The sequence below is a fragment of the Poecile atricapillus genome, chromosome 2, assembly GCF_030490865.1.
Source record: "Poecile atricapillus isolate bPoeAtr1 chromosome 2, bPoeAtr1.hap1, whole genome shotgun sequence".
NCBI lineage: Eukaryota > Metazoa > Chordata > Aves > Passeriformes > Paridae > Poecile > Poecile atricapillus.
The window spans coordinates 147,057,254-147,201,432 of NC_081250.1; the positions used below are offsets into that span (position 1 = coordinate 147,057,254).

The window sequence follows — 144,179 nt, forward strand, 5'->3', positions numbered from 1 at the left end:
TCACAGGGTATTGCAATCTGTGAAATACAACAAAGAATAGGATACCTTAAAATATAGTCCTTTGGTTTTCGGGGTGAAAGAGCACTTGCAGTTCTGAGAAGGGAGCCTTAACCTCTGCTTCCAAGCACTCACTTTGAGTGACCATTTCTCATGCTGGTTTACCTTTTCAGAGCATTTTTCCTCCCTGTATTGCAAGGATATGACTAAGATGCATCGCAGATTTTTTTTTTTTTTTAATGAAATACAGAAGTAAACATATGATTATTCAATTCACAGATATAAAAATATTTTCAGTGGTCTTTTAAGTCTAGATCATCAAAGTTCCTTATTGGCTTTTCCAGTAAGCATTGATTTAAAATGCTACTTTATGGGTTTGGCTTCAGTGATTTAGTAATTTTCCTCTGCTTTGCCCTTGTGCTCTGTGACAGAGAAGAGCTGGGCTGGCTTCCTCCGGGCTTTTGTCACCCAAGATTCATTGATGAGACACCTAAGGACTAATAAGGAAGCGATGTAAAGTCTCAAAGCTAAAGAACAGAGTGAATCATGACCTTGTATAACAAATGCGTTCTCTGAAAAAACAGAAAGAACAGGCTTGAGCAAGGTCTTTTAAACTTTGCTTCTCTTCACTCTTTTAGAACAGGGTGAGTCCCAAACCCACTTAACAGCCGCACATCTGGACATCTCATCCGAAATACGGTTTTCTGGCTGGTATTTATAACGTGGCTTGAATTACTAGAGGCACAAGCACGGAACGCTGGATAGAGGATACCGCTGTTTGGGTGAGGGAAAAAGAAAATAAAATCGCCTTTGCACTCCTCTCAACGTAAGATCTTGCCTTTCTCCGTAAAATCTGACAGGGACGGAAAGGACGCCGTCCTGGATCCACGACCCCTCTCACAGATCCTACGGCCCCAGGGAGGGTTCCAAAGGGGACTTGTGTGTCGGAGGGGTCGCTGTGGGGTCTGAGGGGCTCTACAATTCGCGCTGGCCCGGTCACAGCCCCGAACCCGCTCGGCTCCCGGAGCGGAGCCGCTCTGGGAGTGCTCCCTCAGCACCGGCCCCTCACCGACCGCGGGGAGGCGGGGCCAGCAGCAGCGACCAATGAGAAGCTTCGGCTGGCCTCTGACTGACAGGTCACGTCATCCAATAGGAGCCCTCACTTGAGGAAGGGGGCGACACTAGGGGGGTTCTGCTATCCCCGCCCATTGGACGGAGCCGGGGCGGGGCACGGCCCCTGGGCGGGGCTAAGGGCGCCGAGGGGCGTGGTCTGAGGCGGTTTATAAATGTGGTGCGGTGCGTTTTCCCCGCTCAGTCCGCGCAGCGTCCCCGGTCGCGCTGTGTGTGCTGCGGTCTGTGCGCAGCGCCTGCCGCCGCCGAACACCCCTTTTATTGTGTGCGCGGCCCCCGTCTTGCCTCGGTCAGCGGATCCCGGGGCACGTCTCTTCCCTATCTTACCTCCTTGTGCGCTTCCGCAGAGTGGTTTGTCCGCGGCCCTTGCCCGCTGAGGGGGGGCGTCCCCCCAGTCCTCGCCCCTTTTCTTCCCCTCTCCTGGCCGGGGGCTTGCGGCGCTTCCTCCTGGATGCGTCCCCGCAGCCCCGGGCGGGAGGCGGCCAGGGGGAAGCGCTGCCTCCGAGGATTTACCGCTGCCTGGGACTCGGACCCTCTCCTTTCCCGCCGGCGCCCCGGCTCCGCTGCCGCTCCGGGCCGCTGCCATGGACGAGAAGTACCTGCCCGAGCTGATGGCGGAGAAGGACTCGCTGGACCCGTCCTTCACCCACGCCTTGCGGCTGGTCAACCAAGGTGAGGGGCGGCGGGGCACGGCGGGGCGGAGCGGGGCGCCTTGTCCCGCGGTGGGGACGGGCCGGAGTGAGCGGCGGCCGCCGCGGATGCTCAGGCGGGGGTTCACCCTTCCTTATTACACCGCTTGGAGGAGTTTGTTGTGTTCAGGCGCCTGGTGAGGTTCTCGGCGAGGGCTTCACCCTTGTCTTGTACCGCTTGGTGGGGTTTGTCGTGTCAGGCTGTCGGTGTTTGCCGGCTCCCGGCACCTTCCCCTGCCGGCAGCCGCGCACGCTGGACGCCTTCCCGCATTGCCCCTCTCCCAGCGGTGTTTTCTCTGCCATCCCTCACTGCTCGGGTTATAGATTATTCCGAGTTGAGGGGCTGTGCAAGACGGCTGGGTCTGCTGTGCTCTGCTCTGTCTGCACGTCAGTTACAACCCCAGAAGGTTTTCCTATTTAACTCGTTTCTGGACAATGAACAGCCGATTGTTTACATGTGTGAGAGCCTTCTTAAGAACGAGCCTACTACCGATGGCCTTTCCTAGAAACTTCGGGCTCTGCGGCTAAGATATTAAGGAACCAAGAATGTATTTTAGTAAACCTTTTAAAAAACACAAAGCGTATTTTATTTTGCAGTTGCGTAACTCCAGATAATAAATTATTCCCACCTCTTCTGCATCTCTCATGTCAGATGTGGTTTAAAGTACTATCTTTTTGTTTCGGTGATGCAATACTGACTAGAAAAGTCATTCTATATGAATTAAAGTATGAATTAATGTACATTTGGAGATACTGTATAATTGGCAGGTTACTTTCAAGTACAGCACTGGAGAGATAAATGCTTGATCTGGTGCTTAGGATGCTCAAGTGAAATAAGCTATGAACTGATCCTCTAATACACCAAGCAGTGACAGCCAAAATGATTCTGGTTTCAACTGCAATGATTACAAAGCTGTGCTTGGTGTTCTTTACATCCTTTAACAGGAACAGGTTTAAGTTAATGTGAGTTCTTCTAGAGCATTGTAGGCTTTGGTGTGTAATAGATGGAAATGCCTGTCTCAAAATCAGAAGGAGACTTGCTGTTGTCTGAAATACTCTGGAGTTAGGGGTAGCTGTCAGTTTCAACTGTGGAATGCATTTACTAAGTGAATTGAAGGTCCATGTCCATGGGTGGTTGTTGTTTTGCACGTTTTTCAGAACTTTGAATCTGTAAAAATGTTCCTGTTGACTGTGGGAAAAGGAGAATTATGTTAAAAAACGCAGTTATGTGCTGTGTTTGCTGTAAATGAAAAAACTTGTAAAAATTAAACTTGATGGCTACAAAGTATTGAAATTCCTCTCTAGGTAGTGAAGAATATTTTTGCAAGTGTAAATTTTTCCAGGGAGTTACAGAAGCATGTGATTTACTCTTTCGTAAACAGTGTTAAAGGAACTAAATCTTTGGAGGTCCTCATTGACATGATAAATTGGACCACTGAAACTTTTGCCTTTCATCATGGTATCTGTATGTGTACATTCAGCTCCAAAAAACAAAATTATATTGTCAATGAAAAAATGTAGGTGTATGTGCATCCAGCCTCTGTAATCTATTGGGCATCTTGATGTTTTGTTTAGTTTTCGTTGATTTTTTGTGAAGTTTTGGATTATATCTGAAGTGTTTCACATGTTAGAGGTGGGGAAGAGAAAGATTGAAGGTGACTAAACAACTGGTTAACTGTAATTTGAAATGTAAATTTGTATAATAGCAATGTAGAGTAGATAGTTTAGTTGTAGAAACACCAAAAAGCCAGATATAATGAAGTGACTATATGATACAGGTGAGAAATACAACTTCAGGAGGGGTTGATTTACAAACCCTTCCTGCCATGACACTAACTTTATCAGGAACTGTTTTGGTTTTTTTCAATTGTAATAATTCTCTGCACTTGAATGACAATTATAAGGGAAAATGTATATATAATGGTTCTGGCTTGGATTTTGTGTGCCAGGTCCACTGAGTATTTTCTATATTAATTCATGTGGAGGCAAATGAAATAGCTTGTCTAATTTTTTTAACTGGATTTGTTTATCTTTTAAGTTTAAAATGAAACATGTTTCCAAGTTTGGCTTCTTTTGGGTCTCTGTGAGAATGTCTTAGCAGAGGTTTTAAGTGCTTTAAATAACCAGCTTAATTATGTAATAGCATTTTGGTGTCTTAGTGGTGTTAAAATTTGTCTGTATTTACTTAAACTGAAATGTACTGTACATCAGCTGGCTTTCTTTAAAAACTCAAGACTAGTTTGTAAGGGTTCTATGGATGAGGTAGAATCCTTTCCGAGGTGCTGAAGTAATTCAGTTGTGTTTACTGCTTAGACAGAGGAGCCAAATTGCTAAGAAATTTCCAGTCATGTTGAAATTTGGTTTCTAGGGAAAATCCTGTGTCTAGACTTCTGAAATCTAGTAATTATAGTTTTCAAATTGAAGTGGATGGATTTGCGTATTATGCTTATAATTACACATTATAATTTGTGTACACAGAAATTGCATAATTTTAAATTAAAAAAGTGGAGCTTGACCTGCTTCAAGTTCTGGAGTAGCATTTCAGTTAAAAAAGAACAATGTAGAAATAACTGAGATGCTGTAAGAATATTTTCATGGTCAGTATTGTTGAACCGTCGTTCTGAATTAAGATATAACAGATTTCTTTGCCTTAAAGCCTTATTTTAAAGCACTAAAATCAAATATCATTATCCTTTAATGTTCCTGCATAGTAAGTCCTGATTTTTTTTGTTGAGAACTCTGTCCAAGGATTTGATGCCCTATATCCTTGGAACACAAATACAATACCTATTGCTTGAATTTTGTTTTAAAAAGTCATTGAAACATTTGGCTACTGCTTAAATTCTAGAAGAGTGGGAATCTTTTCCAGGAGACTAGACTTTCTCTTGTTCTAATTAAGAAGATGTATTTGTATACTTGAATATGAAGCCATCCTAAAAAGGGGATTTTTTTTTTTTTGCCTGTAAACCATTAAACATGTTACAGATTGGAAGTAGACTTATTTGCATATGTAATAAGATGACCATGCTAGTAAGATTAATTTGCAGCTGGTACCAGACAGTGGGAACTGGAACATTTTGTCCAGTTATTATCTTATACTAAGTTCTGTAAATGGAGGACCTTGGTAAAGACGAGATTCTGTGATGAAGCAAGAGCTTAGTGCATTCGTATTTTTCCTATTTTCAACTCTCATGTGCTCATCTTTATGCAAAATCTGAAAATTATTTGTCTGTGGGAGTGATGGTAGTTCTGAAATGAAGCCTTATTTTGAAGACTGACTTTGCAGTTGTGGTTGTATGTAAATGTTGGTAAATGTGCAAGTGTAGTGTTGTCATAACTTGGTTCATCAGTGATGCTCTAAAAATACTGAAGGATCCGTGAGAGATAAATTACTTTACCTTCTTTCACATTTATTTATAGTAGTGATTCAAGATGAGCAGTTTGTGAATGTTGAATGAAGTATGTGAAACTGCAGATGGAAGAAGCTAGCTGTAAATAAAACATGGTGATACCAGACACAATTCTAGCAGGGGAGACATGAAAATGGATGCTTGGCAGTTGTTTGATTTGTGTAGATAATGAAAGTTAGGGCTACTATCATTGCTGCAGGACAATTCTTTTGTGCAAGCTGGACTCTGGAATTCTTCCTTACAAGCTCATTTTAGCTGCTTTGAGATTTGAGGTAATACCTGAAATTGACATTTTAAAGGAAGCCTTGCCAGTGAGATGATGTACAGGAATACCAAGCCTTCCTATCAATAGATGGCTGTATGTGCTAACTGTGTGTTGAATAGCTTCCCTGAGCCACATATCTAGTGGTGATCAGCAGGGGCTTGCTGTTTGTGTCAAATTTTTCTTGGGAGTTCAGCAATCAGAGCTGTACCTCCCTAAATATCAGGGAGAATGGAGTGTGAGGGAGTGTACATGCTTTCTGCTTTGTGGAGGATATGAGTGGTCTAATATTTATTTTTTTTTCAGCAGAGATGGCTTTGTAAAAATGGTTAAGTAGAAGCTTAACAATCAATTAAGGTTCCATGTATATTAGTAATTTTTGTTGTGGTTTAAGCTCAGCTTGGATGGTAGGTACTGTGCAGCCACTTGTTCCCTTTCCCCTGGTGGAATCTGGGGAGAATTGAAAAGAAGTACGACTTGTGGGTTTAATGACTGAAATAAAGTAAAATATAATAATTGTACTGGAAATGAAAAAGAGGAATAAAACCCAAGAGAAACAAGTGGTGTGTAATACAGTTATTCCCTATCTGTTGACTGATGCCCAAGCTGTCCCTGGGCAGCAATCAGTGGCTCTGAGTCAACTCCCCCAGTTTATGTACTGGGCATGCGTCCTGTGGAGTGCAATATTCCTTTGTCCAGCTCAGATCACCTCCCCTGGCCATGCTCCCTCTGGGCTTCTTGTGCACCTGCTCCCTGGGAGAGCATGAGACACTGCAAAGTCCTTGATTTAGAGTAAGCACTACTTAGCAACAACCAAAACATCACTGTGTTGTCAACTCGTACAGAATCTGAAGCACTGCACTCTACCAGGCACTAGGAAGAAAATGAACTCTATCCCAGCCAAAACCAGGACAATCTTCAATAAATCCATTTAAATGCACAAGGGATGTTATGGTTTTCTTCAGTTTATCAAAAATAAGTGTGATTATGTAGTGACATACATATGTTGTAATGTAAGTAATCAGTTTGCCACTGAGCCATCCACTTTCCCATGTGGACAAGTTGTGTGGCATGGCACAGACACATGGTGCTGCTTATTCGTAGTCTCTAGTGGTGTTAAATGTACTCCATCAGTGTAACCTCAAACTCTCCTTGTTGTCATTATAGTATCAATCACAGAAACAATACTTGTTTCAAGTGTCCTATTCTTCGAGAATTTCTAAGCACTTCATGAAGGTCATAGGTGTTTTGAAAGTGATATATGGATGTGGAAAGCTGATAGTGTTTTAAAATTACTCTGAGCATCATATTAAATATAGTAAATTTTGTGCTCCTCAAATTTTTTTCAGGCAGCTTTCAGTTGTCATTCTTAGAGGTTAACCAGAAATAAACTCTTCTGATTTTAGTCTCATTACTAGAAGACAACAGTCTAAGCAAAATGTTTTGGTGGAATTGGATATTATCCAGGCCAAGTGTGATGAGAAATTTAAGTGACAGTAATGGGAATGGATATGATGTAATGGTTGCACGATCAAGCTAGGGAAGGCCGACTTGGATTCTATTTCTGTTTTCTTAAAGCAGCATAAAAAGTAATAACTCTTGGAGGGCAGAAGGGATGTTTCAGGGTCTCTCGTCTCAGCTATCTGTATTCCGTAAGACTTCAGAAGTTTACATTTTTATGGTTGCTCTTTGCCTTTACTTCAGTGAAACTGTATTGGAACAGAATGGAAGTCAGAAGGCTTCCTAAAAGTTAGATTTCAATCTTGCTCGCTTAAAAGGCTGGGGAAGTGGTTTATCAGATATTCCACTCATGGTAACAGGGCTTCTGCAAAATGCAGCTGAAGATAATCATACATTCTTCACCCCTGGGCTTGTCTGTTCTGAAGCCTGACTGAGCCTAGAGCCACTCACTGTGATCACAGTTAGTGTGAAGCTGACTCCTAATTCACTTGCACACTCACTTTGGCAGTCAATGAGAGAGATTGAATTTAAAGGTTCCAAATGCAGGCTGACATGGTTTGTCACTTTCAATCTTTTTTGACACCAGCCATGCAAATTAAAACTGTAACCTTCTGAGTACTTATTTACTGGGGAAATCAGAAAGAAGGTCACAGCACTGTTCTTCTGGCCTGTGGCTTGTTTGACTTTTCTTGCATGTACTTAAAATTTATGGGACCTTTCTGCCCTCTGACTTCAAGTATAATTAAGAAACAAAAGAATTTAGGACACACTTCTGTTTGAAAGAATTGGATGTCAAAGTTCAGAGTTGAGAAGCATCTGTAAAGTATTCAGTGTGGTACTGCATGACTTTTTAATTAGTATTTAGCAGGGTTCAGTAAAAAGCATGTTTAAATAGATTAACTGGTAACTGACACACCTAATATTTTATGGTGAATTAACTGACTGTTCTTAGCTGAGCTCTGCAAGAATCTTGCAAGCTTAATGTTTACATTACTAATACTGTTTTTCAAATAGAAGATACCAAAGGACAAGGCTTCTATACTGGGCATGTGGAATATCTTGATAAAGTGGGGTCGTCTACAGCGAATCATGGGAAGGCAAGTCTCACCCATACCATGAGAGCTGTTTGCTAGGGGTGGTGGTAGTTCTGGGAATTATTTTAGAGCCGTATATTTCTAGCCAAGTGTAGCACTAGCTAGAAAATTAATATCTTTATGGCCTTAAGCTAAGGCCATAAGGGCATATGGACTCAGGAATTTAATTTTCTTGTGACATTCTAGTTCCAGAAGTCCATATGTCTTAATCTTTGAGGAAATCATGGAAAAAATACAACGTTTTGCAAGCTTGAGAAGGTCTGTAGGCCTCTTCCTAGTCTGATTGGTGTGTGACTTGGGCTTTGAGAGCCTGACTGCCTTCAGGAGTGAATGAAGGTATGACGAGGCCTTTTAAACTGTTGGTGAAATGTCTGGCCAAGAAGAACAAATGAAAAATGCACAATACTTGAGCAATGGATGATTAATTCTTAAATCAGATCTAAGGACCAGTAGATTTTGCATGTCTTGACATCTTCGGTTCAAAATGACTTGCATTTATGGACATTTGATCTCTGCTAAATTGTTAAGCTCTTTGAACTGTCAATGTCTTGGGCTGTACAGCAGCTGAATGTTGGTTGTTTATGCCAAGGAGAAAATTAAAGAGCAGTAACTGGAGAGGTAGCATGAAGGAGCATTGTTAGACTGACTGATGTATTTTTGTACCTCAGCAGCTGAACAGTGCATGTTTTATTCTTTGTGTGTTTATCCCATCTTAAAATTTTCCTTTGCTTACTCACCTTTATCATATTTATCACTTGTGGTTCTTGTGTTGTTGTTTTTCAGCATTTTACTTTATTGTCAAGGTAAACTTATTAAGAAACTAGGCAGTTAAATGGATTTCCTTTCTATTCTCCGTCTCTAGTTGCTATTTGCTGGATGCCTTTCATTTCTTATTTTGATGTGTTTATCAGACTTTTGGCTGCAGGTAGCAACTCAACTTCAACAAAGTTGCAAGGCAGCAAAACAATGTCAGTTTAATTCTTGTAGATGGTAAATCTTTCACTTTTTTGGCTTGTATAGGTGGTTTTTTTTTATAGATCTTTATTTTCTAGGAAGAATTTGTTGACAAAGTAATTGGAAATGTAAAAGATTAGAAATCATTTCAGTAAGCCCATTGTACTTGATCCAACAGAAAATTTGTTGCAACAACTGCTGCTCTGCTGATCTTGTTATAAATATAGTGAGAGTGAAAACCTGAAGTTGCAAATCCTTTGAGGATTTACTGATTTTATTCAACTTCAATAATCCATCAGGATTGTTCAAAAGGAGTAGTCTGAGGAAGATGCCTCTATGTGGACAAGACAAAGAACTTAGGAAAATGTCTTAAGTACTGTGTGCAATTTCAGACACCACAATATAAATCAAAATACAGGAAAGATATAAAACTACTAGAGGGTGTTCAGAGGACTGTGAAAATGATGGCTCTGGAGAAGAAGCCGTATGAGATGTGGCTGAATCGTGGTTTATTCAGCCTGGAGAAGAAGAGGCTGAGGGGAGGCTTCATTGCAGTCTGCAACATCCTCATGAGAGGAAGAGGAGGAGCTGGCACTGATCTCTTCTCTCTGGTGACAGGACCTGAGGGAAGGGCCTGAAGCTGGGTCAGGGGAGGTTTAGGTTGGATACTGAGAAAAGGTTCTTCCCCCAGAGGGTGGAACAGGCACTGGAACAGGCTCCCCAGGGAGGTGGTCACAGCACCAAGCCTGGCACAGCACAAGAAACATTTGAATAATGCTTCAGCCACGTGGTGGGATTCTTGAGCTGGTCTTGTGCAGGGCCAGGAGTTGGACTTCAGTCCTTGTGGGTCCCTTGCAACTCAGGACATTCTGCGATTCTATAAATTGAAATTGCTTCTCCTCTCACTGCTGCTGCATTTGTTGAATGCTTGGAGAGTAAATGTGTCTGTAGTCTTTTACTGCCTTAGGCCATTCAGTAACAGTACTCTGGGAAGCAGATGTGTTTGAAAGCAAAAGGTTTTAGATGTTTTCAGCCAATTTTTCCTACTGCTTTGGGATAAAAATGATGATTTTCAGATATAGAAATGGAAGGATGCTTTAATGTGGTCATTCTTCCTTTAATGTGTCCTTTTCTGTTTGCTGGTAGTGGACAAAGGTTTTTGTTACTGGTTCATTTTGATCCATGTCCTAATTAACTAGAGGTGGTCAAGTACCAATCCTGATGTGTGTCCCTTGGTCAGAAGCCCAGTTTCTGCTCCCTGCAATCACATCCACAGTATTTGAGGTTAAGGAGATTTTTGTTGCCTTTCTGCTGCTATTAAGCAGAAATGCTGTGGTGCCCTCTATGCTGACTTCAGTGATAATGCTCCATGGGGTAAAGCAGTGAAGTAAAAAAATCACCCTTTCCTTTTCTACCCCCTCCAGACTAATGCTAAATGAGAAATTTCACTCCTGTGGAAGTGAAAGGCACTATGGTTCATCATGTCTGTTTGGTTGTTTGAATTTTTGTGTTTAACTGTACCCCATCTCCCCTCCTGAGCTTGAAGGAAAGCAGATTTTTCTCAGATACAGAAACACAGTTTGGGTATGACGTTCTTGATCCATTTGTAGAGTCATGAAAGTTCAGAAAGCATTTTTTTCACTTTACTAAGTATCCAACTGCTTCATGACCACTTCCAGCTTATTTTAGGCTCAAGAAGCCCTAATTTGGACAAAACTTGGTCACAAATCAGTTTTCTGCCTGTCTTAAAAGGGTTCCCCAAAATCTTTGTGGTAGGTGGAGATCTTTCTCAAAGCAAAAGAGTTATTTTTAATGATTGATTCAGTTTCTCCATTTAAGCCTGGTGTAACTGGAGGAGATGCTCTGCTTCCCAGCAGATGGACCACAGTGATACCTTTGGCCCTAGATAACTCTTGCTCCCTGTGTGGAGTTAAGGCAGTAATAGCCTAGGCTGGATAGTCTGCGAGGTGAAATGCAGCACCTTAGTACCAGATCTTAAAGACTGCTAAGACACAGCTGGGACAGCTGACCCCAACTGATGCAAGAGCTGTTCCAGACCATATGGCATCACGCCCAGCATATAAAGCTGAGGGGAAGAAGGAACAGAGAGGAAGTTTGGGGCAATGGTGTTTGTTTTCCCAGCTATGTGTGATGGAGCTCTGCTTTCCTGGGAATGGCTGAACACATGGCAAGTGGTGGATGAGTTGTTTTGCTTTCCTTATGTGCATGGATTTTGCTTTACCTACTGTTAAATAAACTGTCTTTATCTTGACCCAGAAAGTTTATTAATTTTAATAAAACCTTGTGGTTTTCTCACCCATCATCCTGGGAGGAAGGGAGCATCTCTGTGGGGCTCGGCTGCTAGCTGGGGCTAAACCATGACAGAGAATTAATGACCTCTGAAGACTTCTTCCAGACTTTTATCACCTGTGAGTTTGAGGATCTTGGGCGACTATGAACTATTAATATGGGCAATATGTTCTTTGGAAAGAACAGAAGCCTTCCACAGTGTGTTTTTCTACAAGATTCTAATACAGCATCTTAAATGTAGCAATGCAGAACTCCTGACGATGTAGCTTATGCAGAAAGGCTTTTGAATGCTTCTTTGCCAGGCAACTCTATTACGATTAGGGCACTGGTTATTGGAGGAGGCATTGTGTGTTTCATTTCTGGGGAGCTGTTCCGGGAGGGCTTTAGAGCTTCTCGGGAGCGGTGCCTCGCGCTCCGAGCGCTGCCAGCAGGGGGCGACAGCGGCCCGGCCTTGGGGGGCTCCCGGGATCGGCTGTGATCCCCCGGGAGAGGCGGGATCGGGGCTCCCGGGATCGGCTGTGATCCCCCGGGAGAGGCGGGCTCGGGGCTGGAGGGGATCGGCTGTGATCCCCCGGGAGAGGCGGGATCGGGGCTCCCGGGATCGGGGGTGTGATCCCCCGGGAGAGGCGGGATCGGGGCTCCCGGGATCGGCTGTGATCCCCCGGGAGAGGCGGGATTGGGGCTCCCAGGATCGGGTGTGATCCCCCGGGAGAGGCGGGATCGGGTGTGATCCCCCGGGAGAGGCGGGATCGGGGCTCCCGGGATCGGCTGTGATCCCCCGGGAGAGGCGGGCTCGGGGCTGGAGGGGATCGGCTGTGATCCCCCGGGAGAGGCGGGATCGGGGCTCCCGGGATCGGCTGTGATCCCCCGGGAGAGGCGGGATCGGGGCTCCCGGGAGAGGGTGTCAGCCCCTCGGGAGAGCGGAATCGGGGGGAGTGGGAGTGACTGTCAGCCCCCCGGGAGAGCGGAATCGGGGGGAGTGGGAGTGACTGTCAGCCCCCCGGGAGAGACAGGACTAGGGCTCCGGGGAGTGGGTGTCATCCCTGGGAGAGCTGGGATCGGGGGATGGGAGTGGGTGTCAGCCCCTCGGGAGAGCGGAGTCGGGGCTGGGTGCCATGGGTGTGTTTGCCTGTCACAGCAGCAGTCGCAGCCAGATGTGTTCTGTCCCCGTCTCAAGGCGCAGGTGTGTCCCTGTCCTGCTGTAACCCCAGCCCGCAGCTCGGCCCCCGCAGCCGCTCGCTCCCTCCGCCGCGAGGGAATGGGGGAAGGAGTCGGAAGAGTAAAAGCTGCACAACTCCGCGTTAAGATAGGATACTTTGATAAGCAAGGTACAAGCTGCTCACACAAGCAGATGAAAATAAGGAATCCATTCACCACTTCGCATCAGCAGGCAGATGTTCAGCCATCTCCAGGAGGGCAGGATTCCATCACACCTGACTGTGGCTCGAGGAGACAAACGCCTCCACTTCGAACATCCTCCCCCTTCCTTATTCCTCCCACTCCGAATGTCCACCTCTTCCTTCTGCCCCTCATTTATATATTGAGGGTGGCACCATACCATACACAGGGATGGTTTTAAACTAAAAGAGGAGAAAGTTGGATTATATATTAGGAAGAAATTCTTTTTGTGCTGAGGCACTAGCACAGGTTGCCCAGAGAAGCTGTGGAAGCCCCTCCCTTGGAGTGTTCCAGGTCAGGTTGGATGGGGCTCTGAGAAACCTGGTCTAGGGGAAGGTGTCCCTGCCCATGACAGGGGGTGTGCAACTAAATGAACTAGAATGTTACTTCCACCCCAAACCCTATGACCTGAAGTAGCTTTCACCTGTGGTGAAATTTCATCTATGCTTAAGACTGCTGTCAGTCCAATTTGATAAGTGTTGAATAAAATTTTAAGATAAACTTTCCCAGACTTTCAAACTTTAAGCTCTTAGAATATTCCTTTATTATCAGCTGATGAAATGGAGAGTACAGGGAAATTACCATCATGGTATTTATAAATTATTTATTTATAGATGCGCTTGTACAGTTTGTAGACCTGAAATAATAGGCCTTGTTTAAAACCCAAAGTAATAGTTCAATATAAGGTTAGTTAAAAATGCTGGTGTGTATTTTATTACTTACGTGAATGGTAAGTAACTGTCTGTGAGATCAGCTCTATAAAGAATTCTTAAGCAAATCATTCTTTAGATTAAAGCCCTGAAAGTGGAAAATGGATGTGATTTGCTTTCTTAACTGGTAGATCATCGTTTCTTTAGACTTCAGTGGTGTGCTGAGCATTGTGCTAACATAATGTATTTTCTGCCTCTGAGTAGGTTGTAGGTCCTGAAGGCACCAATCCCTTATTCCTGTTCATGTGTTCAAAGCAATGACCAAAGCTTCCAATGACTGCCTGGGCTAGGAGGCTGCTTGCTATGATGCCTTGCATGAGGCTGATGCTGAGTATTTATTTAGTTACCCTAGGCAATAGCTAAGGTACTCAACTTGCTGAATAGCTTCCTTTTGGTCATTTTTCTGGGGAAAGCAGTAAAATGGATAGGAAATAATTGAATCAAAGAATTTCTTTCCCACTTGGATAAAGTGTAAGGTAAAACTGTAGGCTCAGTTTTTTACAGCTCTTTCAGAATATTTTGCTTAATTTTATATTATTGTGCTGGAGTATTAACAGGCTAGAGGTCCACCCTGTAGCTTGTATTTCAGTAAATGTTTTAGCAGTAACTATTCATTATTTCTAAATCTGTGCAAATGATGCTAGTCACGTAGATATGTCTTGTCAGAATCTGTATGAGGTATTTTTTGGCTCCTCATTTGGAAAGGTTTCATTGCTGTTATCAAAGCTGAGATTGGAAGTTCTTCTGCAGTAGTCGGAAAAGCTGAGTGGAGGGAATGCAGAAAGCAAACGTAGTTCCTTTATTCAGGTTTGGTACCTTAAACATGGCTGTGCATACTGTTAGTAATGGATGTCAAACTGTGCTGTAATAAAACAAATGTTAGCATTATTTTTCTTTCATTTTATTGATGACTAATTAGCTGTTTGAGCTGTATCAATTATAGTCATTCAACTTTCTGTAATAATACCGTTTCCCCTTACAGTATTTCATCCTCAAGACAGCCATCCTGACACGGGAGAAATTTTACATGTACCTAATTGAAATCCTAACAGAATAGTGAATGCAATTTCAAGCTAAGCTATAAAATGAAGAAATAAGAGCAGATGGCCCCTTCAGAAAAATAGATTAAACAGAATAGATACTCCTGGCCAGCTACATAGTTAATCTCATGCTTCTTGTTAAGGGGTACTGTCAATAGATAGTTATTATGCAAAGGTAAAGTGAAAACTGTATGAATTTACTGAAAAAAGCTTTTCTTCATTTCCAACTCTTTCTGGTAATTCAGTCTTATGTTTGTATTTTTGAAGTTAGTTATAGCAAGTATGAGTAGTAACTTACTAAATTTGTTGTGCCTTGCTTTAGAAAGGGATCCTGCAAAAAGGGCAGCTCTGTGAATGTAGTTCCATTTACGATCAACAAAAATTCATTGCAGCATTTTTGGTATTTTCTGGCTCTGTGACACAGTGATGATTGAGTCTTTAAACTCAAATGTCAGATTTGGTAGAGGGATTTGTGAATGTGTCTTTCCTGTTGGCAGGAGAAAGAACTTATATTCCCTGTGGTTAAATGTTCCTTTCAGACGTATTAGTAGATAGTCAGATTTTTCAGTTCAGTGAAGCACCTTTATTTCTTGGGTGTATGCAAAATAAGACATTCCAGACTTTTTAGGTGGTTATTCTGTATGTGGCATGTCATTCCTGCACTTGCTCTAAGGTCAGTGAATCCAGAGGGGAAGTGAGATTTGAAACTCAGTAGCACATGATCCTTTCTCTAGGAAGAGTTCTTCATGGGTGCACAAGTATCCATTGTGACCAAATTTCTTCCCAAACTCACTTTTTTTGCTTTGTTTCTCTCTAGTAGCAAGGAGCAATAAAAATAATATACCCTATTAATTGGTTATTGCTGTCTCAGCTGTCCTTCATCTTTTAGGTACTCACTCTAAATTTCTTAGGCAGCTGTATTTTTTAAAATTCATTCCCTTTGTCCTCTGCCACATCTAGAAGTTAACTTCTTTCTGTACTTTTGGAAAATGGAGCATCAACATTTTCTTTCCCATATAAAAGCAATTTAAGCATCACTGAATCAAGAAGTAATGGCACCTCAGGTAGTTTGCGTTGGCACTTTTCTTATTGTTTCTTGGCAGACAGAAGTGATGAAGGAGCAGAAACTTGAATATATGGGGCTGTGAATGCAGTTGGGGGACAGGCAGGGCAGCTGTCTGGTTAGAAGCAGCTTCTGCCAGTTCCCAGCACTATTGTTAAAAATATGATCATTTTTGTTTTTGCTGTCGCACCTTGCATGTAGGTGAACTTCCCTGGCTGTGAATTGTCTCACTGCACTTAAAGGTGTCAGCTGTCTTGTGCCTGTGACACTTTGTAGTAGTTGATTTTTCGGTTTATAATTTGTAGAAATGTACTGAAATCTGCTATTTAAACTATTGAATATAGGAATTGTTCTCCTAAAAGCACACATACTCATCACTGGGAAAAAATTGTGTTTGGTGAAAGTTGGCATTTTGAAATTAACTGGATTAAAACTAAAACAGTAACGTGTCTAAAGTTATTTCATCAAATACCTACATGACATAATTTGGCTACGGTAAAACTCAGGCATCACATTTTAGAATTCTGTATAAGCATTTGATTTTAAACTGTCTTCAAAACAAATTAGTAAAATGAATGAATTTACAATTTCTTGACTGCACAGAACATGCAGTTTTTGTGATTCTTACAGCTATACCATAACCATGTCTGTTGGAAAGAAATTTGGACCTTTAAAAATACTTTTTACTGAACAAAAATGCTTTCTGTAAACAAATTTACTAACCTGAAATACAACTTACTCAGAAGGAACTGCTTAGTTCTTTTTAAGGTAAACATGAAGATACTTTCTTTGTGGAAAAATTTTGAGTCAGAGCTGTTTCTTACAGCAAGTAAACCCATACCATAAATGTTATTAAACTGTACTATATTTTAGCTTTGTAAGGTGTGTTTCAGAAAAAGCTTACTGGCATAAGTTGATAGTTACTTTAGATATTTTTGCAGGTATAAAACTTAGTTTGTTTCATTTTTTTCTTAAATATGGAAAGATGAATATGTTCTATTAGGTGAATGCTAGAAATACTAGTTTGAGGGAAAAAACCAGCCCTTTCTTCATAGAAGCCGTGGAAGTTGGAAGATTACCTTCTTCAGGAAAGGTGCTCTGTGGACAGGCACATGGTCCTGCAGAGGCAGAGATTTATTCCAGCTGTAGATGTGGCTGCTTTCCTCCAGAAACAGGTCTTGAAAGATGTTTGGTCCCTTCCTTATGATTTCAAGCTGGATTGAGTCCATAAGATGGACTTTCAAGTTTTATGACACTTCTTTGGGAGTCTGATTTTGTTCCACAGTTCTGTGAAGTGGTTCAAGTGACTTCATGAGGATAAGTTTAATAGCATAATATTTGGGGGAAAAAAATTGAATGTGGTAGCAATATGCATTACTTCTGTGTAATATGTGTCTTCATACACAGAAAATAATTTGGATTTGCCTGCTATTGAGCATTTGGAATGCATTATAAGTAATGTTATCCCTATGCTAGTTAAAAATTAACTTGGATGCTAGAAGTTTTTAACATCCAATTTATGTTGAAACTCATACATAAAATTACCACACAAATTTCTTTAAGCTGCACTTTCCCATGGGACAGTAGATGTGCAAGCTGCCTTTGTACGTTTTTCCTGCCAAATCACATTACTGCAGCCCAGGACTGTAATGGGTGACAAAAAATGAAAGGACTGCCTACAATAATTTTGACATAAGTGGTGCTTTGCCTCTTTATCTGCTGGCAGTGGAAGTGCCTTCCTTCTGAAGGAATCATGAAGTGGTTTGGGTTGGAAGGACCTTAAAGGCCATCTAGTTCCAATCACCATGGGCAGGAACAACTTCCACAGGACCAGCTTGCTCAAAGCCCATCCAACCTGGCTTTGAGGTTAGAGGATTAAGGTTGTGTTAACCTAATCCAGGATGGTGTGTTGGAATTAGTCCCTTTTCTTTCACACATGCCAACTAATGTCCATAGGTTTGTTTCCTACATCTGTGGATCAGAATGCACAAATGCTTGAGGATGCTTTAGGTTGTTACCTTTTCCATAAATATTATGAAAACATTTTTAAAATTTGTGATTTTTTTTTTGTTTTACAGAGTAATATACAACTCATCTATTTTATGACCCATGACCTCCACCTGTTTTTGTGGTTTTGTGTTCTTTCTGTACAAGATTACTTTTTCACAGCTTACTTGCACTTCAGTAGTTTGTGTTTTAAAAAACAAAGTTTCAGACATTTGAGTCTCAGGATTCTGATAAATTTCCATTAAAGGACCAGGAAGCTGGTTTTAAAAATCATCAAGATGAGAAAATTATGAACAATAGGTTGAAACGAGATTATACAAGAATGTTACTCCAGTGTACACTGTTTTCAATGACTTGTCTTTTTGAGACTTTAAGCAGGGATTGCATTCACTTTCTGAGTTCACTTCATCAGTGCAATGCCACAGAATATATAGATTTTTTTTTTAATCAATTCTATAGTAAGATTGAGGTTATACTTGGTGGTAGAGTTTATGTAGGATCAGTGGGTGTGAGCTTAAGTCATAACAGTGTCTGGTGCTAACTCTGAATTTCACTGACTTAAATACAAGAATTAAAAAACATAATACTTGCAATAGCAGGTATTCTGTGCGGAATATGGACAGTGACAAGTTTTTATTGGACAGAAAAATGCATTTTGCACAATGTGGTGTTCTGGGAAGCAGTGGGAAGAGCTGCATGCTGTGTGCATTTTCAGCCAGGCACAATGGAGAGAGAAAACAATGGACTGCTGTACCCTGAGTCTGTCCATATCTGTTTTTCTAGGCTGTTTCAGCATTCCTAAGGTGAGTGAATAACATTAATTTCTACCGTGCTCTCAGGTAACAAATCATGGCTTTCTATGTTCCAGTATTTCATGAGAAATAAATCCTGGTCTGGAGACAGAATTTATTAGAACCAGTATTTTTTCAAAGTACCAAAGATGGAAAAAAAAAATCTTTCCTTCGAAAAATAATTTCAAAACTCTACAGCAAAACAGAAGAAATCAAGATGCTTGCTAAAACTTGAATGAGACGAAGGATCACCACTTCCAAAGTGCTGGCAGTGCTGTTCTGGTGCAGCCCAGGTTCTGGTGGCCTTTGCAAGTGCGCCTTCCCGGACAGTGTTCAGCTTCTTCGAGCTTCAGGTCCTCTTCTGCACAGCTCCTTTCTGGCTGTTTGGTTTCCTGGCCATTCTCTTGTATGGGATTACTCCTCCACAGGCACAGGGCTTTGCACTTCCCTTTGAGCTGTGCAGGACTGCTGTCAGCCCATTCCTCCAGCTCTTCAAGGCAACCCTCTGGTGTTTGAATCGCTCCTAGTTTCCTCTTAAGTGTAAAGCTGCTGAAACTTCACTCTGTGCCGTCAAGCCAGGTCATTGATGAAGATATTAAATATCACTGACCCTCAGAGTTCACCACTGCTATCTGGCCCCTGGCTGGCCTGGTTGTGATACCCCTGACAGAGTCCTTTGAGCCAGGCAGGTCAGTTTTCAGTCCACCTCAAGGTCCATGTCTCCATCCTGTGCCTCATCAGCCTACATGAGGATGGGGTGTGGGAGGCTTATCAAAAGCCCTGTTGCAGATGGGGTGGACACATCAGCTCTTGTCTCATCTCATGTTGTTCACAGCACTGTTTAGTACCAGTGACTTCCCTGCCATAAATTTGTGCAGACTGCTCTCATGTTGTCCTATGCTTGGAAATGATTTTCAAGAGCTGTTTACTACATGACCTTCCAAGAGATCAAGGCGAGTTTTACCACGCTGTGGTAAAGATCCTCCTCCCTGCTCTTGAAGATAGGACTCATACTTGCTTTGCCTCAATCCTCAGGGACATTCCCTGGTGACCATGACCTTTCAAAAACAGTGGCCTATTGATGGCATCAGCCAGCTCCCTCAATATTTCTGGATGTTTCCTGAAACACCTACTTTAGTGATGATTTCAAGTAAATTGTGACTTAAAGAGGGGCGAGTTGTGTTTTGCTGGTATTTATCAGTGGGATATGACATGTTAACTGAATTAAGGATTGCCAGAGTGTGAGGCTCTACCTTGGCCTTCTGCCATGGGAATGGAGGCTCCTGGCAAAGCTCTAGTTGCCTAAAAATGATCTTTAGAGAAGTAAAAGATAACACTACTTTGTCTTGCTGACGGCTACATAAATCTTGCATAATGCTAAGTAAACAGCTGTACACTTACTTGTGTAACTATCAATTATACAAAACACAGGGATGTGTTTTGTTAGCATAGCTATCTTCTAGTATTAAATATGGTTTGTTTGAATCTGCTGCCAGATTTTTAGACTACAGTCTTTGCCAGTGCCTTAAAGTGTGGTTTTAATAGTGCTCAAGTCTGTCTGTTTTAAGGGTCAACAACTGGATGTGCTTTGGCTACTTTTTCACCTTGGCAATAGTTTAAAATGTGATATTTGCATATTGGGAGCTGTAGGTTGTATCCATTTTTCAGTTGAGATCTGACTTACATGTTTTCTTGTGAAAGTTGTCAGAGGAGTCAGAGAAAGTTTGTAGTACTCTGCAGTTCCATGTGCATGATAAGGAAGAAAGATTATAGACCCTTCTTGATGTCTCACCAAAATGTGCGTAAATGGAAAAGGTGGAACAGCTGCTTGTAAGGACTCCTGATAAAGAATATTAACTTCTATTAATAGAGTCCTATGCACCAAGTAGTGTAAGATGCTCTGTATATTGGATTTTAAGTTACAAAAGAAATGAGTTGACTTTTTGTAGTTAGTGGATGCCTGACCTCACTAATTTAAAAATGTTGGTGCTTAAAGAAAGATCTGCAGTAGGTAAATGTACAGTAGGTAAATCATACAGCTGATTTCAGCGTTTCAAGTTATCTTCACAATGAGATAAATAATTTTCAGTGGAGTAGGTTGAGGATATGGGACTGAAGTCTATGTCTACATCTTGTTTTCTTCCTGAGCAAGACTGATTAAACATCTATTAATACCTTATACATGATTTTGACAGTTCCAACTGTGGTACTTCCTACCTTCCTGCTAATATTAATCAGTCTAAACAGATTTTAGTGGAGTAATTTTTGATGTGAAGGTAATAGGTGTTGAATTAGTTTTGAATTGCTTAAATAAAAAAGCCCATTCAAAATGTTTGTCATTTTGGTGACTGAAATGTATTTTCAGATCAGTGCAGATAGTAGTACTTAGACTGTAAAATAGAACTTATAATGCCTGTGAATGCAATTTAAATAAAGATTGGTTTGAGTTCTTCAACAGGATATTATTATTAATTTGAGGATTCTGAATGCTGTAGACATCATTCTAGCATGAACTGCTTATTTTATTGTAAATTGAAATTAGATTCATTGTCAGTTGCTTTTACAAAATTAAGGTGGTGTATGAAAGACAGTTATTCGGAATTCAACTGTTGTAATAATACGCATTAGTTGAAGCAAATTAGCGTGGTTTTTATGCACAATTCATGCTCTTAATGCATTACTTTCTATGCCAGTTCAGAATTAGGACCTATTATGAATGCAGAATTTGTGTTTTTTAAAAAGACTTCTTGGAGGATTAAAATGTTGGCTGAGGAGAATTGGTGAAGTTTTCTGAGGCTCTTAAAGAAATGGGTGTGGGTGCAGTAATAGAGTAACAGCATTAAAAATTGAAAATTCTGTTGCATTTTTTATTTGTGTTTTAGACACATTCAGGATGAGTCTAAATGTTGCCATTCCACATAATATTTAGTTTCCTTATTCTAAATACTTTGAGGCTATTTTTGTTTGCTTGATTACTTTTGTTTTCTGTTTTTCCTTTTTTTTTTAATGAGGATACGCTAATTAGCATTTATTTTGGAAATATCTTGGAGGGTGTAAAAAGGGATATTTGTCTAAGCATTTACTCATATCAGAAATTGTTTAGTTGCTGAACTTGTATGTTTTTCTGAGGGATTGTCATGCTACATACAGTTGAAATTGGGACATTCTGCATTTTTCTGTGAATGTCTTCACAGAGAAACTGCTTTGAAGCAAACTAGACTATGCTAGACATGTTTTAAGATATTCAAAAGTAGGAGGCTAAGGTTGCCTCTGTTTAGTGCAAAAATTGGGAAGGTTGTCCAGCTTCATGCTGATCAAGAGGACGGGGAGTGAGTAGTAGGTCTCTTGGAGGCTGCTGCAAAGAAATCTGTGGGGTTTATTTCAGCAAGTCTTTTGAAATGTATTAAAGCCTTGGTGTGGTGATTCTAGTTCAGGTTCATGCTGTGCAGTACTGTTTTCAGCTCAAAAGATGAGAAATATTGGTTGGAGAGGTGCTGATTCAAACAACTTTCAATCATCCCCTAGGAGAACAGGGAATAAAGGAGTTGAGGGTAAAAAATGTATAAACTGAATCAAGACCATTTTACTACAGCAATAATGAGATTAAGCTTTCATCAATTTAATTGAACTTGGAATTGTAATTGGGTTCACCATCTTGTTTTACTGTACTCTGGTTTTACAGAACTCCTGGAATTAGTCAATATGAGCAATTAGTCAGCATCTGGCACAGCAAACTTCCTATGACTTGGCTTAGTTGGGAAAGCTGTAATATTTTTTTAAGAGTAGCTATTCTTGAAATGTGTCTTCTGAGATAAGTTATGGTTTTTGCCACAGCAAAAATTTCCAAATAATCAGTATGGAATGCTGATATTCCATTAAGGAAAACCTATTTTTTTTCTGAAATCCTGCTACAACTGACTTGGAAATCCCCCTTTTCCTCTGGGAGCTTGTCTATTACCAAAGCTTGAATGCATTCATTAAAGGAGGTCTTCATAAAATGCAAACTAATAAATCAAGGTCTGTTTTTTGTAGTACCATCACTTTGTTTTTTTTTCTAAGGTGAAACCAAAAGGAATCCTGCAGCCAGAGGAGCTGGCCATCCAGCTCAATGTTCTGTCTCCAGCAATGGTGAAAAGCAGTGAGTTTTCAAGAGCTAAAAGGACAGGGAAAGTATGTAAAGATACTCAGCCTTCAGTTTGACTTAAGAGCTTTTTGAATTGAGGAGGGTGTGATTTTTCTAAGTCAACTGTGAAGGTTTGAGGAGTCACTGAGAAATGTTATTGCTATTGGGCTATGCTTCAGTAGTTGTATAACATGCTTGATTGAGTCAGTCTAAATTTTGATGTTTCCTTTTCTCAGATACAAGGCAATAAAATTGCCAAAATAAAGCAAAATCTATTGCTTCTATTGTATAATGTTAGTAATTTTCAAACCCACTTGATTTAGGAGTATTTTTAAAGGATAATGTAATTCTTAGAATATCTTCACTTTGAAAATGGTTGTAGAAACTACTTCTAGTGCAATTGTAGTGTAGTTCCATCAATGCCCTGTTCTCTTAAGCCATGATCATGTGGCTATCCTTGAGTAGCCTTGCATTTTTCACTTGTTCTTCCATCTGAAGTAGGAAGAAGTTAGTACAAAATTATTTGGTTATTATGGAGTATTTGGTAAGACATCTGAATCTCAGGAAATATAGTAGGAACTTTCTTAAGGATTTGCAGGCAAATTGACCTGGTTTCTGCTTCTCCTGATCTTGTGTAAAGGAAATATTGCCTTAAGGACAAATGCAGTAAACGTTTCTGTTTACTTTGAGGTTGACATTTGATCTTGTATTTATTATATTGATTTACTACAGACAAATAGGGCATCACTTGGCTCAGCGTTAAACACAAGTATTTATATTGGCTTAGCTGAGGCAGCTGGAATCCTGGATTCCTGTAGTTCTGCCCCAGGAAGATTAATTCTAACTGAAGAATAATACGAAACAATTCTACTTTGTCATTATCTGATGTATCTACCACTGTTATTTGGTGAATTAACTGAGGACTAATCATTGCTTAGATCTCTGGTATGATTAAATGTAAAGAAAAAAATGCATGCAGTTAAATTCCTGTTGCATTAGCTGCATCCTTGGTCTGAGAACATGAGATTTTAATCTCTAGCATTATGGGAAGCTTTAATCACATGTTTATTTACTGATTGTGATCTAGGAAATGGCATTGCTTCATATAGCTAAGCAGTGCAGAATGTAATCTAAGGATTAAGAAAAGGCAAATCTTCCTATCCATTTGACCTTGAAAATCTGATTGGATTTCCTGTGTGATCTGGCATGATTTTTCCCTAATTATCTCAAGCTTGATGTATGTGAATGAAATTGCAAGAGCTGTGCAGATATGGTTAAAATTCTAATGCTTAGCAGTATTTCCCGTTCATCTTGGATTTCAAGTTCAAAGAAATAAAAAAAAAAGTAAAAGCTGAGATAAACTGTGATCAGTGGACTAGACTTTGTTCATACAAAACTAAAGTCCTTTACAATACCAACGAAGAGGCAGAAAGTCGTAAATAAATTTGATTAACATTAGACCATAACAGGAAAAAATTACTTAATCTTACTTTGTACTGCTTTGGTAGTGGACTGTGGCTATTTGTTGGTAAAGTGATTTGTCTTTAAAATAAATGGGGAAAATTGTGATCCATTTTGCTGAGAGCTTATTTTGCAGCCTCTTAATGGGTTTCAGTAGCTTCTTCAAGCAAAAAGAAAGTTGTTTAACCAGTGCAGGTAAAAGAATAAAGGGATTTTGCATAAAATGTTCAATAAAGTATGTAGACACTTGGCGTAGAACTGATTTTTGGAGTAAATAATGTGTTTCATTTAATAATTACTTCAGCGACTTGAAGTTCAGTATCTACTAGAGCAAGAGAACGATCTTTTTATGATTTTTATTAGTCCAAGTAGTCCCATATTATGAGCATATTTAGCATTAGTCACGTTGTTGCAGCCAAATACCTAAATTCAAATACCTAATTCAAATAACTTTTCTAAGCTAAAGTATTTAGGAAATACAATTAGCAGTTTATTGATCTCTTAAGGAATTTATGCAGCTGGCTCAGCTGAAGAATGTTCCTGAGGTAGAACTCTGTGCTTAACTCTTCAAGTGCGTTTTAACTGCATCTGAGGTTTCTGAAACAACTAATTTCCAGTTGTAATATTTCTTGGCAGTTTTTAGGAAGTTCCTCAAACCCCTGTTAATTCATAAATTTGTGGTTCTCACTTTCAGGTAGGCAGGGGGATTGCATTGTATGCCATGCTGTGTATTTGGGGATAACAGCATATGACTCAACATGAGAAAACAAATTTTTAGCTTTACCAGTTCATAAAAACTTGGTGGGCTTTGTTTTTGAAGGTACTTTCATTTTGTAAATTTAGATTCTTCAGGAAAATCTTTTATTGTAACAGTAATTACAGTGACTGAGAACTTGTAAAGGTTTTGTATCAGACTAGGATCAATTGAACTACATGGGGGTCTTGGTGAACTGCTCTGTCACAAAAAATACAGCAAAATGCATTAATGGAACTCAATGTTGAATGGAGTTTCATTGTGCTTTTCGCACTTGGAATAAATTTTAGTCCTAACATTTCAAATCAATATTAAATGAAGAAATATCAAATTTTGTTGCAACTGCATTTGCCTCAGTCATAACAAATGGATGTATTTTTATTACAGTTTTAATAATCAGCATTTTGCAGTATAAAATATTGCTAAAGAACAGCAGGTTTCTGGTCAATTTTAAGCTTTGAATGTTTATACTGATAATGTAATACCAACAGCAGCCTTAAAAATTAGTGTTGTGTTTTTACTTGTAAAACATAAAAACCTCTAAGTAACTAATCTTGTTTTTCACGAGAAATCAGAGTTTTGTCACTAGTGCCCTTGTTACATGAGGAAAGAGGGGTGTTAGATGTATATCTGTATTTGAATGCTGTGATAGTATTATGCTTTTACAACTGAATGTGGTATTTGGAAACTTTGACTTATGAAAGATATCAGTCACCTGATTTCTGAGTAGGAGAATCACACTCTATAAAATTTTAGTCTTATTTTCACCTGGATATGAGTTCCAAATTGAACTGATACCACTTTACATCTGTTTAATTGCCTGTAATTCCCTAGTCTGTAATTGTGGCATTTCCAAATTTCCATTTTTACCTGGATCTCAACTATTACAAAGTTCTTCAGTTGTTGTTAGCTGGTGGGATAATGGTGCTGGAGGCTTTTTTTTACTGAGCATGATGAAACAAAGGACATGCTTGAGCATGGAGGTTGCTTTGATAGGGCTCCTCCAGAATTTTTACATTTCTACAATCCTTAGGAATCAAAAAATTCATAGAGACTTGAGAAGAAGTTTTGAAAGTACAGGTGGGGAATTATTTTCCTTCAAGAAACCTTCAGATAGTCTGAGGCTGGTTTGACTTTCTTAGTTTTCAGACACTGAACAGTAACTTAGATAAATTGTTTATTTCCTGTTATGTGTTAGTGAAATTATAAGTTGTATGGAAGTTTCAGTTATTAAAAAAGACATTGGCATCTTAATTTCTGTTGTGGTACATGGAAATGGACTGGTATTCATTAAACAAATCTGATAACTGTGCTTGGATCTTTTTCCGTAGTTAGAAATTTGTTGGTTTATTCTGGTTTGCATTGGACCTAATTTCAAACCAGACTGCCTTTGAAAGTGTACTAAAGGCTGGTTTTGCCTATATTTTTGATTGGTTTCTTTGTGCTCAAGTTTTCATTACAGTCTCCTCTTGGCATAAGACCACATTCCCATTAAAGAAATTATAAGGTCTTGATGAATGTCCTTCATTTCTAGTGGTTGAGTAGAGTAGAAGGGTGTTTCTTGTTGTGGCAAATGAACAAAGTATATGGAGGTGTTTGTGAAGGAAAAGAGCTAGATTCCCAAAGAAGAACTTCTGTGGCACTTCTGAATTGGTTTGGGTTTTGGTGTGGGCTAACAAGTTTAATGCTGCAGTTCCCAGCATGATGGACCCAATCCAGCAAATACCTCAAGAAGTGCTTCAGTTTGTCTCCCTGTATGCACCTTGTTAATCCTCTCTAATGAAATGAAATCTGCAATTTTTCATTAGCACCCTGGAGAGTCAATATTTTGAGGAAAGTATAATCAAGAGTCAGTTTTATGTGTATCTCTGAAATGAATAGAGTAATGCAAGCCAGGGTTTGAACTTCTAAATCCCATTCCTAATAATGTCATTGTTGGTAGAACACTAATCTCAGGTTTTTGGGTATGATCTCTATGCCTCAATTACATTCCTGAAATTCTGAAAGGTTAACTTGACATTTGCTCATAAGTGCACAGTAGAAAGCCACCATTGAAACTTCATACTTTATTTATAGAAGAGGAATAAAATTGTTGAATATTAAACTGTTATGTATTTTTAATTTAAACATGCTTAAAGGTATCTAGGAATAGTTTTCACTACTTGAGCCATATAAAAGAATGTATACTAAGTGTTAAATGAATAGTGTTTACAATGCTAATTCAGCATGCTGATATAAACATGAATATAAAAAAAGGGAAACATGCTTTACTCTATTGGCCTTGTATAACCAATTACATGTATTAATTACACAATACGTCATATGTTTGCCATACATTATTAGCTTTGAAACTTATACTTAATTTGAAGATTCTTAACATTTAGGTTATTGCATTAAACTGAAAAAATAACTTTTTCTTTAACAGAAATTGAAAAATTCCAAAAAGGGGAAGGAAAGGAGGAAGAAAAGTATATTGATGTAGTCATCAATAAGAATATGAAGTTGGGACAAAAAGTTCTGATTCCAGTTAAACAATTCCCTAAGGTAAGCCAAACTTTCTTTTGATAAATTTAGGTTCTTATAAGCGATATTTCACTAGTATCTTAACTCTTTCTTTGAAATGTAACATTTAAAACTATTACTAGTCACTATTGTTACTGTTCTGCGATCTGTTCTATAGGCACTCTAAGGTAGAAGTGATTCTTGTTGGAATAAATGTGCGGGAAAGTGGTGCTGGTCACACAAAATGGTATGTTGAGAGCAAAAATTGAACCATATTTTTGGGATAGCAGGATCTTCTTCAGAATATTGAAAGGAAAAACAAATTTTGAAGTTGAATCTGATGCCAGGCTTTGAAACTTCCTTATTGTAGCTGGAAGTGCAGCGTAAAATGCACCATTAAGGAACTATTTGTGTAAATTTTGTTTTCATCCTCTTAAGTTTCAGCCATTATTATTCTTGAATGAATTGTAGCTTGACAGCTAAATTATGCAATCTGTTCTGGAGGGGTAGAGACTGTTTCATTAATATTTTTGCCCACCATGAATTCTTAACACTTCTTTACTGCCAAGTATTATCCTGCACTAAAATATTGCTGCCTGGAAGCATTTATGCAACATTCAGTAGACTCTGGAACTTTATTATTTGGTGCTGCTTAAAATTTTAAGGTTAATGTTATGACAATCAGATTACCATTTTTTTAATTTGTTTGAAATGGCTTTTTCTTCCTACTAGAAATTTCAAGACTTTCTGTTCATGGAGGAAAAAAAAAATCACCATTCCTTCCTCTTGTTTAGGAAAACCTTTTATAATTGGGGATTTTTTTCTGCACAGTATCTGCTTTTCTCTCAGGCCTTTGCAGGGTAACTTGTATTGATTTCCTTGCTGCTGTTCAAAGTTTCATGAAATATTCTTTGAGTGAGTGCAAGGTGACACATCATGTGGGCACCTCTTTGGAACTCTGACTTAAGTCATCTTTATGACTAAGTAGAGCTATATACAAGCATAAAGAAACGTAAAGATTGGAAGGTAAAATATAGGAGCCCCTTACTCCATGGTGAGTGTTTCCAAACAGGATGTTTTTCTTCTAAATGTTGAGATGTAGATAGTTGAGCTCAGGGGCATGAAAGGCAAACTGCTATTAAAAAAGGAAACTGCCTTCTGAAAGATACTTCGGCTTTATCTAGTGTCAACTTTGTTTGTAGGTCTAAACACTGAAATTATTTGGGATAGCTAGTAGGAAAGCCCTTGTATATTCTGAATGGCTAGAGGTGCTCTACTGTTTGGTCAGTACTTCTGACCCATGGAGACACTGAACTGGAACAAAGCCTGGTGTGTGCTATGGAAAGAAGCCTGAAATGAGGTCCAAGCAGATCCAGGGGTGCAAAATAAAACAGCTGTGCAGAACAGGCATGTCATGTGAGTTCCTCCATTTCCACTAGGACTGCCCCACAGAAAGCAAAATATGGTTATCTCTATTCACATGAATTTCTCTTCTGACAGAGTGAAGAAAATCCTAGGTATTTTTACCATCATATTTGGGGGATAAACTTATCTTAGAAATTTCCATTTTATTATGTATAGATGGATATTTGTTAAAGGTTGCTCATTAAAGATTCTGTAGAGTCAAAAAGAACTAAAATTTCTCTTATAGGAGTAGTCTGGGAGGTGAGTATCAGCTCAAAATTGTGATAGGTACTCTTGATATCTCTGAAAAGCACCTGCCCTAAACCACAACCAGTCACTGCAATTTACTATCGCTTGGTATTAGAACCAGGCTTGTGGTTTTGTTTTTGAGATCTAGTAAATTAGGATACATTGTATGAAGTGATATAGCTTCAACATGGCAAACCAAGAACCTTGTCCTGGCATACTGTAGTCTGCAGTAGGTGACATGAGTTTTAAATGCCTGTACATGGAAGAACAAAGTCTTTTTGCATCAATAAATTTTTGAAGTGCTAATCCTATTTCTGTTTCATGTGTTGAGAGAAGGGCTCAAAAGTTTGAGATGCTTTGTGGAAATTTGTGGGATAGATATGGGGCTGTTCCAATCATCTTGGTTCCCCTGAGCTCTATGTAGAGTGCAAGTGTTGGGTATTCACCTGATTATGATAGCAAAGGTGACTTCACTAAGGCAAGTGCCTGACAAAACTGGTGAACTCCTTTGACAGGGTTACAGGGTTGGTAGATAGGGGGAAATGCAAGTGATGTCATCTACGTGGATTTGTGCAAAGCACTGACACTGTCCCATGTGTCACTCTGATCTCTAAACTGCAGAGATGTGGACTTGATGGATGGACCACTTGGACTTCTTACCAAGGGCATGGAGTGATTGGACAAGTGGGAATGGCTTTAAATTGAAAGAAGAGAGATTTAGATTAGATAATAGGATGAAATTCTTCACTAAAAGAGCAGTGAGGCAGCTGGTGTAGTTGCCCAGAGGAGTTGTAGATGCACTCCATCCCTGGAAATGTTCAAGGCCAGGCTGGATGGGACTTTGAGCCACCTGATTGAGTTGAAGGTGTCCCTGCCCATGGAAAGGAGGTTGGAACTGGATGATCTTTAAGATACTTTCCATGCTGTACTTTTGTTATTCTCTTCTGCAAAACTTACCAGAAAATATTGTGGTCTTCATAAAAACCTGAAACAGTGTTGCACATAAATGCTCTGTGCCTCTGCACTGCTGTTCTCTATGCTGGTGTGCAGTTTCCTAGACCATTTCACCTGTGGTAGGTGTTGGTATTGCTGCAAATGTGTTGTTGGTTGAAAATAATAGGGGAGAATTCCTTGGAAAAATGCTTAAAATATTTTTCTCATTTTCGAGGTTTCTTTCTTCTGATCAGTGTTAGTGACAAATGTTTCAGATGAATGAAATTCTAGACTTATATATGGATGAAATCTGTGCAAAAGAATTTTCTGCATGTCAATATTGAATTCAGAGTTCTCCTATCATTCTGGCACGTTTGCCTGCAGTCCACACTAATGCTGTTACCTCTTGCACAAGATCCTGAACAAAGACATCTCCATATTTTCAGGAGATAGCATATTTATGGCATTAGTGACCTGAGAATCTGCTGTTTGGAGCTGACAAAATCATTATTATACTTGATAAATATTTCAAACAATCATTGGGTTACCAGTTTGGGTTTAGTCTAACTAATTTTGGTAACCAGGAAGTAGTGAGAAAAACCAAGTTTGCATCAACTTCATTTGAAGAATAGTCCCCTAAATAAACAGTCCTGCTTTTAAACTAAATCTAAAAATGCTGAAGTTATTAAAATTGTTAAATCCTTAACAGGGATAATAGATGAAAATGAAGCTAACCACAAATAGAAGTGATTTTTCCCAGCAGAGACTATTCCTTTTTTTGTGTCTGCCAGGGATGACTGTGGGAAAGAAAGATGCCTCTGCTGTTTATGTGTATTGATATGTCATTAATCCTATCCTAATTTTTTGTTATAAAAGAGGTCTGTGAACAAAACAACCCATTAGTACCCTGCCCCCAAGCAAGACAGCTTGCTAGAACTGAGATGTATATTACATAGCCTTTTCCTTCTTTAAAACTTTCCTGTAACTCTGACTCCTTGAATAAATCATAATAGCCTCAACACAGGTCAGGCAGTCCAAGCTCTATCAGATCAGCCTGGCATGGTAATGCTTGCTCACATTTCCTGTCCTGTCAGATACATTCTCATGAGCCCATGGCTGGATCCTGTGCAATTACCTCTGACAGCCCTGGAAGGTGACAGGTTAAGTGCAGCAGAAACTCTTCAACTAAAGTGCAGAGCAGCTGGGTTTCTGTCAGAAAAGAATCTGGTAGACCGTATTTAAAAGTATCTATTGCACTTTTTTAAGCATCTTCGTTTACTTTGAAAAAACTCTGAATTTCTGGTCCTTCCCTTAATGCACAAATAGCTGAGTGTTCCTGGTGATGTGCTTAAACGGCCTCCTACCTAAGAGCTCTTGGTTCTTTCTGTGATACTCTATAGTTACATCCTTTAACTGGGAGCTTTTGCCTTACTCAACCCTTGATAGTGTTAGTTAATATGCTTAATCTCATGCTACAGATAATTGGTCTAAATGTGTTTTGTTGGGTTTTTTTTTCATATCTGCACCCTGATAGAAGGTGACAGAATAAACAAGACAACCTGAATTTTGTCTGTGCTATGAAATAACTCAAGATGGTTAGTCCCAGGAGTTATGCTCAGTTTCTTCTTGAGGCTGGTTGTGCATTTGAATAAATTTCTTTGTTATTTACAGACTTATGCAAAAAAAGTTCCTGATTTAATATGTCTTGATACGGTGACAGATAGTCTTACCTGGTAAGACAAAACATTGTGGAAACTCCTTTATAGACTGCAGGCCTAGATACATCTTTTGAAAATATGATTGTGTTGAGTCTTAGAGGTTTTAGCTTTGGTCCAGCTCTGCAGATGCCTCCAAGAGTCCTGAAGTGCTGTGATACGGAAATTAATCTGAGGTATTTAGGTGAAGCTTGAATAAGCTTTGGTAATGCTGTCTGCAATCCTGTTGTAACTGGGACATCTACTACAAGTAAGGATTAGAGAGGTTGTGCTTTTATGCAATCTTACAGGAAAAGGGCCAACTTTCTGAGGTAGAACTGATTTCTAAATCAAGTTACCTATAGATAGAAGTCCATGTGGATGCTGGATGTCTAAGCTGCAGGTAGTGGAATGAGGTCTTGTCAGCTTAGGACATTGAGGTTAGAGTGACTTGCTGTTTGATCAGCTGAATACCTCAACTGACTCTGGGTCATGTGTGGAAATGTGACCCTTAAACCTGTGTTTCTATTGTGTTTCATGCTTGAAAATCATTATCCAACTTGCACAGACTTAAAGGCATAATAGGTTAGCTGGCCACTCAAGGAAGGTCCTGATGTGGTTGTGTTGGTGGAGGGACTCTGTGGATCTGTCCCAACTCTGCCATGAAGAGCCATCCATCACTTGTGAAAGGTGTTTTAGAGTTTTGTTGTGTACTTCTGAGGCAGGGAGGTGTTATCCCCCTCCCATATGTTTAATGAATATGCATTGTGAAGTAGTTTGGTCTCAGAACGCTGATTTTGCTTTGACAGTTTGCTGAACTTGGGTGCTCTGAGTTAAGTGAAGAAAATAGCTTCCATCGATGATAAATAGAATCATGATGGTTTTCCATGAGAGGGGTCAAAACTGTGGGGAATAATTATTTCCATTTTGACAGGCTACCATTTTAAAAATTTCTCATAGATCTACACTTAAATACTGGGTAAATCTCAGAAGTTAGGAAGAAATGGTCTGTTATTCCCCAAAGTGATACTTTCAATATATTTTCTCAAAAGTTACTGACTTATGGAACTGGTATCCATTTAAGTCCTTTAGCTCAACTTTTAAAGTGAAATACCTGTTTTAAAATGTCATTGTCATATATATCTGCTGTTGTTATGTAAAGTCATAGAGGGATTAATATTTTAATCACATGACTAGTTAGAAAGCACTATTTTTCATAATACCTCAGCTCTAAGGATTTCTTAAAGCAGAAATGAGAAAATGTGGTTGCATAACCAGAAGTGATGTGGAGGAACAAGCATCAATTGTAATAACAGGGATAACTTCTGAGCAACTTTATAGTAACATTGACCAAGCTTTCTGCTATGAATAAATGTTTAAAGAACTACTGCCCTGTTACATGAAGGAGAGTAGTTTGTGGTGTAACATAAATACTTGAAGCATTTACCTTTCTATAGAGACTTTCTGAGATGAATAGGAAAAAAAAGCTTGAAGTTTGCCTTTTTTCGGGTCATTCTAAGGGAAAGTGCCCTGAATCTTAATTAACTTTTTATTTTTTTTCTAGTGACCCTGTCACAGAGAAACCATTGCAGAAAACTAATATGTCAAGAAAGCTTTCTATGGCTTTAATAATAACGGAGTGCTTAAAGCTTTACAGGAAAGCATTTGGTCAAGCATTTATACTTTCACTAAGTATTTTAAGCTGGATGAACCATTCTTAGCAGACTTGCCTTGGTTGGGGATAAACAAGGATTACTTTTTCTATTATATCCCCTTTTCTGTAATATATACATTTAAAAATACTGTAGCACTAGCACTAATTTATTTTTTTTTTTCTTTTCTGGCTATAATTCATATAGTAGATGAAATGGTTCTAAAGATAATACCATGTTCTTTGAATGTTCTTTGTAACTGTGTTTCTCCAGAAATGTTTTCCGGGGAAAGTGTCAAGCAGTGATGTGGTGATAAGGAAACAAATCTCTAGACAGCTGTTCCAGTCATGTTTTGATTTGGTGATTCTAAAGAAGTGGGTCCTATGCAGTGATGCCCATAATCTCTTTTGTATGATAACTGAAAAAATGCTTCTTTAAATGAGGATTTATGAACATCTAAGAAAGGAAAAATATTTGAAGCAAAAACCTTATAATAATTTTGTTTCTATTGTGAAAGATGTTTTCCTTTTAAGATGTATTGTAAATTGGAGATTTTTGTTGCAGACTTTAGGATAATTGGTAAAAGAGAAACAGATTCTTTCAGTACAGTTAACCAGTATTTGCCAGCTAATGGACACCATGATCAAGAGAAAATCCTGTGTCCCAGGAATTTGAGGAAGGCCTATTGCACTGTATGGTGTATCTTTACCCACAAAGTAAACCAGAGGTACAGGAGGATGTGCTTTCAGTGATCATAGATTTTAGGAATAAGAATACCTCTCAAATCTTGAATCCTTTTGCTCAAACCAATGTATTATCAGATGATATTTTGTTCAGAGGGTACCATTTGTCAATATTTGGTTACAAGTGTAGCTGAGGTGCTAATTTTTCCCATTTTATCTGTTTCCTCCCAGATCTGTTAATCTGAATCTTGATACTGTTTTTGCAAAGATGCCTGTAATTTTGCATCAGATACCATATTTGCCAAATCCTTTGGAGCTGGTCTAGGTGCAAATTTGAATTGGGGACTTTATCTCCTCTCTTACATGCCATTGTCCATAGTTTACTGGTACTTACCTAATACATTAGAAGCTGGCTTAGTGCAGAGACAATTTCTGATTTAACAAAGGTGATCCATGATTATGGTTGATGCTGTGGTGGAGTTCATCTGTCCTGTAGAACTGAAAACTTCACCAGCTTGCCCTGGAATTCAGTGACTGCTTTAATACCATATTAAGCTGAAGCTGGTGAAGGTGAGAATGATTTTTGGTATTTACAGCAGTTTGGAGGTGATTTTGGTGTATTGAGAGGGGTGAGTAAAGAGGAGAGTCTGGCATGTCTGATTCTCATCCAGCACTACTGGATGTGACTGGTCTGACAAGGGCAGAGTTGCTCAGATGTCCCATTTTTTGCTATCCAGTGTATTTAATTCAGAGATAGTTTATAAGCTTCAGTTCAATAATGAACCTGAATTTGTTCTTTGTTCTTGTGCTCTTGGGGCAAGTAAACCCTAAATGTGGAACATGGGAAGCACCTATGCAGTTTGTATGTGAGCAGTCTTGTCTAAGAGCTAACCTGGATCTTCCAGGCTTACTCACTTCTGTAACACCAGCAGATGAACAGGATTTGCTGATTTTGTAACTAAAATTTGTTTTACTGTGTGCTGCATTTGTACACTTAGGTTTGGGTCCTTCTGGTATTTGATTGAAAGCAGTGAATAAGTAATAATAGCAAGTTAGAGACTGATACTTTGAGTGTTTCTATATCTATGAAATATTTCAAAATAAACCTTTGATCAGATATTTCCAATTTTATATAAAAGGGAGATAAACCAATAGTTTGAACAAAATGCAGTACTTGCTCAAATTGAATAATCTGTTTTCTACTGAAAGTATTCCTTCAATATCATAAACGGGTTTTATTTATGGACTAATCAACTGAAATGTTCCAAAGCCTTTTAGTTTTGTTATGTGGGAGCAAAAATGCTTTGTGATTGCTTTGTAAGCTGTATTTTACTAACCTTTGTGCTTTTAAGCTACACCTAGAGGTACTGTGCTTTCAAATCAGCAGAATTTCAACTTGCAACACAATCTTCTTTTGCTTCAGACTTGTCAAATCAAATATTTGGAGTCTCAGTGCACAGAAAAGAATAGTTCAATGGATCTCAGGATACAGACAATACATTTTCATATTCATTAAATGTGTCTAGAATATGTCATCTGTGCAGTCCTTGTATAGCTTCTGTAATGTCTGACTTTGGCACTAGAGATTTCATGGTTTTTAAAAGATGACAACTTTTGGAGGTATTAAAGTTTGGTAGGTCAAGTTTTGGATTTACACAACATTAAGCTACTTGGTTTTAACTAAGCTGCAGTAAAGAGGAACTGCTTCTTTTTGTTGCCAGTAGCTTAAAAGGCTATTATAAGTAGACATAAGTAATCTTAAGTAATGCTTGAAAAAATGAGGTGGTATTTCACTACATGAAAGCTTTATTTTGAGCTAAACTATGAGCTACACTAAACTATGAGCTTCCTTTCAGGAAACTCTTGATAGGGAATAATTGACTCTCAAAGTTCAAATTTGTAACAAATTGTTTCAATTTGTTTGCTCTCCTTACTTACACCTTCAGAAACAATAAAATCAGAAGTCCAAGTTAAAAGGAATCTCTAGAGAACATCTGCACCTTCAGATGTTCAACCTTCTGTTGAAATGATGGTAAATTAAATTGCACAGGACTCCATCAGTGGCCTGAGTCCTGAATATTCTCAGCAAGGGAAATTTCTACTTTTATCTGTTCAATCTTTCTGATTAATATTTTTCTTGACTGTATCTTAGGACCTATATTAAAAAAAAAATTAAGAAATTTCCCGAGAATTTCTTGATGGGACCTGGTAATTTAAGAAAAGACTGGTTCATGCAAGGCCTTAAATTTAATAGTTTCTGTGGACTATATTAATCTATGAGCCATTTTCTCAATAGTATTATGACAGTTCTACATTGGGAATTGAACTTAAAACTAGTAAGGGGAATAAACTTCTATTTTCATATTTAGTTGACCTTCAATGCTTGCTTTCCTTTTTGTCTTTTTAAAGCTGAGAGAAAAAAGCTTTACTGGAGTTGTAGACTTTCTGCATTGTAGGGTGAGTGCAGCTGGGCCTTTGTTCCATCAGCATTTCCAGTGTTGGAACAAGAGATTTGAGACTGCCATTGCCCCACTGTGAAGTCCTTTCAAATAACTCCAGCTGAACAGGGAGATTGGCCCATCTTGGCTCTTCAGTGACACGGCAGTAGAAGGACAAGCAAAGAACTTGCAAACTGTTTTATAAATTTGAGGCCACAAAGCTTAAGCTTGCTTGCTGTTCAGCAGTTTTATTTCTGCCTAAAACTATATTTTTAACATGATTGTGTCACTTCAGTTGTTTAGTACCTCAACCTCCTAATCTGTTGTAACCAGTTTTCCATTGTGATTTATCAGTGGGAGTGGGAGGTAACATCTTTTTAACCTTCTTTTTCTGGTTGGGACATCTGGAGGAGCCCTTTCTGTTACTCTGTGTCCTTTGCCAGATTCAGTTTCAGCTTCATCTGGGCCTTCCTCACCCCAGCTCCACACATCCAGACTTATCTATATTCTTCCCTGAGGGCAGTCTCTCAGGATATCCTACTGGTCCCACTGCTCCCCAAAGAGCAGGAAATCTGCTTTCTTAAAGCTCAGGAGCCCAGCTGTATTCCTCACGTGATCCATTTCCAATGCACCATCCCTGCCTCCAATCTTGGTGTCCCCAGTGAGCTCATCTGTGTTGGTGACCAACAGGTCCAGTATCGCCTCCCCTCTGGTAGGTCTGTCTGTTACCTGGCTCAGGAAGTTATCCCACATGCATTCCAGGAGTCTCCAGGGTTGCCTGTGGCTCGCCTTGCCACTTTCCCAGGAGATGTTGGGGTGATTGGAGTCCCTCAGCAGGACAAAAGCCTTGGGCACGATGCCTCCTCTTAGCTGGAGCAAGATGACTTTATCAACAGGCTCCCTTTGATCTGGCAGCCTGTAGTGGACACCAAGTTATCCTTGAGTTCAGATACTTCTGTGTTGTTGGAGCCACTGACATTCTATTAATTGTACTATACAATTGTACTTAATTCTTTTTTTAAATTTATGGTCTAATCATTTGCACCTATGACCAAAAGTTGTTTCAGCAAAATACTCTTTTAATTTCCTCATTGCCCATTAATTTACAATTAGAAATCCACTGAAGTTAATGTGTTGGGTTTCTATTTTTTTTGTTTTCTTACAGTTCAACTTTGTGGGAAAACTTTTGGGTCCACGTGGTAATTCCCTAAAGCGTTTACAGGAAGAAACACTGACAAAAATGTCTATTTTGGGAAAAGGTTCTATGAGGGACAAGACAAAGGTAAGGCCTGAGTATGTCAGTGGAATTTTGTTACTTAACTTAAATTTCTGAGGAGGGCAACAAACCTTGTAATGATAATTGGAACAAATAAAAAAGCATAGGAGATCCTAATACTGTTTATTGGTTAATGTCTCTCTTTGGCTAGTCAAGCCAAGATTCCACATGCAGTGGGCAAACCAAGCCAATAGATGTCACGTAATGCAAGATGGAATTTTATGGGATCTGAATTACTGTCAAAAAGGGACACTGGAATGGGAACAATGTGGCTTTTATATTGGTCTTTATGGGAAGTGAAAAAAACCCGAAATGCTTCATGTGTTCTCAAGGTTGTGAGATGTAGCCAGTGAGTGAGCTGATTTTCATTTGTGTGGTGTTATAAGAGCCTTAGCATGTAGAGTTTTCATAGAATTACAGAATATCCCAAGTTAGAAGGTACCTGCATGGGTTATCAAAAACTTCTTGCCTTGCAATTAATGGAGAAATTAATGGAAGCATTGCCAAGTCATGTTACAGAACTAAAATAAAATACAATAATAAAAACTAAATTGACAAAAAAACCACAGAATTACTTTAAAAGTTTGGTTATGGGAATGATCTTATAGAAAACCATGAAATTCTGTATGTTTTGTTAAAAGTGCTTACTGAAATGCTTTTTTTACCAGGTCCTACGCAGAAAATTATGACTTTGTTTCCTTATTGCTGTTATCAGCCAACTTGATTGATAAACACAGAAAGGAGGTTTCTTAGCACTCTGTCTTCTGCACAAACTAACCACACAGTGATTTTTTTCTCCTTTAGGAGAAAAGGACAGGGAGTGTGTAGTGCAAGTATATGCCAAAAAACAGTATATGGGGAACTCAACTTCCAGTGCTTGTGGCTCATATATTGAGTAACTATGCCTAAAGTATTTAACTGAGAAGCAGTTTCTATTAAAACAAAATATTTTAACTGTGGCATTTATATTAGGTTACTTTCTATTTTTAAAATCTCTTATTTGTATTGGTAAAATAATGATTTTGCTGACAGTCTAATCCTGCTGAGTGACCTCTTAATATTCTTGGTCTGGGTGCACTGACAGTGATCTAGACTGTTTTTTTTAAAAAAAAACACTTTCATAGTTAAACACAAATCATGTTGATAAGAATGTTATGCATGAGGAGCAGAAATAGATTGTCACATATAAAACTCAACCTGTAATTAGGGGTGTGCAGGGGAGGAGATTTCAGCTATCATTGCAACTTTCAGCTTTAGTAATCTAAACAGTGAAGTGCTTACCTGGCACTTGCCAAATACAGGAAACTGCAGGGGAGTGTTAGTTTTTTAGACAGCAGAACTGCTAATTATTTGACATAATGCTATCTGATAAAACACTGAAATTATTTGTAGTGCTGGTTTTATCCCTTGGACCTGTCAAGTGCACATGGGCAAGGGGCAGCCCAAGAAAAAGCAAGTGCTGTCCTTTTGGTCTGTGAATATCTTGCATGTGAATGTCAGTATTTGAGAACTGAGCTCTGCTTCACTCTATTGAACTCAGCTTTGCAGTCATTGAATTGGCTTGGGTGAAGGAAGATGAAAGAAATAAGCTTGCTTCTGAAATAGCTGGTGAGCTCTTTTTGCTAATACTCTCTTCCCTCATCTCATATGCTGTTAGCTTTATGTCCAAATAGCACAGTTCTGTGAAGGATGCACTCCTTGGATAAAAACTTCAGTGAGAACAGAAAATAAGTATCAAAGCAGCATAGTAATACTGAGATTGAAATAATATTTTATTTCAAAATAGTAAAAGTAGCTTGCTCGTGTGGAATATTAGATCAAACCTGTTTCTGTAGACTTTCAAGAAAAGAGTGTCTTCTTCATGAAACTAGTGCATCTGGAAAAACTCTTGGAAGCATTCCTCCTCGTGCTACAGTTTCTGTATGTGAGCAGAAGCTGTTGGCTCTTCATGTTACTTTTTCAGTTGTAGGCATCTGAATATGAGTGAACAGTGTCTGCAAATTCCTCTGGAGAAACTTCAATACTTGCATTAGAGTGTTTTGAACAAGAATGAGTAAAACCATTTTTCTTATTTCCTAGGAGGAAGAGTTAAGAAAAAGTGGAGAGGCAAAGTATTTCCACCTAAATGATGACCTACATGTTTTAATTGAAGTGTTTGCTCCACCTGCAGAAGCATATGCCAGAATGGGACATGCACTGGAAGAAATCAAGAAGTTCCTCATCCCTGTAAGTATTTTTTTTTTTTTTATTGAGAATTCTGGTAGTCTTGAGTGAGAAGTTTCATCTCTAAAATGGAGTAAGCTGGTCTAGTGAAGGTGTCCCTGCTCATTGCAGGGGGTTGGAACTGGATGATGTTCCAGTCCAAACTATCATTCTGAACAGTGCACAGTATTGGTCAGGTCTTGTTACTTAATTTAATTTATGAAAGAAATTAATTGTCAAATACTTTGCATTTTGATACAAGCAGTTGCTGGGTGAATGTGTAACTGTCCACACAGATTTCATGACCTGACCTACAGTAAAAGAGAAACTTATTCTTGCTTAACTAGTCATATGCAAAGTATATGCAGACTACAGATAATTGTAAAAAATCTGTAAATGTGTGCCTTTTCTGGCTTCTTGGTACATGTGAAGCATCAATTCTGTTTAAGAATTACTATATTTGAAGCTGTAGTATTTCTCTCACCTGTAATCCTGATTTAGTGTTGAGTGCTGAGAATCAATACAGGTTTATCTTGTATCTTTATTTTTATCACAATACTAGTGATACACGAGCTGTACTTGCTTTCTGGTGTATACTTCAGCTTCTGTTATATGAATATAAGAAATGACATCTGGTTTCCAGTACAATTTTGTACTCCAGGTTTGGGATATGTCTAGGTAATGGGCTTATAATGTCTTCCATAAAAAGATAACTTCATCTGCTCCTCATGTAAGAACCAGCCTCACTTCTTTGCAGTATTAAACTGCTTAAAAAATCCAGCCTCTCTTAGGAAGCTCTGGAGCACTTGAGGTGATTGTGTGTGAAGTTTCCAGCTATTTCAGCTCTTGAGTGAACATTTCTTCAGTCTATATTGGTGATCAAAGGATTAGTATAGAAAGCAAAGCATTCTCAAGGTGCATTGACTTCTGTTTATTTTTACTGCTGAAAATGTTACCCAAGTGTTAGTCTTTATTTGTGTTAGATCAGGGAAGTGTGGGGACCTGGATAAGGAAAGTTTCCTGAGGCATGTATCTGAGTGACAGCAACTTGTAAATGTCTGAGTGGAGTCAGCATGCTGTACTGGGGACCAGTTGGGGATGTCTCTTGTACAGTAGTTGGTGCTGATGGTTTAACAGTGCTGCTGTATGTATTTTGGGAATCATAGTTTGTACCAAACCTAGTCCACATCTATGAAACCACCCAGAGAGTGGTTGGGCACCAGACCAGGGTCCCCAGGGAAATGGTCACAGCACCAAACCTGACAGAGTTCAAGAAATGGACAGTACTCTCAGGCACATGGTGTGGGATTCTAGGGGTGTCCTGTGCAGGGCCATGATTTCAACTTGAAGGATCTCTGTGGGTCTCTTCCAGGTCAAAGTATCTTATGAAACCAGGTCCCAGGTGACTGTGTGCTCCTTGAGTGTTTCTTCTGACCTGTTTTTGTCTGAATGAAGCGAGATCATGAGCCCCAATACTACACCGTGGTATGAACCAAAGCGTGATAAATAACAGTTGTCAGGAGGTTCACTAGGAATATGTCCTGATGTGAAGTAACCGTAATGCAGGTGTACTTTAGGACAGTTAAAAACCAAAGATGTCCTGGGCATTATGTTCTCATAAAAAAAAAAATCGAACATCACATTGTACATTTCTCTGCAGGTTCTAAATTTCTTTTTTCTTGATGCATATGAAAAGAGCTGAATAAGCATACTACTGTTCAGGCATCCTAACTGATCCAACAGTGGATACTCAACAGAATATTTTTAGGAATGCTGGGCTGTCATAATGAAGGTTACTCTGTTTACATGATTCATGATTTAAGGGTGTGGAGGGATAAGGAAGAATTAAATTCTTGGCTGTTGTAGACAGCAAACAGCTGCACTTTTTTAAATAGAAATATGTTCAATTTGATAAATGGTTTTTTGCATGTGCTGGAAGCAAGGATGTGTCTGATCCCCATGCCCCCTCCATCAGAGGTCTTATTTTTCTTCATTCAGCTTGATTTCCCTAATGTTGACATAAATGAAGTAATCTTATCAACACCTGGTCATTAGTGTGTTAAGCCAGTAGAATTAAAGACTGATAATGAGCAATCTCATTGACTGGTGTTATAAACTTTTCCATCTTTATTTTTGATCATTGCATCTTATACTGAGCTGAACTGATGCTACATAATCTTTCCTGAACTGTGGGATCAAGCCAACACTGTTTTAATTTCCCTTTGGCTTTTCAAATGTAAGCCTATCAGAATTGCTCTAAAAGCCCTAATCTCTTTCACCTGCCCCCTCCCCCCTTGCAGCAGCTACTGAAGGAGCAGCAGCTTTTCCTTTAGAAATAGTGTTTGGTTCACTGCTGCCAAGTGCAACTTGGTTTTTATTTTCTCCAAGGTCTGTTGTGGCTTTCTTAAGAAATTACCTGTTTTATTTCAGGAAAGATGTCTTGCTATGAATATATATGATTATGATCATAATTTGCATTATCCATACAATGTAGGGTCTCTGACTTCCTACAGTTTTAGATGCTAGGTCAAATTTATGAATACGGTTATTGTTCATCTTTCAGATCAGTGCTGAATATAACATCACATTTGGTGCTAGAATACAGAATATCCTTCTGGTAGCTGACTATAGCAAAAATGCCTCAGCCTCTCTCATTGGATCTTCAGATCCATGGGCAAGCATCCTTGCATTGAAGTTTAACCTCAAGCAGCTGCAGTGGTGTAATTTCATTTAAACTATTGGCATAGCTCAACCCAAAACATAAGAACTGGTTTTGAGGGTATTTTTGGCTGTGCTGACGTTGCCTTGAGTGTTAACTTCCTTCTGTAGTTAGAATTGTGGCTTCTGACTTTAAGTACAGTCTTTCATTTTCCTTTAAATTAGCCAATCCCTTTATTCTGGCCAGACTCTGGTCAGCACTCTTGTTTGAGTATAGATTGGTGGGTGTTGTGCTTGATACTGGTTATCTCAGAATTATTTCAGTCAGGTCAAAAAGCCAGGTACTTTCAACCTCATCCCTCCCTGGTTGCTGTATTATGCCAGAGTTTCAAGGCCAGGCTGGATGGGGCCCTGAGCAACCTGATCTAGTGGAAAGTGGAAAAAAACCTCCCTGCCCATGGCTGGAGAATTGGAATGAGATGATCTTTAAGGCCTTTTCCACCCCAAACCATTCTGTGATTCTATGGTTATGGCAGTTTGGACCATTAGAACTTAGTCTATTATGCTTAATTTCTGAGTAGTGGCAGTCATTTGTCTTCTGACAGATACAGCACTAATTACCCTTTGCCATTGGTTACCAGAGTTCGTTTTCCTTGTCTTTAAAGCAAAATATAGAAATGTCTTTGGGAGAACAATCTATACCAGTTATATAACAATGTGAGCGGAATTCACAACCTTCTCCTGTAGCCTGTTCTACCTTCTGCACATTTGGTTTGTAAGATGTGATTAAATAGCTTTTGATGGCATTTTGAAGAGCTTGGTGGCCTTCGGAATCTTTCACAGACTTTTCCTTAAGCTGGCAAGTAACTGTAAGGTATAAAAAAAGGTGGCTGGAAACCTGGTAATTATTGATTGCTCAGTGTAAGGATAAAGATCTACTTGAGTGCTTTGCAAAGCTGCAAAGGGTTTTGTGGGGATCTGTCTCAACATGGTATAAATAAATAGCATTGCTAATAGTTTGAGTGATAAATTGAAATAAGGTCTTAAGCTAGAGTGATCCCAAGAGATGCTGCCAATGCGTTGATGTGGCTGGGTGAAAATCAGATAAAATTTTAAAGGTTTAGTTAGATCATGTAAGTATGGAGACTTGTGGGATGAAAATGTCTTGCATGGATCTTGATGTAAATGCAGCCTCCATGGCTAATGGATAAGACTGTAGCTAGTCAGGCTAGTCAATTTATTCATAAAATCAGAGTACACCTGTTCAATTGAAATTCAGCAGCAGCATTTGACTGAAATTCAAGTGCTGCTACTGCCTAAGATATTCAGAGGAGGGATGCAGTCTAAAGAGTTTCCATGTCCATCGTCTAGGTGAGGAAAAGATTATTGTCTGCTTAATTTGACTTGAAGTGTGCTGTTTCCAGCAGTGAGTATTCATAAATTGACCATCTGCTACTTTTAATTGAGGAATCCATTTCAGTGTCTAATGGATTAACACTGCAGCTTATCGTGGCTGCCTTGTGCTGCCCCTTCACTCTGCATCCTCCTGCTGCCTCTGGCGTGTGTGATAAGGGCCATGTTTTCTGTTCTGTCCTGTGCACAGCAGAGCCCTTCTCTGTGACCTAAGGCTGCTGCTGTGTCTGGTAATGTGCTGCAGGAAAGTGAGAAAGCATCAGGGAGAAAAGAAAAGGGACCCAACACACACAGTGGCAACCCAAGCATGTCTTTGCTAAGGAATTAAATTAACTGAGTATAAAATCATCAAAGGCATTTTTCCAGGGGCCCAGTTCTGAAAAAGATGTTTTGTGAAGAAATTATAAAGGGCGTCTGATACAGGCTGTCAGAACTTTGATATTGTATGTTGGTGGTACAGTTTCTTGGCAGGGTTTCTTTGTATCAAGGTTGAAGTTTTTCTCTATACAGGGCATAGAATTTTGCATTTGTAGCCAGTTCTGATCCAGCAACAGATAAAAAATACAAAGTGGGTTTCTGTACAGTAGCTGGTCAGAATAGTGTTCAGTTTCCTGTTTGTAATCTACTCCCTGTGATGGATTGGCTATGTATTGGGTCCTGGCCATTTAATAATGAAATCTGTTTATCAAATGCTTCAATTATGTCATTTGAAGCAGTTATTTCAGTCTTCTAGACCTTTCTCGTATTTGGTTTCTGCTGCTAAATAGAGGATGATCTCAGGTGGGCAGTTGGGAGTTAAATTTCAGAACCTATTTAAGGCAGTTTGGACAAAATGCTGTTACAGTGCTTCTTCTTTAAACATCAGTAACATTCTTCAGCAATGGCATATAAAGGACAACTTTATTTCCTTTTATAGAAGTCTAGGAGAAGCAGAATATTTCAAGGATAATTGAGAGATTTGAATTCATGGAAGTTTTAATCTTCTTTCAATGCAGGGTTATGTTTCAAAGTCTGTAAGACTGCCTGACAATCTTTTGGTCCCTGACTAGTGAATAAATGTAATAAACTCAGATTTGCAGTGAGATGCAGATTCTTTGTGTTGTCATTGAATTGTAAAATGGGTGGTGTTAGAATAAACCTTTTTTCTTGAAATGGGAGGATTTGCAGAAGAGCTGTTGTATCTGGAGTATCCCTTTGTTCCTATGGGAGTACCTATTAATATTTTGATACTCAGTACAGTTGCACCTTGGGTAAAATAATTATCTTTAATTCACCTTTATGGCTGCATTCTGCGTGGCTCACTTTAAGTGGAGGAGAAATGATAGAAAAATACTTCTATCTCAAGAGTTGTCTGTGTTATTCCTGTGTGCTCTGCTTGTTTCAGAGGTTGACTCAAGGTCCCTGAAAACTTGTGCTTGAGAAGTACCATATTAATTCTGTGTGTAAACACCTGAGCTTTCTTTTTGCTAGACCTTGAGAGCAGAGGATTTGTGGAGACAGAAAGAAGTCATATGTCCTTGGCATTTTTACCATTGCATATTACAGAATTTAATTTTTTGAGCTCTTCTTATTAGATAATAGTTCTTGTATGTATTGAATGAATTCATGTGTTTATTCTGTAACTCCTGACTTTTAAAGTGTGGATTCCTAATCTACTCCATTTTTATGTGCTGTTCTCATCAGTGTAGTTTTTCTCTACTCTTTTGCTACTACTACTGTACTCTCTCCCCTCTTTTTTCTGATTTTACCACACAGTCATTCTACAGCTGGAACTACAAACTGGATCTCAGTTCAGAATACGGGATCTTGATATTTTTTTCTGGTGTTCTCCTATCTCTGCAGCATTTTAACATTGCCATTTTAATTGGTAAAGCTACATAAAAATATATGCAAAGGGAAAGAAAAAAACATGCCTGAGCAAAAATGGCAGTTATTATGTAGAGTTCTGTAATAATGTTTGGACTGAATGTTATTTTTATCTTACTATGCACATTAAACTTTTTCAGTGGAATGTTCAACTTTTTTAAGAGTTTGCTGACAGAGGTGGGTAAACAATTTGATTTTTTTTTCTCACTCTGCCTCCCCCTTGTTTTAGGACTACAATGATGAAATCAGACAGGCACAGCTTCAAGAATTAACATATTTAAATGGTGGCTCAGAAAGTGCAGAAGTTCCAGTTGTCCGTGGCAAAGCATCAATCCGAGCAAGAGGAGTACCTGTTCCTGCTTTGTCCAGGTACGTGGAATTTCATTTGAATGTGTTTCAAGCTTCTCCCTTCAAATAAAATTCCTCCCCCAGATATAACACAAAACACACTAAAATATACGGATTCTCAAAAGAAGAGAAAAAGGTTGGGGAAACAACCTTTGTTTATTGATGAAAGTTGAGTTCATTTGGACTGAACTAACCATGGCCCTGTGGAACTTGAACGCTGCCTTTCTCAAGAAGCAGTGCACAGCATAGGAAGGAGATGTTCAATCCTACTTGAGCAACTTGATTTCTAGCCTTGTATTGCTACTTAGGTGCAGTCTGTGTTTGGAGTTCAAAGCAGGAAATGTGTTACCTGGATTGTCATGGATTTTAGACAGTATCTCCAACTTATACAGTATGCTTTTTTTTTTATGTTACTGCTTTGTTTTCATAGTCATGATGAAATGATACAGAAGTGCTCTGGAGGTAGAATTTAGATTTTCTTGTCTGAGTGGCACTTACTTTGTGAAAAGTGGCTTTTGTTTGTTTGGGAGTAGGCAACGTCTACTGCTTTTGCTGTTTTTCTTTGTCACAGATATTTTATTTTACTCTAACATCCTCCATCTTCATTGCAGTACTGAGATGACAGTTTCAACTCCTTCAAGTTCTGAAGTGTGAAAACAAAACCTAAATAAAGTTCATAACTGTTTATATTACAGAGTACAGCTGTATTCTGCAGTACCTAAGTGTTGCTGTTAGCTGTGGTAATCTTTTGTTTTGTGTGCAGTTCTTGTTAATGCAACTTGAAACTTGCATTTCTGAATGAAAGTTGTAAACTAATTTCTTGTTTCAATGCATTTCTCAAACTAATTTCTGAATAATACCCTGAAGCATTTTACCTCAGGTGATAAAGCATATTAGAAGAAGCAGCACTAAGGAAATATTCCATTTATATAGATCTGCTTAGTTACATGTATCCTGACAATAATTCAAATGCAAATCAGAGTGAATCTTAATTTAAAGAAATTATTCTTACTGTGGATTGTGTCCTGGGAGAAAAAAAATTCTCTCAATCATCAAATCATTGTTCTTCTATTTTGTAATATTGTGTAAAAATATATATGTATTCTGCTTTTCTTGATTTTAATGTTCTGAGTAATGTTAATTATGTACTAAGGTTCACCCCTTGGCACTGCAATCAGCCATACAAGAGATCTTTCAAATTGGAGACCTCATTTGATTTTAGAGGGGGTGTTTTTGCAGGTTTTTTTTTGTTAGTTTTTAAATAGCTTTTTGTAACTTTGCCACAGTTGTCTGTAACGATTCTGCTATGGATGCTCAGTACAGATGCATTTGCAGTACTATTCAAGTTTATTTCATTTTCCATGTCCTTCAGCTAATATTTCTGGGGCACAGAAGCTATTGTTTGGTCACATTCTGTCACCAAGGCACGATAACTACTTTACACTGTTAGTACCTAGTATGTGCATATGTAAATAGTTTTTTAGAGTACTACATTTCTAGCATTGCTGGTTCTGTCCTCTGGATTTTGGTAAATTATTTTTTCAAATCTGTATTTTATGCAGGAGATACTGTTACACAGTTTACAGAATCCAGCATAGTTGGTCTACAGCTCTAGAAGTGTCTTCAGAGTAAATATAAATGTTATTACTGTTTGATTTGAAGATGACAGTAAAAGGTTGTTTTGTCATCACCATTTTTCACATATATTCTAAAGGAAAGTGAAAAAGTGTCTGTTTGACTTGTCCTTACTTCAAGGCTTATCTTAAACTCCAAGACACTTTTCTCTCAAATTAAATTGCTCTGTTAGCATGTTCCTTAAGTGAAGTTCAATTCTGTTGCTACTGAGATTGTACAGCCATTGAGCTGAAGATCTCAAACTCAGTTATAATGCTCTGATTCTTTTTTAGCAGAAATGGATTTCAATGGATAATACTTTTGTTGAAGCAAAGCTTTAAAGGCTTTGTCTCAGTGTTGGATAAAACAGTTTCAATAGGCAGCATCCCTGAGATACCCAGGAGAAGTTGAAGCAAAGCCTCAGAAGACTCGCAAAACAAAGTCTAAAACCTTGATTCTAACCTTTCTTTGTGATCTGCAGAATGGTTTTATGATACCAGCCTTGATACATGAAACATCTTGTTGAGTGTGCTTAAGTTCCCACTTTTGAAACCTTTATTACTCCTGAATAGTTTCAAAGAAAAAAAAAGTACTAATTTATGCCTTTTTTGCTCCTTATCAGACATGTGGGAACTGGATATAATACATCTTATCAAATCTATTTTTAGATCCATAACAAAATTTTATTTTGTATGGAACAGTACTTTTGTGTTTGCATACAGAAAATCTAGCTTATGTGCAGACATTCCTGTGGGGTAAGTATTTGCCTATTGGTTGTGGTTTGGCATCTGTGTTCTTTTTTTCTGGATTGTTCCAAATTTTCTTGACAAGTTTTTTTTTACTCTAGAGCCAAGTAAGGTTTTGGGGGTGACTGGATGGAATTTGTTCTGGGAGAGCTCTGTGTGTGTTGCAAGCTTTACATTCAGGAATGTTCTTTTCTTATTGTTGATCTTGGAGGATACAGCTGCTTCCTTCAGCTATTTCCTTTTTCCCCACCTTGCCCCAAGTTTTTGTCCCTAATACTATTAAAGATGAGCTTCAGAGGTAATCACAGCACTTCTATTTTCTATAGTGTTCATGCTGAGCAGTTAAACTATTTTGACATAATCCCACTTCTGTACAACAAAGAGGGAAAGTGGTGAAAGTCTGTTTTCTGTTTGTTTTTATTCTGATCTTAAATTCTTTTCTGGAAGCAACTGTATAAAATGATCATACCAGTTGCTTTTTAATTTATTGTGATAGCAAGCTTAGAAGGATCCATGGTGTTTAATATGATGTTAAGGTGCAAAACTAGAAAATATAACTCTTCAGGCATCAGTGTTTCTTTAGTGCACTTGTATTCCCAACTTGAATCAGTGCATTATAAATGATAGCAACCAAAATATGAATTTTGATTTCTGGTTAACTAAAGACTTAAAACAAAACTAAACACTTAAACATGTGTTAATGTTCTAGTGGAAGGTGTCCCTGCTCATGGCAAGAGAGCTGGAATTTGATGATCTTTAAGTTCCCTTCCAACCCAAACCTTCCTATGACTCAATAGATGTTAATGCACACCTCTAAGGAGGTTTTGTAACTAAAACAGCCTTTCTCTCTAAAACTTCACAGTATTTTAAGGAAAAAAAAAAAAAAATTCAAGGATCACTCAATTGTTACTCCCAACTGTATGTTTTAGAAAAGTGAAATTCTAGAGGATGATGATAATAAGTCTCAGAATTTGGCTAAAAGTTCCTTAATGCCTTGGGGTGGCATGGAGTGAACCATTTTGTGTCACTTATAGCTAGAAATCTGTGCTAGAATCACAGAATGGTTTGGGCTCGAAGGGACCCTTAAAGATCATCTCATTTCACTCCCTGCCATGGTCAGGGCATCTTCCCCTAGACCAGGTTGCTCAAAGTAGTCCCACCCTGGCCTTGAACACTTCTAGGGATGGGGCATCTGCAACTTCTCTGGGCAATCTGTTCCAGCATTGTCTCACCACCCTCATCATAAATTTCTTCCTTATGTCCAATCTCAACCTGCCCTCCTCAACTGAAAGCTGTTGCCCCTTGTCCTATCAGTACAGACCCTGATAAAGTTACTCTCTTATGAGCAGCTCCACTTAGTTACTGAAAGGCCACAATAAGGTGGAGCTGCCTGATTTCACTCCCCAGATTGAAACAGACTGTATTTGAAAATAATATTCTCGTTAAAGAAAAGGCAGATTTCTGGTTTGTGCTTTCAAGAGGGTGTGGAGTTGTTTTCTTTTTACTTTTCCATTTATTATTCATATTTCATTCTATGCATGGCTGGGGTCCTAATGGTTGAATGACTGTCAGTGTTTGGGGAAAAATAAAAGTGCTGCAGAAGCTGTGAGTTAGAACTTGCTGTCTTACATGTTAGAAGTAAGATGAGCTGATGTGGATCACTGCTTTTCTTTTTTTGAAGAATAACTTTTTCTTGAGAACATGTAGGTAGTGAAATGCAAAAGATTCTGTAGCACAAAATAAATATTTCACAAAGCTAGTTTGGGATCTAGGTCAAAGGCAGATATTATTATTGTTCACTGTGTTTTCTTTTGGTTTTGTGATCTCCCGTTTTCCACAAAATTGAAACATGGCCATATGTGTTACTGTTTTAAAATATAAATATGAAATAAATAACACTCCTGTGTAAGAGTGTTAATTCAGTGGTGGCTTTTTTTTTTCCAAAAAGGATGAAAAGTCAGGAATCCGAGTTCTGAGTTGAATCCAGATATCAGTGTTTTAGTATTTTAAAATGCCAGCAATGAAATAACAGGTTTGTTATTTTTCAGATGTCTAATATAAAACAAAAGTATTTATTGTTTGAGAAACATTGGATGTAGCTGGCTGTGCTCAAATGACAATAATATATCAGCATCTGGTAACTAAATTTGTTAGATCTGTTTATTGAACAGTGTAAATCCCTGCTGATATATGGAACTATGAATGCTAATATTAAATTTCATATGTTTCCTCTTAAGAACTGGTCCTAAATTTTCTGACTATTTTTTATTTTAAAGCTATTCTTCCACTTAATGTTTCTGGGGGAGACAGTGAAAAGGATCTTCATATCATCAACTGTTCTAATTCTTTGTTTCACTAAAAGTGCAGGAAAGCTGTGAACTGACTCTAGTTGTGATTTCATGATCAGAATAATTTTACTAACTCAGCCATCCAGTGATAGGCTAAACTTGAAATAAGAATCAGTGTGATTCTAGAGCGGAGAAAGTGCTAAATGAGATGTGAAAGTGTCTATTGATGAGGGCATCTGGAGATGAGTGTGAGGTACTGTGCCTGCTTCTCTGGTCAAGGGCAGTAACTTAGTTTGCTGGAAATAAATCCTAGAAACACTGTGGGACTACTAGGAAGTAGAAATGTCAAATATTATTAGTAACAAAGGCCAAAGAGGAAGTATCTAAGTTGTATAAGTTGGTAAAATACTACTTCAGTGGGAATCAATGATTAGATTAGCACTTGCAAATTCCTTCTGAACATTCACACAAGTATTTTGAATCTAACGTTGTGTAGCATAGTTCTAAGAGGAATTTGATTTTGATATTAGATTTTGGTATTAGATTTCCTTGAGAATGTTTTTACACACAATAAATTTAGGATTCAAGCAATGAGATGTTAATCACAAAATTCAACACTTTGGTAATACTATAAGTGGATACAGTTTGCATTTTCACATTTTCAGACATTAACCATCTTCTATCATTATTCCACAGTGTTCATAAATCACATTACCACCTTCTGACACTTTTGTTAGAGGCTTTTTCTCCCCTTCTCTAGTGTGTTTGTAGTTTTACAGAAATTGTGCTTCACTTTGTATTTTCTTTTTATACTGAATTGCAAGTATAAGTAATGAAATAATGTCGTGAGAGGAGAGTTATATTCCAAAAAAACACCAGCTTTCATGACAGTATCTTGAAGGGATGATGTGGTATGTGAGTTAAATTAGATTATTCCCCCTATTTTCTAGTGAAACAAAAGATATTAAATGAGTTACTGGGATTTGTTTTACTTAGTCTGGTCCATGGTACAGATATAGATATAAAAGATACTGATATAAAAGCATTTTTTAATGCAGAGCCTACAAGATAATTGCTCAACTTTGGGAGTAAAATTATTCAGAATTTAACAATATGAATTACTTATTGGAGTAATGGAGAAGTGTTAACTTCCTCACTGGATTCACCACTGCCAAATTAATAAATTCAGCAAAATCAAACTCCAAGTGATTATGAAGATGAAACAAATATTTCAAATTTTCTTAAAGCAGTAATAATCTGGTAATAAAATGTTTCTTGGAGAGCAGAGCACAATGGACTCAATGCATAGATGAGCATTTTGTTGCTAAAGCCTTTTTGGAAATGACAATAAGAGCACATGGCTCAGCGATAGGATTTGCTGTGAGATTCCTGACAATAATTAAGTACTAGTATGTGTTTGATAGAAATTGCAGTTAATAGGTACTTCAAATTTTTCTCAAAAAGATAAAAAAATCAAATGTTAGTGTCCTCTGTGATGCTCCAGTACTTGTATACTGCAGTGTTGTACTCTGAGGGGTTATTGGCAAGGGCCTTTTTATTTCACCTTTCCTGAAAATAAGGCACTTGAACCCTGTTCCAAAGTATTTGCACAAAGTACTCAAAAAGTTTGGAGACCGATCTGTGGGAGGTTCAGTGCTTATTTGTGCATTCCATTGCCCTTGGATATATGGACTCAGCACTGTAGGAAGTTTTTATGGGTTCTTACTCATAAGGGGCTCTTCTTGAGGACATTGAAAAGTTTTCTGACAGGGACAGAGGTGACACCATGATAGGAGAGAAAATAAAGACAAAAAAGTACCTTTCTTGTATTTTAGAATATGAGCTGGTATCCAAGGCTGACAATGGGCTGACAAACCAGCTTTGATAATGTGTAACTTGTTACAAAGGTTTTATAAGGAAATAAAACTAATCAGCAGTTTGGTAGCAAAGACAAGGAGAGTTATTGGCACGTGAAATTTGGCCTGCAGAAGGATGTCCTTGGGCAAAGAAGCAAGCAATGGAAGTTGTCTAGGAGTCATGAGAAGTTTGATTTGATGGTAAGGTATCTCTCAATGTGCTAAAACAGCTGGAATAAAATATGTACAATGATTGTTCTAATTATTAGCAGTTGCACAAAGATTCTTTAATTTATAGGTGAGATAGCTGTAGAAGGGAAAGGGTAGCGAACAAGACCCTCTGTGCAGTTTCTTCAGAGATTTTGGAAGCAGATGGATACCCCTCAAAAGTAGTTGATTAAGAGATGGAAAGTCCAGGAAAGAACAAAATTTCAAAATCGGTTTCATTCAGTTTTTTGTCATTCAGTTTTGTTCAGTGTGGTGCTGTCTCGTCACCAGAGAGGAGCCCAGCACCTCCTGTTCCACTGCTCCCCTTGAAGAGGGTGTAGATTGTTCTGAGGACACCCTCAGCCTTCTCCATTCCTCCAGTGTTTCTGTTGGCTGCATCAGATAAGCCTCAGTTGTCATTTGTAGTATGAAGTGCCTTAATCTACTTAATTGTTCCTGATATGCAAATGGTTCTAGACTGCTCATCATCTTTGACATAGTTTCTGATGCACTTCCAGTTATTTTCTGTTTGGGGTTTTTTTAATGTGGAAATAAGCTGATTTAGGAAACAAGTCTGTGAATACACAGTGGAGTAGCGAAGTTCTGTGTGTACTCTTGTTTTCTAAAACTGTAGTTCTTAGTGTCCTGACCTGTGGGCCAGTCTTAATTCTGGATGTTCTATAGGCAGTCATAGTGCAGAGCCTGTTAGTTTGTGTAATGGTAGGATATATAAATTTATATGTGTGTATGTATTAACTCCCAAGGGTCCCCTCCTGTAAGTTGGACTTTTTTAGCTATTTTCTTTTCTAAAACATTCAGGTTGGGATTCAGCTACAGATTAGAGTAGGCTGTTGCGGTTTATTGAAAAATAGTGCACGTACTTTTATTTGTTCCTTTTTTCTATAATTTGTCTCTAAAGCATTGGCAGCACTATCCAGTGGATTACTGTAAGAACAGCTCTACCATGAGAAACTCCTTCAGTTACTCTTGATTGTGTAGCAAAATCTGCATGTGCATGTAGACATTCATACATACAATCTGATCTGCACTGGAGATTGAGGCTCACTCAGGGAGGTTTACTGATTCTGGGACAATTGAAGGACCTGCTTTTCTGAGTATTTTGTTTTACTAGGATTCTTCCTTTGAGGTTAGAGTTGGGTTCAGCCTTTCAAGTGATACCTCTTAAACCCTGTTCTTGCCTTACTGAGCTCCTATTGCCCTTTCTCAAACTTTTTCTTTTCTGATAATTGTGTATTTGCTCTGACTTCCCATAGAATTGCTGACTCCCCATACCACATATGTACATTTTACTCTTTTAAGTATTTTTAAACATAATTTTTATAGCTTCCCTTTTCAAATTGAGGAATACTTGGGCAGATCTGTTGTTTTTGCAAAGGTGTGCAAAGGTTCCTGTTCAAGTGGTTCCTCAATATTTTGAGTCTGTTCATTGTAAATATCCATCAAGCTTCTTTAGTTCCCCTACAACTTCTCTTAGAAATAACAATTCTTAAATTAAAAGGATATACAATTTACAATACATCAACTTTTATGCAAGTTAAAAGAAATAACAATTCATAGTTTGTAAAAATTTCCTCCTAGCATCATAACCTTCTACAACTCAAATCTGTGGTGCTGATTGAACTCTCCTGTTCAATCCTGTTCCTGAGTTTTGTCTTGGTGCTTTAACCAGCCTGGTGCAGTAACCATAAGAACCATACATCTCAGAATATGAGAACCTGTACAAGGAATGAACAAAGCTATGAAAAGATAAGATCATAAATGATCTCATAATACAAGAGAAATATCATTTCCCACTCATCACCATTCCAATTCTATTGACTGCTTTTTGAAATGCAGAAAAGACCTCATCATATGGATCCGGTTTTCTAATTTCTTCTCAAGAATAAATCTATGCTACCTTGAAAAACTGTACCTTTTGTCTTCCCTTAAATGTTTTTCCATGTTTTTCAGCCTATCCTGTTTCCTGTTTTCACTTGCACCCTGCCTGAAGGATGCTGTCATGATTATGCCTAGTGATTCTTGAATCTTTTTACTGACCTTTTTCTTTTTTTTTTTTTTTTTGTTTGACTTGATATTGACTATGGTTTATGCCACTAGGTTCATTTCTCTTTCTCTGGCTTCTCTTCGAAAGTATCACATTTGCTATTTCTTTATATTACTTCAGCGGGCTGTGTCTGGGAACTTCACTACTCACCCCTGCCCCCACTACAATGAAGTCAAATAAGCAGCTGGTACCTTATCCTGAGGAGGCATTCTACAGATTAGCCAAAACCAAGTAATAAGCACAGTTTTAAATCACTCTCTAGGCTTGTTTGAAATACTTTGTGGCTGTGTTTTGGTCAGTAATTAAAACCAATGAAACCTATCCTGGTTGTACCTTTACATTTTTTGCATTTCTCATTCAGTGATGCAGTTTTTTTAAATGCTACTTTTTTGTGGTAAAAGGATTGTCTTTTTTTGTTTTCTGATTTGTTTATTGATGTGAAATTATACGACATATATGAAATGGGATAGGAAATCCTAAGGCCAAATCTGTATCTTTATAATATGGTTCAAGTTGGAAAATTTCTACTGAAATGAGGACATTTTTAATCAATTATTGTTCTTGAGATTAATCAGATAATGCCTTGGTAGGTAGAAAGATAAAGCAGAGCTTGTGCCTTTTTTCCTTCTATGTTAGAGTACATGATAAGGGTCTGGCTTCTTTGGAACAGTTCTATTGCCAACAGCAGTCATTCAGACTCAATTATAGTTCATGGGTTGAAATTATATCCATAAAAAGATGTCTATTAGCAATGTTTTAGATGTCCTGTTTAAGAGAGAGTAAATGATGCAAATTTCTCACAGATTACTGTACCTCTAAAGGTCTCTCGCTTTACTAAAGGGAGTCAGAAGAAAAAGCCACTTCTAAATGGATCAAATGTTTTTTGAAAACTGGTTCAACTGATGTCTCATATTTTTCATTCATATGTTAACTGTCTAAAGTAATGGGATGCAAGTTAGCGCTTATCATACTTTCAGAATTTTTAGACCAAATATACTGTTATTTAGTGCTCTTAAATACATGTAGGACATCAGGTTACATCCTATAATCACCCTGCACATTTTATTATGCTTGGAAACAGATGGAAATCTCTTCAGAAGCAGAACAAAATGCATTTTTTGTGACCCACTCAATATCTCACACCCAGTGGGATTTTTAGGTTGTGTTCAGAAGCTTTCACAGGATCAGAAGGGAGTGGCAACTGATTCCTTTGTGCAGGGTTTGAGTATGATATGGCCTGACACCTTCAAATGAAGCTGGTATTATTCTGTGCTTGTGATTTCACATACTGGAAGTCAAATTCCAGTGAAGTTGACTGATTCCAGCAGATTGTTTTGGGTGTGTCTGCGAGTGTGAGAATGACTCAAGCCAGGACAAGGTACATCACTGAATCCCGTGTCCAGTTTGTATCTTCCAGCATTTTTTGCATAATGCGTGTAATTGGATTTAAGCCTACAGAGAAATGACAAATTCTAAATCTCTTTTAGACTTTTTCTGGCTGTAGCAAAGCAGAACTGTCATGATGTGGGGGAGGGAGGTGTTGGCAGGGGAGCCCTGGGTATAGTGTTTAATGTTGAGTGATCCGTGTGTTCGCAGGGGCCGTGGGGGAGTGCCTCCACCACCAGCAGGAGTGCCCAGAGGGGCACCAGCTCCCAGGGGAGTCCCTCCCAGCAGAGGACCAGTCAGTCGGAGCCGGGGACTTCTGGCACCCAGAGCACGAGGAGTTCCTCCCCCGGCAGGGTACCGGCCCCTGCCGCCGCCCCCGGCGCAGGAGACCTACGGGGAATATGTAAGTGGAGCTGTGGATGTGCTGTGCATGGAGCATGTGTCATTCTGGAGAGGTCAGATCCCTTCAGAACTCTGTACAGTCTCTGTAATTAGCACCTAATTAAATCCTACACCAAACATCTCTGACAAATGTGGTCATCTCTTTTACTGTTTCAGACTTCAACTGTTTAATTTTTTTTAAAAATCAGGTTATATATGTACAGCACCATAAAGACATTCACAGTGCATTTGGCAAAATAGTTATGTACCTCTTAAATGTTTAATATTAGGTTTTTGCTTTCCAAAAAATCTGAGAAATCACAATGTTGCAGGCTCTTAATTCTCAACTAAAACAGAATAATATTCTAATCTTCCTAAGCCTATCTTTGTGGTCATGTAGTTGTTTAATGATTGGACAAGTAAAATATTTTTATGAAAGCTTCAGAACTAATCCTAAAATTTTAACAGTGCACAGTTTCTCAATAAGCCATACATATCCATCTTGATTTTATTGTATTAAATATTAAAATCGTATCAAAATACTTTTTATGTTATATATGACAAAATTACGCAGTTATGAATTAAGGAAAGCTTAATTTGAACTTACAGAGCAGTAAGATACAGAAAAGAGATCATTGAATCAAAACAAGAGTGATAAAAATGAATTTAGTCTTATAGAAAAATAATACCTTCAAGGACAATGCTTTTAATGCTTTTTTATATAAATAAATGTTTTAGTGTACCCTCTTTACAGCTAAGGGTGTCTGGACTTTGTTGCTTAGACTAGCAGGAAAGGAGATTCTGCATTCCTGAAAATGGTTTTGCTATTTAGATGTTTATTTACTTTTCTCTAAACCTTTCTTTTACCTCCATTCTTACAAAAATCCCCACCAAAGCCATCTAAATCAAATAACAGGGTTTTTTTTCCTTTTGCCAAAAACCCAGTTTTTCTATATAGCACTTGTAGTTTTATTAGGGAAGAAGTTTAATGTTGTTAATGTAAACATTTATGCATATAACTGAACAACTCAGAAGAAGTTAATGCAGTTCATTAATTTTGAGGAAGAATACTTAAGCAATGTGTCTAAATTTCCCCTGGCTATACTTGACTAGTCAGAGTGGGTACTGCAAATAAGTGGTTCTAACACAATGCTTTCAAAAGAATCACTCCTCATTGAACAGCCTGTTTCCAGGACATACATTCTAAAACACAGAGAGGTGGTAGAATATAAACATCCTCGAGTAACTTCATATTTATATATAATCTATTATTTATAGCCTGTGTCTATAGAAGTGGTGGGGAAGTAACAGCCTTTTGCCTCAGTATCCTGAAGTATGCTTCACTTTTGGGAGAATAATTAGAAAATAGCACTGTACAGAAAAATAGTGCTGTGCTACGTAACTTCTAAAATATCATTAGAACTAGATCACTTATTTTCTGAAAAAGATACCTTAGCTGGGATAGATACAGTTAGATAGTTAAAGCTGTAGTTGATAAAGCAGTGCTAGGTGGTCTATTTTTTCTTTAGAAGAAATTCAGCAGGGATGTAAGCCGCTGGTGTATTGTGTGTTCAGTGTTAAATTTGATGCTTGGTATTTTTTTATCTGTCCATCTACAGTACATTATCTAAGTGCCTTAACTATGTCTTCTACAGGTTAAGGGAGCATGGTAGGAGTTAGTAGTAGTATTTCTGCCCCTTCTTTACTAAGTCCTTTTTAGTTATATCTAATACTAAGACATTAGTTTGCCAATCTGGACAGAGTAAGGTCTTGTTGAATGAGGAGTGTCTGTACAATGAGAACATCAGAAAGACTGGGGGGTTCCATAAGTTATTTTAAGCACCATCAAAGCTTTGAGATATCCAGAGAGCTTACAGAGAAACCTTTAGAAGTATATTGGGTTTTTGTGGCCAGGTTTTGGTAACAGAGGGGTGCAGGGGTGGCTTCTGTGAGATGCTTCTGGAAGCTTCCCCCATGTCCAGTGGATCCTGTGCCAGCCAGCTCCAAGGTGGCCCTGCTGCTGGCCAAGCCAAAGCCCAGCAGCAATGGCAGTACTGCCTCTGGGGTAATATATTTAAGAAAGAGAGGGAAAAACCCAGTCAGGAGCAGTCTGTTCCTAAAGAGCTTCACCCCATGGAAGGGGCCTACGCTGGAACAGTTCATGGAGAGCTGCAGCTCAAGGGAAGGGCTCATATTGGAGAAGTTAGTGTCTGACTGTACCTTTGGGAGGGATCTGATGCTGGAGCAGGTGAAGAGTGGGAGGTGTCCTGTCCCTGAGGAGGAGCAAGCAGAGACAAGGTGTGAACTCACCACAGCCCCATTCCAATGTTCCTATGTTGCTGTGAGGGAACGAGTAGGGAATTCTGGAGTGCAGTTGAGACTGAGAAAGAAGGCAAGAGTGCAGGGGAAGGTGTTACTAAATTGAGTTTTTATTTCTCATCATCTTACTCTGATTTCACTGGTAATATGCTAATTCCCCCAGTTGGGCTTGCTTTGCCTGGGACAGTAACTGGTGAGTGATCTCTCTCTGCTCTTAAGCCGTGAGACTTTTGTTATGGTTTCTCTCCCCTGTCCACCTGAGGAGGGGAGTGACAGAGTGGCTTTGGTGGGCACTTGGTGTCCAGTCAGGGTCATCCCACCACAATAAGACTTTCCATTGAGCATTGGAAAGTCCTGAGGATTCATGAAGCTTTTCATTCCCTTAGGCTTACTAGCTTTTGCTTTGTACTTGTTAAACTAATGTGAAACATTGTGCAAGTCCAGGAGGAAGCAAACTGTGTGTGAATGGAAGCTTTGAACTACTCACTCCTGTAACTGTGAATATCTCAAAGGTGATTTAGGACTTTCAATATGTAAAGTCCTTGCCTATTTCCTCTGTTGAGTGCTATTAAATCTACCTTGTTGCAGACAGTGAATTACAAACAGCTTCCCTTTTCCTTCACTCCCTTTGCTAACTCTGTGTAGTTCTTGAAACCAATGAATTTTTAACATCTGTGACTAACTCAGTTCTGCCTCCTGCTTATCCTGATATCTCTCCTTCCTCTTCTTGATTAAGGAGCTGGGTTATTTTTGGAAGTTATCATCAAAATGGGAAGGGAATGCCTATTTCATTCTGAAAAATTGGAAGGGTTACTTCTGGAGGCAGTATTTCACATGGGAAAAATATCACAGCAAGAAGTAGTTAATTTGAGATGCATTTTAATGTGGGCTCAAGATCAAGAAAACTGTGTGAACATTGCTATCCTTTGTTTAGAGCCCACAGGGAAGTGTTCCAGAACCTTGCCCATTACAGAAAGCTCTACTCAGAGTGAGCTGCCTCTGTCTTACGTCAGCATTCTGGGGCCTTTGCATTGGTGGCCTTTGAATGCTTTGGCTTTCTCTGCAGAAGTCACGCAATATACTGGACTAGCAGCAATATTTGTGCATCTTTCCAGTTCAGTATAAGTAGTTTTCCCACTCCACTGTTGCCAGTCTCATTTATGTATGAGTCTCAGCTGCAGAACTTATTCCTCCTGAGACCCCACCACACTGTTACTACCGTGATGAAGCTCTTGAAGCCACTAAATAACAGTTCCTTATCATTTTCTCTGAAGACTGACTCTTTAATAGCTGTAGCATCAGCTTAGATAGGAAAAATTCTGGCCTCTACGGTCAGCCAGCTTTATAATCGCTGCTCTGACCTCACTGCTCTGGTTGCTGTGATAAACTTTCTCTGAAGACTAAGAGGACTCTAATTTTTCCTTTCCTCAACTCCTCAGGTCAGGAGAAAACATATTGTGACGTGTGAAGCATGGCCAGGATTATTTTTGTAATAGTTGGATGAGGTGGATGCTACATTTGTTGAAGCACTTACGGATGGTTTCAGGAACATTTTTCTCTTCATTAAATGTGAATTTTTCTTTACTCATTGAACTACACTGTGTAATAGATAAAATATATTTTTCATGGATTTTTAAGCTGACAACTTATTCTACTAAGAAATAGAAACTGTATCTAACTACTAGCTGAAAAATTCAAGCTTTTCCACAATTTTCCAATAAGCAGGAAATTAGTAACAGTGTAAGGTCAATTCCTTAGCAAATGTTGAGTCAAACATAGGTTAAAACAGAACTGTTCAGACTCAGTTCCTGTCTCAACATTTGCTGCTCTTGGCCTCTTCCTGCTGTCATCTTAGCAGCTTCCAGCCTCTGAGGCTTTTTTTCCAAATTAGCAACACAGCAGTGGGACTGAAGCTTTTTAAGAGTAGATTTTTATTTGATGCTGTTTTCATTTTACAAAGGCAAATATTTTGCCAATATTCTGTCGGTCTTTCACTTCTCTACGTTGCATGAATATATTTGTGATGATGTTGTGTTAAGTCCTGTTTTGGCTGCTTAATTGTGTTAAATGCAAAGTGAATTTTATCTGAGTTCATAATCAGATTTTTAGGCATTAAGAACTTTAAACATGGATTTAAAACCTGTTGCTCTGGCAGTTTGGAATGTCTACACTAAAAAATAACTTATTAGTCTAGCATGTTGTGGTTAAGACTTATTTCAACACTACTTTGGAAGGTAGATTTAAATATTCCTCCCTGTTCTGGGGAAGATTTGTGTCAGAGCTTTATTTCTGGTTTTGGCTAATTCTGTTGATATCTTCTGGTGTTCAGACAAGGGTTAACTGATGCACTGACCACATGCATAATTTCTGGCAGCTAATGCTTCAGTGACATTGCTTTGTGTATTAAGAAGTGGAACTAAGATGGAATGTCTACCAATAAGATATCAGTATTTAAGTATAACATTACTTCTAATGTTAAGTAAATTGTAACCTAAAAAAGAGCACTGTGAATTATTTCCAATTAGATTTCAAGATTATTTCAATTTGGATACAGATACAGGCCTCTCAAAAGGATGTATGGAACAGTCGCATGCAAAAAAGTTACTGGTAACAACAAACTTCAGAACCTACTTAAAATGTATATTTAGTTATTTCTTCTTTCTGCAAAACCATGAAGGTTAGGCAGAAACCTATAAAGCATGTTTTTAAGCTTTATAGTTCATGAAGCATTCATTTGTGGATATTTCCAGACATGCATTGTTTTAACTGAAGAGAAAAGCAGACTTCAGACACAAGATCGTAGTTCTCACACTAAGTCTGCATTGTGAGACTGTAATTAGCACTATGTGTACTTCAAAGTACACGTGTATTACAAATATTACAATACTATGAGACTATGCTTGTCCTGTTTCCCATGAGAAATGGGGAAGATCCAAAACATTACCATAACCTGCTGTCTAACAAGATCTTGCCCAAATTAATGAGATGATGGTGCGTTGCTCTGTCTCTCTTTGTAAGTGAAATGTCAGTATTTTTCTGGTAGTGGAAAGCCTGTGGTTCAAATTCCTGTTACAGGTATTCATATTCCCTGGTTCTCTCTGGAGATGATGCTCTGACCACCAGGATACTGTCCCAGAATATACAGTGCTTTCTGTCCTTTTCATTTTGCAGGAAATCCTACAAGTTTGGTAAGCCTTAAGGAAAGTTGATTCACAAATAAGTATTTGTCTGGAGGGCTAAGAAATTAATTTAATGATTCAGTGATTATTACAAAATACGAATGTAGGTGCACATTAGAGAAAAGAATGATTGCAGTCCTGCTATTTACAGGGGAGAGCCCATTCATTGAATACCTAGAGCCTGTTATTTAGTTCACTTCCTTAGAAAGCCAGTGCAAATTCTGTTTTAATCTCCAGCCTTAAGCTTGAATTCCCTGTCTCCATGTTGAGATCATAATTAATTTAGATTTTGAAAAACTGAAAATTAGGATTAATGTGGAAGCAATTTCTGGGAGCTATTAATACACTGCTGATTTTGCAGTGAACTGTTTTTAAAGCAGAGTTTTCTTATTAACATTCACTTGCTGTTTGGGGTTGAAAAAGGTAAGATCTGTTGGGAAAAAAAAGAAAAATCTCTGTTTACCATATAAAAAACCCCAATTTTTTTATTTACGATTAAAGACTTACTGAAGTTGAGGTAGCAAAATATTAGTGAAAGTAAGGGCTAGTCCAGATGACATAAGACTTTGAAAATAATTTAAATTCTTGAATGGAGTTCAAGTATCAGTTCAGTGTCAATTAGCAAGATCTACACCATGTTTTAATTTATCTTGGTCTTGTGAATGCTGATAGCTTCCTAATGACATGCAGCATTTTAAATCAGTGAGTTTGTTTGCTTGGTTGTTTTGAATATGAAGCTTTTTGTTTGGGTTCCTGGAAAAGGGCTTGTATTAGCTTCAGTTTCTAAGAACTAGAGAAATTATCTTTTGTCCATGCTGTCCCTGTTCCCCTCTGTGGATAATGTTGTAATTTCCATTTAGATACTGCACCATTTTTTAAGCAGTTTGTTCACTTTTTAGGTCTGGCTTTTTAGAAGTTCCACCACTGTTCTTAAATTCAGGGGGAATTTGTGTTAGACTTTTAGAAAGCAAATTCATAACATGAAAACATTGTCTTGGCTTTTTCTTCCCAAGATTATGTTCTTTTTCATAGTAAATAAATAGGAAGAAGAAATAAATGTGGGGAGAAAAAAAGAGTCTGTATTTTAAACCCTTCAATTAATTGTTTTGTTTAATTTCAAATGTTTCATCTTCTCTGGAGTTTTCAGGGTGAGATAGAGAATGCAAAATGTTTCAGTTTTCCCAGGAACTGGGGTGACATTGGCTGTGGAAAAAGTGGAGTGTTTTGGAGGAAAGGCTCAGGCTTTTCCCCTTGCCTAACTCAATGTTCACCTATTAAGTTCCTATAAAATTCTTTTCCAAGTCTTTTAGGTTAAGCTGCTTATCTGAAACTTGGTATTATTGAATGAATCCTCCTGATTCTGACACTGCTCCCTGCTGTTGTGTATAGAAAACCAGACTTGTTTTGGTCTGATAGTAATTTGGTTTAAATGTTGCTGTCTATATTCATTAGCAACTCCTCAGGGACTTTTGGAGGTGCATGAAAAACAATCCATTCCTGCATCTCTCATTCTAGGAAAACCTTATTTGTTCTGGTTGGAAATGCACTCAGCTCCTTCTGGATGAAAACAGATGAAAATCTCCAAAATAAGAGCTTACAGTCTCTGCATGTTTGCTGCTAATATCCTTGATGTTGGCACTCAGAGTTAAGATGATTGTAGCTACCCATATTTGTTTTGATTGCCCCATATTCCCTGTTGATTAAATGAGGGGGGATGTTTTTACTGTGTAACAAAAGGCTCTTCCTTCCCTTTACAGTTCTAATTTGCCAAAAGGAGTTCATTGCATTGCACTTATGTTGTCTTGTGCTTTCTCCTTCAAGTTCATCTCTGCACAAACTTTTTTGGTTTTTTTTATTTGATAGTTTCTATCTAAAAGGTATGAGTTCATCCAATGTTCTGGAATAAAGTAGTGATCGAAGTATTAATTCAGGAGAATGATGAGGAAAAGAAAGTGTAAAAATAAAACATTTTAGCTGTTGTGGTAATGGCCTTATTTTTTTTCCCTTGGATGGATTTCCTTAGATGGGAACAGCTGGAAAATTGATTTCTTGTTGATTACAGGATCTATTTTCCCAGTTCTGCAAATGGCCTTTTTGTTAAAGGTCACTTTTACCTTCTTCTTTCTTCCTGTTTCTGTCTTGTTCTTTGAAACATTGTTCATTTTCCTTAGAGAGGGTCCAAACAGTAGTCTGTCACTGTCACTGCCAGCAGATTACAATTTAAAACCACCATTTCCTATTCTTCACATGCAAGGGTTTGTTCAGAGTACTGTTGTAATTAAAAAGCACTGATGAGCAAGGCTTAGTATGATTTATAATGTTTTGGGGAGTGCAGACGTTTTGGCAAAGATTGTTTTTATCATTTTTTGACCCATGATAGTAACTTAATATATTTGCATGGTGCATATTTACACATTGCCTTTGATTCTATTAAGGAAAAATGTTTGTACTTTACATGGAGCAATTACAGCTACCACTGCTGCTCTTTGGATTTATTTCACCTGTGGGCACCATCATTTAGACCACTGCAAGCAGAAGCTCTCTTTAAGTAGAAGCGCTTATATGTTGGCTTAATAAAGGACTTCATGAATAAAGATTTTTACAGAATAATTTCATATTCTTTTTGGATGATGTGTTGTAACTCCAACTTTTCTGTTACTTGGGGGGAAGATCCTTAAGCCTGGATTCAGGACAGTTGCTCTTGATACCTTCCTGGTGGATACTTTAAATGGTGGGGGATAAATACCTGTAGTTTAAAAGGACTTCAGCATTTTCAGCTCTTTTTTCCCTGCATTTCTGTTGTAAGCACAGACTGTCCAGCACTCTTGCTGCCTTTTGATCAGACTAATCTGATAAGAGTTAAGTTTTCTAGGTTATCCTGAAAAGTAGAATAATAAAGAAAAGGCTTCTGTTCATGGAATGAAGACATGATCTGGTGTGGGCTTTTGGGTTTTGAAGAGGGAGATGAATATGTAGTATGAATAGAGAGGGAAGTCCATTGTATTACATTTAGTAGGTAGAAGAAATAGAGACACTGTCATCTATATGAAGAAGAATAATGACTTTAAATATAAAAGTGAATTCTTTTATAAGTACCAATGATGCCCAAAAATCAGCAGGAAAACTGTAATGAGAAGGTTCTTATGAAGGTGTGATTCTTTTGTTATTGCCTAGAAAGAAATCTGTATAGAGATGCTTGGGCTTAGTAGAATGTACTTAGTACAAAGGTGTACTTTAGTACAGACTTTCTGTGCATTTAAGTTCAGTTCTGTCCATTTTAGTTATTTTCATTTCAGTTAGCATGGCATTTTATAGCACTGAACATGCCAGATGGTCAAGGATATTTCACCTAAATACTAAATAAAGAAAACATTCACTGAAGCCACTAGAGGCCTGATTCAGAAAGAAAATACTCAAGTAGCGTAGATTTAATTTAAAATGTAAAAAAATCTGTCTTGGCTGACCTTATTTGTAACCTCCTGAAAGAGAAAGTTTTCAAATACTGCATGACTAAGAGCAAATACTGTCAGACCTAGTTCAGGGAAAGCTCAGAAACATACTTCAGCTGCTCCTGCCTAATTGCTACTTCAAAGGAATCGTGCAGAGCAAACACATATTTTGGAATTTGAATCTCTTATTTCTTAACAGAACAAGCTATTGAGACCAAACCCATTTTATTTTTGGAGCATGTTGCAAATATTTATGTTGTTTTTACTGTAAACTTTGAGGCTTATAGCTAAATATTAGGGAAAAATTCTTTCCTGTGAGTATGGTGAGGCTCTGGCACAGACTGCCCAGAGAAGCTGTGGCAGCCCCATCCCTGGAAGTGTTCATGGCCAGGCTGGATGTGACTCTCAGCAACCTGCTCTATTCTGGACATATGGAAGGTGTCCCTGTCCATGGCAGGGGATGGAACAAGATGATCATTAAGGTCCCTTCTAACCCAGACCATTCTGTGATTCTGTGAAATACATCAATAAAAGATAATTGATCTGTTTAAGCAGATTATACTTATTTCAAAAGCACAGGTTGACAATTTTAATTCTGACAGAAATCCCACATATAAACCACTAACCAGATATCTTTCTATGAAAGGCTTCTAAGAGCCACCATCAACAATATAATACAGGGCTCAATTTCAGCAGTTGTCAACTTACTAACACATGAAGTGATGAACAGTAATGAATCTTGGGCAAAAATTCTCTGGAAGACAAGTGCTAATAAAATAAGTAGTTCAGTCTGACGCAGAATAAACCTCCCCCAGATTTTCCTTTTGTTCTGCTGAACATCTTATGAAGGATCTTCTTATTTCAAATTTATTTTGTTCCTCTGTTTTCAAGAAGTCATAGAAACCCATAACTTCAAAGTTGTCTCTTACCATTTTTCTTTCATGATCCATTTTTTCAGTGAACTAGTTAATATAAATGTGAATGAGAGGACTGATTGCTCAAGAGGTCTCTAATGATTCCTTAGGGGCAAAGCTTTCCTAACACATTAAAAAGTTAATTTCAGTCCTCTGCTTTCATTTGTTGCCACTGCTGGATGTGCCCAGTTTGAAGTTTGGAAGCCTCTCTCAGGGATGGCTGGTTCACAGTTGTGAGAGTCTATGAGAGGAGACCAAATGTCATGTAAATTTTCTGGAACAGAGCAAAGAAACTGGCTCAGGCAGCTTCTGCTGTTGGTCAGGGTCTGTATTGTTAACAGATGTCTGTGTATTGCATCAATAAGGAATAAAATGCCTGATTGGAATAACTGCCAGGAGGCATTGGGCTTGGGGGTGTTTAGTCTGTGGCTTATCAAGGAAAACCCATATCTGATGGACAAAAAAAATACTAAAAGTCTGTTTTAACTTTTAGTTTCAAGGCAGTGAATTACTGAAAGAGAAAATAAAATTCCTTTTAAGAGTGACTGTTTATTCATGGATTTCCATGCAACTGACAGTTGAAAGAATCCGAGTTTCTTCTTTTAAATCAGTAAATAAACTCACTCAACTGTGCTGGCAAATGTTCACAGTCCTCCTTCTCCTAATCACTGCTGGGAAACAGTCATGTGCACTGATCTAACAGTGGTGAAGCTCTGTTGATAGGCAGGTTGCCTGTTTTCCATAGAAGCAATTTCAAATGACTGGAAAACTTGCTACAAACTCATAGGAAATTAGGTTTTCCATCAATTATTTTGAGGATGTTACTGGCTTCTGCTATAGAAAGCTGTCAGAGTCCCATCACTGGAGATGTTTTCTACTAGAGTTAGACAATCCATCATTTGTCATTCCTACCTAAATTGATTCTGATTGTTGGTTTTGTTTTCTGACTCTGCTGAAAGATTCTTAAGTGTTCTTTTTCATGAAAATGTTGGCTCTTTCATGAGACTTTATCCTTTAATTGTCAGGGCTGGATACATACTTATTCAGAAAACATCTTTACTTATTTAGATATATGTTCACACACTCATACCTATATGAAGGATGATCCCCCAGTCTTCAAAGTGTCTTCTCTTTAGGTCATTCTTATCTGGCAACATACTCCTAAATATCCATCATTGAGGTTTTTGGCATATTTAGACAGGATTTAGATATTAGGATTTCCTAGGAATCAATGCAGTGGATGTGCCATTTCTGCTTTTCCTGTGTTTAGTGCAGTTAGGTGTATTGTTGGGCAAAACAGTAAATTGAGTACAGTTCTTCAGGTTTCTCCAGCTCATCCTTCTCTTTGAAAACACATAATCACTGTCACTTGTTTTTATCCTAAACTTTTACATAGCTGGGGTTACTAGGTTGTTCAAATTGGTGTTGAAATACAGCACTGTTTTGGGAAGATTGTTACAGTGAGTACTTAAATAGTGTGAATATGTGTAGACAAGTAAGAAATCCTTACTTCTAATTTCTTGTTCGGTGCTGAACTCCAACAAGTTAAAGAGTATTCAGAGGGCATTCAAAGTGGTAAAACTATCATTCCTACTAGTCTTATCTCCAGGAAAGTTCTTTCCTATTCAAAGTTGTGTAGAATATTGAATTTATTATCCAGAAATAAGTCAGGTACCTAAGTCAACTGTACAATATTTATTCAGATGTTTTGATTTCTGAGATGCTCCCCAGAGCTTTCTTGAAGGTCAGTAGCTCACTCAAACTCAAGAACATGGAGGCATGATATGTTTGTACTGTCATCTGCACAAGCCAGTGTTAACTAAAAAAAAATCTTCTCAAAGCACATTGTCAATAACTTAAAATACCTTTAAAGAAATCATGGTCTAAGATTTATAGATAGAAGTAGTCTTAATATTAAGATTTTGCCACTTCATGGTGTACATATATACATACATTTCTGGAGAGTGTTGTCTATCACACTTAGAAGAACTAGATTACTGCTCTGTTTCTGGAGTGTGATTGAAGTTAATATTTGCATCTTTTGCATCATTTCAGGAGTATGATGATGGCTATGGAGCTGCTTATGATGAACAAAGCTATGATTCCTATGATAACAGCTATAGCACTCAAGCACAAAGGTAAGCCTCCAAATCAGCTATGTTTGAAAAATTCTGTGGTTGACCAATTAGTTTTACTTCGTGTTTTTCAATTCCATCTTTAACAGCAAAAATTTTATGTTTTTACTATCACATAAGTATAAATTTCAGAGTGGCTGAAAAGAAACAGAACTGACAACTTGTAACAGTTTTAGTGATGCCAAATCCTAAATCAAAATTTTCAAAGGTTCAGGAAATTCAGGGAAATTTTCAGATTCATTGTGGGAGGGAGGATTGGGTAAGGAGGGGAGAGGACAAAAAAGACAATGTTACAGAAGGTATTAAATTTTCTGAAACACAACTGATTAAATTCTCTTACTACTTTTACAAAGTTATATTTTAGTATTTTACCTGTATTTGACTGTTGCACAACCCCGGGACCAGACTGGTCAGGGGCGAGTGGCAAATAAAAATAATTGGGATAGGAATGATTGAGACTCTTGGAAAAGAACTTTCAATAACAGAGTAAAGCAACAAATGAGTGAAGCTGCACCACATATGGGGTACCGGGAGGTTGGGCAGACACAACAATATATATGGAACATCTGAGGGCAGAGAACCAATCACGAACTGGGATTAGGAGAATGCCAAATAATACAGCAAACAACAACCAATCAGAGGGAGAATCGAGAACATTCTAGAAGCATAACCACATGTGAAGTAACTTTATCTACATAACAATTCCTGTGATACCATTCTTCTCACCACAACCTAACAAGAAGTTACCCATGGCCTAAGGCTGAGTGAGCCAGTGGGGCAACCCCATTGCCCATTTCAACATTTGGCTGTAGGAAAAATACACCTGCCAGTTTGTTTTAACCCTATGTGGAACTCCTTGTATATTTGAATCTCTTGCCATTTGTTTACCTTCTCCCACTTCATTTTCAGCAGTATTTTTAAGCACTTTTTATTTTTTTTTTAATTTTGCTTTCTGTTTTGCTTTCTTCAAAGGAGTCAGACAATATTTGGCAACTCTATGGGTAACACTCTGACCCAACAATGGGAAACATGCTGTGAAGTACAAAGTACTTCCTTTATGTGGTTTGAACTTCATGGCAAAAATCCCATTACAAATGTAGCAACTTGGATGATTGTATCCACTTCTGGGTATTTCCAGTGTGCCTGTCTGGAAACAGAACTTCTGTCCACCTTTTACTGAATTGTAATTTATTTTGATTATTGTTCTCTCAGATCAAGCATTCATAATTTGGTCAATAGTAGGTGTTTTAATGTCTTTAACAATGTCCCAAAATTTTATGATAAAGTTATGACCTGCCTCTGAGGTAGGGTTACTGAGGTTCCTAAAGGTTAATAAATCCCTTGTGGTGAATTAAACTGAAGAGTGTATTTGAGACAGATTTGTTCTACCTTCTGCCAAGTATATGTAAGTTTTACAATGCAGCTTTATCTGAAATAGCGCAGATCTGTTTACAGCAAAGTTGAGAACAAAACTGTTTACACCTGGCATCTGCTCTGCTGTAGCATTGTCGCACACAGCTTCAGTTTTGTTGTGTAAATGAATATTTTTCTGTTCTCAACAACTTAGTCATTGTGAAAAAGCATAGTGGAAAGTTCAAGTGTCATTATTGTTGAGAACTAAAATAATGAAATTACCTTTGTGCCTCATACTTGGCTCCTGCAGACTCTAAGCTTGATAAAAATATGATTTAAGAAATGTGTAGTGTAGAACCTTCAAAATATGAGGCTCTGTAGAGTGTTACATTTCAAGAACAGTTGCTGGTAATGGATTTTTTTTTTCCCCAAAAGACAATTGCCAAAGTAGTCCTCAACTTCTTTGTTGGCAGTTCTGTTCTGCCTTTCTGCTTGTACTGTTAGTAAATGTGTTTATTGCACACAAACATTTGGACTTCATTACAAAGTCATTTGCCTGAGCCAAAATTAAACATTACTTTGATTTTTTTTTTCTGCATTAAGAAGGTTTTTACTGAGATTTTTCTCCTTTGAACTAAAATTAGAAAAAAAGTAATTCTCCCAAGGAATGAAATTGCTCTTGCAGATGATTAATATATAAGAATATGTATAACATTCTTAGATACATGTGCTTAGCTGTCTAGAAGGAGATATTTCATAAAATGATTGCTTTACTTTGTATTTTACCTGTAGTTTCACAAAACATATTCTGCTAGATTTTAACGAATTTGTTACCTTCTTAATGATTACTTGACTTTTAGTGCCCTGTGGTAAAAGAAAACAAATTATTCACTTGCATGTTTCTCAGAGGATATCAACACTCATTTTCTGGCATATTTTCTGGCTTGGCAGAAAAATTTTTTAGGATACTATTGGCAAGCAAAAAGTAATAACTGTAAACAGCCATCTGAGCTACCTAGACCAGCATTCCTGTCTTTGATGTGAATATCAAGTAGTAGCCCATATTGCAAAATATTCTGTAACCACAGTGAGACACCATATTTAGGTGCATTACAATGCCCTTACTATGGAGGAAAGTAGGGAAAAATCCATTGTTTTCATAGTTTAGCTTTATTTATTCTTGATTTTTTTTCCTTATAAAGCATGGAAAGAAACTGCATTTGTACATGGAGAGCAGTGATGTGTTTAAAACGCATCATTTGGTGACCAGCATGTGGAAATAACTTATTCTTTCCTTTACTAAATTGAAAAGAGTAATCTTGAAGTATTTCTAGTATGTCTTCTGATACTGATTTCTCTAGAAATACTGTGACATTAGCAATACTGTGTGTTAAAGAGGAAGTCAGAGAAACAGGTAGTAAACTGAAATTTGTCTCATTAAGTTATTTGCAGCAGTTTTTAGTATATGACTAAATTTGAGTGCAGGAACAGGGCTTAACGCTCCCAAGTGCATAATGTGTGATATGGTGGAAACAGTTAAAAGTTTTCATTTTTGTTTTAAACATTTTGCTTATTTAATTATTCCTCTGTTAAAGACAAAAACTTGCAATAGAATCTAAAATATCTTTAGGAATTTTGGAGATCTCTAAGAGGTTCCATGACAGCAAATCTTCAATTTTCACAACACAGTGTGACTCTCCTTTATTGCTCTTCTAATCTGGACATTTCAAATGTATGTCCCAGAAATGGCCAAATCTGAGTTGGATTAGGATGAGTGACATGTTCAGATATGAAAAATAGGAAACTCCTTAGTTCTGTGTGCATTAAGGTAGTTGAGGCTTTGTTTATTCTGTAAATAAATGACTCCATTGTGTGTACTAACTGCTAGCTGATATGTGTTAGCAGTTAGAAGTTTAATGGTATTTCATTTGACATTGTGTGAGACTATATCCTTCCTTGTGCCTGGCAATCTGAAGTTTGAGTTAAAACCTGCCACAGCACTAACAGACAGAGAAACATGAGAGTTTCCTGAGTTCTCATCTATCTTAATGCCCTGTAATCCCATAAAAAAATGTTGTTTTCCTTTAGAACATTTTATTATCCTCTGCTGCCTGTTCATGCAACAAAGCCCCAAATAGTGCTTCAGGATGTCCTTTAACAGAATTATTTTTTATGGTCGAAAAGACTTAAAATATCCCTTGAAGCTGTATTGTGCTTTACTAGATACCTAATTGATTTTTAGAAGATTAAATTACTTGTATAGTTTTTTGCAGTGGGATTGTTAGATAATTTTGTCAGTATAAACTGGGATGTTTAATCAACTGGATTGTTTACTTCTGTTTTAAAAAACCAAAACAATCTAAAATTTAAAAAATGTTTTGCATTTTCTGAATATCAGAGAGTAGCAAATGCTTTGTAAAATCATAGAATAGTTTGGGTAGGAAAGGACCTCAAGGATCATTCAGTTCCATTCCTTCCATGGGCAGGAGCAACTTCCAGGAGACCAGGTAGCTCCATGCTTCATCCAACCTGGCCTGGAACACTTCCTGGGACACAGCATTCACATATTCTCCAGGCAGCCTCTGCCAGTGTCTTACCACCCCCACAGTAAAGAATTTCTTTATAATATCTAATATAAATCTCTCCTCTTTTAGTTTGAAGCCATATCCTCTTATCCTATCACTTCATGCCACAATATGCAATTAGGCTTTAGGATTACATGATATGCAGTCAGGGCAATGTTATGTAGTCAGGAATTCCTTCATGAAATTTCTTCTATATACATATGTATGTATTTCACATGTGCAGTTGTGTGCCAAAATCCTTTTTAGGATCTTATGGTAAAATATGAATTGTAATTGTGAAAGCCAAACTCATGACTCCTGGTGCTGATATTTGCCCATGTGAGACACATGTAGACTTATCACCAGCATGTATGCATCCTTATACAACTTAGCTCAGTCTTAAAGGACTTCCCGAGCCTGTCTAGAATTTTAACTATTTACTTGCATTTATTGCAGAAAATAGTGGGTGCTTTAACGACCTAGTGTTAATGCCAGACCAATTTTATTATGAAAATTCACCTAATAATATTGTGGAGGAATTAAGAGGATTTAGTTGAATCTTCATTTAAAACTGTAGTTTATACATTTTCAGCATGAAAAAAACCTAGTTATTTTAAATCTCCAAAATCAGCTTCAAATTGAGCCAAAGTGCTTTTGGTCCCTTAGTGACTCCATACATGATCTGCACAAGTGTTTGCGAGGACAATAATATGGCAAAGGGAAATGGATGCTAATAAATCAATTGTCACTGTCAGCTCACTGTTAAATGTTCTCTAGAATACATAAGATTTATCACTGAGGAATTGTAGAATAATGGTAGTGTATGGAAACAAAGTCCACCAGGGAGATGTACTACATCATTCGGATTTAGCACTGCCATCTGCTTAATGGCATTGAGATGACTACAGAGGTACTTATGATCAACCATTCATAGCAGTGACAGATGCTGCAGAGAGTTAACATGCCAGGGAACGACGTTTGGTGCTGAAATCCAGATTATGTGGCAAGGTTGCTGAGAAAGGGGGCTGGGTTTGTTACCTCTCCAGTAGCATTAGAGGCTTTACTGTCTGCTTTTAGGTTTACTATCGAGAGAACGGCTAACACAGTTACTGTAGTGCAAAAAAGAATGTAGACAAACCCCATCTGTCTGCTTCACACACTCAGAAGTTTCAAAGAACTTCTTTAGGCTTGTCTGCTGTCATTTAAAATGGGATACTTCTCCTAGGGGAAGAAAAAAGGTTTTTCTAGATTTATTTTTCAGCCTACAACAGAGATCGAAGCCTAAACTATAAGAGGAACACTTTGTGTAGCTGTATGCCAGTGTCTGGTGAGGGACAAGAATGAGTCATTTATGTAGTCATTTTGTGTTTAATTATAATTCATAATTTTAGAAGTATTTTAGATCTTCAGTCAAAGCAATTTCACCTTCACTCAGTTGCAGAATTTAATCGCATGCATCAAAACGGAAAAATTAGGACTTGGAGAAATTTCTGGATTTGCTGACAGTTTTCTGCATTGTACTGTGGTTTCCACATTTACCTAATAGTGCTGTAGATTTCTCTTGGCAACAACCATTCTACCACTGGCTTAAATTGTGTTTCTCAACTGCTCTTTGTGAATATCTAACTAGAATTACTATCACTTCCAATCATACCAAAATGCGATAAATTCAAATCCCTGCAAGTTACTTGTGAGCCTTGGAGACACGCAGTTAACCTAATCTAAGCTGAGGGAATTGGGAAATTCTCTTTAGTACACCTAAGTTTATTCAGTGCCACTAAATCATTCTGTGCTTATTGTTGATGTGTTGGGAAGTAAGAATTTGCATGCTGCAGCTTTGTTAGATCACTTACTTAAATGCATAAAAACATAACTGTCCCTATGGTAAGTCCTATTCATGTTAAAAACATTGTATTATGAATTATATAATTGTTCAGCTTGGAAAAGACCTCCAAGATGAAATAAAATTGTTAACCCAGCACCCCCATGTTCACCACCAAACCACGTCCCCAGGTGCCATATCCACACTTCCTTTAAGATTTTCACTCTTTCCTGGCCAGCCTGTTTCTCTCCCTGACCACCCTTTCAGTGAAGGAATTTTTTCCAATATCCAGTGCTTCTCACATGGCAGAAGACCTTTCCACAACCTCCTTTCAGGTAGTTGTAGGGAGTGATAAAGTTCCTCCATGAGCCTCCTTTATCATCCATTACCTTTTTTACCATTTATTTCAAAAGTGACTGATTCAAGACAGAAAATTTATTTCTAATAGGGAGGACTATACACAAAAGCCCTTTGGTGTGAAAGGTTTGAGGAATTTTGTTTGGTAGCTTGTGGTAGTTACCTAACAATGGAGAAACTGGATTTGTGTTGAAAAAGAATTAGAAAAAAGGACTTAGAAAAACACCTTGAAATCCAGCCCATTTTCCAAGTGCCCATTGTTCAGCTGATGCCTGAAGAATACAACTAAATTGGTGTGCTAAAATCCTTCAAATCTCGAAGTACTGCTTTTTATGTTATACCAGAGGCACTTCAGTTATAAGAGAAGCTGATTCCTAGTATGTTCCTCTTGGAAATACCCTCCTCATTTCCCACTAGAGCTTAAATTTTCAGGTGTTTTTTGAAACTATGCTTAGTAGTCACACAAAAGATGATGACATTCCTGTTTAATAGGAGGATTTTCATGAAGAGCTGAGCATATGGATTTGAAATTGGCTTATGGAGATGTTGCTATTGGTATTTGAAAGTTAATTGCTAACAGTTTGTTTGTGATGCTCAGTGTTTTAAATTTACATTGTTGAGTTTGTCAGCAATCATGCATTTCCAGGATGTATAAATATGCATTATATGCAAACGAGTGTGTTACTGTAGTTTTCCAAGGTGTAATTCTCTCCATTTTAATGCTTGTAGCTGTTTGTATTTCATGCTTTGACTTAAAAATCAAATCAGTCTGCAGGAGTTTGATTTCTAGGGATCGTGCAAAGGGTTGGCATTTTGTGTTGCTGTTGTTTATGAACACCTGGTATGTACCAGAGTGTACTGGTGGTTATAATTCTGCAAAATAAAGCCTTAAAGCATTAGCATAAATAAGCTAATGTAGCTTTTGAATGAAAATCCTGGCATGTGGTTTCCTGCTTAATTTTTGTGCTTGTATTATTGAAAAAGATTATTTACTGCAGTTTTTCAGATCTAATTCTTCAGGTTTAGATAGCTGTTTTCCTTTTAATTACACGTTGAGATGTGACAAGGTAAAGCATTCAGAAGTGCCTCAGTAGGATAAATAGTTTTAAATGTGAATCTAGTGTATTTTAATTTTTTTAATTGATTTACAGAAATCTGGTTTGAAATGTCAGTAAAAAGGAATAAGATTAAGATGATTCAGCTGTAGTGGTGGAAAAAACACAAACTTATCTCATGGTGCACTCATAAAACTGGGAAAGGTTTTTTGAATCCTTCTAGTGATATTGGTAGATGGCTTCATTAAAAATGTTTAAAAAATGTTAGGATTACTCTTCATCTGTTCCAATTATAATCAATAAAATTAATTTGTTTTTCTTCATGGTTTTGCTATTAAATTTAACTGTGTCTGTGCCTCCATATTTAGAAAACAAGTAAAAATGCATTTGAAAATAAATTTAGAAAACAGCTAGAGAAAACTAATATGCAGGTGTTCCAGTAGTACAAAAAGTATTAACATCAAATTACAAGTATTGAGAAATCAAGAAAAGTCATTAGTTCATAAAAATTGTATTAATTTTGCATGATTGGTTTAATTTTACTTAGGTGATTTTACAGCATCTTAATTTGGGTGGTTAAATTCCACAATACAATTAAAGAGGATTAGTAGTTGGTAGGATTTTAATTTTTTTTTTCCTTGATTGATTACACAAGTGAAAACATGAGGAAGGGAGAGGTCCAAGTGGATCTTCCAAGTCCAATGTAGGAAAAAAAATTCAGTAATGGGGAATATTTTTTAAACATGAAGTGCTGTATTGTACCTGTTAGTGTGACTTGTGGAATCAGTCACAATTTAAAAAATCTTAATTATATGATGGCTTCAAATTAATTACAGTTTGTTTTAAAAATAAGGTTCTGTATGCTTGAAGGATGGAGGTAACAAAGAGAAAGGGAGAATATCCATTTGCCAGGCAGCAGCAGGATGCTATAGAAATGGTGCTGGGTATATGGGCTTTGGAGACAGAACACAGATAATCAATCTTGCAAATTAAAGTTATTCATCTAGAAAGGACTTCTCAAACATCTCACTTTATAATTAACTTTCCAACAGTTTGATTAAGAGATACAAAGAAAAGGGAAAGAGACTACACATTCTCTCCAGACTAGAGAAAGGACATCTTAAATTTACATTTTCAGACTAGAGAATGACACATAGAAATATATATTTATATAGAGAGAGGGAGAGAGAGAGAGGAAAGGTGTTTTGTTTCCTCGTGTGTGGGGTGAAGAAGGAACTTCACTGGAAATGCACAGTTGGAAGCCAGTGCCTATTAGCTGACTGAGAAATTGGGCTGCATCAGCTCAGAACATATTTTTGTCATAGAATGTGTTTTGTAGATGAAGATTTGACACTGTTTTGCTGGGTGACAGTCAACATGCTTTGGCTGCTTACTAGCAGTAATTGCAGTTGCAGTTTTCTCAGTACCCTGTTGCATTCAGTTTGCTTTTCAAGGAAGGAAAAATATTGCTTCTTTCTGTTGGTAAGGAAATACCTACTTAATTGGACAACTTAAAAATTGGGAGATGGTTGCAGGAAAACTTTATAATGGTCTTAATTGTTTGTCCTTGTATTTGATTTCAGTAGAAATATCGAGGGCTGTAAATCATGCTCTTAAGCACAATTTTGATATAGTTCAGGTATAGATGGTGGAAAATAATGTATTAGTAACCATCATAACCACATTTATCTTGGTGGAATTGTGTCATGAGTGCTGTATGTAAAGCACCTGGAACATGTGTGTGGATAGAAGTAGTGGGGCTCACATGAGGCCAGGAAATGAGTCTTTGCATTTAAATGGATTGAATTGTCCTTAGGAGGAAGAGTCCTAACTTACTGTACTTGGAGAGGCAAGGTTTGGACCCTGCTGGTGTAAAGGATGTTAGGGAAGTACTGGAAAGATCTTGAAAATGGTAAAGCTTATGATTATGCAGCCCTAGAAACAATTAAACCTAATCTTTCTTTGATCTAATGTATTCCTTGATGGCACTTTCACTATTTTTAAGTTATATAAAACCAGGATGGAATACCTTTTCTCTCAAATGTTCTTCAATTTCAACTGGTAAGGCCCCAAATTTTTAAAAATGTGTTGAAAGTTTGTTCCTTCAGTAAATTAGCAAGATAAGACAGTATGATGTATATTTTCTGGAGCAGTATTTGTGATGATAGAATGGTGACAAACCACCTGTGCACTTTTTGAGGACAGTGTGTTAGAGGCAGTGTTGTCTTTTACTCCATTCTGTGAAAAGTGACATAATTTTGGATCTCTGACAACAACATATGCAGAACTTGGCAGATAACCAAGAATTAGCTGGAATAATATCCCAGATTTTTCCACTAGTTCAGTGAATAGTCTAAGGATATTTTGACTGCTATCTCTCAGAATTATCAGTGTTCTCTACTGCTTCCACAGCCCAGAGTAATCTTGTCTGTTTGGAGAGAGAGGGAAGAAAACATCTTTTTCTGATGTTAATGTTGTTTCATGTCTTTTTTCTCCATTTAGCAGCTGGAATATGATTAGTACACACCTGGATAGTTAAAGACTTCAAGTTTAGCTTCCTCTGGTAGCGGTTCACAATCTGCTTTGCAAAGCAGATAGGCAAGGTGTGCGGTGTCTGGGGCTTGGTTCTAATTCACCAGCCAAATCAAAATGCTGAATTTATGCAACCTGAGTTTGTAGCTTTTCTGCTGGTAATTAATGTAGTGAGTTTTTTACATTCATATGATTAGCATTTCTCGTGTTCAGGGATGTATTGTTGCTGTGTCCTATTCATAGTTTCAAGGTAAAGCTGTAGCTCCTGCTGCTGCTGTTCCTGAGAAACCTTATTTGCCCCATGTGCTTCAGTTGCCCCTTTTAATTGCCATTTTCCTTTCCTCTTTTGAGAGATAGCTCATGAGAATGTAGTGGGGAAAGACTAATTGAGTTGAGCCAGCAATAACTGGACATTTCAGATGGTAAAACTGCTCTAGGCAACCGTGTAGAGTTCTGCTAGAAGTATCTAGATAGGTCTGTGCTTGGTAGAAAGTACCAGAATGCACATGCCTCTGAGGATGTTTCACTATTCAGAAGTGAAATTTCTCATTTCTGCCATAAAAAGTAATTTCTAAATAGTGATAGCTAAGGGGATCCTTGAGAGGGCACTCTGGTCACCTTTTAGGATTACTGGTAATAAATCTGCTGTTTGTATGATCCATTTGAGAGTATAATAGGCTATAATTCAAGAAATATTGTGCAGTTTTTCTGTATTTTATAAAATGCTCACATAGGGGTCTCAGCTGTTGTCTGAGTTCATTATCTGTTTGACAGACATAAACTGAGCTGCAGGGATAAAAGTATGTACTAAAGAAATCTCTACTAAGTAGCAGCAGAACTGGGTATTAACTAAAAATTTATCTGCAAGGTGCAAGAAAATATGTGTGTCCCTAGACTTGGGATTTCTGCTGTCCTGCTGTAAGCTGGGTTCCAGAATAGGGGGTTCTGTTGATCCACAAAAGCAGCTACTCAGTGTTCGAGACATTATGGAGTTATGAGAAGCTTCACTGCAGTGATTGTTGTCTTGGTCATTCTTCCTGTTTGCTGTTGACAGATGCTTTTTGTTATCAGAAGTAGCTGAGCATGAAGATCTGACAGGAATGATGGAAAGAGGCTTATGCTTATGGAAGAGTTCTCTTCAGATGTGATCATATCAGTCAGGGTCTATCATTATAGAACTGTGGCTACAGAGATCCTCATTTGCTTTTTCTCTTTAGTTGTTCTGTTCAGCTCTGGGTGGAAGCACAAACAAAGGGTGGTGTTTGTTGGAGCTTCCCTTGGCACGAAAGGAAACCTTGGTGTTTGCAAGGGTTTTATTGTCACTTTCTGAAACTGCCCTGGTTTCTGCCTAAAGGGATCAGAACTACTTGTGATACTTGTGTGAAAAAGAAAAAGCCAAGATTTTGGTCAGTTTGTCCCTAATAAGCATTACTGGAAGCTGAACTGTTGGCCAAGGCTGTTTTTCATAAGAAGCCAAAGTAAGTTTCAGATCATTCAGTGCTTATACCAGGCTTGTCAGTGCTTAAGTCTGGGATTTTCCAGTAAACTAGAAGCTTTCAGTCAGAGACCTTTTAATCTTCCCTTTTGCAAACAGGCTCCCTGCCACACTGCTTCTGTTTCAAACACAGAAATGTCATAATGGCCATTCTAAAAGATGCCTGTATCAAATATATAGAGCTGTGGCAATCACATGAATGAAGTACAATATATTTTTACTACCTTTGTGCATTTTTGGAAGTACACTTGGACTGTGTGTGGTTGATCTGCCTGTTTTAGGATTGTCCCAAGAATAGCCTAGTGACCTCTTCTGATATGGAATCACAGGATCATTAAGGCTGGAAAAGACCTCCCAAGACAAGTCCAGTCTTTGACCAAACACCACCAAATCAGTTAAACCACAACCCTCAGTGCCACTTGCAGACATTTCTATAACGCTTCTAGGGATGGTGGTTCTACCAGTGAGAGTTGGGTTGAAACTACTCTTCTGTTGATTCCTGTCCTATGTGAATATTCCAGTATCTCTAGGTAGAATAACCGAATAGTTAATAAAGTATAAAAGGTTAAGTTCCTTAAGGCTTCTTCACCATCATGTCAGGAACAGTTACTCCTATTTGGTTTTTATAAACATAAAACATTTGTTCTATTATGGTTCATCAAGATATTTTCAGAAACAAATCAGCTTAGTAGAAAAGCCTGAGAAATTGAGGTCATTTTTCATAGGGCCTTTGAAGGCTTATGTTGAATACCTCTAAATTAAAGTATTTTAAGATACTTCTGTAGTGATTCTAGAGAAATTGCAGGAAGCTTCCCAGTCCTCTAGTTTACTAAATAAAGCCTTAGAGAAGCATTTCTGCTTCATCAGTGCTGCTGTGCTAAAATCTGAGCTTGCTCCTGTCTGAATCTTTTTCTCTTAACACAAAAAATAGGTTCTTCCCCTGGCCTTACACTATTCAAGCCTCATTTCACACTTCCTCTGAACACTGTAGGATTACTGCCCAGCCCTCAGAAATTAAAAACAACATACTTAAATTTATTGTTGTTTTTTAATCCTTCCATAGCATTAAGTGTTTTTAAGTTTTTATGCTGACATGGAAAATCGAAGCAATTTTTCTTTCCCATCTCTGTCTTCTCTCTTGTCAACCCACAGCCATTATGCTGGAATGGGAATACAAAAGAAGTTAAAAAGAGGGGATATAAGCAAAAGGTGTACAAAAGATCTGAATCACAGCTGATAGTCCAGTGTTAATTGCTCTAGGAACATGCTTGACAAGTCAGCCGGCTATAGCGTGTAATCCAATTATTTATCTAAAAAAGCAGATGCATAGGGAATGAGGAAAAATAAAGTGTTTTCATGAAGACAATTCATATTGCAAAACAAAAGAACTCCAAGCAGAGTCCACATCTAATCTTGTTGGGTTAAAAAGGGAATAATCTATGTCATGTTTTCTCCTTTTTTTGTGAAAGGAGGGAGTCACATGAAATAAAGAAGAAAATTAACTGTTAGAGGATTTTTTTTTTCCTTTCTATGAGACAAAATGGAAGGAAGAGGAGCAACATGAGCTTACCTGGTTAGTGGAAGGTGTTGCTGCCCATGGAATTAGGTGATGTTTATGGTCCCTTCCAACCCAAGCCTTTCTGTGATTCTATAAAAAGGCCTTTCCTTGCAGAATAAGTCCATTAAGGGAAATAAAAAGTTTAATAGTCTTTAGTCATACTGATACGATGTCAGAGAATTTGTATATAAAAGAGTCTAAATGTAAAGGATGATTTTAAAGCAAAAATATATATTATGTCTTTCTTCATGGGAAGAATTATTCAATATAGGTACTTAAGTCTTTGCAGCGGAAATTACCTCAACTGTCTCAGTTAATGAGTTAAAATCTACAATTTAGAAGTTTAGTATTGCTGTAGGGTGCTTTGAATAAGTTTGCTTTTTGCAGGTAGTTGCTTTGAAACAAAATTCTGTAAACTGTGGGTTCATCTACAGTGCTAGAATTTTTTGTAATTCTAAAACTCAAACCCATTAGCAGTGGTCTTGGTTGTGAACACCACAGAATAGTCACACTAACAAATTAAACAAAAAATTATCTTTTAAGTGTTTGGGGGTTTTTTCACCCAGACCTCCTCACACAACCATCTGTACCTTTTCTTTGGGTCTTGAGGCTTTCTCATTAGAAGCTTTGGATTTGTTTAACACAGAGTTGTCTGGAGAATGTTGGCATTATTCATAGAATATGAATGAAGAAGAGCAGGGAGTACTGAATTGCACTGGGCAAGTTTATGTCTCATTGTACCTTGTACTTTCCAGACAGGTTATTAGTTTTGAAGGATTTCTCTGTTAATAAAGATGAATTGTGATGTACTTTCAGTATAAGTGAAAGGTTCCTTCCTTTCTGATATTTGTTTTGCAGTTTGTGTGCTGTAAAATGAGTAATTTCTTTGTTTAATAGTTGTATTAGTTCTATGAAATGAGACCCCACAAAGTCATTCTGACAGAATTGACAGATACAGAGATGGAGCTCAGCTGCTTTAGACTTCCAAACTCAATCACAGTCCCAAAATAAATAAGTTCTCTGTGGAAGGGTAGTGAATGTCAGTTTTCAGTTCATTGTCAGAATAAAGACTTTTATTACTGGCTGCTGCAGGGAAAAAAATAACTTCTTATTCAAACTTTGCCCTTATTCTGGGGTCCTCATCACCTGAGAAACAATTGAGAAAAGGTTTTGTAGAGATAATTCTTTCTGAGTCTTCCAAGTACAGTTGGTTAATTTTTTTTTTTTTAGTAAGCGTTATACCAGCAATAAAATATACTCATCCAGCATTTTTAGGTAAGCACATGCCAAAACTGATTTTTTTTCTGGCCTGGTTATTTTGAGGGGTTTAAAACTTTTAGTTTAAAAAAACAAACAAACAAACTAAATCAGAACTCAAGCGCAGCAAACTCTTTTGTCGGTTCAGAAGTAATTGTGATGTGTTGTTTGTTTTATATAAATACTTTACCTGCTAATTCATGTTAAGGCTATAAATTATTTATTTTCACTCTGGTGTTTATTTTGTTAGCAATCAATCTAATGTTAGGAACATTTTGTCAATATCAGTAATTACTTGCTAGTGATCATATATTAGTGATTTCCTTCTCACTCAGGAGGTGATTCTATGAGAAGGTCTTTCCTTGCAGAATAAATCCATAAAGGGAAATAAAAAGTTTGAGTCTGCTGATCTGGTAGCATCATTTCATAGAGTGTTTTCCAAGTACTGTCAGCCCTGAGGCTGGCTGTGGTTAGTAAGAAAAGGAAAATAAATATTTAGGCACTTGCTTTTCACATCCTACAAACTGTGTAAAAGACTAGACGTACCTTGACTTGAATGAAATACGAAAGCATAATAGAGTGATGTGTAATAAGGGTTGTTCTTCTGTTTCCATTCAGGGGTCTTAATACAAATATAAAAATCATTGTGAAATGGAGGACTGTTTCAGGCCATGAATATGGAATTCATCCACTCTTGAATCCTACAACTACAGATTTCAGCTTTTAACATAGTTCTTATTTAATTTCTTCCTTTTAAAGTAATAGTCCTGATATTTGTGTTCTTCTGTCTTCTTTTGAAGACACTGAAACTTTGTACACACACAGCAGCTGTATAACCCTCCAATCAACAAATAGTTTGCTCTTTATTGCATTCTTATCAGTGAGGTTGAAGATACAAAGGTGAAATACTAGGTAGCTGTAGGTAATGAAAAGGAATTTATAAAACTAATTGGTTCAGTACCTACATCTCCCATTTTTTTATTAAAAACCATATTATTTGGTGTGTTGGCCAGGAAACTCAAATTGGCAACTCTAAACCTTCCCAGTTATAATTTTAAATGAAAAATTCCCATATCCACATTTGCAATGTGGATGAGTAGCCAAGCGATGTGGGGGAAAATCCTAAATGAAATTAAATATAGTTTCTAATTAACAAACAAGCTGGTCCTCCGTTATCACTGTCACATGGATACTTACCTTTCTTAGGGCATGTCCTATATCCTTCAAGCTTTCTTTTCAGAGGTAGAATGTGTAATAAGTATTTATTCTCATGTTTTCTTTCTTCTTCTCTCCGTGCCCCTCCTGCCCTGCAGTGGAGCAGATTACTACGACTATGGCCACGGACTGAGTGAAGACACCTACGACTCCTACGGTGAGTGGCTTTGTGAGCTCAGTCACTGCAGCAGCAGACTCTTGAAAGAAAAAACAAAAACTTAATGAAAGGATAATTTCTGTGAGGCAAGGCTTAGTCCTGCAGCAGGTAGTGGCTTCTCAGGGATTCCTGAGCTGTCACAGAGCTCCTCGCGTGCTTATTGAGAAAAATGCCCTCTGTGGTCTGTTGGCTGACGCAGTCATGGGAAACTAAAACCAAAGAAGTAGAGAAAACGAAACTTAAATCATGATGCATGCAGCCTTTTCATATCACATTCAATGAGATTTATGAAAAAAAATGGGGATGGAGGACCTATTTCCAGGAACTTCTGACTGCCAAAAGCAAATGCTTCTGGTTTGGCACAGCTTGCATTGAGACTTGGTAGAAGGTGGGTATCTGCTGAAGCTTGCAGCTGAATTAGGGCCTAATTGAGTGTGTTTTAGCCTTGTATGGTCCTTTTGTTTTAGTTCATTTCCATGCATCAGTCTTGGGAAGTCAAGCAGGGAGTCATTATATAAAGGTTAGGGAAGTACTTTAGGTAGCTAACAGACATGAGGGCAGCGGGTTACTCTGTATAGAGACAAAACAATGAGTAATGAAGCAAAAAACATATGCCAGTTGTAAAAATCACTTTTTTCTTTTTTAAAATATAGAAGTGTGGTGGTGACAGGTTTAATTAAAGAAGTCTGTTATGGGTTAGAAGCATAAAGCATTTTAAAAGGCACCTTTCCTTAAGGGATAAATGTTAAGTCTCTTTCCAGAGATCAGAGAAATATAATCTAGGTCTCTCAAATCACAAACATTTGAGGGTTGTTAGTAACCTGTGTAAAAGTTGTGATTCTGACTAATGAATCCTTCAATGACCACTTGAAATTTTCTGAGGTCTATTTCTTTAACTCCATATGGAAGTGTTTCCTGCTTGAAACTAAAATGACCTTAAATAAGTTGTGATAAATGCACCTAATGCAGTCGTTTGCCCAGTGTATCTGCCTAAACTCATTATTTTGCTAAAGGAGAAAGACAGTTCATCAAAAGAAGAGGTCACTTGAAATTCCTCTGTCCCTCAGCACTTTCAGTTGGTGTTGATAGATATATAACTTAAATCGTTATTTCAGCATTAAAATAAACTGTTTTCCATTATATACCTGATATTTCTAAGACTATTTCATTAATGCAAAATTGATGGGGGAAAAAATGTATGAAACTGCTTAATGTAGATAGACTGATGGGGGAGAGCTATTGATTGCAGTATTTAAGGTTGAAAATATGGATTTTTCATTGCTTTTGCATTTAAAATTGGTTTTCTATTTATCAAAACACAGCCACTTAGAATATTAAGTGATGTATTTATTCAAGTTGAGAGAAAGACTATAAATACCTTGAAGAATGATTATGGGTTGCAGCCACTGTAGTTTTTGCACATATAAATAGTTCTACACTTAATTTCTTAAGTATATCCCTTAAAAGCAGAGTTAGAGATTAATAACCATCTTCACTATATGTAAAGAACATTAGATGCCTCAAAATAAGTAACACTGCCCAGTGAGCAGGTAGTTGTCTAGTGCTGCTGGGAGGAAATTCAGATTTGCAGGATGTATCTGAGCTTTTCCTCTGAGAAATTCATGTGACAACCCAGAGGATGTAAGAAGAATTTCAGTATTTTTAGGATTTGGAGCCCTGAACATTACCAAAATGAAAACTGAGGAACTTTAAGGTAACTCTTTGCACTCCTGATTTGATCAACTGCTTGAAAAAGAGCAAATATTCCCCTTAAACTGTAACTACTACTGTACAGTAGTTACTGTTACTACTGTAACTGTAACTACTACTTCTCTTTTCCTTTAAACAGTTCTTGCAGGAGTGTTTAAAATATTTTTAATTCCTACCCCTCAGTCAGCTGCCCATAGATTTAGGTCTTTTTTTTAATGTAAGTCTTGCTTTCTGTGTGATGAAGAAGCACAAGAAGTTGTTACCAGATGCCCGTGGAAATCACCTGAGGTGAAGGTTTAATTCTTTCAACCTTACGCTGAATTTGAACTTGTTCCTTTTACCTCCTAGGCAAATGTCCTGACCACCTGGGTATGATTTATAGCCTGCACCCTGCAGGCAGCCACCTACCACCTACGTTATTAAAAAGCAGTTAGGATGAGGCTTCTGCAAAGGGATTGTGAAACTGAGTCCTTGACATATGGGATCCTTGGCATCTAATTTCAGATATCTTATGTCAGGGCAAGCTACCTCAGCATTCAAAGTGCAGGGGTTCTTTGAGTTCTTTTTTTTTTTTAATGGACTAGAAAGACAAACTGATGTCTACGTTTTATTCTATCGTATATTTGGATTCTGCCTTTAATTTCTGGATTGCATTGGGTCACTGGAGCACCTGTCTGTTTAGGGCAGGGCAGTTCTGCAAAAATAAGTATGGAAGCATATAGACTGTTTTAAGGTGTGTTTACTTTTGGGGATTTTTTTTTTTTGGTGCTGCTTTTTTATGTTTGCTCTGGCAGATGTGACACAGTACTGTCATTTGTTTACATCATTAAGCTGTACCTAAGTACTTCTTCCTTATACTCTGCATTTAGTCCTACACTTTCCCTTTTTCAACTGCCTGGCATAGAAGGTCTGACTCTCATTTAAGATAATTTTTTCTACTTTTTAAAAATACTTATTTCCATTAAAAGGTGGTAGGATTATGAATCATCAAATATAGCACAAGCTTTTTTACAAGCTTATTTTATAGCCAGAATTCAAACAACCAATGTTCCTTGTGCTTTTAATATATTTTTTTTAATAATGTGCCCTCCTATTTCTTGCATTTCAGAGGAGGTGTATGTTTACATATTATTATTTACATGTTTTCTTTAGAATGTTAAAAGCCTCAGGTGTTTGTAGTGATACTTAAGGCTTGGTTTGCATGTTTGAATTAGGCCTAAATTGGCACTGATGCAGAGAAACTTATTTCTGAGGGCAGCTTGTTTCCTTATACATATTTCATACCTTCCATTCATTTCATCCCATTGCAATTATTGGTGTGCCTGCTATGGGAGCTGACATTTCTGTGCATTTGCAACAAGCAGGTCCAGCTGAATTTCCACAGCCGTAAATATTTTTGCCATTAGCCTGTCACGTTCCCTGCTCCTGTGTGCTGAGAAATCACTGTGGAATAGCTCAGATAGATGTGCTGTTCCCAGATTTTTTGTTTCAAGTGTTAGACTCGTACACCTTGGTTTCTGTTAACAGGATGTGGCTGTTTGGTTCACAGATGAGAAAAATTACATTCAGCATCTGAGAGTGTTAGAGGGGCTCTGACCATATTTTCTTTCCTTGTAGGGCAAGAAGAATGGACCAACTCACGACACAAGACACCTTCTGCAAGGACAACAAAAGGAGTCTACAGAGACCAGCCATATGCCAGATACTGATTGTACTGTCTGATGTTGTGAAATATCCAATCTCCACCAGTCCTGTATACTGTTCAAAGTAATTTTTTCTATGAACAATCCCTTTTTATTAACTCAAAGTGCATAAAAAATCTGAATGGATGGACTGAACTTAAAACATTTTGTTGAAAGAACAACCTGGACAGAAAGATATGTAAAACAAGGAACTTTGTTATTTCCAAACTGTGTTTGAAAAAATAGGTGATCAAAAAAATAACCTTTGATTAACTAGTGTTAAACAAAAAATAGGTTTACTAAATACGTTAGTCCATTCTTTTTAACATAAGCGTAACCTTTTATTTTAAAGGTTTTCAACAATTTAGTTTTTAGTTTTATTTTCAGCCATTTGCTAGATTTTCTCTTTGCAAACATGCGTAAAAAGGGAAGCAAACTACAAATGCGAATAATGTGGTTTTTGTAACTCAAGTCTTGAAATGTTCTGTAGTGTTAAGCAAAGTTTTACCCTTGCTTGATACTAAATAAACTTTTGAAAGAAAATCAGTGTGTGTGAGATTAATTTTATGCTTTATCTTATAATAAAACTTCATAAATAGTAGTAAACAGGGAGCAATGTTTAACAATGATCAGCATAAAAGGCTCATATTAAACATTGTGCAACTTCTTTTAAAACAAAATGGTTTAAACCTAAATGTATCTCTCTATATACTCACAGTAGATATAAATGCTGTTTAAAATATCCAGATGGTATGGATCTGCTTGAGTGCCACATTAAATCAAAATACTTTTGTTAAAAAATGGTTTAAAATAGCTAATGAATTTTCTGGAAAAAGATGTGACTAGTTTTCACCTTGTTGAGCATTTTTTCACTAGTGCAACTTTGGAATTTTTATGAGAATTTTGGTACGTTAATGACCACCTCGCTCCGTGCCGGAAGCAATAAACACAAAGCTTTTAAAGAATTTCTGACTTGACTAATTGAGGTCGCTTTCGTCAGAGGCAGAGGATGTGTAACCCTTAAAACGGTCTTCATTTGCAAAGGTAAATAAATCAAATAAGATTTTAATCTCACTTAAGTTATCTCAATATAACCAATAAAAACAGGGAGGCTACAACTTAGAAAGTTTCATTTTAGAATGTAGGAAAGACTTGTAAGGACACCTAAATTCTCATTTTAAAACGTTTAATTTGTATTAGTCATCTAAAAAGCCTTAGCTTAGCTAGTTAAATTTGGACAAACTATTCCCTATTAAACTACTGTAAAACCTCATAACCAATAGTTTGTAATATATTATTTTTCCATAAATTCTACTAGCTTAAACATTGCAAATGTTATCTAAAGCCTTTTTTTAAGCATTGTTTCTATTAATTATAGTTTGATTTACGTTGTTTTCTTTAGATTTTATTTGAAATTCTTTGAGATTTAGTAAAAACATCTTTTCTTTTCTCTCTCTCGTCAGGAAACTCACCTCCTTGGACAGCCAAGAGAACAAAAACCCTGATCTTCTGATACTTTGGTAGGTATCTTTACTCATCTGTGAAATTATTAGATAGATAGTGGAACTTTTGATTGAGTCCTTAGTTTTGCACAAAGCTTTAAGTTAGGTGTTACTGTCTGTGTCAATTCTGGTAGGGAAAGTAGTAGTTTTAAACTTTCATTAATCAGGACCTTGAGCTGTCTCAGTGTGTGGAAACTCCCCTGGCAGTTTATTGAAGGTGTGCATAGCTTTGGCAATATCTCAAACAAGTAAGTGTTTGATTGGACAGAGGAAGCTGAAGAAACTGAATGTAATTTGATGCTTTTAGTTTTCAAACAGGAATTTAAAACTCATGTTGTGAGTTGTTTGCCGATGTGTCAACAAACACATCTAAAATATGAAAAATACATTCTGTAAACTGATTTTCAAATTCAAGCATTTCTGCACAAGTAGCAGACTGATATTTGGCATTAATTGAAGGAGAACAAATCCATTAAGAAACATTAGCTAAAGAAAAGCTGGCTCTACTGTTTCTGGTCAATTCAATATATAAAGTAAGACATAATTGAACTGATTTTATGCTCAGATGGTGTATATTTTAAATAAAACAGATTTTTTTTCTACTTGGAATAGTAATTCTTCCTGCTAACCTCATGATCTCAGTGCTTTTAGTTGACAAGGCTCAGATAAATAGAGCTCTATACTGTAAAATATTGCATAAGTTGCACTGCCTCTGTGTACTGCAGTAAATTTAAGAGGCTGTCACAGGCTAAAGGAACCTTTTGTACATAGAAAATGGCTTTAGAACTGTTTTGAGTGTTTTAAGGGCTTAAATCAAAGGACTCTAAGAGTAGGAGAACTTGAAGATTTCTCCCCTTTGGGGCTCAGAGGGCAAAGATTTAATAACAACTGCTAGAATTGCTGTGCCAAAACTGAATATATAAGTATCTTTTAAAAATATTTATAACAATTGGCACAATCTCTCCTTCTGGTCACATCTTAAATCACATAATATGATGAATTACCTAGGAAGTGTTCATCTGCAAACATCATGTATTATATTAAACAGACAGAATGAAACTTCAGGGGTTGAAACTAAAATACCTAGTGGCAAGGGTGGCTAGTAGATAAATAATTGAATCAGAAGTGGATTCAGTGTTCTGTATTGTTTATCCAACTCTCTTTTATTTAATGCCATATTTTCTTATTGCCTCCAGTATGGAGGATGAGCATGTGATCAGCATGTGTGATTTGTGCCACTTCTCTGCTACTGTGCCCTGAAGTCCTAGAGAAGCTTAAATTGTTTAAGGTTCCCTTTGGGGCAAAAAAATGTGTCTCCCTGATAATAGAGGCTGCCTCTAAGTGCACCAGAGAATGATTACCATATGAATTAAGTCTTCCTTCTTCCAATGCTCCATCTTATTTCTCCTAAGAAAATGTATTTCCATGCCTCTTAAAAAAAAAAATATATCAATTCTTATGTCCTGTGTGTGCACAGTAAATTACATCAGTTCAAACAAATCGTGTTGGATATTCTTCAAAACTATATTTTTGCAGTGCAAAACTTATCTTGGCATTTTGTCAAATTATATGCACTACCATTGTTCTACTATTACATTTCTCTTGTGGGTTTTTTTTTGTTTGTTTGTTTTTGGGGTTTTTTTGGGTTGGTTTTTTTATTGACCAATCTCTTAAATCCATTTGATTTTGAGCAGTGGGAAAAATAAGCTAGAAAGGTCCCTACATGAAAGGAAACCAATGTAGAAGGCAGCCTTTCTTTCATTGTAACAGACTCAGAAGTGTTTTCATTCTAGTAGAGTTTTGCACTCTGACACAGGACTGTTACTGGTGAAAAAAGTAATGTTAGTGGTCATAATTAGTCATATTAATTATTTATCTTTATTGACAATTTTTATAAAATTTCCACTGGATTTCAATGATAGCAGTTTCTGCAGTGCTTGCCTAGATCTCCATACATTTATTATGTGCATAATTGTCTGATTCCTCTACTTGCAATCTGCCAGGTTTCAGAGAATTCATGCTCTCTAGTCTCAAGATATTAAATAATATCTTAAATATTATTTAAATCTTAAATAAAGTGTATTTTGCTCTTTTCCAGGAGCTTCTGCCATGTTAATTACGGACTGCTTAGAGCACTGTACTTACCCATGTGCTCAGACACTGACGAGACCGAGTCTGAAAATCCTGCTCAGCATTTCCTGTATGAAAGCCTTAAAGTGTATAACAGCATACACTTTTTAAACAATTGTATATTGAAACTCTTAACTGTATAGTGATGCAACAATGTTTTATTTGGAGCTCAATAAAGAATTTCCATCTAAGTTCCTGTTACAAAGCAATAACGCAACCTCCTGTTCTTTAGTGACTCTTTTTAGCCTTATGCAGCAAGTGTAAGAGAGTGTGTGAGGTCTCATGACTTAAATGCTTTTGGAAATAGCTTGTCTAATGTATGAATGACATGGATAAGTTAAAATGAAGATTGGTGTTTTCTGCTGAAGCTTTTCTTAATAGCTAATTGTAAACAAGTCTGCTCCAGACAAGACTCTTGGGTAGAAATAATGCTCCAACTTCCATTTCCTTCTAAAACTTGTATAACAAGATGTTTAATCCCTGTCAGTAATACTATGCTGCTTATTCTCTTTCACTTGGTGTTTGATGCATAGAAATGTTTTCTCTAATTCACAGTCACAGGTTTTCTAGTAGTAGAGTCTTGGATAAGGCTTTTACACCTTGATAAATCTTGTATCCAACGGTCATGTTTCCTCAGTGCTTTCTGTTTTATATTAATTGTGATTGTGATAATTTGTAACAGAAATAAAGTTCTGATAATTTATTTACTTGTGTTCTTTTTTGTAAATGCAAGCAGAGGATGTGTGCCCCATTCGTCAATTATGGTTCCATCAGATGCATTTTTCTTTGCTGAATCTCAATTTATTGCCAACAAAAGCGTAATTTGGTTCTGTGTTGTTGCTGTTTTGAACATAAACAATACCAGTTGACAGTTTCACAACAAAATGCTGCCTTTTCAACAGTTTTTCATAACTTCTAATTCCATATACTGACTACTAAAAAATAGCTTTGAAGTTGTGGGGATGTGAGTAAAAATAAGATTTCCTATTAACTGTGGCACAAATCAAATTATCTTGAGTAAGGCAATTTTTAATAGACTTAGAAAACTGACCATTAAAAAATCTGTATTTTTAACCTCTGAATATTTAAGGTGATTTTGTCAGTTAATCTCACCATCTGGAGAGGTTTTCCCTGCCTTCATCTCTCACTATGCTAAAACTGCATTTCTAAACAGTTTTCTACAGGCAGCAATAGTAATTATTTAAATAAGTGAAAGCAAACTAAAAAACAAAATTCTTTGAATAAGCTCAAGAGATGTATAATAATGATTCCTTCAGACTGACAGGCAGGAGCCTCTGGTGTGGAACAGCACCTGACATTTTAAATGCAGGCCAAGTATAAAAGCTGTATATAGATACTGTGTGGGGAATTTAGATAAGCAGAATGCAATTTCACTTTCTGTAATTTGGACATCAGGACTTCCAGCACAAGCTCATTTGAGGAGTGCTATGAACTACTCAAGGAGTGAAGTGTCACCTTCCACTCTGGAATCATGAACAACAGGGCTGCTTAATGGCAATGCTGAAATATTTTGCTAGTGTGACTTACTATGTGGCTACCAAGGCTATCTAGCACATGTGGTGTTCCTTGGCTCTTGTCTGATTGTCTGATTGTTGAGTGGCCTCACAGGAACCACTGGGGTCTGGTCAAAGTGGGTTGGCTGTGGCCATCCAGCTGTTGGGGTTACAAGAACTTGGCTTTGTTTCACTGACAGTTTAAGGACTGGCTGTCTCCCACCTTTGCAGCCTGGATTCAGGCCCTTCCAACCCAAACCATTCTCTGATTCTGTGGCTCTATTTCTGCTGAGTTTTATCATCACTAGGTAAAAATTTAAGTTGTTGTGCTGGTGTTTTGAGTGAAATCTGGGTCTCATTTGTCACTCAATTCAAGAGCACACGTGCAGCCTCCTGCTGCCTCAGTGATGTCACACTGAGGACAGTCCTGATGTTCTGTTCCCAGGGGCCAGTTCTGGGTGACATCAACTTACTTCAAAGGTTCTGAGCAAGGATGAGAACCTTCAAATGTGTCCAGGTCTGCGTTACAGCCTTTCCCCTTGTGTCTGCTCTTTTGGGGATTATGCTGAGGTACATAATAAATCTATGAAAAGATGTTTGTTCTGGGACTATGAATTAGAACATACTTTGAGGTCAGACATCTAAGTGGTGCTGAAGAGCATACGTTTCATGTTGGAACTTCATCCTTCTGGTAATGAAAATTTAAAGATCAGAATGCAAAGCTCAACTTGAAATGCATATGTCGTGATTTGATATAAATAAAAACAAATCTGTTCTTGAGTGGTTCTGCTCCAATTTCCCCACACAGAATTTTGTAATCTTTTTGAAACTATTTTATCTGTTGTATTTCTGTAGTGAGTTCACAAATATGTGCTAAAAGGCCAAATTGGTAGAAGAGTTTCCAGATTTCCAATGTTCAAGAACACCAGCGTTGTTGGCAGCTGAATTAAATGCACACCAAGTATTTAATATCTTTGACTTTATGAAAAAGACTAATTGGGTGAAGGGGCTGAGAATTACTTTCACAAGCTCAGCAGTTTTGTCCAAAATGGCTGCATTTGTTTAATGGGGAGAAAAAACCCTTTGGTAATGGAAATTATTGAAGGTATTCAGTATTAAAGCAGATATTGTGAAGATAAATGTTTGTGCAGCCTTAGATACTTCATTGTTCATTGACCCTTGTCTTCAGGCAGGCTTTCCACATGATTGCAAGTCAAGAGAACATATCTAGCAAACCTGGATTTTAAAGATGTTTAAGCTGTAGCCAAGGTCTGAAATAAAGCAGCTTTCTTGCATAGTTCTTTTCTAGATCTTTTTTTCTCATCAGTTTGAAGGTATTGAAAAAGTGTGAGATGTCGACACTCCTAAAAATAGGACATTAGGAAATAGGCTTAATGGACAGTTTCACTTTTTGATCAAATATGTACTTGAAAAATATAAAATTGAAATAATTTATATTTAGTAAAGGTTTATGGCAAAATTTATCAGGAATCTATATATTCAGTAATCAAAAAAAACCTCATGCTCTTTCAAGATACCCACTGAGCCAGAAGTCCTGACTAAACAAGATTCTGATCTTATTACCTGGAGAAAAATCAAATATAAACCAAATATAAGTCCTTGGAGTATAGTTTCTGCTTTTGCAAAGCTAAATACTGAACCCATTCTTTATGCATAGAACAGTTTGGCATGAAATAGCATAAGTAATTTTATCTTTATGTTCTTCGTGAAATTTAGAATAAAATAAAAATTTCCACCTGAAGTGAAATTCTGACCCCTTTGTAAAGATAATGGGAAGTTGTGGGATTTTTCACTGACCTCCACAGAGTGATTTTTTTTCATCCCTTAGACAAAACACGATAAACTGCTCCAAATACTTGCTCAAGCAGTAACCCAGGAACTCAAGTTTTCTGTCTTCAGTGGTGAGTCAGTGGTGCTCTTGCTGTTCATCTGGTTGTGAAGATCAACACAAAGATCCTGATGTACTAAACATCTCAGGAGGATTAAACACTTTTTATTCATTTGAATACCTGCCTTGTTTTTTTTGTTCCTCTGTTAAGAGTTGTAGTTTCTTAGTGTGGAGGTAGCTGTTTGTTGTCTTTTTTACTGAAAGAAGATATGTAGACTCTATCTCAGAATTAACTACTCTTACTAGGCTATTTAAACAAAAAAAAAAAAAAAAAAAAAAAAGGAAAATACTTTTGTCCTTGAATTATTTCTTCTGATAGTGCAATTACCAGTTCAGAAATCCATGGATGAGGATGCTCTTGCTTCAGATAGTGAGACTGCTACAGGATTACACTGTTAAATCTGCATGCATGAACTCTGGCCTTTTGCTGAATCATTTTGCAACATTTATATTACAACATAAATATTTACTATTTAGAAAATTTTATGGATCTTTCAGGATAGTTAATTACAGTTTAAAATCTAATGAGAAGACTATATAGACTCATGCCTGGGTGCATACTAGAAATCATCTGACTAATAATTATCAGAATTATCCATGTGTGAAAGTTGATCTTAATCTTTTTAGAAGAAGTTTGCACATCCACAGAAAGGGAGCTGGAAGGGACCCACAAGGATCATCAAGTCCAGCTATTCAGTAAATGTCCCATACAGAGACTGACCCCACAGCGTTGGTGTTACCAGCACCGTGCTCTGACCAACTGAGCCAGTCTCAATTATAAGGAGCTAATAAGACTGCACAAACCTGCTTTCAAAATTTAAAATTAGAGCATATACCATGCACAGTTTCACTATTTTACAGCACTTGAGGCTCTGACTTCAAATGGTTTGAATAGAAAATTCCCTTAGATATTTAAAATACTCCAGTGATGATTTTCTCATGCAGCTTACTAATAAGAAAAGTGTGTGTGGTTTTTTCGTTATTCGCTTTAAGACTATTTTTTTTTTTCATCAGAAATAGGATCACTCTAAGACTGACAGAATTAATAAGTCAAGAAAGCAGAGCTGGTCCTCAGGCAGTTCTCCTGAATGAGCTATGAATGCACAAGGGATTGTGGCAGAGTTTTGTGGTGTGTTTGATGGTGGTGACCATGAAATGCATTTACCTTACTAGACTAATTATGGGCTTGGGGAACTGAAAATGTAAAAAATAATATAAACATATTATAAACACAACAGGAAACTGAGAAGTGGTTGTTAAAAAGAAGGCTAAATACCAAAAGACAATTTGGATTTTAAAATCTGGAATAGAAGATGAAAACCACCAGGTTCCAGAACATATCTTCCCTAAGCCAGCTTGGGGAGCCATGCAGTAGCTGCTATTTTTTATTATATTTTTTTTTTTCTAGGCTATTCCAACTATTTTTACCTGAAGTTCACTCTTGATTTAAACATACTTGATGTTAGGAAGTTAAGAGTCCTAATCCAGAGTGGCAAGATAAACACAGGCCGCAGTTATGGTCTGTTGTAACTTTTTTTTTTTTTATCTGTCTATATGTAACTGGTCTTGCATTGAAATTCCTCACATAGTAGGAACAGCAGCACTAATTTTTGGTGATACACTTCAAAGATACAAGCACATGACTTTCGTAAATGCCACAATCAATATTCCTTTGAAAGGTCACTTTGTGTACTGAATAATATTTATAGGCATGTGTACATAATTTAACGGTTTTGGTAAGGGCCCTTCAGAAGAATAATTCAAAGGACAGAAGGTGATTTCTTACTGTGAGAGACTTAAAAAGCTTGATTATGGTTTATAATTGCTTGCACAGGGAGAAAATAACAAGTACTAAATTACTCTAATCTAGTAGTGAGAAAAAGTTAGAACTAATGCTGAGTAAAAACCCTGCAGTCTTAAATGAGAAATTAGGCTGAAATGAGAGTGATTAGCCACAGCAGCAAGCTACATGAAAAGAATGGGCTTCTCTTGTTTTTACTACATAGCAGCTAGATTGGATGATCTAATAACTGTGTCTGAGCTTGAGAGTCATGGATCAATGATTGTTGTATAATAATTTTCACTGTTACTTTCTTTAACTGATTTTCAGACTAGTAATATGTGAGAGTTAAGATGATCAAAATTCCTTTTATTCACAGGGGTGAATTCTCCATTTCTGTCTATGTTATGTGCACATCCTACTGTCCTTGCAAGCTGGAAGAGATATCAGTTGGTATTTACTGGTACTGACACACCAACACAACCCTTGTTCCTCATACAGGCTGCACCTAGAAATTCTGGGTATTGCTGTGGTAGCCTCACAAATTACACTTTTTAAAAGACACCATCCACTTTTTAAATTAACAGAAGGATTTCAACTTTTTTAAAGAAATAGGCTGGAGTTTTTTAGCTCTGATTTATGTATGTAGAACTCAGATGACAAACTCTTCACCATTTGCCCAGGCTCCCTTTATCATCGACCAAGAGAAGGAATCTCAAGGGATAAATCAACTTTTTGAGAGAGAAATACATTGAGCTCAGGGGACTGACTCACCCTCTGAAAGCACCTGGCTCTTCCTCCTTGAGCCATGTGGGTGATTAAACTTACTTGGATGTGCAAACCTTAGATGTCTGAAGTAAAGCATGATGGATCTCACTCAAATTTGTTCCAAAACCACCTTTGTTGGTACCTTAAAAACAACAGTGAGGAACAAAGAAAGGCAGATGCTTTTCTGATGGCTTCTGCTTCAAATACTTCTCTATCAGCCTTCTAGTATATGTATTGATCAGAGGTTTTCATGCTCAGTATTTGTTTCCAGAGCCTTCTGTTAAACACAGCCACATGCTTTTGGTTGTAAGCATCTTAAATCTCAGGGTTAGGTAGAATATTGGCTGAAAGGGCATTTCCCTTCCAATTCAGGATATTCTCTGAACCTGTATTCTTGGGGCTATCCTGTGCAGGAGCTGGACTTTGGTGATCCTTGTGAGTCTTCCAGCTCTGGAAATGCAATGATTCTATGAGTTTATGGTTATGTTGTAAATGTTAGTTGCTGTTTAAGTGAAAGCTTTAAATTCTGAAGGAAGAGACCAGAAAAAACAGATGAATTTCTGTGCATAAATACTTAGAACAATATGAAGTTAAAGTTTCTCAGTCTAGTGTTTAAAATATTTGTATCCAGTCCCCACTAATAACCATTAGATGTTGCATAGAAGGAAAATAAAAACCTCCAGTGTACTTATCCAGTTATCCAGAATGGTTTAAATAACATTATCTATCCTTTGGAATGTGTGCGGGGTATCTTTCAATTAGGAAGGAGAAAATATGCAGCTCTTCTTCTAATGAATATCTAAGACTTTATACCTCTGTGGCTCATAACACTTAAGGAATTCACTAACATCCAAACACTGTTCTGTTAAGGCAGTGGTGATGCAGGTAGATAATTTTTGCACTACACAGAAAAGGAGCTAAAATAAGCCTGAAGTTTAGCATTGGTGAAATATTCCTCAGAAGCTGCAATTTTCCCAGAAAAACATGGGTTTGCAGAAAAAAAAACCAAACAATGGGAACAGAGTTACTGTTTAATTTAAAATAACTTATTTCAAAATTTCTTTTAAGAAATGCACCTTTTTAAAGGATGATGTTCTTTCAGGACAGTGTACTAATCAGCATTTACCCAACACCCAAATGAAGGTAGTTGTGAGGAACCTAAACCAATACAGGTCCTTCCTTCTTCCACTTCTGTAAAAAAAGTGCATGAGAAAGAGGTTAAAAATACTCTGCATGCTTTCTTGCTGTTACTTTTTCTTCTCAAATCCGTCAAGGTGAATGAAAGATGTTTACATATCTTTATTTCTCCCTCAGCCAGCAGGCCTTAGGACCATTAGAATTTTTATTTAATAGTTTGGAAGCGTCTGCACAGCGCCGGTGTCTATTGAAGCTCGTGCATTTCAGGTGTGTTAGACCCAGATAATGTGACCCAGAGTCTGGCCTGTAGCTGCTCTAGGCTCCCTGACAGACAGATGTAAGCCATCAAAGAGAGGGGGGAGCAGTGTGCCAGGTGTGATTTGGTTACCTTGGGAAACATCAGGAATTCTGCTCTGAGGCCAAGGGTTGCCCACTTGGTTTACTCAGGTTATCTCACATCTCCGTACTGGCTCAAGGAAATGGCTTTTGAAATAATTGCAGTTCTTAATAGTGTAAAAAAATAATTTAATAATTTCTAAACGCACTAAATATGAAGATGGTGCTCCCTCCTCTGTTTCCCATAGTGTGCAGAGACTTTAGATGAGCTGATCAGAAATAAGTTCACAGTGATCAGTATATGTCAGCAGGAAAGAGTTTCTTTCCATAATGCTACTCCACCACCAGTCCTGTTATTGTCCTCCACTGCTGAAACCTTGTTCTGCTCATTCCAGTGAAGGACTGTGTAAGTGGAAATACTGTTAATCAGATGGTGCTTGAGGAACAGTGCTACAGATTAATTATCCCTGCAGATCTTTTGTTCTACTACAGGTACATTTAGAGAACAAGGCAGAATTTTCATAATAATATAGGCAGGCAATTATTTTTCAAGGAGCTTCTCAGTATTAAAGCATCAGAAAATTTAGCAGACTGCAATATATTATTTATTTCTTTCTCAACACCTACTGAGATTTCAGGTCGAGTGAGCAGGACACAACTCTGCTTCAGTACAAGTATCTGGGAATGTCTTTTTCCTATTAGCTCCATGTAAGAGGCATTACAATTTAAAAGGCCCAAAATTAAAAAAAAAAACAACAAATCTATAGTTTAGGACATGCCTCATGATGTATCAGTATCTTTCAAAAGAACAATCAGAATTTTAATTCCCTGGCCACAGTATATTGAGTTACAATGGAGACAGTCTAGGAAGATTAGTAACTTTGTATTAGAGAGATAATCATCTGAGCACAGGTCACTGACCTTTAGGCAAAACATTGGGGACATATTTGCAAATCAGGGCTGAAGGGAATAGAAATATTGAAAAAAGAGAAAAAAGTAGAAAAAACACTCTGTAAAGGAGATATGATCAAATAAATTGCAATTGGAACAAAAAAAAGAAAATGGAAATGGGGTGACTACAACCAAATGGACTGAAATTAAATAAGGAGCAGTGAAAAGGACAGAAACTTGCCAAAATTATTCCCATGGACATCCCAAAATCAGGCAAGAAAGGTAAACAAAAAGAGTGGAGTAGTAATTGAAAAAATTAAATGCTCCAAAGTGATGAGAGAAAATTCTGAAAAAAAAGTGAAAACAAGAAAAGTGAATGAGATTACATGAAGTGCACAGAAATGGCCCAAACCCTGCCCAATTGGTCCTCATTGAAATCTTAAAATCAGAGAACAAAGTGAAACAAACACTTTGGAAAGGAGATATGATCAAATCAATTTCAATCAGAAAAAGATCCACAAATCTGCAAATGGAGTGACTACAACCAAATGGACTGAGATGAAATGAGGAGCAGTGAAAATTACTAAAAATTGCCAAAATTATTCCCATTGACATCCCAAAATCAGGCAAAAAAGGTAAACAAAAGGACAGGAGAAGAAATTGAAGACCATAAATGCTTCAAAATTATGAAAGAAAATTCTGGAAAAAGTGAAACCAAGAAAAGTGACTGAGATGACATGAAATGCATGGAAATGGCCCAAACTTGGCCCAATTGATCTTCACTGAAATCACAAGATTTCATTTTCTTTTCTGGCCTCTAAGCTACTCTTTTAGCCTTCTTCCTAACTGGTCAGGGGAGAAAATATAATGAAAGGCTCATTTGTGTGTGGAGATTTGGATAGGGAGTGATCACTCAGCAATTACCACCACGGTGTTAATTGAGGTTGATAAGCATTGTTTACCATGGAAATTTCCAGACTGATGGTTTGAATGGCTCATTTCTTTGGGCTGTTGGACCCTGTGTCCAAATAGAGTGAATGGGAAGAGCTGAACTGACTCACAAATTGCTGGAAATGGTTGTGGTTTTTTGGGTACAGATCAGGTCTCCAGTGGGACTTAGCAGCATCAGTTCAGCTGTGTCTCCATCTTCACTTAAGCCTTAGATGGATGTTAGGAAAATTTTCTTCCCTGGTGGTCAAGTGCTGGAACAGTCTGCCCAGGGAAATGATGGAATCACTGTCCTTGGAAGTGTTCAGAAAATGTGTAGATGTGGTGCTTAGGGGCATGGTTTAGTGCTGGACCTGGCAGTGCTGGGTTAATGTTTGGTCTCAATTTTCCAACCCTTATATGTCAATGATTGTTACCCTCCTGAGCAGGTTAGTTATAGTGTGCCATTCCCCTACCACCCAGGCTGCTCAGGCAAAGGCCATTTGTACAAATCAAAGACAGCTCTGGAATGACCCATCAGATCCCCTCCACTCCTCCTGGTTACAGCAGTGATTTGTGAGCCCCCCACTGCCTCAGCGCTCCTTCTCTGGGTGCCTTTTACATTTACCGATGCTTTAACTAGGTGCAGCAAAATTCCTTTATGGCCAAATCCATCCCCACCTCCTAAGCCTCTGGTGAACCTTGTTATTTGTTTCTTACATTTCCAGCAACAGTGTTAATTTTCACCCTGCACTTCCCCCTTTAAGAAGAAAGTAAACCATATTGATGAACTTCTAATATTCATCCAGAGCCAGGTATTTATTATCTCATTTCATTTCATGTTGCCTCAGTAGGTGGTACATTTTTGAGTCATACTTGGATTGCTGCCTTTCCTTTTTTTCAAGTTTTTTTTCTTCTTTTTTTTTTTTTCTTTTTTCTTTTTCCTTTTTTTTCCCCCACCCCCTTTTTGAAAGCAGCCAAAGTTATTTGCAGCAAACTCTGTCTTTAACCAGATTTTGCTCGTGAATGAACTGCATCTGCTGTTGTGACATCAGAACAGCACTTACAGCAGCAGCAGCAGCAGAGCAAAGGGCTCTGTGAGATGGTGGTTGCCTGGCTTCAAATAAGATATCAGACTTCAGACTTTGCCACAGAGGAATGTTTAAGGGCCCTGTGCTACAGGAAGCCTAATTTCCATCTCTGTCCCAAAAATCTGAAAGGGTAATGACTGCACGGTTTGTCTAGCGAAGTTCCTGGTGCCTCTGTGCTTTCACGTGCAATTTTTCCTTTCCTGTCAAGTTCCTGTGTGGCATCACTATGTGTTATTACACAGCTGCTTCTCTTTACCCCAGAGAGAGCAGCATTTCAGCAGAAGACAAAGCAATTGCTGTTCTTCAAGCATGTGAAATTCCCTGGGAGTAAAGAGCTCCTAATCTTCTGCCTTATTTGACTTTAAAATCTCTTTTCAAACATCTGCAGACTTAAAATTCGATGTTTGGATATTGGTAGGGATGCATCCTTAAATTATTATATCCTTGCAGATGACTACTTCTTTTCACCTCCCCCCACACAGAAAACATATTTTGCTGATCTCTTCTAGATGAAATAGATCAGACTTTCAGGCTTACTAAATCAGACTAAATAGTTGTAATTAAATATCAGTGTACTAGAGGTCATTTGTATCTGAAACTAAAAAATATCTTTAAAATCCTACCAGATGTGCTCCTTCTGTCTGTTCTTGGGATGAGTTATGTTTAATTTGAGTTTGTGTTTATTCCTACTGTAGTTTCTCAGCTGACTTCGTCCATCTATACCAGAAGATCTGACATAAGTGTTTTGGTAAAATTAGATAATAAGTAAACAACCTATTATACAAACAAGATGTTAAAAAAAATAATAAAAAAAACCGAACACAAAAAAACCAAAAAACACATCCATACACCAAATATCTATATTTTCTTTTGAGAAGGGAGATGTATCATCTATTTCACATAACAAAGAATGAGGACCATGAAATGATTCCGATGCAGCTCGTACAGATTAGCCATATGTGCTGTGCAAGCTCCTTCCTGTCACAGAGAAAAGTCTAATCATGAGCTGTTTCTGGTTTTCAGAATTAGCCAAGCCGAGCTTAGAGGTGGCTCCTACAATATTCAAGGATGTTAATTTTCCCAGACCCTCAGGATTGGTCTTTGTGTACAGCTCACCTAAAAAATAGTGTTCACACAAAGAGTCTCTGTGCATATATGAAATTCATTTTCCTGCTGTGCAGTCTCCATAGCTTGCCTTCATTTCAGCAACTTTACCTTTTTTAAAGTAGAGGGTTGAAACAATTTCCACCATGTAGAATAAGTACTTGACATGTTAAAAGGGTTGTGTCTCATGAACTGGACAAATCATGGTCATGATTGGGTGGGATGATGAGTAGGAATGCTTCCCTGAATGATGGATATCAGATAACAAGTCCAAATGAAGCAAAGACATAAATTCAAGTAGGTTAATTAAAAGCCATTCAGTTTTATATGAGATTCTTTGATTAATAGAATGATAAAATGGTTTGGATTGGAAGGTACCTTAAAGACCATCTCATTCCAACACCCCTGCCATGACCAGGGACACCTTCCACTGTCCCAGGTTGCTCTGAGCCCCATCCACCCTGGCCTAGGACACTTCCAGGGATGGGTCATCCACAGCTTCCCTGGGCAAAAGAGCTGAACAGGCTGTAAGAAGTGGTGAAAGGAGGCAGGAGTTTCCCTTGTATGCATCTAACAAAGATTCTTTTGGTTCTGGTTCACAGTGGTGGATTCTACAAACCCCAGTTTCAAATCTGGAAATCAGCTGCTAAAGCTCAGTGAGGTGGTGCCTGGTTTGGACACTGAGCTTGAGTTGGGGTGTTTTAGGCAGGAAGATTTAACAGTGACAACCAAAGCCAAGTGCTTTTATCCCTCAGCACTTCCATCCTATTTCCCACCTCTCATAATAAGTATGTTGCTATGGGACATGCTAATGGACGTGTATTTCTGCAATGTGTTCCCCTATGTACAGAGAGAGATATTCTGCATTTATTTCCTCTGTAACAAAATTATAAAAGGTCATTCTAGCTCCCATTTGAACCAACAGTAATTGTAGTTTGCTCATTAACAACTGTAACAAACTGGAGGGAAGGGCCACAGCAAGTGGAGCACAGAATACCTAAATCTGATGCCTTTTTTCTTTGTATTTTAAGAATGTAATGAAATCCTTCTGGAAACTATAAGTGCTAATCTGATAGCATTAACTTGTACTGCAAGAAATTATTAAGCCTTAGCTAAATTACTGTGCTATGATTGCACTGGGTGCAGCACAAGGAATCTCAGTCCTGCTGCTGGCGCTCGTATTCATTCAGCAGAATGGGCTCAAATGTCTTTTCCCTCTCAAAAAATGTAAATTCAACAGTTCTTTCCAAACTTGGATAGAAGGATCTCAAACCTTGTTTAAAAGACCACAGAAGGCATTTCCTGCCCTTCCTTTCCTTGTGCAAGTATTGTGCTTATTCCAGCTCTTAAAAATATTATTTCTAGGTTATCATCACTGATTTTAAGGTTGAATTTTGTAGTCTCTAGCTTCCAGCTCTTGTTAACTGTGCCAAAATAAATATTAAGGTGTTTTCATGCAATCCTATGGACTGAAGTATCCCAGACCTGATACCATTTATATTTTACACTAGGAAAGCATAGGTGATGAGAATATTACATTCTATTTGACTAGGAGATGCAAGTCTAGAAGGTGGCACAGTAATATATTTTCTAAAATTTCATAGCATGTCACTTCACAAATGCCAGAACTGACACAGTAGAGAAAGTCTGAGGAAATCAAGTAGAATCTGTCTCCAATAACACAAACACCACAGGGAGAATAGCTATTAGGAGAATAAACTCTTGGGATAATATATAGGAAGGCTTCAGGGGAAAAAAAACTAACCAACAACCAGTCAAAACCTCCCAGCAAAAAACCTATCAAAAACCAAAGGATGATATTCAGATAAAAGGTGTTTTGGATGTTAAATTCCCTGCTCTGTTCATTAGCCAGCACCTTCACAGAGCTGCCTGTGCAGACGGAGGCAAATGCTGTGCTCCATCACCGAGAACAGCACGGGGACAGAGGGAGCAGCTCCACTGCTCTGCTGGGACTGGGAGCTCTGCTTAGCAAAGCCAGAGCTTTTGGTCCTTTCAATAAAATGACAGCAATTTGATAGTAATAAACATTAGGCTGTCACGGTAATGTAGCAGTTTGCAAATAATGTTGACATTATCTTATGCTTCATGTCAGAATGTGGGTCTGCTTCATCAGCTGATTAATGGGGAAATTGGATGAAATTCTTTAAATCTGACAAAGGGAGCTTGGATTGCACTGAGAATAAATTTTGTTTTCACCTGTTCCTTTTAAGCCCTGGTATCATCTGCTTTTGTTGTTCAGGGTTTTGTTTGTTTGTTTGTTTTTGGTTTTTTTTTTTGTTTTTTCACTAATATTGAGCATTTGAGCAAAGTTGTGACAAGTTCTATGTAAACGATAATGTTGTCTAAACTACTGGAAGTGCCAGTTAAAGAGGTTCTGGATCTGTTTGTTGTTTTTTTTTTTCTAGAAATGCACAGTTCTGAAATAGGGAAGTTTTACTTTTTGTAGTGAGGTGTTTTTTGGGGATTTGGTTGATTGGCTGCATTTTGTTAGTTGGTTTCTGTGTTTTGTTTTTTGTTAAAGTGCTTTCATTATTAACTTATTTCTCCCTGCTGTCACAGATTGTTGTTGCTCCTACATAGTAGTGATCTAATACAAATGATGATCTGCCTTCCAGAATTCATTTTAGAACTGAGGGAATTATGGACACAGAAATTTGCCAATGCCTTGCCAGGTATTCTCTTTGTCATTGCAGCCCACCGTTGTAAGCCAGGCAATCTGTCACACCACAGCCCTCCCAACCACATTTTTCCAAGTCTGAAGCTTGTTTTTCTTTCAGTATTTCCTAGAAATGCATCTAAATCTAACTGACAGGCACCAGGAAGACTTGATCTTTGCATTCATTTCATAACTGTGTGTATAATTCAAATGCATTTCTTGCCACTGAAGACGAGGGTCAGGAGCAGGATGCTGGACGTTTATACAGATTGATAAAATCATCAATTGTCTTCAGAAGGCAAAATACCACCAAGTAGTAATCCCCTTCAGAAGTGTCTGAGCTTTGTGCTGGGAGAACATCTGGCTCACACTGGTTGCTGTGTGTGCTGATTGTGGAGAATGATGGATATTCCCACCTGTCCATTCAGGAAAATGGACATGGATGGCTCACACAAATGGAGCATACAGCACCAACGTGCCCATTTCATGGGCTCAACTGGTGTTCAGGTTAAATGGGACCCCAGGAGACCTCTACTGAAATTTCCTTTTCTAAACAAGCTATGTGATCCTATAACATGGCTCAGTTTGATCAATTTGGGTCTTGAAAAGCTCTAAAGATGAGAAGGCACGATGCAGCTGGGCAATCTTCTTCACTGCCTGGCCATCCTCATAGGGAAAAAAACCTCTTTGTATTCAGTGTGAGACTGATATCCTCCCATCACACAGAACTGGGAAAAGCCTGGCCCCATCTCCCTGAGGACCTTGCCATGGGAGCTGCTGTGAGGTCCCCCAAGGCCACCTCCTCTCCCTGCTGAACACTGCCCGTCCCTCAGCCTCTCCTCTGGGGCATTCCAGCCCTGATCACCTCAGAGTCCTCCACAGAACTTGTTCTGGATTGGTCATGTGTCTTCTGTATTGATCTATTTAACTCTTAGTTAAGTCAGCTGAAATACAAATTAATCACTGTTAATTAATACAAATTAATCCCTGTAAATGTGGTACCAGGTGCTCAGACCTGTTCTGTGAATGGGGATAACCTGTCCTTTCCATCTCTGAATACCATGGGCAAGAGGACAGGATTACTGTTCTTTCAGGATGAGAGATTCAAACATATTTCCCAAGCTGGACAGAGGTGGTCCAGTCACTCAGGGCCAGCCACTTAGTCCTGTCCCAGATTTGCTGGACAGGACCTCAAAAAGCCATTTGTTTTTGCTGGCATGGGATGACAATGATGATTGACTTTGGAATGAGTGTCAGTAAGTACTCCCAAGAGGCACTTGACACCCTCTACAGGAAAGTCAGCAGCCAGTATTAAAAATCAATTAGCATTTTCACAGCACAACCTTTGCTATACAATGCACAATGACCTTTATAGGCCAGAGAAGAGTTAGTTTAATGTGCTTACTATATAATGCCAGGTGGTAATGTCTTCCCTCACTTAGGTGGCTCATGATTAAACTCAATTATCTCAGCTACCAATTGACCTTTATACATCTCCCACTATTTAGTGAATGGAAGTTGGTAAAAGCTAACAGGGTAGATACATCATGTTATGACAATGTCTTACAAGTGGGAGTAAGGAATTTCTGATATGCAGTGGTATCAAGCAAGTTTTGTATTTTTCCAGATAAAGGAGAACTTGTTGAGATGCAACCAGGCTACTTCTGTGTCCTATGTGTACATTTTCCTTTCCTCTTCTCACTGTCATGCTTAATTGGAGGTGTTTGGTAGATAAATATTTTCCATTTAACAAGAGTTGGAAGAGGCATTTATCATACCAGATGGTGGTCCAGTAAAGAAGGAGGGAATTTACCCTCTTTATCCACCTTTAGAGGCTTCATTCAAAGTACATCCAGTAGTTGATACTATGCAGAACCACAGTGCTAGAAATGGCCTTTGTAATCTTCTTCCTGATGCAGTAGCTTCCCATGATCCAGATATTTGCTAGCCCTAGAGGTCTGACAAAAAATGTTCTGAGGTCAGTAGTAAAATGAAGTATCACAGTACAGTCTCCTTTCATGTGCAGCTAGATTACTTCATCTTATTTACCCCATTTTAAATCCGTGCCAGGGGAAGACTAGCTGATATTTCTAAAACACATATAATTTTTCAATCTCTTCAGTTCAGCCTTAAGAGGAATTTATCATTTACAATTGCATTTTCATTGGGAAAGTTTGAATTTTACAAGGCCTCAGCATGTATGTGGCACATTTGCTCATCCTGATAAAACTTCTTGACAAAGTGTTTCTGTTTCTTGTAAATGTTCCTCACATCACTGTGTCTAGGATACCAGAGTTTGAAATCTGGTTAAAATGAAAGCTGATTTGAGTTCTCCCTGTGGAACAGGCTGTGGCTAACTCTTCACTCCAGTAAAGCAAACACAGCATTTAAAGAGTATTTTTTTAAAATGAAACAGCACAGCTTTGTAAATAATTGAGTATTTTGCATCTTTTGTTCTTCACCATGTTTCCTTTCTATTGAAATACTCTGGAAGCAAGGGAAGGGCAGTTTTGTTATGCCCCATTCCTATGGGCTCATCTTTTCTTTTGTTGATTTTCACTCTGCTCAGTTTGTCAATGCCTAATATTTTTTTTCCCTATTGCAATTGTCATTTGGAGCTCCCATTTGGCAAAGCTCTCCTGAAGATGTTTTCATTTCCTCTCCAGGCACCAAAGATGCCAGCATATGGCCATGAAACACCGTCACTGAATTACTGTCTCTTTTCATGGTAATTAGTTTAGACTTTTGGACTACATCTATTCTGGCTAATTGAATGGCACCAGGGAAAGTTCCCAGCAATGGGAACTTGATAGACTGTCCTGTTAAATGGTTCCTGCTATGATTTTGGCCCCATCCAGCTGGCACTCTTCCAAATGCATCTTGGACACAGTTGGGGAGTCAGCATAGACCCAGGACCATTCCCAGAAACCAGTTTGGATGCCCACCCTGTTTCCAAGGCTGGGAGAGTTTAACAGTACAGATACAGGCAAATCTGAGCCAAAGAATGATCCCAGACACATGTAGCATAATTATATAGCCATATTGTAAACCAAAAGCAGGTTTGGATTCTCTCTTTCCCTCTTTATCTGGAAAGAATCACAATTACCGACTTAAAAAAAAATAATAAAAACAACAACAAAAAAAACTATGTGGTTTTTAAATATGTATAAATAATACATAGCTTGGGAATCACTACCATTTTCTGTGACAGATGAATTGGTGCTGTTCATAAGTATCTCTTACCTTCCAGCCACTGATTGTACAAATACATGCACATATTGCATTTCTGCATTGCACCTGCTCCACAGATGAATCAGGACTGAGAAGTGAAAGGGCTCCACTGCCCAGGAGCGTGGCTTGTTGCAGCAATTAGGTGTTACATGATGGATAAGAAAGAGAATATGGGGCTGGAAGTGAGGATTTCTTGCTTATGATGGTTGACTGCTGAGCTGGAGAACTGGATACTATCCCTCCACCCAGTCCAGAGCTCCCAAGAGATGCTCCATGAGAGACTCAGAGCCAGAAGTTTAGCCCAAGGTGAAAACTTATTTATGACACCTCAGAAAAGTGGCCATCATCTGTTATCTTCTGGTTGTAGACAAATACAGAGTGGGCTATAAAGAGGCAACCATGACTCATTGTCTTCCTTAATCAAAAGCTGTGGAGGAAAAAGAGGCAGGAATTATGTCTTTGTTAAAAAATCATATATGGCTGTATCAAGATTGATTTTTTTTGGGTGTTCAAGTAGTTCCCATGGGATTTTCTGACTAATCAGATGGCAGATGTTTTCAGGCCAAGACCTTTCCTTGTCTCAGGAGACCTTGAGGCAGCTCCCTTCCCATGGTTACAGCTCTCCATATCACTTTTTCAGGTGACCACATGCTCCCTTGAGCAGGGATTTCTTGCAGTGAGAGCCTTCCTGTGGTGTGCACCAAACACACATTTATACAGATGTTGTGGCCTTGACACCAAAAGTTGGTGTTGGCTTGGAATGATCTTAACCTGATTTCAAGCTGTCCCAGCTGCAGTGGCCTGACAGGAAATTTGCAGCAAAACCTAGAATTTCATATCAGAATTAGAGAGACCCTGCAAATAATTTGGTTTTTCATGGAATGTGTAGTTCTCTTTTACATCAAATGAGGAGAAATTCTTCTATCATTAAAAATGGAACAAAAAGAGTTTTTCTATTCAACCTGCTATTAATATTAAAACACTGTAAAAGCAACCCTGTGCTCCAGAGATGTACAATACAATGTCCCCAGAATGTAATATCAAGGATAGCAGGTATTATTGATTAATTTCATTATACAGGGTACAGTATTCACTTTGGAGAGTCACTCAATACTAGTTATCAAAATATATGCAGAGGACAGGTAAAGGTTACGAAACTGCCTGGAGAACAGAGCTAACAAAGTGAGCTCTCAGCTGTGAGTCCTGTGCATGACTTAGTACTGCTAATAGCGTGAGTATGTGCATATTACAAGCCCTATTGATCATCAGGAGCTACACTTCAAGTCAGAAATAACAAAGGTAGCAAGACAAACACAGAAAATAATAGCCCATTAATCTGGATAACAGAAGCAAACTGTGAGGTTTGAAAGTCACTTGTAGAACAGTTTTGTTCACTCAGGTAGTAGCTGAAGAGTAGAGAAGGAAAAGTGTTATCTTTCTTCTGTGTCTGAGATTGGCACTGCAACAGGTACAACTGCAAAGCCACATATTTACTTTTTAATGTTATTATTATTATTGTTCCCAGTGTCCTTAACATCTCGACATATATAGGTTTCACCAATGGGCAGTAAGTTCCACTAAAAGCAATTTACTATCTGGAGGGAAAATATAAAGGTTCTTCCTCTGAAACAAAAAATGCTCTAAAACCACAGGCCATTTGAGAAATCCTTCTCTGCTTTTACCACCTTTCCTTTGCATTACAAATATTTATCTGTAATGGCTACTTACCTCATCTTGTTCCAACTGATCTTCCTGCTGCAGCTGCAAGATCTAATGCCTTATGATAATACAAATGAATAATAGCTCTTACACACCAACTAAGAATTTGTAATTAACTTCCACTTTGGTAGAAACCAAACATCACCCTTAACAAACAACAAATAAATAAACAACAAAAACATCCCTTTCCTAAAAATCTTTGTGTCAGCTCTTAATTTTTAAAGTTTCACACTTATGAAACTGCACAGAAAAATCAGACTATCTGGAAACATTTTTATACATGATAATTTGCATCTAAACTATAGCAATTTCACCCGCTTTACATGGCCCTTTCCAGTTATTTGAGGTGACAAGGACAATGAGGGAAGTGAACTGTGTCACCTGGATGATGGATGTTGGACATCATTCAAATTTCCTCTTGCCAGCTGAAATGAGAATGCCCTCCTCTCCCCATATGGATGTGGTCAGCCAGCCACCTGCAGCTGGGGCTGTTACACCCACCCTGTCACTGCACTGTCCATGGAGAATTAGAATTCCATTGTTTATTGCTAAAGAGAAAAGTTAGGGAAGGACAGCCTAGGAAATGGAAATCAGCACACTGAGCTCTGTGGCCACCTGTGTCTGACAGGCGTGCAGATTCATTTAGCTGGTGGAAACACATGATTCACTGGATTACAGTGAGAAGATGGAAACTTGAACCCACCTGAATCCTGTAAAATTACTTTTCCTCATGATGTGGCAGCTTTGTCATCTTTTACCGTGACTTACGGGAGATAACAAACACCCTCTACGGGGAGGCTACTCTAACTCTCCTATTGATTTTTGCCAGTCCTCTGTGCTTGTTTAACAAGAAAAATGTTGCTCAAAACTGAGTCTGATAATCTTAAATACGTTATTTACTTTTTGAAAGGTGATCTGGATTATGATTAATATGGTAAACAGCTCAAACCTAATAGAGCCAATGCTTCTTTATATCTCGCAGTGGCCCAGTCCTGGTGCAGAGAAGAAAGTCAAGCCTGAATTAAACACTCAGCTTTCATGTTTGTGGTTTTGATTTATTTTCTGATGCCTATGTATAGGCCTCCATTCAATTGCAGGAGTTAATGTCATCCTGCTATGTAGCTGGGGATGAAAACCTCAGCTATCTGCCAGGTACAACCTCCTTTCACACTTCCCCTGCCCTCTCCTGGGGTCAGTCAGCACTGGAACCCTTCCCTTTTGATGAACAGCTGAGAAACTTGGTACATGTTCTCCTGTCAGGGTGTCAGACACCTTTTACAGGGAGCACCTGACGGTTCCTGTCTCTTGTTTGCACTGTGAGGCTGTGACAGGCACCTCATGGCACCAGCATAGCCCAGGAGGAAGGGCACAGGTGAACCACACCGACCTGTACTGATCCCTGTCCCTCTCTCCTCCTCACTCCTTGCTGCCCTTTTTAACTGAAATCACATCCCACCCATGCACCAAGACCCTCAGCAACTCCCTTAGGAGTCACCCTGGGATGGGGCCAGGCCCCCATCAAACACCTCCTGCATCCCTCCACTGGAAATGGGGGTCATTTACCATGAGACTGCAGAAGATGCAGCTTCTCTTTGGCAGGGGAGGCACGATGGATCCCAGCCTGGCAGTTCTGCCCTTCCTTGCTGGCTCTCAGAAGGGTCTCCAAGGCCCCTGTCAGCCATGAACCTGTCATAGGAGGCTTTTGTGGTGTCTTTCCTGTGGAATATACAGCAACAGGAGTTCTCCTTGCTATTGATTAGCAACAGCTCAATATAAAAATGTTTTAGGCAGCAGAGCTTTACTGGAACCGCAGTTGCTCCTGGTGCTGCTGACTCCCAAAGAGAGACCACTTCTCACTGCACTCTTCCTGAGCTCCTCTTCCTTGCTCTTGAGATCACTATGTACATCTGTCATGTTGTGCAGGACCCTACAGACACCAGTGCTTGCTTTGAATTTCCTCTCTGCATCCCAGCTGGGCACTGATAAGTTGTCTTGTCATGCTGAACTACTGTTTGTTTTGGTATTTTTTTTTTTTTACACAGTGATACAATATTTCCCTTACCTTGAAATCTTACCTTGAAACTGGAGCTGGGCCTAAATGGAAAAAAGCCCCCATTGGCAAAACTTTCTTGTTAAAATGGAAAAATAAATAAAAATAAGGTATTGGATAAGACTTTATGTGTTAATTCTCAAAATGAAATTTATCTACAGTGTGGTGTGGTTTACAGTTACAATTTTAAACTGGTGGTAACTCTCTACACTGTCAAAATGTAAAAAGTTATCTACCAATTTTAATAAACTATCTGCTCAGAAGAGTAACATTTCTACCATGTTCAAAATAGGATTGGCAAGAAACTCAGTCAGCCTAAAGGACCAATCGGTATTATTTTTTCTTATTGATGCTGGGAGGAAATTCTGATGCGTTTTGTGAATTTGTAGCAGGAGCACTTGACTCTTCAGTCAGGATTCATTCTGCATAAAGAATGAAAGCAAAATTGAGTTAACAAGACATCAGTGTTACTGTGTTGAAGTCATGAAGAATAAGGAAAACCCAGAAATAACTCATGATTACTGGTCAACCTTCCCAGAAAACTGAGATTAAAAACATCAGCTGCAGGGGGGTTTGTGTGCTTCAGTTAGATCTCTTTTCTGCTTTAAAAGGAATAAAATATACATCAGAAAGGCACCGATACAAAAATGAAACTGAGGAATATTTTAAGTAGTTGAGCATTGCTTTAGTAAGTGCTGCTATGAGCAGTGAAACGTATGTTGTGAAACATCTGCTCTGGCTCTCATGTCAACATAATTGTTCTCATTAAATGTGTTTCTGTGGATGGAGAATCCATACCATGCCCCTTCCATATATATTTGGTGCCTAAATGATAGCTAAATTGAGCTTCCTTGGGGATGACACTAACTTGGGTCTTCCTTTCTGTGTTTCATCACAGCATGAAGAAATTTGGTAATTTAAATTTAGGGTCTTTCCACCAATCTGAAGGTAGAAAATTTTAATCCACTTCCTTACCCTGTCTTTTCTTGCCTCAGTGACTCTCCCATCTTGCAAGTGTTCACCCCTTAACCTATCTGATCCTTTATCTTACATATCTTCAAAGAAAAAAAGGAAAAGAAAAATAAAATGTAAACAAACATGAAAAAAGTTGTTTTTCTTTTCAATTTCTGCTCCTTGTTCCATCTCCTGTGCTTATTAATATTGCTTATTAATAATCTGAAATTATTTTCTACAGATAATCCCACAGTTCTGTTGAACTTTCAGTTCCTTAGTAGTGTTCAAATTTAGGTCTCGCTCTTTCCCAAATTAAGTCTTTTGTAGCCATTCTGACATTCTTGCCCAGGTTTTGATCAGCTCTTGTTTTCATAAGAAAGAAACTTGCCTGTCACTGTGTCAGGTACAAGCTGACCTTCCTCTTCTCTGTGTAAGTCACTGCTGTCAGGAGTGATCTCCCAGGCTGCTGAGACCACATCATCCCACCATGACGTCTTTCTGTGCTTCCCTCAGGATTCTCTTTTCTTATTACAAGAAAACCAAAACAAAGCACCTATTTGCCTGAACTGAACCAAATGAACTGAGCTGAACTATCTCCCCAGCCTCTTTCAATCAGTATCACAATGTCAGCTCCTGCCTCTGCTCCACCCACAGTCTGACAGCTTCCACTAGTTGCCCGCTCCCTTAATGCCATTTGTTTCCCATAACAAATGGCAAAATTCATGTCTTCATCCTTCTTAAATACCCTCAAAGTCCATCTTCATCATGAGCCCTACAGAGAATTTAACATTATTCAGCCACTCACTCTGCAACCTGGATTTTTACCTTTGTTTTTTGCTTTTCCCTTTTCTACCCTGGTGTTCAGTTTCAACTTCACTGGAAGCAGTTTTGGGGTAGAGCCTTCATTGGCTGCCTGTTTGGAAAGCAGTCTTGACTTCTCAGTGTAAGAATTGTTTCCCCTGAGTGTCCCAAGGCTAACTTGATGTGGTTTTGCATTTTATATTTTACAATGTTTTGCTGTATGATTTTAATCTCAGAACACTTAGCTTCAAACTGGATAGACTAAAAAACTTCACAGTCACCCAAAAGACTGTTATAGATATGTAACAGAAACAGTCCCACATTTATATTTCTCTTGGACTCTTCCTCAAGCTCACTGAGGTTTTCCCATAACTCCCACCTTTGTGAGAAACCACCCTGTCAAGACTCACAAGCTTCTTTCTTATGACCTTCATCCTTTTTGTTATCAGATCCAGTCAGCCTTTTCTCCTTATCCCTCCCTCCTCTGCCTGAATGACTCATCTGTTGTATCCCTTCTGGCATTTAGCTTCAGAGTTGTCTGGGCAGGGACTCTGTTGCTGTGATTTAACTTTATAGCATCCGGTCCTGAGGGACTCAGATCCCCAGTGATGGTCTTAGAGCCGTCCTGTTTTCCCAGTGATTCTGTCTCCTATAGCACGCTGCTCAAGAAGTACCTGAAAATATATTAACATATAGCACAATGACATATCCCCAAAGAATCTGATTTAAGGTCAAATCTTTGTTTTTACTGTACACTTTCTTGTTGAACAGTTCAAGTTAAGGACAAAGTGTCAGCCTAAATTTACCATCTTTGGTTATCTCCTGTCACGGTCTTCATCTTATTTTAATGCAGCTTACTTAGACATGCAAAAAATAAAGGTCATTTCCTTCTACTAAAAAGAATTTGTATTTCTTTATTTTGAAGAATGACCTTATTGCTACTGAAGAGACTGACAGACAGGCAGTGGAGAAGTTTGGAATAGTTTATTCCAGAGTTTATCAAGCATGGTGAACATGTTGACAGTGCTTAAGCAAATGCAAAAGGGGAAAGGCAGCTGCACCTGGTGGTTTTTTCTAAGTGGTCCTTCTGTCTAAGGACCTGCTTGGTCATTAACATTAATAATCACAAATTGGTGATGCAAGTGCAGATGGAGGAAGCATTGGGTTAGGAGTGATGGATGCATGAGGTTCATGAAGCTTTGTGCTCTTGATGGTGGGAGGCTTGGACAAGGGCATGAAGTCTTGCTTAAAGGAAGGGGAATGAGGGTACAGAAATGGGGGCTGACAAAACAGAGCTCAGAATGGACCTGCAGCTCTGCTGGTATCCAGACAAGCCAATGCTGATAAACCCTTGTTTAGGTGCAATGTTCTTTCAGACTGCACCACAGACTGTCTGGAGAGTTTGAGGTGATTTATCCCCCAGCCTGTGTGCTGGCTTTGCCAAGGTCCTGCTCTCTACCTTGCACAGGAGATGATGCTGATACACAAGAATTTAAGGGAAGGCTGCTATCTGCCCCTGTACCATGAAGGTGGCATTACATTAATTCCAGGAGGGTAAACAAGGAGAGAGGGAGCTGTCACTGGGGAATTGTAAGGCAATCTGGCATGAAAGCTGACTCTCACTCCTGCAGGAAGCAGATCTTCAGAAGTGCCTGGAGAATTTAAATAAGATTGAGAGAGAGCAGCTGAAATATTTAATACTAGACAACTTTCAAAATTAAAAGTAAGGGAAAAGGTATATTGAAGGAAATTCCATGAAGACATACAAAAAGACAGCTATTTCTAAGCAGCCTTTGGAGTATGAGAGACAGTAAGTTTCATCTCATGGTATTTTTCAGTGTCAAAACCAAAATGGAATGAAATAACTATGAAATGTCAGGAATCATGTCTTCCATCTTAGGTTTTATTATCCTTGAAAGCCTTTTCTAAACAGCATTTTTGAGATTACAGTCTTTCCTCCCACTAAATCAGAGTTACATACATAAGTTTATTCTGTTAATTAATGAATAAAGTTCCTTTAAGCCTCAGCAATGTACCTGTGTATCCTGAATAACCGGATCACTATATAATATCTGAACCATACTGAAATCAAAGTAAACCAAAGGGTGGGTTAGGGAAATTTGCATCAAGGTTTTCATGTCCCTCGGGTGCTTGGCTGACAATTCCAATGATTGCACCAGAAATGCGTAACTGGCTATTTAATATCTTCATTATTGGCAGGGAAATTTCCTCTTTGTCTTTAGGGATTAGCCAGAATAATGGAATTACTATAACAGGATGAATCTTCACAAGACAAAGTAAGGAGTTGTTTCCCAAGTTATTACTTTTATGAGTGGAAAATAGAAGTAGCAATAATAATGATATTAATAACAATTATTATATTTAAAAGACTAACAATAAGAATTTAGTTAATTATACAAGATGTAGTTCCTTTATAAAAAGGCTCATATGAACCTTTTTAAAAAATAAAAAAACAAACAAAACCCACCAAAACCCCAAACAACCCAAACCCAAACAGAAGTAAAGAAGAAACCCCTATGTATTTCAAACTAATTATTCTGCAGTCAAGTGACATAACCTGTTAAACTGAATCCTGCAAAAGTCAATGTAGTATGAAAAGTGACACAATCCATAAAAACGAGTGTCACAATCAAATTTCTCTGCTCTGGTCATAGGCACATTCAAATTTGTTCTACAAGATACAGTACAGGAGGTCCTGAAAAGCAGAACTTCTTTCCAATTTCCATGGCAGTGAAATCAGCAGATTGATGGCTTAAATAAGCTATCTAGATTTCCAACTAGGTATGCAATCAGAATGTAAATGCACTGGAAATTTTTTTATTCATGCTGCACTGGATTTATCTCACCATGAAGACACTTTGCAATGTCCTTTTCTCAGGATTGTTGCTGAAATGTCATTCTTGCTAATGCTTTGCATAAAAAAGGGATATTCTACAAAACGTGAAGTTGGCTCTCTTAGCAGGTAAAAGAATCAGCCCTGATGGAGAATAAAGTAATAAAGGATACAACACTAGAAATATCAATAATGTCTTTTTCTTTGTGTGTAAAAAGGAGTGGGAGAAGCTATTTTAAATTACTTAATTAAACATAAAGAGAATGGACATGCTGGCAGCAGTTCTGAGGCAAGGATGTCATGTATGGGATTGCCTACTAATCTCAGTTCCTGCCCATACTCATTTTGAGAACTATTGCCTCATAATGGCTGAGAAAATCATAGAATCACAGAACGGTTTGGGTTGGTAGGGACCTTAAAGATTGTCAAGTTCCAAGTCCCTTGCCATGGGCAAGAACCTTCCACTAGAGCAGATTGCTGAAAGATGGTATCTTGCAATTGCTGCTACTGACTGGAGAAAGATGCTGAAAATGACAGAAAAATATTCTAAAGTTACAGCTACAGTAGTAATACTGTTATTTTTTTGCCTTACCTTACTCTTACCTGCCCTCTTGCAGTACCTGCAGTTATTGTTTAAGTGAAGGAGTGATATCAATCAACATAACAGAAATACTGCAAATCCCTACCTGGACAGTCCTACAGCAGTTTAAATCAAACTTATTTCACATTAAGGCAGCTAGGAATAATATCTAGTGAGATGCTCAAGCTGCTGTTTGGCAGTCCACAGAGAGAGAACTCGATGGGAGTTTGCACAGACTCAGCAGTCAGGTGCTGGGCACTGCCAGTATACACATCTGTGCAGGGACTCCCATCTCAGTGGGGTGGGACAGTGGTGCCTGTTGGCTACAGACTGGGGCCATTCTACCTGAGATCTGTGACTCAGTCTGGGAAATCTCTGTAACTGTTACAGGGCAGAATAAACAAACAAACAAATAAATTGCACACACAGACACAAATCCCCCTGGTGTAGTCCAACCCACTTTATAGAAATGGACTTGATAGGACAGCAATTGGAAATTAAGAAATGACCACTTATGAGACCATGAGACAACTCTTGTCTGGCAACACGCACAACAAAATGATGCCTGTGTGCCAAAACTGGTTCACTCTGCCCCCAGGGTTTGGATTGAGGAGTCTGGCCAGTCACCTACGATCTGACATTCTGAAATTTTGTTTTGCTGCTTCTCAAGGGGAAAAATAGCAATTGAAAACTGTCTGTGACAGGGTATCAAGCCCTGACTGGAGCTTTGGAAAACCTGGAAAGCCTGAAAGCCTGGTGGTCTGGCAGCTGTCAGATAGGGAGTTCTGGTTCTTGAGGATCCATGCCACAGCTCCATGCTCAGATCTTGTCCCATCTGGAAGGTGAGCTGTCAGGAAACTGGGAATTGTCAGAAAATTTGGTAATGTGATGGACAAGGAAGTGGGCTGAAAGGTTAGAATTAGATAAACCTGTAGGGTACCTATGAAAAGCCTGAAAAACGTAACAGTCTCCTCAAAATTGCACAATTTTGGATAATTCTTAAATTATGATGACAGAAAACTTCAGCCTTGCTTTGGTTACACTCTTTTTAATCTATACTTTACAGTATGGGAAAAAAAATGAAATTCTCCTTTTTTCCAGCCATTGCCAAGTAAATAATATTAAATACCATTATTGTTTAGATTGGTGTCCTTGGTGTTAATGGAATAAGCATCCATTGTCTTTAATGGAAGTAAGTTTGGACTCATCTGCTGTTTTCCAATTTCTGTTCACTGATGTATCACCCACAGGAATTGCTAAAATGTTTCTAAGAGGTAGATTAGCAGAAGGGAAATGGAGATGAGATCCCATATGGGTGAGCTTGACTCACCAGAATACATAATCAAGTGTTTATCTGCTTTTGCTGGCTACAGAGCTATTCCTAATTCTTTAAAAGGTTCACCTAGGTCCTGATTAATCAAGGTAATCAAGGAAGATAAATCAATTAATCTATCAGATTTTTGTCGATGGTGATATTAATAGAAGAGGAATTGAAGGCTGAATTTTACCAACATAATTCTAATATGGCCATAGATGTGTTTCAAACATCCCTGAGAAGATGCAAGAAATACCAACACTTCTTGTTATGTACAAACTCTGAAAAGAGAAGTTTTGTCCTTCCCCCTAAAGACAATTATGGCTCTTTATTGATGAAATTTTATGGCCTTTGTACTTTTGTTCCCCCTTGCTTTTGCACACAGATTACAGCCAAATCTCAAGGGTGTGTAGGCAGATCAAGTACAAACAGTAGAATTCCTTTTCCTTTAATGATAGGACAATATTTGCATATGCAATATAATAATAGAGGATATCAGAGTGCTCAATTCTTCACACCTGATTTTGAAGAAAAAAGGGATGCATGCAGAAGTTGGTGGTATTTTTTATAGTTTTATGGACACTCTCTGCAGGAGGCCCCACCTCTGCTGTTAGCTACGTTCAACTTTGATGATTCTCCACATTCTCCATGTACAAGATTAATTAGTTATCCCACAGAAGGTTCCTGTTTTCTTTAATTTGCTAATACATCCATCTGTCAATGCAGACTTTCTCTGAAATCCTCTGCTTCTGTGAGCTGTCCATTTTCAAGTAACCTTTTTAACTGTGGATTATCAATCACTTTGTATTATACTTCAGACAGATTAGGACCTGATATCTTTCTCTTACTTCAGATACAGACTAAGACCTGGTATCTTCTTTTTTTTTAATCAAAAACCCCTACTTTTTAATCAAAACATACTGTGGTTCAGTATAACTTAAAGACATTTGTAATCATATTCATGTTCTTTAAATTTAATGCTGAGATTTCTCAGCCTTCCTAGAAATCCCTGTTACTCAGTTATAGTAACAGAATATGTTTGTATGTATATATGTATGTGTATATGTAACAACTGCTGTATAATTACAACAATATTGTTGGTATTTATCAAACTTGTTTAATGAAATCTGCTCACATCTCTTTAGGCTTCAAACTGGCATGAGTCAAAGCGATCTCCTCACCCCTTCCTTTAGCCTGGAGAAAAGCTCTCTGGTAGGATTTGCTGTGCTGCCTCACAGCAGGGAGAGGCTGAGGAGGCTGAGGGGCTGCTGATGGAGGCTCTGCACAGTGGTACCCGGCCTTCCATCTGCTCGAGGTTGTTGCTAAGGAACGTCTGCTGCAAATAACAGCAGCACCTTCCCCCACCTGCTCCCACGCCGGCTCCAAGGGCTCCGCTCTCTCTCCTTGACTCCACGGCCGGGAAGCACCAGATGCTGCAGGATTGCTTGGAAGTTTTTCTCTCACTTTCCCCCCCTCCCAAGTCACTCCTTAAATCCTCCAGGACTGAAGCAGCTGCTGCCAGCCCAAGAGGAAGCTGCCCAGCCTGCTCCCTCCCAGCCATGCCCATGTCAGTCCTTACAGAGCTCTTCCCTCGGGCTCCCTTCCTCATCTCCTTCTCCATGGTGTGCTGAGGCACATCACCATTCAGGCCTGCAGACCCAAATGCTTTGTGCTCGGATTTACAGAGAGAAGGTGAGAATTCATGCAGCAAGTTCCCTCCTCTCCACAAATGCAGGAACTGGTCCCTTATAAGAGCTGTGATTTGGATCCCATAACTCATGTGTGCTTGGAGGGAAATGAAAAAGCACGTGTCTGACTATCTTCATACTTTAGTGATTACTCTGTTTGAATTAATTATACTCTTTTTTGGCATTTTTGGAAAGTTCTGTGGCTGATGGTGTGAGATATGATTTTATAAGAACAGAAGAGCCGACCACTCGTGATTATGAAATGATATACAGTTGAGGAAATATTCTTTATCTCTACTGAGAGTTAAGAAAAAGTTCATAGGCAGAGCACCCTACTATGAATAATCTTCTTATTTCTAATGCCACCCAGTCATGCAGACTTAAAGATAAGTACAGATGAACTAAGAGAGGCTGAAGTTATTAAATGTAATGGAAATGGACTTTAAATTTGGCGAATCAAAATTTTGGATTAACTTTTTCTTTTAATACGCTTAAATTGCCACCAAAGCAGTTCCATTTTCCTCATCAAATTAGTTAAGTGAGAGATGAAGTGATGCAAGCTCTGATCTATCAAGGAATCACAGCCTCTGAGAAGAAACAAGTGAAATATGGAAATGGCTGTTACAATGCCAGGCCTTGTGCCAGGGTGAAATGGAGACTTTTATTCTTTAGAAATTCTTCTGAAAGGAGGTCTGTACTTCCAGTGAAACAGTGTTACCCACCATAATCTGACATTTCTTTCAGTTTCAGGTCCTCCAAGCCATTTTATTCATAACTTTGAGCTGCACAAAAAGGGTCTTGGGGCATCCAACAGCTGGGAGAGGAAGAGATTTGGAGGGAACATGATCTAGGTCAGAGATGTTAAATGAAAATTCCCAGAGCTGATGATGTTTAATGCAGCCCATTGTATGGGTGGAACTGATGTCCTGGAGAGAGTGGGAAGGCAGGAAAGGCAGGAAAGGCAGGAAAGCTGCTTCTTTCCCAGGGATTCTGGGACACCTATGGACAACATATGTCTGCAAAGATGGCCTTGGGAGAACTTCCAGGTCTCTGTTTGCTGCCCTGGCCAGGGCTGGGGGGCTGCACCTGTCTCCTGGAGTTGGTGGTCTTTGTAGCCAGGATTGGGTCCAGACATTCACAGCTCATGGGTGGCACCACATGGAGTGAGGGGAAATATGGGACATCCCTGGCTAGGATGGATTACTCCCTCCTTTTCTCCCACCCATCTGTGACACACCTGCTTGTGAAAATGCTTTTTCTTTTTTTTTATACAGTTTTTAGTGCAGCAGCAGTAACAAAAGAAACCAAACCAAACCGCACCAAATATAACCTGCTTCCAACCAGGCATGAACTGATAACATGCAGATTACAATGCTTCAAAATCAAATCATCTTCATGAGAGACACATGAGAGAGGAATCACAAAGGTTGTGGGCTTTTTTTCTTTCATTCCCATTTAATTTCCTTCCATTTTCAGTAGTACCTCTTCTAAAAACATCCCAAATTAACATGACAGTGCAAATTTAATTTATCATTGAATTCAGCAAAATTACCTGAAAACTTTGGCCTTACATAAAAGTGCTTCTCTATTTAAAATAAATTTGGTCTCATTTGTGCTGTCCAGAGTTATGATTCCATGAAAAATAAAGTGTGTGAGTAGCTTGCCTCTGGTTACTATCCTCATGAGTCAGATGTCCTCATGTATAAGCAGGTTTGGGGGCTATAAACACTGTGGTTCTTCCCATAATTGAATCAATGGGAGTCCTGCTAGTAATTTCAGTCGGAAATGGTTCTTCTAATGAAATGTTTCATATTTTTAGGGCCTCTCCAAGTCTGCATGAGAGTTCTTTTCTTCTTGGGAATAGGATGAGCCCAGCTTTAGACTGGACAGGACTAACAAGTCACCTCTGTAAGCACATCCCTCAAGAAAGCTGGTACTGTGCAGAACACCTTGGTTTAGCTACTAAAAAAAGAGAAACAACCCAAAGGGAAGCATCTATGCCAAAGATATATCATGGGAACACTCCACCTGCCCCAAAGAGCTGTGACATGGATCCAGGGCTCTGGGGAATACTGTGAAGGGACCTCCAGGCTGGTTTGTACAGGTCATTTTTGCATCCAGAGCAAGACACAAGCATTTGTGGTGCTGAGGAAAAGCAGTTTTGTTTTCTTGGTCTCTGCCCTACGCCATGAAGGTGCACTGTAGTCAGAGCAGCTTTCAAATCTCTGTCCTTCACCCTCTTTCCTTGGGAAGATCTGTGCTTTTTTAGTCACTGGGGAGATGATTTTCCTTCTTTCCTGTTTTGCTTATTATAGCTTCTGTTATTTGATGTTATCAGAGAATAGGGGATTGACATATTTGAGTTTGTTATAATTTTTTCTTGAATTCCATGTGTTTTTTTCTTCTTTAGGATACATTGATTATTGATATGGCAAAAAGACTTGCCTATTTTCCCATTTGTTCATCATTTAAATTTCCAGGTGTCCAGAGATATTTGTGCTCAAGAAAAAAAAAGATAATCCCAACTACAATCACACAAAAATGTGAATACTAAAGCTAAAATATAGTCTAGGTGGATGGTGAGGATTATTTGATTGTTCCAGCTCACACCCCACAACAAACCAGGGCTCTGGCTTTTGTTTCTAGTTGCTCTGATCCCTCTTCCTCTGTTACAAAGATACAAAACAAAATAATTGTGTCTTAAGGCTGCCAGCTTCTTATTCCCTATCCCTAACTAAATCCCCCTAATGTTCATGCTAAGGAACTGATTATAGGGTGTGCTGTTGGTTGGTGGTTTTTTCCCCCTTCTTACCATCTGTCTGCTGTGAATTCATCTGAAATCCCTGGCTTCACCAGCTAAAATGTTCTCAGCAATGCAGTTTTTTTTCCTCTTCTAATTATCCTTTTAATTTTCTTCTGCTCAACTCCCACACCTCCTCCCCCTTACCAGATTGTTTATATTTTTCCAAAGAGCTTCTGAGAATTGCTTATCCTGCTCTTTTCACCCTTTTCCTGCTCCTTATTCCAGAAATTACTCTCTTGCATCCTCCCTTGCTGTGATCTTGCAGGAGTGAGTGTGGATCACAACCTTCATGACTGTTTCTGACAAATTTCCCCATGGAGAAATAATCTGTGATATTAAGAGTGCTTTCTTGTTACTCAGACCTCTCTGTTCTGCATTAGCAAGTGGGACAGATTCCAGTGATTATGAAGAGGTTTGGTACAAACGAATAGTACTTTATTTATGGAGACAAATGCTTCATCCAATGACATCACCAAACTCCACAAGAAGCTGCTGACTGAGAATTGACTCAAAGCATGGCTCTAAAGTAGTATCTGAGAGGCTGGAAAAGTGCAGCCTGGAAAGAAATCATGGGGCTGGTCCTGGGAACAGTATATGTATGGAAGATTTAGTAATGAAACTATCTGTCATGTTCCTGGCCTGGGGGTTTGAGCTGGGCATGGATGCAGACAACTAGCACAAGGAATAAGTGAGACTGAGGTGTCTGGCTCCAAAATCTCATTCCCATGACTTGTCTTTAGGTGTCGTTCAAGACTGGTGACATTTTAGCTCTCCTGCCTCTTCAAATTTCCACAGTTCCAGCAGAGCCTTCTCTGAGTCCCTACCTCTTGTCTAAATGTCTAAAAGGGAGCAGGAAGGAGGCAGCACGAGGCTGGTGTCTCCTGAGGAGCTCCATGCAGTTTTCAGATCTTCCTTAACATGCAGTGACAGAACTGGGTTCCCCAAGAAGCTGTTGCTGGTGGTTTTATGTAATATCCAACTCCATAAACACATTTGTAGATATCTATAAAAAGCTTTTGCTGTAGTGTCTGCATATGAACTTCTATGCACTTCATGTAACATATATAGAACACAGTCCATGTGAGGTATTCATAACAAATGCACTGTCAGTTGTACAGAAATAACCATATTAATTTAATATAATAATATATGTTTTACATAATACTGTTGTGGTTTAACCCCAGCTGGTAGCACACAACCACTCGCTCCAGTCCTCCCCTGCTCCCTGTGGGATGGGAAAGAGAAACAGAAGAGTAAAAGTGAGAAAAGTTGTCAGTTGAGATAAGGACACATTAATAAGTAAGGCAAAAGCCATATGCAGAAGCAAAGCAGAACAAGGAATTCATTCACCACTTCCCAAGTTCAGGGGGGTGTTCAGCTGTGCCCAGGGAAGCAGCTCTCCCTCACTCATAGCAGTTACTTGGGAAGACAAACCCCATCACTCCAAATCATTCCAGATCACTGAGTCCAACCATTAACCCAGCACTGCCAAGTCCATCACTAAACCACATCCCCAAGTACCACATATTCAGTGATTCCACCACTCCCCTGAGCCTTTCAGAAACAAAGACAAGGGTCTTGGCAACGGCATCTCTCAACTCTTCATTTCCTTAATTTGTATATCCTATGATCCCATGGGCTTAAACGTGCTCAGTTGGTTGAAATGCTTCCTAGCCACATCTTCCTCTGGAGAGGTAAATATTGCCTTCCCACAAAATCTGCTGGTGGGATCAGGGGTCTTGAAGGCCAGAGAACAGACTTTTTGAGTGAATTTGGCAGAGTAGAAATGAAACTTTACTTTTCAAGTCTATCCACCTCATATTAAAATATTTCCTTCTAACAAACACTCAAACTATTGCAGTTAAGAGATATTTCATAGAATCACAGAATCATTACAGTTGAAAAAAACCTCTAAGATCATTGAGTCCAATCATCAACCCAGCACCACCACCATGTTCACTACTAAACCACATCCTCAAGTGCCAAACCCACAAGTTTTTTTAACACATCCAGAGGTGGCCACTCCATCACTTCCTGGGACAGCTTGTGTCAGTTCTTAACAACCCTTTCCATGAAGAAATTTTTTTCCTAATATCTAAGCTAATTCTCCCCTGGGAATACTTGAGGCCATTTCCTCTCATCCTGTCGCTTGTTACCTGGGAAAAGAGACCAGCCCCCACATCACCACACCCTCCTTTCAGGCTTGACATTGAATTATGTCTATCTAAGCTGCTGTGATGAATCCTGAAAAGATAGTCCAGAGCTTTTCACTCTTTCTCATGCTGGTGTCCTCACCTCTACTCATTTTCCCTTGAGGCACCATGGTTCCCTGATAGCTGAGCCGTCCCTGTGATTCATGTGTCACTTTTTTTGAAAAGTAAGTTTTACCATTTGAAAAACACAAAGGACATAACTTTTTCAGACAGTTTTCTTTCATCAAAAAACAAACAAATCAATAGAAGTAGACCAGCTCTCCTGGTGATATTTTCACTGTCCATTATGTTCAAGCTTAGGGATGTTCTCTGAGATTAAATTCACTCCTGTGAAAATGGAGAAGTGCAACAGGGACCTTGTTCTTGGTCAGCCAGTTGGAGACAAGAGGCCACAGGAAGTTTTGCAGCTGGCAGACTGGCTTGAGCAGAAGAATGGAGGACAAGAAGGAAGCCTTCAGACCTGGACTTCTTACATGAACAGAGAAATGCAGCTGAGGGGAAGAGATAGGCAAGATATGAGACACCAGCTCACAGTGGTGTCACAGATTCAGATTTTATTATATTACAGCTACTGACCCTGAATCCTCCTGCCAGCCAGGGATGCTGCAGTATTGACTGTGCAGTCAGGTTTGCAGCAGAGCAAGGACCCTGACTGCACAGCTGATCAAACGAGCCATCAATCAAGTGACTCACTTTGTGTACTTAAACCTCCTGCTCAAAGTCAGGTTATAATTCATAGAGCTGAACACCTCCCAGAGCAGCTGCCTTAAACTTAAGGCAAGAGATGCTAAAGGTAAAGCAGCTGAAAAATTAAATTGCCAGTTACTAATAATAAACATGAGAACTCCTTCTCCTGACCTCCTTCAAAATGGCATCTCATAAAATCATAGAAATGAGGTTTTTAAACTCACTGGGGATTACCTTTATAGTAATGCAAGGAGGAACATTAGAAGATTACTGGAGTAGGAAATTGCTGACCACGCAAAGAGTGGGCAGTGAACATGGCTTTAAAAGGGACAGGACCAGCCAGGTGTGAAAGAGAGGCATTGTTTCCTTGTGTGACTCTGCACCAACTGAAAACACTGGGGCTGGCTGGATCCAAGCTAGATCTTGATTTGTTTTCCTACAAACAGGTTTCTACTGTCACATGAGATGATTTGTCTGAACAACTGCACAAGGAAGTCTGAAGTCAGGCAGTACTTCACAGACTGACAGTCTTCAAGACCAGATACTAAAAGCCAGATTGTGAGACTTTAGGAGATCTCAAATGGTGCTGTCATGATCAGACATAATATACATCTGTAATACAGATCTCTCAGGTTAGCTCAGGTGACTCCTTCCCCTTTCAGTCTGTGACTAGCAGAGGGGAAACCTTTGATGCAACACTGCTCTTGTGCACAGAGCATCTGCTGCTATGTTAGTTTAGGCAAATTTTGTTTAATGGAATAGGGAAGGAAATTACAGTAGTGTTGCAATTTAGATTCTGGAGCGTGATTCACATCTGGGGCACAGACTTTGCATGTAAGTCACTGAGGTGTTTCTGTGCTCACCTCCTGTGCACAAAAGGGGCATAACTGCCTTTTCTCTGTTTTATGAAAGCGACCTGAAGTACGATGTGTTAATCAGGAGGAGAAGCTCTGACACCCAAATGGAAAGCATTGACATAGACATGGGGCTGATGTGCAGTCATACCTTTTTTTTCAGGTCAGCTGTGTTAGGGTCTTAAATGGAATCCAGTTATTATGAATAACACTATAACTAATATTCACACAGCTCCCTAATGTTGCACTCAGTGGGAACAAGGAAATAATACCTTTCTGGAAAGAGCTTTTTACTTTCTTAAAAGACAAAAGGCTTAAATGTTTTCTCCATATATCCTTGTTTTCCAAGTTGCAAATCTTGTTTTTGGAGGAGCTGATGTGCTAAAGCACCTTAAAAATATGATAGGAGTATGCCAAGGCCTCTGAAAAGGTAGAATAAGCTACTTGCTAGCAGCTCTTTAAATAGGCACTATTTGTGCAGATTGGGCTAGTGGCAGAATGTGGAAAAATTTGGCCTTTGTGTCCCAAAAGTGACCATAAGGGAACAATTAGAAATCAGGATGCTGGTTTCAATTGTTGTACTTATATAGATTTTAAGTCAAATTTAGAGAAGTAGTTTATCTGCTGACATCATTGCAATGAACAGTACAAAACTGAAGTGTCAGAATATAAGGCAGACCCCATAAAAGTCTCCTAACTGCTACCCCTAGGAATATATATCGTTATGTCTTTCTAAAGCTACTGTGGAAGCTGATGAAGCAGATGTTTTAATTGGAACAATGTTCAATATTTTGTTCACTACTCGGGGACTTCTCCTCTGACATAGCAGAGTCCAGAGATATTCAGGGATGCCTTTGTTACTTCCCCAGAAGCCTCCCTTCCCCACAGAATTCCTCTCTGCTACAGAGAGTCTGTGAAGGGGAAGGCTTGGAATTGGGTCAGTCCTTAAGGTCCATGTCATGGAATCATAGAACCATTTGGTTGGAAAAGCCCCCTAAAATCCAACCATCAGCACAGAACTGCCCACCACTAAAGCACATCTCTCAGTGACACATCTTCACATCTTTAGATATCTCCAGGGATGGTGACTCCACCACTGCTCTGGGCAGCTTCTTCTAAAGCTTGACAACCCTTTCAGTGAAGAGAATTTCCTAATATACAATAAAAGCATTTTGAGGCTGTTTCCTCTTGCTTTTGAAATATGAAGGATTGTCTTGAACACCTTTGTTTTGGTTCTCTGTTCAGTCACAGACTTCCTTTGTCTTCGATGGGGACAGCAGACCATTAGGAGCAGGATCTGGAAAACTGCACTTCAGCTATAGCTTCTCCCTTGTCTGGCCAGAGGCCCTGCTACTGTTCAGGACCCCAAAATCTCCTGTGTGACCTCACTCATATCTCTTCCAGCTGTGATGTAACACATGCTGCCTGTATTCCTGTGGTAGCACTGGGAAAATGCATAAATAAACACAAAGGAAAGAGACAAAAAGACAATTGTTCCCTTGGGGACTTTTATTCAAGGGAAAACAAGGCAAAGATTTTGGTGGCTCACCTTGTATCATATTTTGCTCCAACATAAGAAAGGTGTACTATATCAGGAGTGCATGTCTATTTAAAGTGTCGGCAGGTATTGGTTCCAAAAGCTGGCTTTTAAGAATTGGGGGTCATATCAAATCCTATCACTATGTCGACACTGGATTGCCAACTGTCATGAAATATTGAAACCTGTCAAAAAAGAAAACCTACCAAAATTTCCTGCCAATAAAATCAGAAGAGAAAATAAAATGAATGTCAGTAAAGGCTTTAAGATAGTTTCAGAGAAAAAAAGATTTTTTTTACTCTTAATATGGTCTTAGTTCCTAAACTCAATTCATATTTTAATAAGTAATTTGGACTTATTGGCTTTTTAATAGTTTGTACAATAGATTCAGCACAAACAAGCTATTCAGCACTCCATTGTAAAGACAGGTGGGAATCCAAAATTGCTTTAAGAACATAATTTCCTGATATGAAGAAGCATTTTTAATGTTCTAGCTGTATTTATTGTGCTTTTATAGTATGAAGTTTTATTAAGAAAAAAGTTGTGAGAGTGAAAAACAAAATGCAAATTTTCCCCCTAGATTTGTTGTTGATGTTTGATTCTCTAGGCCAGAATCTTCTTTCTTGCTTCTGTGAGTAGATCAGCAAAACTCAGTGCAGATGCACAGGGGTAAAGCCAGTGCAAAGATTTTCTGTGCTGTGCTGTGCTGTGTGGTGATCCTGCTTCTCACCTCCTTTTTCTATGAAAGTCCAAGATTTTGGTGTAAAATCTAAAAGCTGTTCAGCAATAATCATATTTTGCTTTTGCATCATGTTTTCCTTAAGGCTCTTCCTGTGTCAGCCTCCATTTCATGAGAAGACAGATCTCATGGGAAGATCAAGGGATTTTTTTCAAACATCCTTAGAGGACTTGAGAGCAAAATTTCCATGGAAAGTGCACTAGACATTCATCTCCCATGCTAGTAGGAATTGCAGATCGTTTTTGGAAAGGGTTTTTTCTCCCAAATGTGAGTTCCAAGAAGCCCTTCGCTCATGGGGAAGCCTTTCATGGCAGTCAAAATTAGGCAGCAGCATTCCTAGAATGATTTAGGGATAGAATTCAAAATTCAAGCCAGATGAAACACAGAAGCCAATGTCTCTGGTAACAAACTGGCCATGGAGAGAGCTTGTACACCACAGATTGTGTATGTGGGGCTAAATTCCCTTCTCCAAAACATGTGTCTGCATCCAAACTGCTTCTTGGTTCACACTGTTTCCTGGACCAGCCTGACCATTCTCTGTGAAAGTGGAGAATGAAGGAAAATACAAGTTTGTGTTTCAAACAACTCTGGGGCCCCAGTCCTGTTCTGTTCTGGTCCTGCTTATTTAATTAATCAGGATGTAGCCAAAGAGACAGATTTGGAATTGAAAACACAGACGGGGATGAAATTATTCGAGTTTCATTTACTAAAATATCAAGAAGCACTGACCAGGCACCTTGTGCATAAATCAATAGTGAAAAACTAAGAACCATTTTCAGCTAGTGGAGAAATTTTACTTTCACTCCTAGGAAAATGTTCTGTTAGAAGATGAGGATTTTTGTGTAAAAAAGAGAAGTTCAGTTCTTGTGTGCAGTCTGAAACCCCTCCATCATTAGGAGCACTGCATCTTACAAGAACAGGGTGATGACAGACCTAGAGCAAACATAGATGCTCTGCTCCAGCTGTGCTGTAGTAATCTGGATCTCAGATCAAAGCCAGAGCAGCTGTAAATCCTTGGAGCTACCACAGCTCTGTTACTTACACAGCAAAACAGAAAACTAAAGAGGACAGAATAATGAAATTATAGAATCACAAAATGGTAGGAGCTGGAAAGGATCTTAGAGATCATCCAGTTCCAACCCCCTTCCATGAGCAGGGACGCCTTCCACCAGACCAGGTTACTCAGAGCCCTGGTCAGCCTGGCCTTGGAAACCTCCAGGGATGGGAAATCCACAGTCTCCCTGGGAAACATGCTCAGAGTGATACAATAATTTATTTGAGGTCTAATCCCAAGTTGCTAGCAGAGTAGGAAAAATAATTCTGATCTTCTGTTTCCAGATGATCATGTTGCTAGATGGCTTTATTCATAGCATGCAATAGCATGCTGTTTTAGGCAGATCAAATCTCAGTGTGAAAAAAAAACCCTCTGAAAGGACCATTTTTCTTTCCTTGTCCAGGCAGGGGCCATGCTATTACAGCTTGGAAAGAAAAAGCTTAAAATAATCCCCAAATAATGTTTTCAGAAAAAAATGTTTTTCAGTGAAATACCCATACTTCCACCTGTGGCATATAGAGATTACAGATGTGTCTCCTGGAGAAACTGAAATTTGGCTTATAGTTAACCAATCAGTCTACTGCAGTTCTAGGTCAGTTTTGCTTTTATGCAAGTGGAAACAACTCTTTTGGATAGTCTAAGAAATATGTGTTTCTTTTTCTCTAAGCCTGATTCCACCTGGCTGTGTAACTATGGATTTCCTGTGTGTGTGCTGTCTCGGTTTTCAGCAAGCATTGTGTCTTGTGCTGACAATGAAGCCATCTCAGAAGGTGAGCTCACAGATAGCCTCAGGTGGGATATTCTTGAGTCCTCTTGTATACAGAGCTAAAAAATCTTTTCAAACTCAATCCACTCTCCTGTCAGTTGCAGCATTCCCCCTTACCCCTAGTTCTCAACCTCAGTGTCCTAATTTCCTCCCTGACTGATTGCATGAATCTTTTTTCCTTCTGCTGCTATTGTTGCTGTCATTGTTACCCTTGTTATTTGGGGAAGTGTTCTGCAGCTCCGTTAAGCATCCTGGAGCCAAAGAAAAATGTGTTAGGAAGTCATAACGATGGGGAGGGATTCAGTGGGGACATCTGCTGACAATCCTGTTAGGTCAGCAGCCCATGGCATTGACAGCCTGATAGTCCTAAAACCTAAAAAACTGCAACACTGGAAAGCTGACAACTTCTGCTGCCAGGAATCTGAGGATCACTTGTCACAGCAAATGCAGGCACAGCTCCTGAGCAGTCAGGGTGAAAGCTGAGCCTGGAAGGCTCTGTGTACCTTCACCTGCTGCTATGGAAGATGCAAATTGAAAAGGATCAGACTGCAGAAGGGCTGGTCTGTTTTGTTTCTTCTGAGCCCACATCTGTCCAGCACTGGACTCCCCTTTGCAAGAAAGACTTTGCAAAGCCCCACAGAGACGGCTGAGGCTGAAGCACTTGCTGATGAGCAGAGGCTGAGGGGGCCCAGAGAAGCTGTGAAATCTCACCTTGGTCAGGTTAAAAAATCAAATGCATGAGATGTTGAACAACATTATTTTAGCTGACCTTTCTTTGAGAAAGGCAGTGAGCCAGGTGGCCTTCAGAGTTCATTTCCAGCCTTGATTATCCTGTGCTTCTGCCCACCATGAGGAATTGTTATTCCAGAGTTCTAATAAAAACTCTGTGTGACACTGATCTGTTTAATGTTTTTGGACAAAGTTAAAAAAGAAAGAAAAGGGCTTGGAAAGATTTAATGGTTAAAGCTACTGATCAGTTAATGGAAACCATTAACAAACAAGTGTCCTGTGGACAACAAAAGGGAACAAAAATTTGTCAAGTGTAAGCAAAAATGCAATATAATTAATTATTTTGGAAAAATAGAAGAATTTCAGGGGACTCAAAGTGGCAAGTATTGACAGATAAATAAGTTAATTGAAAACTTTTGTTTCTAAAATCATCAAAATAGGTTTGGTTGGTTGGTGGGTTGGTTTTTTTTTGTGTTGTTTTTGTTGTTGCTGTGTTTTTTGGGTTTTTTAGCAACTTGAAATTTGAACTTGTGACTTAGAAATCAGTTTTTCACAGAGAAGACTCCAATTCAATTTTTTCCATAATTCTTCTGATATATAATGTCAGAAAAAAATCTGTATATACTAAGATGTAGAAGAAAAGTTTTTTGATGTCACATTATGTGACTACAGAGGATTTGCAGGAATCTCTGAGCAAGCAACACCAAACACTTTTAGGGATGTACTTTGTGAACCAGTAGAGCAAGACTTCACTCACCCAGTAGAGCCATGCCCTTCCCTATTGCCAAAGACTAAAGTTGCCTCTTTGTTCCACTATAGATTGTGACCATTTTTTATCTTCTGAACCTCCAGCCTTAGAGTGAAATTTGTCAGGTTTATTGTCTGCCAGAAGGTCACCTTCAAAGTAAGTCCAGCTATTTTTTTATATAAAATACATATTAGGTAAGAAACCAGCATCTCCTTTGACCATCTTCTCTTCCTCCCACCAGCATTTATTCTTATCCAAACATTTTGATTTAATCTACATGTGTGGCTGATGGAATAACTCTTTGATTGAAGCTGGACACTTTTTGTTTTGTTTGTCCTTCCTCCATTAAGCTAAGGACAATCTGCCTCTATTTTTGCTGCCTCTGATCTTCTCCCTTTCAGTTCTTGCTGAAATATATCTCTGATCCCTGCATGGCAATTGGGGTAGTTTAGACTTCAGAATGGACTGCTCCCAGAAGAGTCCTAAAAAGCCCTCAGGGTCCAGCTATTTGTGACATCCATCACTTGTTCGTGAGGTGGCATATGCAGGGCCTCAGCTAATGCATGGGACTGGTGACTCTGAAATGGCTGAACACAGACTGCAGATGGCTCTGCCTGGATTAACAGATGCAAATGGGATCACTTCACAGGTTGCAATAAAATGTCTGTTACAGAACACCACTGCACCTACTTTTTGTATTGTTGGCATGGCCTTGTCCCATTTCTGTGCAGGGAAATCAGGGGGTCTCTAAGGCTGCCGCTGCAAAATTCTCTAAAATCCCATACCAGCTGTCCCACGTGGAGAGACAGGGTAAAAAGACATGCAGGTAAGTATGTAGCATCTCAGGGCTGTAGAGGATAAGTCCAGCTTGGGAGACAATCATTAGACTGGGAATGCTTCACAAAGATCTCCTGCCCTTGGAGTCTTCAAGGTGTGTTTGGAGTCAGACCAAGCCCTCAGCCTTTAACCAGTCAAGTCTGACAGTGACTGGCAACCAGAAATTGAAAAAAAACCAGATGGAAGAAGCCTTTCCACATGAGACCCAGCAAGTCACTAAAAGGAAGAAGAACCTGCCTTCCTCAGGGTGCACAAGCTGGAGGTCTGATGAAAAGCTGCATGAAGCACAGACTGAGGCTGCAAGAGCTGTCTTGCCTTCTTGTATTGCTTTGGATGATGAAATAAATGACCTTTAAAGTCCCTTCCAACCCAAACCATCCTATGATTCTATGAAGAAAGCATTCCCAGCTGCAAGCCCTGCTGTCTGTAAGCATAGCTCTCCTGTTTGTTTGGGCATCTGGGGGTGTGTGCATGTGTACACATCTGTAGAGAAAGGCAAAAGGAGAATTCGTGTTGTAACAGATGAAACACGGGAAGAAATCAGAAAGGTGGTGCATGTAAGGGGTGTTAGCTACCCTGTCACTGGAATCTAAAGCAAGCTCAGACCAAAAGGTCAGTAGAGTTTCTAAAGATGTTAAGAACTTCTAGCACAAGTGGCTGGTGCTGCAGATATTTCTGGTTTCCTATCTTTGCTGCAAAGGGAAATGATGCAATGAAGAACAATTCTTTCCTGCAGTAAGAAAAATAGCTTTGCCAAAGGAAAGAGGGACATACTGCTATTCAGATTGCCTAATGACATAAGATAATGTTCAAATTCAGATCAGTGATGCTTGGTCAGAAAAAGGCAGAAAAAGGCATCTTCCCTTGATGTCTTACCCTGTACAAGTGAGCAGCCAAATAATTCACATACCAGTCAGTGAAGTAGATCTAACAGAGGGTTTCAAAGATATTTTTAACCACCTCTACTATGAGTTACCACCTTCCAGGCCTGCCTGGTGAATTGCTGACTCTGAAGGAGCAGCACTGTGCCCTCATCCACTAATCCAAAGCTCTGACCTTGATGTAGTGAAATAATGATGGGACCAATACCTTTTTTTTTGTGAACTATTTTATACAAAAAGCTTATCCCTGCATAGCCTTTGGAGCAGCTGAAGTCACTGTGGTTACTCCCTTAACTACACAATTTCATAGTAAATTGTACAAAACATAGTAAAAGAAAACCACTTGAGACTGAACTCCTGCTAGAGAGTGATGGTGCAGTCCCATGACTTTCCTTACCTGGAATCGCTACAGATCATCCCATGAGGCAGCCCAATTATTGACTTCACTTTGAAGGATTTCTTGGAAGCACAGGCTTTTGCTTTTTGTTCTGCTCCTATGCTAGTAACCAAAAAAAAAATCCATGAAGGAAATCAATGTGAATTAAAAATGTTAACTCCCAGTTATTATAAAGGGAATGAAGATAATACAGTGAGCTGGGTACCTTAATTGTATATCTTTCAGAGTGTTTGAAAAATATGGGTTTACTTGCTATACTTATTGCCTTTATTATCCAGTACAATTTGTAGTCAGAAATATATGAGAGTCAATTAAGGTTTTGAAGAAAAGTTTTCTTTTCTTTTCCAAACGAAAGTGTCATATATCATGAAATATCAACTCCAGTGTTAGACTAGCAGAAATTTACTGCATCATGTCCCTGCAGTGAAAATTTGCAGCTAGATTAATGTTCCTTTGGCTGGCATTAAATCAATTCCATACATATGCTCGTATTTTCACCAGTGACATTCTGCAATAGCTGATGTTTTGTAGGAGCTGTAAAGAAAAAAATCAGAAGATTCTGTTCAAGATTCATATATATGTATGCATATACAAGTGAACAGGATACTTCATGCTTCACTTGCTATGAAAAAGTCTTGAGTTTTTAAAGTCGGACAACTCTTGCTGTCCTTCGTGGTTATGCACTGCTTATTATCAGCACACCTTCGTTCAGTTGAGAAGCATCTAGGGTTACATAGATCTAATCTGGATAGAATTGACATTTTCTTTTCCTCCCCACTTTATTGGAATTGCTCTTGTTATGAAACTTGCACGTCAGCAATTGACATATTGGGCTAAAACTGTCTTGTCTTCCTACCTAATGCTCACCACGCTGTAGCTGATTTCATCCTGGCTGGTTGTCAGGGGATCCCTGAGATAACAACACACTCAGTGGCAAGACATGAACTGCCCAAAGAGATTCTGAATGTCTGTGGGGCTTTGCCTGCTGATCAGGGCACAACAATCTCCAAAAAGGTCATTTTTAAACCTGAATGCTTTTTCACGCTGAGGAGAGCAGAGTCAGCTCATTCAGGATGCTCTCATGGAGCAACCACTGCAGCCCTGGGGACAGTGTCAGCCACCCAGGGCACAAGGAGTGGTTTGGGCAGCAGTGGCATCACCAAGACATCACTGGTAAAAAAAGCCAGTGGATTTTTCTCTTCTCAGTTACCTTTTGGCAGATAAAACCACATTGATTGCCTTGGTTGTCAATTGCTGAAACTGCCCCTCTTATGCTGAAAGGGTCTCTCACTGCTGCTTGACATGACTCCAGGCAATATGAGTCTTCAGGGAAAAAGCCATTTTCTCACCTAGAAGGTCTGGTCTGAAAAAGAAAACCTCATTTTATGTCACAGTAGTAAAGGAGTAAGTCTGATGGGTGGAAAAACCACTGAAAGGAGAACCAAGTCCAAGATTTGCAAGTAGCTTTAATGTGGATTTGCAATTTCTGAATTTACTGGGATTTAGGGATTTACAGGCTTTCATGTACAGGTACATTGTGTGCTGGGACACCCTAGGATGTAGAGATAATGTAGCAAAGACAGATAAAAATATGGATATCTCTAAATATGCCCAGGGAAAAAATATTATTTTTCCAGCAATACTGGGTGTAATGAGGGACCTGTGAAGGATTCTGAGGTCTCTTGGAGTGAAAATTAGTGGAAAGTGCTGATCCTGAAAGCCAGCCTCAGGGTGCCTGGGAGCTGATGTAGCCCCTTTATTTTTAGTATGATCTCCATTCTGTAGTATCTAAGCATCTCACAGGCATCTCCAGCTCTCAGGGAGATGGGAAACACTCGTATTTTAGTGGAAGGAACAGAAATATAGAGAAGATTACCAGAAAAAAAAAAAAAAAATCTGCTGGCATTAATATCCAGGGCTCCAGGTGATCAGATACAATCTTGAGGTGTTTTGACTTTCTTTGTGTTTCTAAATTTTATGGCAGAAGGAGTCCAGAGTCCTTGGGAGACCAGCCCTTTCTGCACAGGGAAAAATTGGTGGGTAAGGTTTCCTTGGGATGCTGCTCAATGCTGATGTATTATTTGTGATGTTTTCATGTTACTAAATCATGTATAAAGTCTGTCACTAATCTGGATAACAAACTCGAGCTGCCTGAATGCCTGAATTTACACACAGTATTCTCTCTCTCTCTGTATTTTTAGCTGTGTTGTTAATATCAGATAAAGCTGTGTTTCTAAGAGGCATCCAGAAACAGGGGCATCCTTCAGTTTTCTTCAAAGAAGGGATTCAGTTTAATTCCCTGGTTTCATAAGTCCTTTGTCACTTATTTCTTAACCCTTTGTCCTGTTGTGGTAAGTTTTGACAGAATAGAATACAGTTGACATCTAATACTGGAAAGAGAAGTTTGGGTTTTTTTTCTGACATGTGAGGCAGCAAAACTATAAATGAAGATAAACTAAACTAAAAACGAAAATGACCCATGAAGCATTTATTATTTCAAGTTGCTTGAATGACTCAGCTTTGGTCAGCAGCATTGAGCATAAAGAGAGGCCTCTCACATATATATTTATCATGACAAATCAAAATTATCCCAACAGAGGTGTTATGGGTGTAGTTCCTTATTAATACATGTATCTTGGGGTTTGCTTTCCCCCTTCCCCCAGTCAATGTATAATTTTCAGTACAAGGTGAGCTACGGACTAGAAGAATCATAAATGAAAATCTAACTGCAGAAATCCTCAATGATCTGACAGCCCTGGAAGACAGCTGATTGTTAAATATCTTCCAGTCTTGTGCATACAGCAGCCATTGCACTGGCTCACACACCTCCACCTGCTTTCTTGTTTTTAGGAAGGATGTCACATTTCCCATGTAGGTGACTGACACTCTAAAACCAAACATAAGCTGTGTAAGAATTTAATTTCTTCAATTTCTGATTTGGAATCTGTGCAAGGTGTTTTATCCATTGATTCTTTAGCCCTGTTGTGCTTTCAGGTTTGGTTTTTTGTTTTTTTTTTTTTTTAATATAGCTTATATGATATATATATATATATATATATGATATAGGAAAAGAAAGTCTGAGCATCATAATAGTTTCAGGCTTTGTTCTTGAAGTGTTCAATTTTTTATCTTCTGTGCTACTTCTTGGGGTTTATTTTTTGCTTATGTATGCACATGCATGCATTATCCATACACATGCTTCTCTATCATCCCAATTGCCTACCCTGCCTTTTTTATAAATCACTTTTTAAAATTACTGACTATTCTCTGTGTCATACGTAATTTAATACAATATTTATAATCATGGTAAAATGAACAATCACGCAGTGCTCTTCCGTGCATAGTTTGAAGCAATTTTCATAAATAAGGATTTAATAAAAAACAGGTTTCATTTTTTACACTCTAATTAAAAATTAAGAAGAAATAAATAAAAAAAGAGCAATAAAAATGGACTGAATTCTTCTCTAAATTGCACACACTAACCTGATTGGATTTACTGGATATATTTTAATTTAGAATGTGTATAAGAGAGAAAAGCAGAGCTTGGAGTAGCCATTCCTGAAATGGAGTTAGCTGCAATAACAGGGTAGTAATTAAGGACTGCCTCTAGCATGCTCCTTTGAAGGAGCTCATGTGCCTTTGCTCACTCTTTGAGAGTTTTACCTGAAAATTCATTAGACACGAAGTTTCAGGTTTAGCAAGGCAGCCAACAGATCAGCAGCCACCAGGGAAATATTTGTCATTGCTGATTTATTGTAGCTCAGCTGACTGATCAGAGGGGGTTGTGGTGTCCTGGCTGTGGTGACCCCACATCGTTTTCTGGAGTCCTCGTTTTGTACTTGCCTACCTTTGCCCTGCTCTGTTGCATGATCTGTACTGGGAATTTGATCCATCATGGACTTCTCATCCACAAGGAGCTCATTCTCACCCTCTGGAAACAAGAGTGTTGTGGTGCAGATGGGACATTCCAAGGTCAAAGCTCGGATTCTGATTGCTGCTCAGATGGGTTTCTCATAAGTAATGTGGAATATGCACAAGGAGCTAGAAGGTTAAATTGGAATGGGAAAATCCTTATCTCCACTATGGAAAAGGCCCTGAAAAGGGCCACTGAGTCATCCTCACCTTTTCTTCTTCACTGTCTTTTGCCTTCTGCTGTGCCCAGCTCTGGTGCACCAGCACAGGAAAGATGGGGACCTGTTGGAGCAAGTCCAGATGAGGCCAGGGAGGTGCTCAGAGGGCTGGAGCACCTCTCCTGTGAGGCTGCAGCACTTGGGATTGTTGAGCCTGGAGAACAGAAAGCATCAGAAAAAGCTTATAGCACCTTGCAGTACCTAAAGGGGACTATAGGATATCTGGAGAAGGACTTTTGACAAAGGCATGGAGTGGCAGGACGAGAGGAATGGCTTTAAGCTGAAGGAGGGTTGGAAAAGATGCAAGGAAGAAATTCTTCACTGTGGGGATGGTGAGGCACTGCAACAGCTTGCCCAAGAAGCTGTGGATACCCCAAGCCTAGAAATGTTCTAGGCCAGGCTGGATGTGGCTTTGAAAAACTGTTCTAGTGAAAGGTGTCCCTGCCCATGACAGGGGAGCTGGAACCAGATGATTTTTTAAGTCCCTTTCAATCCAAAAGGTTCTATGATTCTATGTGGCTTTTTCTGTTGCTTTGTGAAATCCACCTAGAGAGAGAATATTATAGTTTTCTGCATTTTCCCCCTAAATGAACTCTGCAGGTATAATTTTAATAATTATAATAATAAATCTTTAAATAAAAGATTTATTTCAGTTCCTTTCTCCTATTGGCTATTTCTTTGTGGTTTTGATTCGTTGTTTGTCATTTGTTAGAGACCAAGCTAATTTGTAAAAAGGAAATGGAAACTTTTTCTCTAAAATTCATTGTATTGCATATATTCAGTATTTCTAATGCTCTTTTTCCATGTTCAGCCATAAGACACCAGACTTCTTTAGAGAGAAAAAAGAAAATTAAAACAGAGAAAATATTTTATTTGAGCAGCAAGCTCAAATCTTAGTTACCTGTAAACATCCAGAGGTGGTTTCAGACATTCACGCCGGTAAAGAGAGGTTGTTCATGTCACCTTCCTGTAATTTAATGAAGACAAGAGAGGAAACCATCTGGCAAATTAAACCAGTGGCATTGGTACTGGGTGATCTTTAAGGTCCCTGTCAACTCAAACAATTCTATGATTCTGTGATTATTATGGAGCAATCAAGGGCAAACATGGGTAATAACACCTGAGAGGTATTCAGGATTGTTTTTAAATACATAATCCTTTTCTCTCATGAGAGAATGAGAAAAGCATAACCAAAAGAACCCAAACCCCAGACTTATTTTCACCTCCAAAACAGTCTGGTGTTGAGTGATTTTGGGCATACCTGAAGAAACCAAGGTTCATTGCTTCTCTGGAAGGAGCAGATGAGTGTAAAATGCTGTTTGTATCCAATCCCTGAACCACTGAAAACAGCTCACAAGTCAGTGTGACTTGTTTGAATCTGAAAGGGTTACTTGTATATCTAAAATTGTCATTTGTCCAGTTCAGAGAAAAATCTTTCCTCACTGGGAGTAAAACCCCACAATTTTCACACTGTGGAAGAAAATGACAGGGAGAGGGACTGGGCTATCTCACTTTTAAAAACTAAAGTATTCCTTATGGGACAGCTCATCTCATATGGAAGTGAAACACTTTTGATCTGCTAAATGCTTAAGAGTGAAAGTCTTCATCCTAAGGGAGAGAACGAAGTCTCTTATAAATTAAAATGTTCTCATCTGGATTATTAAATAGTTCCTCAATGGGAAAAGAATAAAATTAGAAACAGGACTTTTAGTGTGAAAACTGGGGGGGAGGGGTGTTATGAAACTGCTTTCTCTCTGGAACAATGAAAAAGGCTTTCCATGTTCTCAAGGCAATCACTCATGGTTAGTCCTCAAAGAACCTTGCAAATATTACTGAGGTGTTGAAATGCTGCATGCGAGAGAGGCAGTCAGTGTTTGGGCTGATGGAATTGAGCATCACAGAGGGAGCCTGGGGCCCATGGAGCTCAGAGTGACTGGCAGCTTGGAGGTTATGTGAGAGCTGTAATACCATTAAGGCTGAGAGGCTAAACACCTTCTGAGAGTGGCATTGAAGTCACTTATGCTCTTAATGTTTTTGCAAATGGTGCTCATAATTTTGCAAGATGACTTCACCTGGATAAGAACTGGAGACAGCTGGAGACTGGGTGCAGCATATAAAGGTTTTTCCTTAGTTAATTATTGTTAAAATGAAGGATTATAATAAGGAAGTCAGAATATAACCCTCCAAAGAGCACATTTGTTTATGCTTTATGTACCTACATGTGCTAGCATTTATTATTTTCTGTTGCAGGCAAGCAATAATAATCCTGTGTCTGGCTTCATAAAATGTATGAATTTGCAAATATGTCTGTATCAATATATAGCAATGCAAAGTTGGCTGGAATTTGTTTGCATCTATCTGTATTTCTTCAGGCTAATCTCAGCTCCTATCCAATATAAACCTGTCAGGCTGTTTGTTGTGCTAGGAGACCATTTATATTTCCACTTGTGCACAGTTAAATCGTTGTTTCCAAAAAGTCCAACAACAGTCACTTTCCAAAAAGAGTGTGTGTGTATGCCTCTGTCTTTCTTTAGCTCAGACAATACTGTGTTAGCAAATGGCCAAGAAAATTTGGGCACTCAGCATCAGAGCTGTTCCATCATTAAAGTCTTTTAGACATATGCAGACTCTGAGAGGTTGAGATCCAGTTTCTTTTTTGCTGAAGCCTTAATGCAATATGTTTTATGCTGACTCAGAAAAAGTTTTTACTAAAGCCTTGTGGGATTAGGAAAGGGGGCTAAAATCCAGCCTGATTATATCAGAATTGATTAAATGTGCTATAATCCTCATTCTCTGATGATATTTAACTGAATTTAGTTTCCCTGCACTACAGTTTAAAACAAAGTTCAAGTGCTTTGGGTAACTAAAGTCTCAGAATTACAGTTTCTCTCTGACTCCTAAATGTGAAGAAGTATGATATGAGAAAAAAATGGTAGATAGTATCAAAGTCACTATTTTGACAGTTTTATCACAGTACAAACAACTGCTCAGGTTTCTGAGTATTCACTGATAGGTATTTCTCTCCTTTTTTTGCATTTTTCAAATTAGGTCAGCCTTTCAAAGCAAAGGTAGTCATTCTTTTCAGAGGCAGAGCACTATTTAAGTTGCCTTTTCACAAACAACTCAAGGTGTTCCATTGTTGTCTGGAATGTGACAGTAGAATCTTCTGCTAGCAATTTTTTTTTTTTCTTGAAGAGTCCCCAAATTCTAAAGATCTTATCAGTAAGAAAAAAAAAAATAAATTAAAAATTGTAAGGTTTGAACTTCAATAAGCAGAGACATGCAACTTTGCTGCCTATAAAGCATTTCCCACTGAAGGGGTTTCAAAATCCAGGCAAGATTTTCCTCCTTCTCAATATAATATTTATAAAATGAAGCCTGTCATGCCATCATTATGCCTGTCACCTGCAGGTTCAGTGGCTCTTCTGCAGAGGTGAGGTGGCAGCAGATACCTCAGACTGGAGATGCAGCCAATTACACCCAGCAAGTTGAAACATGGCAGATCTTTAAAAGTGGATTTCTCCCACTTGCAGAAAAATTTATCTTTTGCTTATTAGGTGGCTTTAGCACACCTAAGTCTGACTAAAGCCTAAGGATTTTTTTTCATTAATCCCCCTGGCAGCAAATGGAGACATAGTGTTGCTTAAAGTGTAGCTTGTGAAGAGCTTCTTTCCTTTTTTTTTATATGAAGAGGCTTGGATTTTCCCCTCCTAACACAGTAGTGTTGATGAGCCATGGAAAAGTAGGTCTCTGTATGATACAGATGCCTCTTCATTTTAAATTTAAACATAGGGGCTCTTTGCTCCACTCTAGGAAGACTGATAATATGTCATTTATTGATCTGTTTGGTCCAACAAATATCCCTGATCCCACTGGGCACAGCCCAAACATCCCTGTGCTTATCCTCTAGCGAGAAGATACTGGGACACAGAGAGCTGGGTTGTTTTTTCCTCCAAGGGGAGCTCTGTCCTATTATAGCTAAATTTGAAAAGCTTCAACCCTGACAACAGCAGATGAAACCTGTTGGTCCTGGCACGATGTATCTTCCCATAATGGTGTGTGCGTGTGTATGTCCTATTAGAGGTAATAAGGGTTATGTATTGAGAGCAGATGCTCTTTAACCAATAACTGTCTCATACTATTATGTCTGGATTTATTTAAAAGCTGTTGTCTACCCATACCATGTGAGCATTAGAGTGCAGATTTCCACAACAAACCATTGAGAAAATAGCCAGTGCTGCTGATTATCACAGTGTAGGGATAAATTTCAGATCCACAAGGCTGACTTTTTCTCTGATGTTGACTTCACTGGTGTCAAACAAAGCCTTGAACCAAAAAAGATGTGTGTTCCCTTTTCAACAAAGCTGCAGTTCAGAATTGTCTTGGATATGAGGAGGTGCACCTCAATGTTACATTGCACTTGGACTTGTGCATGGGTGGGGTTTTGACCAGAGTTAATAAAAAGGCAGAGGTTGGAGAAAGAAAAAAATTAATCTGTAATAAGTTTGCTCTTGGGTTGAAAGTGCAACTTGGTGTGAGCTGGGTTTGCTCACTTCTCCATGTCAGTGTCATGAAGAATTGCTAAGCTCACTCTCCAGCTCAGGTCAGTCAGGGCAACAGGTTACAAAAGCCTCTGTGAGAACTCAGGGAAAAGTAATGGGAAATGCTGTGTTTCATAAAAAAGGTAAAACAAGAGAGAAAGAGACATAGAAGGGAGAGTGTGGGTGAAAAAAACCAATAACAAAACACATTTATTGTGCAAGGGCAGCTCAGCATGGGCAGCTGATGTGAGTCAGGGGGAAGTAAGGGTTTTGTTATCACACACATTTTTCATCTCAGTCCTCATCTCTCCCTACAAGAAAAGGCAAATGGATAGGCTCTGTCTACATTGCACAGGCTTTCACATTTCTCCTTGAGCAGTGACTGCAGATCTCGAAACTTAGGGCTGCCCTGGGATCTGTCTCTTTTATAGGTTCCTGTCTTCTCTTCTTGAGACTGTGGATTTTTCCCTGATTTGCCACATGCAGAAGTGGCTAGATCTTCTAAAAAGCTACTTATGAATCATTAAATCCCCTCCCTCTATGCCACATGAAGTCTCATGATGTACAACATCTTCTGACATTTAGGCCAGAGTATATAACATTCTCAAACTCACTTTGCAAAATGCCTTTATTGCTGGTTCTTCACTGGTAGGTCATGAGGTTTCAGGTAATGTCAGCTAATTTAGTGGGGAGAGCTGTCTGTGCTTTTCTACCACAGAGTCCTGGGATTATTTCCTACTGTGGGAGAAAAATGAATAGCAAGAGGGAAAGACTGCAACCTGCAAAATGCCCTATTTTATGTATTTACTTGTTTACATAAAACTTGGACCACCAGATAGAAAACCTCAACACTGAACTTCTAATTAGAAGGCTCTTAGAAACCCAGTCCTTATTTCCACAGAGATGCCAGCACAGATGGACACATTCACACACTGGGGTGACAGTCCCTAGAGGACAATCAGGATTCCACATCCTCTACCCAACACACAGGACTCAAATATGTCACTTCTCTTTCACAGACAAATCCTTTTTTCTC

At 38.5% G+C, this 144,179-nt stretch overlaps 1 protein-coding gene across 2 annotated transcripts; it reads left to right on the plus strand.

The window, feature by feature from the left end:
• Positions 1-1,316: 1,316 nt before the first annotated feature.
• KHDRBS3 (KH RNA binding domain containing, signal transduction associated 3) lies at positions 1,317-91,604 on the plus strand. 2 transcript variants are annotated; one of them, XR_009277006.1, is made up of 11 exons: positions 1,317-1,800; positions 27,081-27,199; positions 37,376-37,492; positions 39,566-39,712; positions 45,855-45,994; positions 56,346-56,538; positions 68,433-68,515; positions 83,819-83,877; positions 87,205-87,354; positions 88,733-88,789; positions 90,870-91,604. XR_009277006.1 is itself a non-coding variant. In XM_058833414.1 (9 exons), the coding sequence occupies exons 1-9, from the start codon at positions 1,713-1,715 to the stop codon at positions 87,294-87,296; spliced, it is 1,038 nt and encodes a 345-aa protein (XP_058689397.1). In that variant the 5' UTR covers positions 1,317-1,712; the 3' UTR covers positions 87,297-87,812. The 2 variants fall into 2 exon arrangements, 1 of the variants encoding a protein (XP_058689397.1); XM_058833414.1 differs by lacking the exons at positions 88,733-88,789; positions 90,870-91,604 and having other exon boundaries at positions 87,205-87,812.
• Positions 91,605-144,179: the final 52,575 nt, after the last annotated feature.

Bases quoted from the DNA above. Each gene is read 5' to 3' on its own strand.
- KHDRBS3 (XM_058833414.1), top strand. From the start codon at position 1,713: ATGGACGAGAAGTACCTGCCCGAGCTGATGGCGGAGAAGGACTCGCTG. The intron at 1,801-27,080 runs GTGAGGGGCGGC...TTTCTTTAACAG, and splicing joins CTTGCGGCTGGTCAACCAAG to AAATTGAAAAATTCCAAAAA. The intron at 45,995-56,345 runs GTACGTGGAATT...GTGTGTTCGCAG, and splicing joins CCTGTTCCTGCTTTGTCCAG to GGGCCGTGGGGGAGTGCCTC.